General features: G+C 45.2%; 1 protein-coding gene and 1 long non-coding RNA gene across 2 annotated transcripts; one reads left to right on the forward strand and one right to left on the reverse strand.

Moving 5' to 3' along the window:
• Positions 1-1316: 1316 nt before the first annotated feature.
• On the reverse strand, positions 1317-55830 carry GALR3 (galanin receptor 3). The gene is made up of 3 exons (XM_056523989.1): positions 55748-55830; positions 53061-53428; positions 1317-3511 (listed from the first exon to the last, which is right to left on the reverse strand). The coding sequence occupies exons 2-3, from the start codon at positions 53405-53407 to the stop codon at positions 2704-2706; spliced, it is 1155 nt and encodes a 384-aa protein (XP_056379964.1). The 5' UTR covers positions 53408-53428; positions 55748-55830; the 3' UTR covers positions 1317-2703.
• On the forward strand, positions 46049-76441 carry LOC130275710 (uncharacterized). Its single transcript, XR_008844874.1, has 4 exons — positions 46049-46321; positions 58150-58218; positions 68502-68889; positions 75607-76441. It is a non-coding gene; the product is annotated as an uncharacterized LOC130275710 (long non-coding RNA).
• The last annotated feature ends 67738 nt before the right edge of the window (positions 76442-144179 follow it).

The following is a 144179-nucleotide window of genomic DNA, read 5'->3' on the forward strand; positions in this document are numbered from 1 at the left end:
TATTTCATTGAGATAAACACAATCATTTCATTTCAATTTATTCTGCAGTACAACAGCAAGATCTTCTTTGGGCAAGAAGAATAAATTGATAAAAGATTGAGATTGGTCCCATGTAAAGAATATAGGTATTGTAAGGAGATAGAAATAAAAGTATCTGCGTGTAGTGTTATAATGGAAGCTGATGTGGCTGTTTAACTATAGACAAAGTGAAGAAAATATTTATAGGGAGCTCAAACTACATATAGTTCATATGCACCGAGGGATGGAATCATTTCTTAACAAGACCCTCATCTCTTATTTATAGGGCTCTGATGGCATTAGACGATTACTGGAACATCTACATTGCCACTGTACTTTGTTTGAAAAACATTTTTCTATGTTTTATTTGTGTTTAAAAAAGCTGCTGCTAGGTGTCCCCCTACTTGTCCAGAGCAGATTTTTCCCTATCTCTTGCACAGACTTTGGACTCCTGCTGGCCTGGCAGAAGTCCAAAATCAGGAAATGCAGCCTGGAGTGCTGAGGGGGGGGGGGGGGGGGGTGCAGCCTTAGCCAATCATAGCTCATCTCACACTGAACTGCTCTGGACTGTGTGTAGCAGAGTGAGGGGAGGAAGTTCTCCCCTGTATGGCTTCAGATGATGTCACACCTGCTGGGAAACACCCCTTCCCAGTCTGTGAATCTGACTGAGACTGAGCAGAATATACAGGGCAATATCAAGGTAAAAATTAATAAAAATAAAGGAAGGGGGTGGTTAATCATGATGGGGGAAGGGAACAAGATCATGACAGGTACTCTTTAAGAATGACTCGAGGTTTATCTCATAACAAAGGGCAATGTGGGCTATACTTAAAGGAGGGTAGGATTTTTTTTTTCCAATTAAATATGCCCATTGTGCGGGCTTTAAAAAAAATAAAGCTCTACTTACCTCCCATGGTGCCTCGAGTGTCCTGCTCCAGTCCCCTGGTGCAATCAGCTTCCTGAGCTGCATCATGACATTACAGACCTAGGAGAACCCAGACCCATTGTATAATACTGCAGCTCAGCTGGCCGCACCAATGTCCCGCATCTGTCAGCAATTCGCTGAGCGGCAGTATGACACATTGGGCCCAGGTGCTTCCTGGCCCCGACAGTCACGCTGCTGTTTAGAAAGGCAATCGCATCAGGGGACTGGAGCAGGACACGAGAGTCACTGCAGGAGCGCTGGAGGTAAGTAAAGGTTTGTTTTGTTATACCTAACACAATGGGCATAGTTAGGAAACCCTTCCCCCCCCTTCCCACTGAAAAACCCCTTTAAAGGGAGTCTACCACTAGTTTTGCTGAAATTAGACCACTGCTATTACTAAATAGAGGATGTTTTTGTGTAATGAACACTACCTGTAGAATCTTGATGAACTGCGCCATTATATGGAAAAACTTTTTTATATTCAGTATGCACATTAGTTATTTGGTGCAGTAGGGTCATGACTCTCTGCCCGGACCGTTCTAATCTCCCCTTGAAGCCAAGCAGTCAGACTCTGTTGAAAAAACATTAAATAAAGCCATATTCACCTGTTCGATCCCTTGCCACTGCACAGGGGAGGAGGAACACACCGAGTGCACTAAGCTACTTCATTTGCATAAACACAATAAGGGGAACAGAGAAAAGAAGCCATAGATCAGCAAACGGTAAGTACCATTGTCATCCGTGTCGCTGGCACTACAAGCCTATACCAATAGGTAACTGTGAGTGATGCAGATGACAGATTCCATTTAAATAAAAGTAAAATTAAAAAATTATGATAATAATGTAAACACCAGATATCCTCTTCACTTGTAAGTCAACAGTAAATCATCAGTTAATAAGGCAATAGCTACATTTCATTTCAGATCAATAAAAGGGTTACATTTTAATAGAGAAAATACATTTGATTTGCCGTATTTAACACATTTAACATACAGCAAGACTTCAGTGAGTTAAAAATATATCTTATCTACTGTATATGGTTCAGTGTTTGGAAAATTGACTTTTGACCATATGGTCAGAATGTAAATGAGTACGACTAATTGGAGCAGCAGCACTCATGTTATTGATACTGTCAATACTATCGGTGTGATTGGTGGCTACAGTTGTATGGATTGACTGTAGTTATGGACACGTCAGTAATAAATTCCTCTTCCACAGCTTGTTACATGTCATCTTTCAAGACACAATGAAAGGTATTGTGTGCACCATGCGCGAAACACATTTAGCATTTTATTTCTTTCACTTCAGTGGAGCGTTACCACAACTCTTTGTGAACATCATTTACAAAGTTATCTGCTTTTACTTTCAGAAGATATAGTTCTTTTCAGTTCTTGTAAGAATAAAAATTTTTCTTAAAATACTTGGATAAAATTAGCAGCATTTTACAGTGCAGGACCTATAGCAAATGTACCTTCACCCCATGAATAGAAGTCATAGTGAAGGCAGTACAATGTAAAGCTCAAGGTTGTTTCATTCCAATAGAATTTTCCATCTATTACGAGGGTCATTTGTTGTGTAACCAGGCACTGGCAATTATTTCACTCAAATACCATTGTATCTAATCCATGTTGCCTGAGGTACATTATAAAGTTGTAATTTGCCTAACAGCACCTGGAGAACCTAGCGGTGGATAAATGAGATCACCCTCCACCATGCTGATTTTGATGCCACCATTCAGTGCAACTGTTGAGCATTTCTTTTTATGTTGCCTGTGTTGTAAAACCAACAGTCTTGGGCAACCGCGTCCCCCAGGTTCCTTCAACCACCCTGCAGCTGGATGATTCTTCTGGGCTGCCAATCTCAATACCTTCATCTCTTGCTGCTCTTCCACTACGAGCAGTTTCTTCCTGAACTTGCGTAACCTCTGTATTTCCAGCATAAAAGCCAGCTACTGTGTTAGCCGTTTGCACTGCGTGGACTTTGTTGCGTGCCCGCTTCTGAGTGAGCATACATGTGAAAACTTGCTTGAACCTTTTCCGAAAGTGCTTGGAAATAAGAGCATAAACAATAGGATTGAGGCATGAGTTAGCATAGGACATACAATGGGACACAAGGCGGAAGGCATATGTGGCTCGGTTGAAGGGAAAGTGTCCAAACCAGAAGCAAAGGATCACTAAGTGATGAGGCAGCCAGCAGATGCAAAAGAGCACCGCTACTATTATTATCATTTTGGTTACTTTGTGTTTTGCTTTTCGAGATTCAGATACAGTCTTTACGGGATCCACTGAAGTCCACAGAAAACAGATGGTTCTAGCATAGGACAATCCAAGAATAAGTACTGGTAGAAGGTAACCAAAGACAAATGTGGATACATCCATGATCTTCCTCCTACGATCTTCCCAGTTGGGAATACAGATGGGCACTTCATTGTAGAGAATGATGTGATAGTAGCTCAGGTAAGGTCCTGCAAACAGGACAGAAAGAGCCCATATAACTGCAATGGCTGCCAGGGCATTTCTAGCTGTACGGAGGTCTCGTGATTTAAGTGGGTAACGGATGGCCAAGTACCTGCCAAAAATCAGAAAATCATCAATGTTAAGTACATCTCTGCCATGATAAGAACACAACATTGAATATTATATGTCTTCGTTACAAGCTATGTTACTATGTAGTCTTATAACCATAGTTGGTAATAAGCACCACCATTTGTCATAAATTGTGAGAGATTGTTCTACAGGTATGAATAGGGATCTATGGAACACCCAAAACATGTCGATTTTACTTGAATAAAACAAAGATTACATTTTTTTTACAGAGTTAAAGAATATCTTTGTCACTTGTCTAGTGTGTTACTATGTACTGTAATTGTAATACATGCTGTGAGGTTAATATCCTTGATTTATCTAGGTATATAAAAATATGAGATTTATTAGGCTCATAAACAAACCAAGACGCATTAAATGGCTATATAATCTCTGAAGTACAGTATATTTTTCATGATCTTAAAAGCATTCTGATCTAACGGATTATGCTTGAATTCTGGGAATTAGTTTATAAGACAAATACAAATTATATTAAGTAATAACAAATACAGGCTTGCTCCCTTGTGGTGTACAGTGAGACCATGGTGCACAGATCCCATCCAGCTGATGGCATTATTCATCAACAATAAACTGCAATGCGGTAACTCCCTGGGCACGCGCTTGCATGGTTATTAAATCATTTTGGGATGGTGTTTTATACACAATAAAGAGAGTCCCAGGACATGTTATACCACTTTCAGTCCCTTTGATACTGTTCTGGGAACCCTGCTCCTACTTCCTTCCCAGGAGGTCCAACCTGGCCACCCATATGATCACTGCTCTTCTTACTCTAGCTGAGGCATAGGCAACGTTCGGCAATGCAGATGTCTTGGACTACATCTCCCATGATGCTTTTTCAGTATTTTGGCTGTAAGAGCATTATGTGAGATGTAGTCCAAAACATCTGCAGTGTCGAAGGTTGCCTGTGCCAGCTCTAGCTAAATGACGCTCTGTAGAACTTCTTAGGTATGGAGATTGTCTGGCTCGGCTGGACGGTTTATGCTGCATGGTAATGATAGCTAGTTGGGACCCCCCCCCCGATTACATGATGATTTTTGTAAAGTTTGAGCCTCAACTGGAAGGTTTGCTCCTGATCCACCTCCATCTTTCATCCACCCTTTCCTCCCACCCCTCTGCTCTAGTATTAGAGAACATTACACTGCTATTTTTTCAGTGGTAGATGGGATTGGGATTTTAGCTTTAAGATCAATTTCCCCCAATCGCTTTTTGCCATTGTTTGAATCCAGAAGTGTTTTCCTACCTTCATTACTGTTTTCTCTCCTTTTCCTTCTTAAGGTATGTTCACACTATGTAAGTAGCGTGGAATTCTGCATGCTGAATTGCGTGTCTGAATTCCGTGGTGTGAACTCCTAACGGATGCTGTATGAACTCCTTAGTGTGAATGGGTCTTCCATGAGACCCATTCACACTGCTGAGTTTCAGCAGCTGACAATTCCACCTGTGAAATTGATCCGTGCAAAGAAAGAAATTGTCAATGCAGCCCTACCGCCGAAGTATTTCAGCAGCGGCCGCCAGATGAAATCTCCGCTGCAAAATACGTAGTGTTAACATACCCTTATATTTGCCTGGCATGTACATAGTTGGGCTTTGGTCTCATTTTGACAGGATAAAATGTTTTTAATCTGTGCTTATTCATGGAGAAAATGTTATGTTCTATTCTACCAATGTCCACTGTATATTTGTCATCCTCTATGAAGAATGTTGGTATTTCCCTACATATTTATTTGTTAGAATTACACCATGAAATCTTTAACCCCTTAAGGACGCAGCCCATTTGGGCCTTAAGGACGCAGACAATTTAATTTTTACGTTTTCGTTTTTTCCTCCTCGCCTTCAAAAAATCATAACTCTTTTATATTTTCATCCACAGACTAGTATGAGGGCTTGTTTTTTGCACGACCAGTTGTTTGTTGTATTGACATCACTCACTTTACCATTAAATGTATGGCGCAACCAAAAAAATACTATTTGTGTGGTGAAATTAAAAAGAAAACCGCAATTTTGCTAATTTTGGAAGGTTTTGTTTTCACACCGTACATTTTACGGTGAAAATTACATGTGTTCTTTATTCTTTGGGTCAATACGATTAAAATGTTACCCATGATAACATACTTTTCTATTACTGTTGGGCTTAAAAAAAATCGCAAACTTTTTAACCAAATTAGTATGTTTAAAATCCTCCTATTTTGAAGACCTATAACTTTTTCATTTTTCCGTATAAGTGGCGGTATGAGGGCATATTTTTTGCTCCGTGACCTGTACTTTTTATTGATTCCATATTTGCTTCTATTTTGGACTTTTTTTTTTTTACGTTCACGCCGTTCACCGTACGGTATCGATAACATTTTATTTTAATAGTTCAGATATTTACACATGCGGTGATACCAAATATGTATATAAAATATATTTTTAACACTTTTTGGGGGTGAAATAGGGAAAATGGGACGATTTACGTTTTTATTGGGGGAGGGGGTTTTTCACATTTTTTTTTACTTTCTTTTTTTACTTTTATTTTTACACTTTAATAGTCCCCATAGGGGACTATTTATAGCAATCACTTGATTGCTAATCCTGTTCAGTGCTATGTATAGGACACAGCACTGATGAGGGTTATCGGTCATCTTCTGCTCTGGTCTGCGGGAAGGCAGATCAGAGCAGAAGACTCCCGGAAGACAGTGGAGGCAGGTGAGGGGACCTCCGGCTGCCGTGCTGGATGATCGGATCGCTGCGGCAGCGCTGCGGGCGATCCGATCATCCATTTTAGTGACTGCGACGCTGCAGATGCCGTGATCTATATTGATCATAGCATCTGAGGGGTTAATGGCGGACATCCGCGAGATCGCGGGTGTCCACCATTACGGGCGGGTCCCCTGCTGCGATTAGCAGCTGGGATCTGCCGCGCATGATCCGGGCATCGCTCCGATGCTCGTGGTTATGCTTAGGACGTAAATGTACGTCCTGGTGCGTTAAGTACCAACTCACCAGGACTTACATTTATGGCGCTCGTCGTTAAGGGGTTAAGGTGCACTAATCACTTAAAAAAGAAACGACAAATGCAGCTGGCTGAGACAATTTCATAGACTTACATTGTATGTTTGTCTCACTTAACTTGCTCTTCTCCCAGCTAGTTCTAGCTATTGGTCAAAACCAGGGGTCTCAAACTCCCCGCCCGCAAATGAAATTTTGCGGCCCGCACCAGGGATGTGTAATTTGTATTGCCCGACACCCGGGACAGGCAGTTCCGGGCACCGGGCAGGTTACTTCTTCAGGCATTTAGCCCTGCTTCGGGCAAGCAGCACTAAATGCCGGAAGACTTCACCCCGCCCCGTCCAATAGAGCCCATTCCCTTCACTTACTCCGCCTTCCTCCCCCCCATCTCCGGTTGGCCGGCCGGCCCAAGTCTGATGAGGGACGTTGCGCATGTGACGTCCCTCCACAGATCCGCTCATGAGGACGTCAGTGACGTCACTCGTCAGGCTGCCGCCGGAGAGAAGAAGCGCAGCGCAGGAAAGGTAAGTGTGTCTATGTGTGTCTGTGCATGTGTGTGTGTGTCTGTCTGTCTGTGTGTGCCTGTGTGTGTGTGTCTGTCTGTGTGTGTCTGTGTGTGTGTCTGTGTGTCGGGGGGACACAATGCTACCTAATGTGGGGAACATGCTACCTTCCTAATGTGGGGAACATGCTACCTTCCTAATGTGGGGAACATGCTATCTTCCTAATGTGGGGAAACCGCTACCTTCCTAATGTAGGGAACATGCTATCTTCCTAATGTGGAGAACATGCTACCTTCCTAATGTGGGGAAACCACAACCTTCCTAATGTGTGGAAACCGCTACCTTCCTAATGTGGGGAAACCGCTATCTTCCTAATGTGGGGAAACTGCTACCTTCCTAATGTGGGGAAACCACTACCTTCTTAATGTGGGGAACATGCTACCTTACTAATGTGGGGGAACCGTTACCCTCCTAATGTGGGGAAACTACTAACTTCCTAATGTAGGGAAACCGCTACCTTCCTAATGTGGGGAACATGCTACCTTCCTAATGTGGGGAAACCACTACCTTCTTAATGTAAGGAACATGCTACCTTACAAATGTGGGGAAACTGCTACCTTCCTAATGTGGGGAAACTGCTACCTTCCTAATGTGGGGAAACTGCTACCTTCCTAATGTGGGAAAACTGCTACCTTCCTAATGTGGGGAAACTGCTGCCTACCTAATGCTACCCCCTCAGAAGTAGCACCCGCCATCATCCTTCAGCTCATGCTATTACCACAGGGTGTAGGGGGAATGGGGAGGGGGGTTACTGGTGGATGATGGGGGTGCTACCGCTGGTGGGGGGTGTTGCTGGTGGATGATGAGGGGCACATGATGGGGGCATTATATGTGAGGGGTGCATGATGGGGGCATTATATGTGAGGGGTGCATGATGGGGGCATTATATGTTAGGGGTGTATGATGGGGTCATTATATGTGAGGGGCGTATGATGGGGGCATTATATGTTAGGGGCGTATGATGGGGGCATTATATGTTAGGGGCATATGATGGGAGCATTATAAGTTAGGGGCGTATGATGGGGGCATTATATGTGAGGGGCGTCTGATGGGGGCATTATATGTGAGGGGCGTATGATGGGGCATTATATGTGAGGGGCGCATGATGAGGGCATTATATGTGAGGGGCGCATGATGGGGGCATTATATATAAGGGGCGCATGATGGGGGCATTATATGTGAGGGGCACATGCAGCCCAGGCTCACCCAGACGCTACCTCCAGTGGCCCCCAGATAATTTGAGTTTGAGACCAATGGTCTAAACAATCAGTCAAGAGTTGTTTAAAGTCACAGTGGCCATTTAATAAACAATTAATTTGAAAAAAACAAAAAAGTCCCTGAAGTTACAAGCTTGTATTCTTTATTAAGCCCAACATGAAATCTATCTTACAAGAAAGTGGTTACAAAAGATTTGTCATGCTTCTATAACATGTCGGAGATGCTTTTGTAACCACATTTTTGTAATGGAGATAAATTGGGTTAAATTAAGAAATACAAGCTTGGAACTTCAGAGGCTTGACATTGATCTTTATTGTTGATGAGATATAAGAGTAAACTTAGAGTGCACTCACGCAGTGGATGCAAATATATAGAATATAGAAGACTCATATTCAGGGTACATAAGTTGAATGTGGATATATTTATCATAATCCTTTGAATAACTCACCTCCTATGTCATGGGATGTTTTACTCATTTAACACAATACAATGGAGTGTTTTCTAATTATAGTACGCAAGATGCCCTTCATTAAGGATGCTTAGCACATAGCGATCACCCTCCCTCTCACACGTTCACTTTCCTAGAAGGAATGGGCAGGATGTAATTGCCGCAGTCATTAGATAAATTCAGGAGGATTATATATTGCAGGACTTATAAAGTAATTACTGAATGGACCCTAATAGCAGAATTCGGGTCAGAAAGATGGAATTATCTTTTCCACATATAATCCGATTAATAAATGCATCAGATCATTTTAGATGCATTTTAGTATTTCTTTGTCCAAGTGCTTGATCAAAGGAACATACAATCTAATTGGCAAAAGTAAATGTATTTTTAATTTCTCAACTATTACAAAGATCACCCACTATGATCACCCATTAGTAGAATACTGTTTAGCCGCCTTTGCCAGCTGTTTGCAGGTTATTTTAGCATTCTCTTTTGTGTGTATTTTAGTGCAGAGGGTACAGTAATAACCAGGCCCTGGAGATTGGAGCAGGATCAATATGTCCTTATGCCCCATATATAAGAAGACTAGGAACATGCTACCTTCCTAATGTGGGGAACATGCTATCTTCCTAATGTGGGGAAACCGCTACCTTCCTAATGTAGGGAACATGCTATCTTCCTAATGTGGAGAACATGCTACCTTCCTAATGTGGGGAAACCACAACCTTCCTAATGTGTGGAAACCGCTACCTTCCTAATGTGGGGAAACCGCTATCTTCCTAATGTGGGGAAACTGCTACCTTCCTAATGTGGGGAAACCACTACCTTCTTAATGTGGGGAACATGCTACCTTACTAATGTGGGGGAACCGTTACCCTCCTAATGTGGGGAAACTACTAACTTCCTAATGTAGGGAAACCGCTACCTTCCTAATGTGGGGAACATGCTACCTTCCTAATGTGGGGAAACCACTACCTTCTTAATGTAAGGAACATGCTACCTTACAAATGTGGGGAAACCGCTACCTTCCTAATGTGGGGAAACTGCTACCTTCCTAATGTGGGGAAACTGCTACCTTCCTAATGTGGGAAAACTGCTACCTTCCTAATGTGGGGAAACTGCTGCCTACCTAATGCTACCCCCTCAGAAGTAGCACCCGCCATCATCCTTCAGCTCATGCTATTACCACAGGGTGTAGGGGGAATGGGGAGGGGGGTTACTGGTGGATGATGGGGGTGCTACCGCTGGTGGGGGGTGTTGCTGGTGGATGATGAGGGGCACATGATGGGGGCATTATATGTGAGGGGTGCATGATGGGGGCATTATATGTGAGGGGTGCATGATGGGAGCATTATAAGTTAGGGGCGTATGATGGGGGCATAATATGTGAGGGGCGTCTGATGGGGGCATTATATGTGAGGGGCGTCTGATGGGGGCATTATATGTGAGGGGCGTATGATGGGGCATTATATGTGAGGGGCGCATGATGAGGGCATTATATGTGAGGGGCGCATGATGGGGGCATTATATATAAGGGGCGCATGATGGGGGCATTATATGTGAGGGGCACATGCAGCCCAGGCTCACCCAGACGCTACCTCCAGTGGCCCCCAGATAATTTGAGTTTGAGACCAATGGTCTAAACAATCAGTCAAGAGTTGTTTAAAGTCACAGTGGCCATTTAATAAACAATTAATTTGAAAAAAACAAAAAAGTCCCTGAAGTTACAAGCTTGTATTCTTTATTAAGCCCAACATGAAATCTATCTTACAAGAAAGTAGTTACAAAAGATTTGTCATGCTTCTATAACATGTCGGAGATGCTTTTGTAACCACATTTTTGTAATGGAGATAAATTGGGTTAAATTAAGAAATACAAGCTTGGAACTTCAGAGGCTTGACATTGATCTTTATTGTTGATGAGATATAAGAGTAAACTTAGAGTGCACTCACGCAGTGGATGCAAATATATAGAATATAGAAGACTCATATTCAGGGTACATAAGTTGAATGTGGATATATTTATCATAATCCTTTGAATAACTCACCTCCTATGTCATGGGATGTTTTACTCATTTAACACAATACAATGGAGTGTTTTCTAATTATAGTACGCAAGATGCCCTTCATTAAGGATGCTTAGCACATAGCGATCACCCTCCCTCTCACACGTTCACTTTCCTAGAAGGAATGGGCAGGATGTAATTGCCGCAGTCATTAGATAAATTCAGGAGGATTATATATTGCAGGACTTATAAAGTAATTACTGAATGGACCCTAATAGCAGAATTCGGGTCAGAAAGATGGAATTATCTTTTCCACATATAATCCGATTAATAAATGCATCAGATCATTTTAGATGCATTTTAGTATTTCTTTGTCCAAGTGCTTGATCAAAGGAACATACAATCTAATTGGCAAAAGTAAATGTATTTTTAATTTCTCAACTATTACAAAGATCACCCACTATGATCACCCATTAGTAGAATACTGTTTAGCCGCCTTTGCCAGCTGTTTGCAGGTTATTTTAGCATTCACTTTTGTTTGTATTTTAGTGCAGAGGGTACAGTAATAACCAGGCCCTGGAGATTGGAGCAGGATCAATATGTCCTTATGCCCCATATATAAGAAGACTAGAGATGAGCGAACTTTAGAAAAATTCAATTCGGCCAATTCGTAGAATTTTTAGAAAAAATTTGGTTCGATCCGAATTTATTTGTGGTGATTCTATATTAAAAACGGCTATTTCTGGCTTACAGAGAGCCTCAATAGGGGTATAGAACACTTTGCTGTGTTCTAACACGCATATGAGTGTGCTGGGGTAGGGAAATAATACTGTTATTCAGTATGACATGCAAATTACAGGCATCGCTTTTAGAATCACTGACGCAGAGCGACATAATGACAGAGCCTGGAGGTGGCATCAGTGTGAGGAGACCATATAGTGACTGAATGACACAGCGTGGAGTTGGCGGCAGCATGAGGAGACCATATAGTGACTGAATGACACAGCGTGGAGGTGTTGGCAGCATGAAGAGACCATATAGTGGCTGAATGACACAGCGTGGTGGTGTTGGCAGCCTGAGGAGACCATATAGTGGCTGAATGACACAGCATGGATGTGGCTGAGGCATGAGGAGACCATATAGTGGCTGAATGACACAGCGTGGAGGTGTTGGCAGCATGAGGAGACCATATAGTTGCTGAAGGACACAGCTTGGATGTGGTTGAAGCATGAGGAGACCATATAGGGGCTTAATCATACAGCGTGGTGGTGTTGGCAGCATGATGAGATCATATAGTGGCTGAATAACACAGCTTGGATGTGGTTGAAGCATGAGGAGACCATATAGTGGCTGAGTGACACAGCGTGGAGGTGTTGGCAGCATGATGAGAGCATATAGTGGCTAAATAATACAGCTTGGATGTGGCTGAAGCATGAGGAGACCATATAGTGGCTGAATGACACAGCGTGGAGGTGTTGGCAGCATGATGAGAGCATATAGTGGCTAAATAACACAGTTTGGATGTGGCTGAAGCATGAGGAAACCATATAGTGTCTGAATGGCACAGCCTGGAGTTGGCAGAAGCATGAGGAGACCATTGAAATTTATGATTTTTAAATTTAAGATTTTTAAATTGAAATTAAGGGTTTTGAAATTGAACTTTTAACTCCCACATTTTAGTGCCCCGGGCCCCGGCGTGTGGGTACAATGGACCAAATCTAAGAAGGAGTCACTTGTCACATGGCAGCACAATGACAGAGCCTGGAGGTGACATCAGTAGGAGGAGACCATATAGTAGCTGAATGGCACAGCCTGGAGTTGGCTGAAGCATGAGGAGACCATATAGTGTCTGAATGGCACAGCCTGGAGGTGGCTGATGCATGAGGAGACCATATAGTGTCTGAATGGCACAGCCTGGAGTTGTCAGAAGCATGAGGAGACCATTGAAATTGAAGAATTTTTAATAGAAAGATTTTTAAATTGAAATTGAAGGTTTTGAAATTGGACTTTTAACTACCAAGTTTTAGTGTCCCGGGCCCTGGCGTGTAGGTACAAAGGACAAAATCTAACAAGGAGCACAATGACAGAGCCTGGAGGTGGCATCAGTAGGAGGAGACCATATAGTGGCAGAATGGCACAGCCAGAAGTTGGCTGAAGCATGAGAAGAGACCATTTAGTGGCTGAATGAGACAGCCTGGACGTTGCATCAGTATGAGGAGACCATATAGTGGCTGAATGAATGCCTGGAGTTTGTGGCAGCATGGGGAGACCATATAGTGTCTGAATTGCACAGCCTGGAGTTGGTGGCAGATGAGGAGACAATAGGATCTCACAATCTCTAAGAATTAAAGATGAATTATGAAATTTCCATTGAAGATGTATGGTACCTAGTGCTACCATAAACATATGTAGATAATGTCCTAGGCCCAGCAGCATCATTAACCATGTAGTTGCTGAATGACACAGACTGGAGCTGGCTGAAGCATCAGTAAACCATATAGTGGCTGAATGGGACAGCCTGGAGGTGGCAGCAGCAGCATCAGGAGTCCTGAAAGTGACCAGGTGACTGAGTGGTGCGGTGAGTGGCAATACCAGTACCCGGTGACGGAGGTGGTTGAAAAAAGGTCTGATGCGGAGGAATGTTTGTAACTGGGGAGCAACGCCTTAAATCTGTTTGGCACTATCCATATTTGTGAAGTGTTGGTGTGGCACAATGGTCAATCTACTCTCATGCATCAGGCATTGGTGGTTGGAAATCCTGGCTGATCCATGCCTGATTCATCTTCACAAAGGTCAGTCTCTCCACATTTTTTATGGACAGACGAGTTCTCCTTGGGGTGACTATGGCCCCCACCGCACTAAACACCCGCTCTGATGGCACACTACTGGCCGAGCAGGACAGCTTTTCCAGGGCAAACTCTGCTAGTGGCGGCCAAAAATCAAGTTTGGCTGCCCAGAAATCCAGCGGATATTCAAGGTGTGTGGGCATGTCAAGGTATACCACCACCTGCTGGTTCGGGTTCTGCTCCAGGTCTACCTGCTGCTGATGAGTTGCTTCACTATGCAGGTGAAAAAAGCTACTCATCAGCGACTCTCCCCAGCAGCCATGGCAGTGGAAGGTGAGCGCAGGGGGCCCCCCGATTCAGACCTGCGAGAGGATGGACAATGGTGCCGAACTGACTACATAGGATGCCTCTGTAGTAGGTCATTTTGTCCTCCCTCTAAATGGGTGTAAAAAAGGCCCCTATTTTGTGGCAGTAGCGAGGGTCCAATAAGGTGGAGATCCAGAAGTCATCCCGCTGCTGAATGTGACAATTCGGCTGTCACTACACAAGCAGGTGACATCGTGCCATTTGTGCAAATGACTCCCTGCCTCCATCTCCACTGCATACTGCAGTGCAGTGTCTGGGTCCTCTGTCTCGCCTTCCTCATAACCCTCTAGCTCCTCTGGCTGCTCCTGCTCCTCCTCTCCTATCAGATTACTAGAAAAAACGCCCATTTGGCGAAACATAAATTGTGCTTCACTGTGCCTCTCCCCCTCCTCCAGTTCAGCCCCCAGGGCTCATGTGGCTGTGAGATGTAGGCACCACATCCCCATTGCCCTGATCAGCCATCGTTTCCAACACGTGTTGTAAGAAATGAAGCAGTGGAATGATGTCATTCATCCCGTAATCCTGGCGATTTTCTAATAATGTGGCTTCCTCAATGGGCCTGAGCAAATGGCAGGGGTCAAGTATGAGCTGCGACTAGTTCACATTGAAGTTACACAGGGGAGTACTCCTATCTGCTTGGATCATCAAGAAATCGGTGATAGCTTTTCTCTGTTCGTACAGTCAGTTCAACATATGAATGGTGGAATTCCAATGTGTGGCAACGTCACAAATCAGACTATGTTGGTGGAAACCATTCTGATGCTGCAGCTCAGGGAGGGTGTGCTTTGTACGAGTGGCTGAAGTGCATGCAAAGTTTCCTTCCCATTGGTAGGATATCTTGCAAATGGGGGAACACTTCAGGAACTGCTTCACAACCAGATTGAACATGTGTGCCATGCAGGGCGCATGGCTCAGCCTTCCCAGTCGCAGCCCAGACAAGATGTTCTTCCCGTTGTCAGTCACCATGGTTCCCATTTCCATTTTTTGTGGAGTAAGCCATGCTCCGATTTCTTTACGAATGACTTTTAGCAGTTCATCCCGTGTGACTCTTTTCGCCAAAGTAAACCATGTGAAGAACAGCGTGACACCGCCGTGCCCTGCACACATGGTATGCTGAATGGCCAGTGAGACTTGTCTGGGCAGTGGAGGCTGAGGATACAGTGGAGGATGAGGAGGCGGAGTTGCACACTGTCACAGGACCAACGGCCTGAGAGCATGGAGGAGGAAGCGGCGTGACCTGTCCAAGTTAGTGTTGTGGCTGTGCAGGAACCACATTCACCCAGTGAGCCGTAAAGGACATGTATTGTCACTGACCGTAGTTATAGCTCCAGATGCCGGCGCTGCTGTGCACTTTGGTAGACACCTACAGGCTCAAGGACTGGACCACCTTCTCTTCCACAAAATTGTGCAGGGCTGGTACTGCCTTCTTCACAAAGAAATGACGGCTTGGCACTCTCCACCTTGGCATGGCACAAGCCATCAGTTCTCTGAAAGGGGCAGAGTCCACCACTTGAAAAGAGAGGGACTGCAGCACCAGCAACTTAGACAGGAGCACATTCAGCTTCTGCGCTGTTGGATGAGTGGGCGCATACTGTTGTCTCTTGGACATGGCTTTGCCGATGGATTGTTGGCGGAATGGCTGACTAAAAGTAGGACTAGCAGGAGCATCTGGAGAGACAGAAGGAGGGTATGACACACAGCTCCCTTCGGCTGAGGTGGTGGAGCCTTGGCTGGCTGAAAGAGGGAGCGGCTTGCCACAGGGTGATGCACCACTACATTGGAGCCACAGTTCTCCTAAGCCTCTTTATGGTGGCGAAGCATATGTTGACACAGGGCTGTGGTGCCAACATTGGCCATGCTCACCTTCTGCTGACATATCTTGCATGTGGCTATGTGAACCTCCTCCGGATGCTTGATGAAAAACTGCCACACCGCCGAGTAGCTGATTTTCCCCCCAACAGTCCGCACTGCCACTGCTGCCGTCTCCAGGAACCCCTGTTCTACTACCTCCCGGGAAGGTAGGCTGCCACAAAGCAGGTGGTGTCCCCCGGGCCCGTTTGGCTCCAGAATTTCCACTTCTGCCACCATGCTGAATGCCAACCATGCTACCACCTTGCTGGCTCAGCTGCTGCCTCATGGGCAACCTGCAACTCTCTTCTGATGATGATGAAGCCCTTCTGCACCCGGCACCCATTTGCGATCGGCTTCATCATCATCAACAAGTGTCTGCATGTCACTGATGTCCTCCTCAAGTTCCTCAACAGTGTCTGCTTCAGGACCCTGAACCCTGGCAACACCACCTCCCACGTCACTCTCCTCATCACTACTTGCCCGCCTAGCGGAGTAAGCGACGGATGTCTCCCCCACTTCTTGGCTGGGCAGTAGCTGCTGACTGTCCTCTATTATATCGTCCTCAGTGAATAGTGGAGCTGAACCCACTGCATAAGATACTTCTTTAGGAGAGGGAACAGCATAGGACAGAGCCAATGGGAGGAAAGGGACTGCTCCCGGGTCATGCCAACTGAGAGTTGTGTCTGAGGAACCCACCGACTGTTGACTGGGGGTGTCAGATGTCACTTGTGATGAAGTGGATGACCATTTTAACCAATCAACAACAGCAGAGGGGTTGCTGGTCAGGACACGACCGCTAGCTGATAAAGGGAGCTCAGGCCTCTCGCTGCAACTCCTGCTGCCACTCGCCCCTAGTCTACTGCGACCTCTGCCTGAAGGATTTAGGCTTCTGCCACTTCTCTGTGCATGTCGTGGCACTTCTTTGCCTGACATACTTAGTGCTTATAAGAGGGGAGTACAATAGGCTTCACTATGCTTAAGGGTGCGTTCCCACCTGGCGTATACGCAGTTTATTTCATGCTGTGCTAAATTTGTGGCAGCAGCGGGAAATATGCTGCGTATTCCTCGCTCACTATACACACAGGGCTTTCCGGCGGCACCCCTATGTGTGCAGTGAGTTTTGCAGGTGGAGCAGCGCACCACAGTCACACCGGCACACGGCCCCACCTCTAAAACTTACTACACGCATAGAGCTGCCACTGGAAAGCCCTGTGTGTATAGTGAGTGAGGAATACGCAGTGGATTTCCTGCTGCTGCAAATTTTGTGCAGCGTTAAATACAATACGTATACACCAGGTGGGAACGCACCCTTAAACAGTATTTGTCCAAAACAACAGAAGGGGTGCACTTTTGGCTGGCTTTTCACAGTATCTAGGCCCTTGACAGATTAACAGGTACAAAATACAAGGTACATTGTGTGTATTGGAACTAAACCAAAAAAGGGAGGAAAAAAAGCAAATTGGACATAATGTCACACCAAACTCCAAAAATGGGCTGGACAAAATTATTGGCACCCTTAACTTAATATTTCGTTGCACACCCTTTGTAAAAAATAACTGAAATCCATCACTTTCTATAACCATCAATAAGCTTCTTACACTTCTCAGACGGAATGTTGGACCACTCTTCCTTTGCAAACTGCTCCAGGTCTCTCTTATTGGAAGGCGCCTTTTCCCAACAGCAATTTTAAGATCTCTCCACAGGATTTCAATGGGATTTAGATCTGGACTAATTGCTGGCCACTTCAGAACTCTCCAGCGCTTTGTTGCCATCCATTTCTGGGTTCTTTTTTGATGTATGTTTGGGGTCATTGTCCTGCTGGAAGACCCAAGATTTCGGAGGCAAACCCAGCTTTCTGACACTGGGCTGTGCAGTGCGACCCAAAATGCTTTGGTAGTCCTCAGGTTTCATGATGCCTTGTACACATTCAAGGCACCCAGTGCCAGAGGCACCAAAACATCATTGAACCTCCACCATATTTCACTTGTAAGTACTGTGTTCTTTTCTTTGTAGGCCTCATTCCATTTTCGGTAAACAGTAGAATGGTGTGCTTTACCAAAAAGCTCTATCTTGGTGTCATCTGTCCACAAGACATTTTCCCAGAAGGATTTGGCTTACTCAAGTTCATTTTGGCAAAATGTAGTTTTGCTTTTTTATGTCTCTGTGTCAGGAGTGGGGTCCTCCTGGTTCTCTCATTTCATTTAAATGTCAACGGATTGTTTTACGCTGACACTGATGAATATCTTGAATATGTTTGAAACTTGTTTGTGGCTGCCCCTCCACCATCCGGACTATCCTGCGTTGATACCTTTCATCAATTTTTCTCTTCCGTCCACACCCAGGGAGATTAACTACAGTGCCATTTGTTGCAAACTTCTTGATAATGTTGCGCACTGTGGACAAAGGCAAATCTAGATCTCTGGAGATGGACTTGTAACCTTGAGATTGTTGATATTTTCCCCCAATTTTGGTTCTCAAGTCCTCATACAATTCTCTTCTCCTCTTTCTTATGTCCTTGCTTAGTGTGGCACACACAGACACACAATGGAAAGACTTTTTATCTGCTTTCAGGTGTGATTTTTATATTGCCCACACCTGTTACTTGCCGCAGGTGAGTTTAAATGAGCATCACATGCTTGAAACAATCTTATTTTTCCACAATTTTGAAAGGGTGCCAATAATTTTGTCCAGACCATTTTTGGAGTTTGGTGTGACATTATGCCCAATTTGCTTTTCTTCCTCCCTTTTATGGTTTAGTTCCAATACACACAAAGGTAATAAACATGTGTACAGCAAAACATGTGTTACTGCAATCCTTTTCTGTGAGAAATACTTAATTTTCTTGAAAAATGTCATGGGTGCCAACATTTACGGCCATGACTGTAGATGTACGTATGTGGTATGCACTTATGAGGGCAGAAAAATGCGCTACAGTATGCCTAAAAACACGAGCCGATGATTACTTTTGTCTGTCTTTTCACAGTATGTAGGCCCTTGACAGATAAAGAGGTACAAAATAGTACACTACCTACTTAGATGTACAAATGTGGTATGCACTTTTGAGGGAAGAAAAATTTGCTACAGTACCCTTAAAAAAACTTATTTTTGTAAAACCCCAGCAGTACACAACAGTGCTGCAGCCAAAAAAAGCTGTGTACTAAACACAAAATTGCACTCTAATGATTTTTTGAGGAACAAAGACACTGAATTGCACTGAAAAATTATTCCTGCCTCCTCTGCTAAGGTTTATGAAGTTGATGCAGCTAGTTGAAATGTATGAGGCAACACACAGCTATCTGCCCCTCTCTGTAATACAATGCTGAAGAAAGTGACTGGGAGGTTATTGCCTGCAGCTGCAGTAAAAATCATTTTCAGTGAAAAGAAAAATACTCTCTGTCCACGAGAACGCTGATGTGACTAGGAGGATGTTAAACGCTGCTGGAATGCGCTTTTCTTTGCTGTGCCACACACACACACACAGGCTCTGCGTCCTATGATCCTTCTGCAGTGTATTGTAATGAAGTGAGGAGCCGGGATTATGGCTGCCAATTACGGTATATAGGGCTGTGACATCACAGGGGTGACTGGCTGCTGATAGGCTGCGCCCTGCATGTGCTTCAAGGTCATCCCGACTACTTCCCTTCCCACCTTGCCTTCCCTCCTTCCCAGCGTTCCTTGCCCCATGTACTGATATGTGGATCCGCCATTTTAGATGCCCTGGAGTACATGGAGTTTAATGAAGCGATTCGCGCAATAGAACATTTCCTGAAATTCGTAACAAACTCAGGTTCGTCAGATTCAATTTGCTCATCTCTAAAGAAGAACATTACAATAAAAGAAAAGTCATAGTTGCAGGCTCTATACAAACTGGGGCACAGGATTTCTATATGTGTTTACTATAGTCTATTGTACCATTATGCATTAGAATATAGGTGACCACATACATTAATTATAAGGGTAAGGGTTTTACATAGTTTAACTAAACACAGTGTCATCCAAACAAGTGTTCATCCAGCTCTAGAGGAGGTCTGCACCACCAATGTATACAGATTCCGTGTCCCAGAATTCGGACACACATACAGAAACAAGAAAAGGATGAATACAGGTGGTGCAACCAAGTTTTACTTCAATGTTTTTAAATGGACATATTGCATTGTAGTCTGTACAAACCGACATATTTCCGGTGCCTAAGCACCCTTCATCATGGTTTAGCAAAAGTAGGATACATCTGAAGTTAAATACTTACAGTTTGTCCAATCATGTACATCACTTATCATATACTTAACCCTTTCTCCTTGTATGGTAGTATCTACCTTTAGACAGAGATTAAAATACAAATTGCCACTACCATTATGAAGAAAATACATATCACATATACATTGCTCAATTAATTTATATGTAGACTATTTTTTGTTACTATATGTAAAGAGCTCTTCATATTATTTTTTTTATTTCATAATCAAGAAATGGGATGACATCAGTACTAAAAAAAAATGTAAGGGAAAAATGTATAAAAAATTTGAAGTCGAAAAAATTCACGTTTTTAATGTATTCAGTTTGGATTTATAGTATTTAAGTTAGCATCCAATAGCTTCTCATTCTCATACTGTATAAATTCAGGTAGAATTTCAACATCCCTCCTTCAATGAGTGGGAATGCTTAGCACCTATGGATACACCCCCACATTGAAATTCTATAGTAGTAATTTATGTTATAGAATGTACATCTAACCAAAGAAAATCTGTAGGGAGTACATGCCGCAAGTTTAAAGGGGTACTCTGCCGTAAAACATCTTATCCCCCATCCAAAGGATAGGCAATAAGATGTCTGATCACGGGGGTCCCGCCACTGGGGACCCACAGAGGACACTGATCCCTCCCTTTTAGATGAAAGATATAATTGCGCAAGCACACTATGCAAATTTCATTATGTATTTTCGCATGGACAAAAAAAGAGAACAACTCTTTTTTTGTCCATGCGAAAATACGAATTTCGCAAATATAGGATGAATATTCGTCCTTATATTCACGAAATATTGCGAATTCGAATATGGCCTATGCTGCTTATGACATAATGTCTGCATATAAGTTAATTGTGCAACGTACATGTGTATTTTCTTGGCAATTGTAGTGGTATATTTATAATTTAATCTCTGTCTAAAGGTGAATATTCCCATGCAAGAGAAGAGGGTTAAATATATGACACATGATGTACATGATTGAACTACCCATGAGAGTATTTAACTTCTGATGTTTCTTTCTTTTTTTTTAAACTATGATTACGGGGCTTGACTGAAGGGACTTTAGATTGTGTTCCTGTTCCCTGACTACCCGAACCCATACCCATAAATGACACTTGACACATGCCTGGAGGAAATTCGGCCCCAATGCCCGTTTATTTAATAAACTATATTATATATTTAATATTTAAACAATATTCCCAATATTAACAGTATACCTAATTTGAAGGATCCCTGGAGGGCAACTAAAAACCCCTATGCAACTCACACCACATTTCACCACCACATGCACTACCAAACTCATTACTCATGGCCGCAATCACCTCACCCACAGGCACCCACATGACATAGTGCATATACCCAATTACTCCTGGGGCCCCGAACCACCACCAGGAGGCCCATTCCAACTGCAAATAACCAAAATTATCCTGAATTACCACCTCCAAGGATCCTTTCCCTGCCATAGATAAAAGTGTGTGAAACCTGACCCACTTTCATCCCGCCAAACCTGAAGAGCCATCTCTATCCCCTCCTGCAAGGCCAAGGCCCACAAATCAATGCCCACTGCATTCAAGTGAATACCATGCCTCCTCAGAAACTCTTCAGGCTTCCCTCTAACTGACTATGCCTCACCACTATACCCTCATTGTGCTGCACAAAACGGCCCACCTCCTTGTTAGCCTTGATTCTAGCCTTATTCAATTTCGCCACCGACCTAGCATTCTGCCAAACTGGCCGCGCCGCCATATCTAACCAGACAAAAACTATCCCTGGGGAAGTAGCCTGCAAGCGCAATAAATCTAGCTTGATGTCACGAATCAACTCACGTGAAGGGCGCCACCCCAAATCGTTACCCCCCAGGTAAACCACCAGCACATCCGAAGGACGATTTAAGAAAGCGTGCCAGTGAACCTCCGGCAACAAACGGCTCCAAAACATGCCCCTGATAAATATCCAACAGAGCACAGCTACCGGCTTGAAAACCCCAACTGCCTGCCATCCCTTCGCACGTCAGCCTGGATGGCACACTACTTCCCGTAGGAGTGTTCCACGATCCACACCAATCCCAGGCCATGACCTGAAAGACAAGAGTATACAAAATAACAAAAAACTATGTCCAAAACTACACCAACTCCCCACTGCAAAACGCCATCCCCACGCCTCACAACAAATGGGGACAAACATACAGACGATAGCGACTAGGCTACCAGCGACCAATCCTCATAATGCGCTCCTCCCCCATGCCCCAGCGAGCCACCTCCGTAGCGGCGCCAATGCGGAACAAGTGCGAACTATAGTCCCCAGGGACCAGTCCCCTCGCCACCAAACATCTACAAAACACAGATGCCTGATGAAGCGCAGTTGCGCGAAACGCGTTGCATGTTGGGAATAAACTGATTGTTCTACATATCGCCTGGTCCCTCAGCGCCTTATTGTCCATTGGTTTGGAGGTCGTTGGTTTCATTGCATTTATTGTGGAGTAACAGCAGAGGGATCCACATATACGCCTTTCTCCAAGTTGTGCTAGCCTTTACACAACTCATATTGGTAAGCACAACCTTTACCATCTGTGCTTCCATTATCATCGTTTATCTGCACCATGGAGCCCTTCTTTTTGTTGTTTTTGTAGTTCAGATGAAACAACAGGACTTCATAAGGATCAAAACAGTGCACCACTACCTGTGCAGCCAAAAACCTCAACAACTCAAAAGACACAGGGCGCTGCCGATTATTCACTGACGCTCCAGCCGGATGCGATAAGTGATGGATCAGCCGGAACTTCCCCGGCTCCTTCTTAGGGACCAAGCCAGACGGCGACACAACTAACCCTTCCAATGGAGATTCAGCAAAGGGGTCCGCCATTGTTCCCAACGCCACCTCAGCTGCACACTAAGCCGACACCACCTCCGGAGCCACGTATGCTGACACCAGATTATGCCCCCCTGCTACCAGAAGCCACCGCCAAACTAGGGTTCCCAAAACCAAAAGTAAAACCCTCCAACATCAACGCTGCCTCTGCCCTATTTGGGTACCGGCTTAAAAACAGCTGCATCTCTGCTACCCTCCCTGGAGTCACTCCAGGACTGTGAAGCGTCCGCAACCTTTCCTCTTCCTGTGCCCCACCGCATCCGGAACACTCGTGTTTAAATCGACAGTCAGATGAGAACCTGCAGGACCCCTCGTTGAACTGCTAACAGCAACCTTACCGTGCTCCAGCCGACTGCCCAGCTGCTGAAGAACCACCGGCTGCCCCCTGAAAGGGCTGAGTCCTACCCCTCGGAGCCACCATAAGGCGCATCCATAAACCAATGTTCTTGTGGTCCCACCTCAAGGATGGACGCACCGCCTTCCTTTGACGAAACTGTTCGTCATACCTCAACCAAGCAATCCTCCCTTACGTCTGATAGGCCTCCCCGATAACGTCCAAATAGCAAAACAAAGCAGAACAATTAACTGGAGACTTTCCCCCTATCACACTAAGAATTGTAAACGCCTGGAGCCAATTAGCAAAAGTGCGCAGAATCAAGCCATACTGACGCTTTTCCACCTCCTCCTTTTTACTCTCCTCCGCTTCTTGCGGTCCAGGTTGAATTTCTCCAGAGGAAGTAATGAAAAGATTTCGACGGCCCTTCAAATGCGCCCGAGCGGCCCTTCAAAACAAACATACACCTCCCCTTTCGCCGCATCAGCCAAGTGCACCTTGTCACCCCCACATCCTTGGGCGCCACAGCCGTAGCATCCTTAACCGCAGCAACACCTGCAGTTGCAGAAACTGCAGCAGGGACCATCCCACCGCCAACCCCCACACTACACACTAACACTGAGGCCGACTCCCCAGCTGTCCCAACCCCGTGACCTGCTGCCCCCCACACAGGAAATGGAGAAGTTACGGCACCCCCATCCCCTGCATGCTGCAACAAAACCCCCAGGAACTGAGACAGCAAATCACGCACAGAGACATACCCCCCCTCAACCCCCACATCCAAACATAGAGCACTCACCAGGCTGAACCGAGACCGCTGTCCCAGCAGCCGCCAAGCTCACAGTTCCTCCTCGTAGTCGCAGCAGAAGGACCAGACAGAACCCGCTTCACACCACCACCAGACACTGAAAGATGTTCAGCTGCCATCACGCTGCAGAGGAAGACTGCCGTCCTCTAGGTCAGAAGAAACGACTTGGATGCCCGGCCGCCATGATGTCTTCTGTCTCCAGAAAGCCGATGCTGCTGCTCCATCTGACCTCCCGAAGCCCGGGCGGGTGAGACAGCCACACCTATCCTGCTGCTGCAACGTGGGGGAGGAGGAATGGAGCTGGGCTGCCGGGACCGCGGGGAAATGTCCAGACTCAGGAGGATGGGATCGTCGGGTCCCATGCCACCCCATCCCGCAGAAGAGGGAGCACCCACCTGTCCGTCCGCAGAACCGCCGCCCAGCACAGACCGGACCTGCTCCCGGAACCAGTCACTACCACGGCGTTCAGCTGCCTACCGAAGCTGCCCGACCAAGGCCTCCAAATTCATGAGGGAAGGAGAGACCAATGTCCGGCCAACTTTCCAGGTAAGATCTTCCCGCCACAGTGAAAACTCCTCCCCCTCCCTGCTCTCAAATAACCTCCTAACTCCGCCCCTTGAACTATTGACCTTTTACCATTACCTCCAGCCCCGTCTCACCACTGCTCTCTTAAAGCGACAGACCCCTTAACCCCTTAAGGACTGAGCGATTTCACGTTTATGCATTTTTCCTCCTTGCCTTTAAAAAATCATAACCCTTTCAATTTTACACCTAAAAATCTGTATTATGGCTTATTTTTTGCGCCACCAATTCTACTTTACAGTGACATTAGTCATTTTACCGAAAAAACCACGGAAAAATGGAAAAAAAATTCATTGTGCAACAAACTTGAAGAAAAAATGCAATTTTGGGGGCTTCCGTTTCTATGCAGTACATTTTTCGATAAAAGTGACACCTTATCGTTATTCTGTAGGTCCATACAGTTAAAATGATACCCTACTTGTATAGGTTTGATTGTGCATTACTTCAGAAAAAATTCATAAATACATGCAGGAAAATGTATGCGTTTAAAATAGTCATTTTCTGAGCCCTATAACTTTTTTATTTTTCTGCGTTCAGGGGGCTATGAGGGCTCATTTTTGCGCCGTGATCTGAAGTTTTTAGCGATACCATTTTTGTTCTGATCAGACTTTTTGATCACTTTTTATTCACTTTTTTGTGGTATAAAAGTGATCAAAAATGCGCTATTTTGGACTTTGGAATTTTGTTGCGTGTACGCCATTGAATGTGCGGTTTAAAAAGCAGTATATTTTTATAATTCTGACATTTCCGCACGCGGTGATACCACGTATTTGTATTTTTATTTACACTGTTTAATTTTGTTACTAGGAAATGCCTGGTGATTTAAACTGTTAATTCAGAAGAGAATACCTGAAAGGGTTAACTTTTTTTTTTACACTTTTTTTTTTGCAAGCTGATAGGTGCTATAGAGACCTATCAGCTTGCAATGGCTGATTTCATTCACAGACTGCTGCCTTGCCGTTGCATGGCAACAATCAGTGAAATCGGTGATTGATTGCTCCAGCCTGTAACTCAGGCTGGGAGTAATCAATCGGAGCCCGGACACCGCCAGAGAAGGTAAGAGACCTTCTTCACTCCGGGTAGCTGATCGGGGCCTCGCAATTTTATCGCGATGACCCCCGATCAGCCCAACTGAGCAGCCGGGAAGCATTTAGTTTCACTTTCGATGCGGCGCTCAGCTTTGAGCGCCGCATCGGAAGGGTTAATAGCGCGTGGCCGAACGATCGAGGCGCCGGAACCATCCCATGACGTTATAGACAGGGGCCGCACTTAGGACGTTTATAAACGGGAAGGGGTTAAACATACCTGCTTCCCACCGGAACCACTAAACCCCTTGTCAAGGCGCTATTCCGCTAAGGGCTCCCCACTGCTACATCTACTTACATAGGGGCTGTAAACATGTGTTTGCACTGGCTGCTATGCTATTTGTCAATTTTAAAGGCTTGAATAAGAACTTGAAGTTTTTATGACCGCATCACCTGGATTCTTCATTTTTCTTGTTTTTGTAACTAATTACAATGCCAGGTAAGATCCGTTATGAAATTCTGTTATAAAGTCTTTCATAACGGATCCTTAAACTTCCGTTAATAAATCCCATTAAAGTCTATGGGATTTTTTAATCTTCCGTTTATACCTTTTTTAGTTATAACGGAAAAATAGAACGGACATACAGTTTTTTTTCCTGTTTATAATTAACGGATCATTGAACGTCCGTTAATTATTAACATTGAAGCGGACGTTACAAAATACACCCGTTTTTGTCCGTTAATTTAATGTCCGTTAGTGCTACTGAGCATGCTCAGTAGAGACTTCACACTCCTGAAGTCACATGGGAAAGTTGAGTAGTGCTCACACCCCCTGTCACACCCCCTCTACTTCCTGGTCAGACAGCAGGAGGCAGCAGTAGGAGTCTGTTCTGGGTATCCGTATTCATCCGCTGCCATCCGCCTGATAGCACCACTAATAGCACTTCAACAGCACTCTATTAACAGCCCAAGAACCAGAGCAGTGCACCCTCCTGCACCCCCCCCTCCAGGAGTCGGAGTAGTGCACCCTCCTGCACCCCCCCTCCAGGAGGCAGAGTAGTGCACCCTCCTGCACCCCCCCCCCCTCCAGGAGGCAGAGTAGTGCACCCTCCTGCACCCCCCCCTTCCAGGAGGCAGAGTAGTGCACCCTCCTGCACCCCCCCCCCCCCCCCCCGCAAATAGTCTGATGGCAAGCAAAGCAACCGATAGTACTCTCCATCTCAATGCTGAAATGCAGACTGCGGCAGGATCATTGTGGCATCCTTTTATACCCTCCCCTTCAGGTAAGAGGAGGAGCTTCAGCTGTTGCAATGTGTGCAGGTAGGGAGAGGTCAAACAAAGGTGAATGTAACGGACGTTAATAATAAGGTATTAACGGATAATAACGGATAAACATTTTTCCGTTTAACGGACGTTAGAAATCTATTCATCCGTTATAATCATTTTATTCATCCATTATATAACGTCCGTTAAATCAGTATAGAATTGAATATAACGGATGTTTTATAACGGATTTATGAACCATAGTGTGAAAGTAGCCCATGGATTATATCCCCTTTACAGGAATAGCTTTAGATTTGAGAACTTCTGGTTATGAGCATTTGCATTTTTTTCTGTATGCAAATGAGCATCAAGAGCCCACAGGTCATGGCCGATTGTCTCTAGTGCCCGGTATTTCCATCCCCTGGGAACTTCTGGGAACCTCGGGCCCCATCCCTGTGGGCACTTGAGGTGATTGGATCCAATCTGTGGGGACTTGCTACTTATTTGCATATGCAACACAAATGCAAATTGCTCAGCTCAAAAGCAGATGATTTCAACACTAAAACTATGTCTGTAAAGCAGCTTTTTACCCATATCTGGTTCTGTGACGACTTACGCTATGTGAAACCATAGCAGGTTCTTGCTTGTCAAGTAGATTACTATGGGATCAACCCAGTAAATGATGTTGCACCCTTGACTAACTAGTAGCAGATATCAGAGGAAAGAAGGTATCAATATGCCCAATTCTTTTTGAGTATATTTATATGGCTACATGCCTGTTGTTACAGATGGTGAAATAAGATTTTTGGCCAACATGAAGTAGCTAGCTATAGCTATAAAATGGAAACTTCACCATATTTCTAAAGTAAAGACTTTGCCTCCACTATCCATCATTTAATAGACATTCCAAACATTTGTACATTATCATTTCAAACTGTTTATTTACATAATAGTATTGCCAAAATATTATACATTCATTTTGTGCAGCCTGTAGATAGTGCCAAGAGTTTATTCTCAACTTGTCTACTCTCTCTGTAATGAACATGGGGCCCCCTACGCCAGTACCACTGTTGCCTACATTAGTGTACCAGAATGTTACATACCACTGAATATGTCATGATATATAACATGTAAAAAATTATAAGCATCATCATGGCAGGAATAGAAGACACTGAAAATGTATTAATTTGCATAGGTGACCTATGCAAAGGAGGCATCACATTCACTACTGACGAGTCACTGGCCCTGGGCACCCATAGCTTACATCCTGAATCCCGCACTTGGTTCCTATATATATGAAAAGGCACATTCCCAAATGCATTAATTGGTAATGTAATTTTAGTACCTTACAGCAATGTTACTTCCCTACTGTGCATTGTTGCATTATTTGAGCAGTAAAGTACTGAAGTTGCATCATACGTGGTGGACAAAAATGTGTCACAAAAATTACCATTGAAACCACAAGCCACAGACTGTAGTTAGGCGATTATTAACTAATCCTAGCGTCATTGAGTTTTCCTTTATTTGCATAACCTTACAGCTTGTCGTTCTTGGTGTTTCAGTTCAATTAAATGAGGAGGAGTGTTTGTGGTGGACACATACTGTATATACTTCTAAGAAAAAAAACATGAAGCTGAAAGGGGTACTCCACCCCTAGACATCTTATCCCCTATCCAAAGGATAGGGGATAAGATGTCTGATCGCCAGGGTTTCCCTGCTGCAACCAGCATTCGTTTAGAGCATCGAGTGCAGCGCCAGAGGCTCGTGACGTCACAGTCACGCCCCACTCATGACATCACAGCCACGCCCCTTCAATGCAAGTCTATGGGAGGGAGCATGATGGCCATCACGCCCCCTCCCATAGACTTGCATTGAGGGGGCGTGGCCCTGATGTCACGAGCCTCCGCCCCGCATCGGATGTCTGGGGTGCCACCGCCGAGATCGCAGGGATCCCCAGTGGTGGGACCCTCCGTGATCAGGCATCTTATCCCCTATGCTTTGGATAGGGGATAAGATGTCTAGGGAGTGGAGTACCCCTCTAAAAAAAATACATAATAACACATCCATCTTTGTAAAACTCAATTTGTGTATGTTCCAACTTTACTTTTAAACAGCTGGAGATATTTCCATGAAACTTGGTACATGTTACTTATCTGTTAACTAAAAATACAGGACAGTTAAACTAACCTAACCCACCCCCATTTGTGAGGGTTTGGGTTTTTTGTCTAAAGTACCATGCAAGTCTATGGGACTTCCGGTACCTTACTCCATAAGCTCCGCATCTCCTGGTGAGTGTGTCGGTTCAGCTTTAAAGCCACGTTCTTCCTGCAAAACACACCCCTTCTACATTGGCCCTTTTTTTTGTTTCGGCTCAAGGCTGAAATCCCCATTTTCACCCGTTACAACCACATTACAGGTCTTTCAACCACAATCTTTTCATCATAGCTCAGCCCAACCTTACTTCACTAGCTCCACATCTCTGGGTGAGTGTTTTCGTCTGGCTTTCAAGCCACATATTACATGCCCCGCCAATTCCTGCAAGCCATGCCTCCTTCTATTGTCAGCCTACAATCTCTTCATCACAGCTCAGCCTTACCTGAGGATATGAGGACAGGATATGACTATGAGGACGTAATATAAGGGACAGGATACAAGGTCAGGGTATGAGGATGGGATATTAGATCAGGATATGAGGACAGATATGAGGTTGGGATATGAGGACTGGATGGGAGCTTATGATGGGAGGTTGGGATGTGAAGTTGGGATGTGATGTCATGATTTGAGGTCTGGATATAAAGACAGGATACAAGGTTGTGATATGAGGTTGGGATATGAAGATGGGATGTGAGGACAAGAGCATCATTGTTGCTTTTCCTCTCTTGCAAGGTTTAGGCATGAAGACTGGGCAACATTGGGTACTCTGCTAGTAATAATCTATAGACCATGTAACACAATAGTAAATACAACATTTGTAATGTTTGATGACTCAAAATTCGCTAAAGACAAACATCATTTAAAATGACTAAATATGTGCCAATGTTTTGTTTAAAGCGTACCTGTCAGATCCCCCCCCCCAAAAAAAAAGAAAAAAAACTGTTAAATGTTACTCAGTACCTCATCCTGATCATGTACATACATATTTATGTCTAAAACCTATATTTCTCTAAGAATTACCTTTATTTACTTGTCATCATTGCTCAGTGAGGTTTCTGTCCATGCAGTGGCATGGGGCGTGTCCCTCGCTTCTCCTCACTGTGATGACTCCTCCCCCTCCCTCACTCTGCTCTGACTCACAGAGGGCCCTGGACCTGCCTGCAGCCCCGTCAATCAATAATGGTCTCCATGACATGTCAATGACCACTGGACACTGCAGGGCTGGTATGTGTCCCAGGAAGCAGGGGGACCCCTAGTGGCCTGTTTTTTGACTGGCTTTTTCAGTATGAAATACTGAAAAATTTCTTATGAAAGCAATTGAAGAACATTTTGTTTTTGCATGCTTTATAACATATCAAAAGTTATTGTATCTGACAGTGCCCATTTAATGATCTTTAGCTCATTTTAAACCAACCATGTACTGTGTATTTGTTTGCACACCTGTTATGAATAGTCGCATATGCTATTTAATACAGAGATATCCTGGTACAAAAAAAAAAAAGAATACGGAGCTTAGAGGAACAAATGGAACTGTACTGTTCATCAGAGGTATACATAATGAGATTTTGTGAACTTATGCATCTGGCACACACTACAAGCACAGTGTGAATAGAGGCTTATGTGGTGTCCCGGTAACGTATTGTATACTGTACCTTGTGTGGTGGTCTCCAAAGTCAGAGTTACTTCGTTCCAGTAGCATCATCCTGGTGGGATAGCCCCTAGTCGCCTCTTTCTTATGCAATTCTGCGATATTTGCATGTATAAATAATTGTATATTTAATTAGTTATATAGTGTCGCAGGATCTTAGGTCACATGACTCATGTTAATTCTAATAAGGTGTGTTGAAGGACCTTTGGAGGTCTCATGTGTGGTCACATGGTTGGACCATAATTCCTTGTAAAGTGAATGACAGATGGTATGGACCAGTGAGCTTAAGGCCAGCCCCTACCCATATAAGGGAGCTGCCAGCCAATCCTCGCTCTCTTGTTTACGGATTACCACACTGAGCAGACCTGTTACATCCTTCAAGACAAGCTTAGGCCTGAAGCCTGCCAGCCTCAGCCTGAATCTAATCGTGAGTTACGATATCAATCCCCGCTAAAGCTAGTGTGACTGCTGGACCTAAACTCAATCCCCTAAATCCACTGGAACAGCACTTATTCCTTTTCTAAGCTCTAGAAACTCTCGAGGTCCCAACCAACTGTCAAACTCCAAATAGACTTTGTTACATGGACTGTTTCCTGTTTAATGTTGCACAAAAGCTGCAGTAAAAGTTCCGACAGTTTTCTGAAAATCTCCGGTTGTGGACAATCATTTATAATACCTCCCTATCGTTATTGGGACGGGTGGCAATAGGACAAGCATATACAGAGGAGCCCTCACCCTGGCGTCATGAGTGATAAGGGTTAAACAAGCACCCTTTAGTTACCCCACAGCTACACCCCATATACCCTACATCCCCAGGCTACCTCACTTACAACTACAAAGATGTTTTAAGCCACTTCTTTATTCTCTGAAAACATTTCAGCATTACATGCTGACAGACAAGGTAGTTGTTAGAAAGTGTAGGCTGCAGGCAGCATTATTTTCTAGTGAAAAAAGTTTGGGGTTATATATAAAAAATGTCATGAGAGAATGTTCTAAACACCATCTACATAAACTAAATGCCAACAATCAGTTTAAGAGGAGTTCTGAAAGGAGTGACATTTTCTTAATGTTTGTTGTATATATTGCAGCACATTTACAAAGCATTTCTGACATGTTAACATGAAATGTCCTGCAGTAAATCCCTATTATGAATGGCCTGATGTGAGACCTACACTCTTAGTAAGACATTTTCGTTCATAGATCACACAACTGACACAAATCTGTTACAGAATTTAAAGGGACACTATGGTTTATATCACATTTGATTTATTTATGTATTTATTTTGAATAGGATCAGTTAACTGCTCTATTGTCTGATCTATATCCATATTTTTATCTTGTCAAAAAACACGATCCTAACAGATCAATTTTTTGTACAATGCAAGTCTATGGCAACAGGATGGGTTCCTTTGCCTTTTTGAACCTTTCTGTTTGGCATCTGTTTTAACTTAAAGGGGTACTCCGCTTCCCCAGTGTTTGGAAAACGGCCACACTCCCTCGTGAAGTCACGCCACGCCCCCTCAATGCAAGTCTATGGGAGCCGCCACACCCCCTACCATAGATTTGCATTGATTGGGCGTGGCATGATATCACGAAGTCATGTGGCCATGACGTCACGCCCCCCACTGCCAGCACCCAGCATTTCGTGCTGGCAGTGGGGGTCGTGACGTCATGGCCACATGTCTTCGTGCTGCCCAGCTGCGGGACCAGTGTGATCAGACATCGTATCCACTATCCTTTGAATAGGGGATAAGATGTCTAGGGTGGAGTATCCCTTTAATTAAACTTTAATGTCCATGAACCAACCACAAGTGAGGAATCAGGAAAATAAAATATATCGTCCAGTTTTACAAAGTGTAAACATAGTCTAAAAGACACAAAAGTGCACAGATCAGAACTTTTTTTTAAGATTGTGTCACAGATTTGTTGCGCATTTCTCTTTCTGCATTGCAAAAGGTGAATCTGTGATAGAAGGCCATAGAAAGAATTAACATGCTACGGCTGTCTAATCCACATACAGTAAATGTATAGAAGTGATTTAGTCCTCCTGTGTAAACAGGGGATGTGCAGCTATCAGCAGCCAGGGACCCGCCGGTAATGGTGGACATCAGCGATCACACTAATGTCCGTCATTAACTGCTCAGATGCCACGGTCAATATTGATCACCGCATCTGGGGCTATGTGGCAGTTCTGGTGGCTGATCTGATCATGGCACGACCGCAGGGATCAGGTCAGCTAAGATGGCAGCCAGAGGTTTCCTTACCTTGTCTGCTGTCGAGGAAAAGTTGCCCAGTTGCCTATAGCAACCAATCAGCTCGCTTCTTTCATTTATAACAAGGCCTCAGCAAAATTAAAGAAGCACAGAAGGGACTTATACCACCTGGCCTCCTCTATTGCCGGACTTCTCCCCCTTCACAATCATCTGCACACATGGAGGGGAACAGTAGCTGGTCACCCCACACCATAAGGAGCCAACACCATCAGCAACTGACAGCGGGAGCGCACATTACTTTGCCGCCATCACAGCCCTGCAGCCCAGTGTGAGGGACCCTGACTGCACAGCAGGCAGCCTGTATTTATCTGCTCACGCTGCTCACCCGCTCACTGTCTCCTTTATCAGCCCTTGGAGACCATATATATATATATATATATATATATATATATATATATGGAGTAAGAAAGAAAGGAATAGCACTACTTGCGGTTACTATAGAGCTGATAGGGTTAAACTTCAAACTGAACAGCTCACACGGAGGCAGGTCTGTAAAGGCCATCAGCTATGGTGGTGCTGGGAAGATCCGAACATAGGAAAAATCAATGTGCATAGAAGATAGATTCAAAGATGAAATATCCGCACTCACCATTAGGTTAGCGACAGCCAGCTCCTAGGAATCAATGATGGTTAGACCAACGGAACGGGGACCATGCTGTAACGGGCGCTCAGGTGTGAGGCGATAACCGGTTATTTCACGCTATGTGCGCTTCATCCGGCCTCAGATGCCGGACGAAGCGCACATAGCGCGAAATAACCGGTTATCGCCTCACACCTTAGCGCCCATAACGGCATGGTCCCCGTTCCGTTGGTCTAACCATCATTGATTCCTAGGAGCTGGCTGTCGCTAACCTAATGGTGAGTGCGGATATTTAAACTTTGAATCTATCTTCTATGCACATATATATATATATATATATATATATATATATATATATATGTATAGACCATTTCCTTACAAAAGGGACACCACACCAGGGCACTTCAGGTGCCGCCTTGCCCTCCACACCTGCACCGGCTCAGACACTTCAGCCTGCACCTCAGAAGCTGCAGGCAGCCATAAAAATACAGGGAAGCGAGATACTCTTGTGACGTCCCAGTAAAGGACATGGTCCTGCACTACACTTAGGCCCTGTCAGGTTGAGTCCCTCAGTGACCTGGGGCTCTCATGCAGTGTCTCCCCTGCTGTTACTATAATGTCATTTATTGTCATAGAATTGTAGTCAGTGTATTAATGTATAGTTAGTATAAAGGACCTTTGAGATGTTACATGTTATGTTTATGTTATCACATGTTACCCAGAGGGCACCAGCTTAACACATGACCCGCAGCTTGACCAATGGGCTTTGGCTCAGCCCCCCTCTTTATAAGGGGGCGGCCATTACAATTCTCACACTTATGCTCCCTGCTGAGGAACAGTCAAGACCAGATGTCTCAGTGCTAGTGTCCAGTACCTGGAAGGCCTCAAATCTACAGTCATTCCAGTAAGTCAAGTCTATATCTGCTGTCACTACTACCTATAGTCAAGTCCAGCCTAAAGTCCAGATTCTAAAGTCTATTTCAAGTCTAATTTGTCCCAGCAAGCTGCAAGGTCCTTCTGTGTTCCTGGCCACCTCACTGGGATTCTGGCCTAGCTGTGAAGATAATAACACCTATCTGATCTCAGTAAAGCCTCCGTTAAACCATAACCTGGTTGTGTACTCTCATTTCACTGCCTAAATATTGGAATGGCAGATAGGGGATAAGATGTCTAGGGGTGGAGAACCCCTTTAAGTCCCGATAAATCAACATCGCATTGACAGGGAGATTCTCCTTAAAGGTATAGTAGAGCCCATTAGACATATATATATATATATATATATATATATATATATATATATAAATATATATCAGGTTATAGCTCTGTTCACTGGGAGATAGAATGGTTCCAAAATACTTGTTATCGGCCCAATGTATTTTGCATTCAAAAGCTTAAAACTTTCCAGACATGGAATTGGTGCAACCTACCTATTTTCAAAATGATGTGTCATTTTTGTGAAAGCTTTTAGTGTCTAAACCATGGAATTTAAAAAAACAAAAACAAAATTGCACACAGTAGATTTTTGATCTTGTAGAAGACAGTTTTTGTTTTCACTTTCCAAACAGAGGATGAGTGAATTTATCTAAAATGCCTCTTGCAACCATTGTGGTTACTCTCCGTAAAAATATCCATGTTTTTCTTTAGCTCCAAACGCGATGGCGCGAGTGTCAGGCCCGCTCATTGTACTGGGTGGCGACATGAACTTGGTAGTGGACCCACTTGTTGACAGGAGGAGCTCCACTACACCGCCAGTGGTCATCTGTCAGAGTCACAAAGTTCTCCCCCTTTTCTGTCTCAGACTGGTTTGCAGGACGCATGGTGTCATCTTCCCCCCGAAGGTCGTGAGTACACACATTTTTCACACACACATGGTTCATGGTCTCGTATTGACTATTTCCTGGTCAGCTCTTTGTTGTGTACTCGTTTGATTGAGGTGGAAGTCCAGGACATGGTCATTTCAGATCATTCCCCAGTTGTCTTAGAGCTCCTACCATCGTGCCCCAGAGGTTCTGACTATTTTTAGAGATTTCCGTCTTACTTGACTAAGGACGTATTTTTTAGACCTTCTGCTGGGTTGATAGTTGGACTTCAAGACTGACAATGCAGAACTTGTAGATAACCCCCCTCTTTACTGGGAAATGGCAAAAACAGTGCTTAGAGGTAAGATCATGGAGGGAGATTTATCAAAACTTGTCCAGAGGAAAAGTTGCCCAGTTGCCCATAGCAACCAATCAGCTGGCTGCTTTCATTTGTAACATGGCCTATGCAAAATGAAAAAAGCGATCTGATTGGTTGCTATTGGCAACTGGGCAACTTTCCTATGGACATGTTTTGATAAATCCCCCCCATGGTGTATAGAAGTTCCCTTAAACGAAAAACTCAGGAGGGGCACGCCGCGTCTAGTGCGGCTCTCTCAGAGGCCTATTCCCGCTTTATTGACTCCCCCACCCAGGCCCATAAACTCAAATGGCAGGAAGCGAGGGCGTCCTATGAGTTTTGGCTAGATATAGGTCTCACTCTAAGGCAGATTTGTTCAAACACAGTAATAAGGCTGGTTGTCTTTTGGCTAGACTGGCTAGGAACATTTGCCCCGGTGCATGTATTAGCATTGTGGGACTCCCAGGGGCAAGTCAGAATTGATCCTCCCTCGGTCAATGCTGTATTTCGCTCTTACTACATAGAACTGTATTCCAAGTCCCATACTCCCTCAACAGCAGGGGCAAAGTTTCTGGATAACCTCTTTCTTTCATCTCTTATGGAAGAGCAATGCCAGGAGTTAAATGCAGCAGTGAGGGAGGGAGGGGGAGGTGGGATCAGCAATTAAATTCCTTGCAAATGGCAAAGCGCTGGGGCCTGATGGCTTCCTGGGTGAGTTCTATAAACCTCTAGTTGACAAGGTTTCTTCCACCTTAACCGCCTACTTTAATGACATCCTCCAGACGGGTCAGCTGTCCTCTCTGGCTAAATTGGCATACATCAAAGTTATCCCCAAACCAGGTAAAGATCCTGGCTCCTACAGACCTATCTCGCTGATCAACCAGGATGTGAAACTACTGTCCAAAATCCTGGCTGACAGGTTGGCCAAGTTTTTGCCCTCACTTTTTCTGGAGCACCAGGTGGGCTTTGTTAAAACACGCTTGGCGGCTACCAACATCCATAAGGTTCTGGCGGCCATGGATAGTGTCCGGTGCCAGTCTCAGCTGACGTTCCACCCTGCCTTACTCACGCTTGATGCCGAAAAGGCATTTCATAATGATCGGTGGGACTGGCTGAGACTGGTGCTGAACAAATTTCAGAGTCACAGGTTGTTTTAGCTCTTTCATCTCAGGTCTCTATGATGGTCTTACAGCTAGAGTTTACACTCCGGGCATCCTGTCCCCTCCCCTCACTTTGTTGTAAGGCACACGCCAAGGTTGCCCCTCGTCGCCATTGCTATTTGACCCGGCGATTGAACAGTTGGCGCGCTGCTTGGGTTCGCAGGAACTTAAATTGTCCATGTTTGCGGTTGACATCCTTCTTTATGTTAGTGACCCGAGTACTGATGTCCCTCAACTCTTCGAGTTTTTCTCCTCAGTGGGGCAATTCACGGGATATCGGATTAATGCCTCGAAAAGCATATTACTGCCCTTTGGCTCAGCTCCACCTCATTGGATAGCGGATGCTTTAACTTACCTGGGTATTCATATTGGCCGTATGCCTGACATGTTTTACTCACTCAATTATGCCCCCCTCTTCTGCCGTATAGTTGCGGAATTGAAGAGATGGGAGAACCTGCCACTCTCCTTCCTGGGCCGCTGCGTGATAGACTGGATCCATGGGTCCAACTATTTTTATAATATACGGATTGAAAGGGCACTGGCTGCGCCATGGTCTCTTCCAGCACTGCTACACACGTCCTTTGCTAAGTTGCCGCATGACGTGAAGGGGTCGGTTTTACTTAGGGACACAATTATATCTTGGAAGGAGGTACAGAAGGCTTTTGGCCTTCCCTTCCTTCTTTCAAAATGCATGCCTCTTCGGGATCCCATAGATTTCCCTCAGGGGTGCCCCTCCCCTGGCTGTGCCTCTGGGAAGCCTCATTTTACACTGACTGACAGCCAGCTAGTCACACAGTCCCGGCTACACCTACCTCTGAGCCCGATGGCCGCTGCCACTTTAAAAGGGCCCTGGCCTTGAGCTGTGTAAGGGGCCTCTGAAATTTCTGATAGCACCCCTGGGGTTCTGTCAATGTCCTGTAGCTTTCTCCGCCAGGATATGAACTTCCACCGTGCAGGCAATCCTTGCAGAATGACCGGGTAAAGTCGATTTGATCTGGGCCTTCCCTTAGAGCACAGAACACGCCTTACTCCTTTACCACACTGATGCTCAGGAACTACTGGGGCAACTCCTTTCCCCACTACACTACATGGACTAGAATTTAGGGATTCCCACTGGAAGGCAAGGGTCACATGGAGGTACACTTCTCCTCTACATAAAGGCATAATAACCCATAAATAACATACATAAGAATAACAATAAAATAATTATAATAATATATTAATTCTTGGCAAAGTGCTGAAACATAGCTAATATAGCAATAAGTCCCTCAATGGGCCCAGCAACTGTGCTGCAGGTCTGCCTGAAGCAGTCCGAAGCCAAAGGACAGCCTTTGGTGCTGGGAAACCACAGATTTCTACAGCGGGATATCTGCCACTATGAGCAAACTCATAGAGCTACCCGGGAACTCGGTCTGCAGTCCCTCGGTCTGCAGTCAGTGTTGGATGTGAATATCGCAAATTCGTGAATATTGCGGATATATTCGCTATATATTTGAAATTACGAATATTCACTTTTTTCCGCATATTCGCATATGTGAATATTCGCATATTCCTTCTTTTCACTTTTGGGCCAATTAGAATGATGCAAATACACTTGTCAGAGGTTATCAACAGCATCCATAGCAACCAATAGTAAAGTTGCCCACCCCCTCACTGTTTTCTTCCTCGAATACGCAAATATGCGAATATTCACATATGCGAATATAACGAAATTTGCGAATATGGGATGAATATTCGTTTATATATTCACCAAATTTCGCGAATTCGAATATGGTCAATGCCGCTCATTACTACTCTGTGCCTTCTAGCTGCGCATCCGCAGCATCAAATAAGCTGCCGATGCGCAACGTGTGCCCCTGCCCTTACTGAAAAATTAAAAGATGCAACGGAAAAAAAAATGATTATAGGACATCTGCCTTAACCCCTTAAGGACCGGGGGTTTTTCCGTTTTTGCATTTTCATTTTTTGCTCCTTGCCTTTAAAAAATCATAACTCTTTCAATTTTGCACCTAAAAATCCATATTATGGCTTATTCTTTGCCCCACTAATTGTACTTTGTAATGATATCAGTCATTGTGCCCAAAAATCTACGGTGAAACGGAAAAAAAAATCATTGTGAGACAAAATTTAAAAAAAAACGCAGTTTTGTAACTTTTGGGGGCTTCCGTTTCTACGTAGTACATTTTTCGGTAAAAATGACACCTGATATGTATTCTGTAGGTCCATACAGTTAAAATGATACCCTACTTATATAGGTTTGATTTTGTCGTACTTCTGGAAAAAAATCATAACTTCATGCAGGAAAATTAATATGTTTAAAATTGTCATTTCTGACCTCTATAACTTTTTAATTTTTCTGTGTATGGGGCGGTATGAGAGCTAATTTTTTGTGCCGCGATCTGAAGTTTTTAACGGTACCATTTTTGCATTGATAGGACTTATTGATCTAAAAAGTTACCAAAAATGCACTATTTTGGACTTTGGAATTTTTTTGCGCACACGCCATTGACCGTGCGGTTTAATTAATTATATATTTTTTATAATTCGGACATTTCCACACGCGGCGATACCATATATGTTTATTTTTATTTTTATTTACACTGTGTTTTTTTTATGGGAAAAGGGGGGTGATTCAAACTTTTAATAGGGAAGGGGTTAAATGATATTTATTCAATTTTTTTTTCACTTTTTTTTTGCAGTGTTATAGCTCCCATAGGGACCTATAACACTGCACACACTGATCTTTATCATTGATCACTGGTTTCTCATAAGAAACCAGTGATCGATGATTCTGCCGCTTGACTGCTTATGCCTGGATCTCAGGCACTGAGCAGTCATTCGGCGATCGGACAGCGAGGAGGCAGGTAGCCCTCCCGCTGTCCTGTAAGCTGTTCGGGATGCCGCGATTTTGCTGCGGCTATCCCGAACAGCCCACTGAGCTAACCGGCATGCTTTCAGTTTCACTTTAGATGCATCTAAAGGGTTAATAGCGCGCGGCACAGCAATCAATGCCGCGCGCTATTAGCCACGGGTCCCGGCGCCGTGGCCCCGCGTTATAGATCGGGAGTGGACACATGACGTTCCAGTACGTCATGTGTCCTTATGGGGTTAAAAGTAGATATCTGTTTCCATACTTATAATTTTCGGAAAGAACCACCAAATAGGATGTAGAGTCCCCATTTCCTGACCACCTGGAAAATGTGGAGGAGAGCTAGTCAGATATGTTTTGCCTATCTAGGTGTATGTTTCCCATCTTGCACTAACATTGTTTATTATAAAAACATGTTTCAATATTCGTCCTTCTTCAATGCCAGTTCTGCTTTGTCTTTTGTGGGGGTAGGGGGGGGATGCTGCTGCAGCAGACACCTATCCCCATTGCTCTATTTAGGACAGTGCTTTCCAAACCGTGTGTTTCCAGCTGTTGCAAAACTACAACTCCCAGCAAACGGCTGTCCGGGCATGCTGGGAGTTGAAGTTTTGCAATAGTTGGAGGCACCCTAGTTGGTAAAAACAAGCTTCTTAGGTAGCTTCTTAGGTAGCTTCTTTTGAGAATTTGCAACTCCATTACAGAAAATACCGTCTCATCTCTATCCTTTGTTTGTCTTGTGTAATTGGAGGTTATTGTTGAGCCACATTTATAATTAATATTTGTTCTACTCTGTACTTGTCCACATTGTATTGGGAGCCAGTACACACAGAGCAAAATCTGTAATTCTATGTTATATTCTAATATGCCTCATGAGGAATATAATATCAGAACCATGACTTCTAAGCACAAAGCAGCTGCCCGCAGTCTCCGACAATCCCTTAAACTATTCATTGTTAGCACTTCTGTGTCCCCAATCCCAGCCGTCAGAGGGATCTGGATGTACTGAACTTCCAATCTCCTGAGGCATCCAGTCCTAGTGGTTCTAATCCATTCTGTAAAACTACAAAATATGCCTAACCCCCCCCCCCCCCCCTTAAGGAGCATTTGTAGACATGCCAAATTTCAGGGCTTAGCTATGTTTCTGCCTCATGACCACCAATGGCAGAGGAGGTTCGTCTATGAAGTCTTAGAGGGGCCATGCTGATAATCACTTGCTGCATTCCAGCAGAGGGAATATGGGGTTACAAAACTGTCAATAGAATAATTGTTTTTTTTGCTATGTTAAATAAGAATATTCACCACTTGGTAATTTAAATGTACTAAAAACATGTTTACAAGCTGTCATGAAAGTAATGACTCATTTATAACAATGACGCAAATGTAGAATCGATCAGACCGGAAAACTTTTCCATTATACGTGTCACATAGAGGGACATTTATCAATGTTTGCTTATGTATTCTTTTTTTTTAGTAATTTTTTCCTTACTTTTTTTTTGCTTATGTGCGACTTATTTATCAACTGGTTTCAGCCTATTGATAATTTTCTTTCACGTAAGCAATTTTTCCTTTTTTACTTTGGTAGTAGCTTTTTCTGCTCCATGTTTGAGCTGGAGTAAATTTAGTCAATTTTTAACCCTGTTGGGACTTTTTTTTGCGCAGTTGCGACTGTCGCAGTTAATAAATACCTGACTACCCGTAGTCCATTTTAAAATAATTACTACGTAGTTAATTTTTGGAAAACCTGCTTTTCTCACTTTCCAGTCAAAATGTTGCACGAAAAATCGCGCAGTCGCAGTTGCGACAATTATAGTAAAGAAAACCTGACTAAACCCGTTGATAAATGTCCATAATAGTGCGTGGCTAAGTTACTAAACCTGACAGCTGTTCTAGGGAAAACAGGTTTTTTTTATTTTGGATTTTTATATGCAAGAAAATAATTCTATGACTGTACAAATCGCTAGTCAGAGCACACATAGAATGCTTTGTACAGTACTGGTCCCTCAGCAGAATTATGGGAATGGAGGGAAGGAGCATGGGCAGCACTGACAGAGGCCTACTCAGCTTCAGGTAGTGCAGTGATGTCCTGGGCCAGATGGGGAAGAAAATAAAGAGAGTGACTGATTATTCAGTAAGGGTGTCCCGCTAATGTTTTTTTTTTGCAATTTTCTGTTCTCGCCTCTCGTTCACAGGAGGTTTTTAAACTGATAGTGGATCCTGCATGTCACCCAGTAAGACGCCATATGCCCAGCAGAGGGCAGTGGATTAAGCATGTTAGGGTCCCATCCCTAACGGCTACCTCCGCGTTGTGGATGGGGGACACATTTTGATCAAAAAATGCACTAAGAGCCTCCATTTTTTGACCATGAGTGCTGCTGCAACCTTCTTTTATATATATATATCCAAAATAAAGAAACTCCAGCAGCACACCGTTGTAGTGAAAAACAAATGTGAAGTTTATTCACCCAAAGTCTTGCGACGTTTCGGCCGTCCAATTACAGCCTTTCTCAAAAGCCTTGAGAAAGGCTGTAATTGGACGGCCGAAACATCGCAAGACTTTGGGTGAATAAACTTCACATTTGTTTTTCACTACAACGGTGTGCTGCTGGAGTTTCTTTATTTTGGATATCTACTTTAAGTCTCCGGACCAGAGCCTATACCAGCTGGCACCCAGCACCTGAGCAACTTTTAGTTGTGCTGCTTCTCCCACATCATCAGTATATATATATATATATATATATATATATATATATATATATGGTGTAATATGTCTATTTTACTTTTACCCAGGATCACAGTTAAAGGGGGTTATACATAGTTTTTTTTTAACTCACATGCTATACTTACTTTCCCCTAAACTTAAAAAGAATAACAAGAGGCCACTCACCGCATCTTGTGTTTCAGAGAATTTATTTTCTTAGTGCGCAGAGACGCAAGCAGGTCAGGACATAACGTTGTGGATGGCACTGCAGTTCGGCGTTATGTTGTGTCCTGCTGGCATCTCTAAACACTAAGAGAATAAGTTCTCTGAAGCACAAGACATGGTGAGTGGCCTCTCGTAATTCTTTTCTAGTTTATTGGACTTACCTGTTAGTTTCAAGAGATTGGGCACCTCTGCAAGCTTCCTTTTTATCCTGCTTATATAGTACATGGCCATTGCGGTTATTGTTAGTAGCTGGGACATCAGCATAAATTGCGCCGACTTCTGTTTCTATACAGCTGTACTTACTTTCCTAGTTTTTCGCAGGATAATCTCTTTTATATAAATGTAATCCTGCTTGAAGGGGTTAAACGTTTTTTTTTTTACATACACTGATTGGGATTTCTGTGGCCCACTGAATTAAATTAATTGAGGATCATCTATACAGACTATGTACTTGTTCTATTCATGGTAAAAGTAGTTCTCATTTCTTATAGATGACATGAATGAGGTGTAAATACATACGAAATATACAGTAGTGTCAAGTGACTGATGTTTTCTTCTTCTGGACATTTGGGCCCATTACTGTATTAGAGCCTGGGGCTGCTAGGATATCTTCTGGTATCTGCTCTGATCAATAAACCCTCTCTTCTATTTTGTTATTGTCGTGTCCCGGTACAGAACATGGTTCTGTACAGTCGTAGAGTCCCTCAAGTCTACAGGGCTCTCCTGCAGGATCCCCCTAGGTCATTGTTATGATTTGTACATTAATTCTGTATGTTTATTATCGGTATTGTACAGTGAATATAAACTATGTATAAAGGTTATTAGGATGTTTAAACTGTACAGGACCTTCCTAAGGTCATGTGATATGGTCATGTGATATGTCACATCACCTGATACCCAGAGTTCCCAGAGTACCCAGAGTTCCAGAGGCACAGGTAACCACAGGCAACCAGCTACCAATGGGCTTTAGTCCAGCCCCTGATATATAAAGGGCTGTAGTCTCCACACTAGGTCTCTTCTCTTCTTTCTTGATTCCTGGACAGTAAAGCACGAGTCCTTACAAGTTTAGTCCAGCTAGGCCAAAGCCTACAAGTCTGCCGCCACATCTAATCTATAAGTCTCATCTATGTCTACGTCTCTACTGTCTAAGTCTAAGTCTCTACTGTCCCTACCAAAGTAATAACAGTAGCACAGTGGCCTGCATCATCATTATTATCACTACAAGTCCAAGCATCTGTAAGAAATGTTATTCTGCCTTCTTCAGTAAAGTTCCAGTTGCATCAAAACCTGCTTTGGACTCACATTTAATATATGTCGTTTCTGGGTTGGTTGTTGTTGGTACCTACACCAAACAACCACATCCTAGCGTCACAAACACTAGGGGTTTACAACATCTTGCCCCAGGGGTTAATACCATCTGGTCCCCACCACCTACACCGCCACACCCCGTGGTTCTGCCATACACCGTGGGTCACCACATTATCATTTATTAATTAATAATTTCTCTAAATCTTCTCATTCTCCCACTGCAAGAAATGTTGGGGCCTGGAGATTCAGACCAAAAAACGCTTTCATGCCATATATGAATGCCTGCAAGGAGGGTCAGTGAGCTGTGCAAGAACCCCTTAGAACTGACAGGTGCCCTTCTTACAAAAAAGACTTGTGTAATGCCATACTGTGCATTACCTTTCTTAACAATTTGTGCTTTTATGTGCAGAAAACATTGCAGCCAAATATATTTTGGGTGTGGTGTCCCGGTACAGGACCTGGTCCTGTCCCTGTCTGAAGTCCCCTCAGCCAGAGTCCCTTCATTCTCATAGGGCTCTCCTGCAGGTCTTACCCCTGGTCACCTCATATAAATTATGTATATTGTTTAATTTATATAGATAATATAAATGTATAGTAAATATAACTGTATAGGACCTTAGCAGGTCATGTGACTATAATAATGGTTGTACTTTTGTTTAAGGACCTTCCAGGGTCATGTGATGTACCCAGAGTTCACTGGGTTCAGGACTTACAGGTTTACTGACCAATGAGCTTAGTCCAGCCCCCTGCTATATAAAGGGTTGTAGCCACTAAATTTGCTCTCTTAGTTCCTGCTCTTAGTTCCGGACTATCAAGCAAGCACAAATATCTCAGCAGAAATCCCAAGTCATCTAGGCCAAAGCCTAAGAACCTGCAGCCACTAAACCGTGAGTTACCAAGCTCAATCTATCAAATCCTGTGTGACTACTACCAGCTAAAATATTATAATTAGTAGCACAGTGGCCCGCATCAAAGCTCATTGCTTCAAAGTCCCAGCAAAACCTGTGAGGAACCTGCATTCCGGTTGCCTCTTAAAAGACTGTTATGTATAGAGACTGTTGCATAAAATCTTCAAGTAAGATTCTTCAGTTTATTCATAAAGTCTGCTGTGGACATTCCGTTATTTTCCCTGCCATTTCTGGGATGGTTGGTGGTAGGACCATTAACACTAAGGAAACCGCACCCTGGCATCATAACATCTAAGGGTTAATACCACCATACCCTGCACTTACATCACCGCAACACCCCAGACACCACAACTCTTATGGTTCCCCACATGTGCATTGTACTTTTAATTTTATATATATATATATATATATATATATATATATATATATATTTGTGGTCAGTGCAACTATCAGAAAGATCCTTGTACCTAACTACCCCTAATCTACAAAGCAGCTTGGGCTGTGCCATGAGAGGAACCAAGTGTAACAACCGAGCGAGACTTACTTTATGTAAACAACAGATGACTTGAATTGTTCCCTAGCTGCCATAGGGTAAATATGCCTAAAGTGGGAATACCCTGTATAAAGGAAAGTATAAATGAATAAATAATTAAGAAATGGGGGGGGGGGGGTGTTAGGTGGGGCACACCACAATGACATCATCAGTAGGAGAGAAGCCTGAACGCTTAAAGGGGTTTTCAAGGAATAGAAAAACTGAGCTAATTTCTTTCAAAAAAAGCTCCCTGTCTGGTTGGATGTGGTATTATAACTTGGCTCCATTCACGTCAATGGAACTGAGCTGCAGGACCACACCCAACCTGGAGACAGACAGGGAGTGTTTTTTGAAAGAAATTAGGTCTGTTTTTGGATTCCAGGATAACCCCTCCTCTAATACAGGCAAACCTATCATGGTGAGGGCAGCATAAGTGAGTTTCCCTTCCCACAAATACGGGTAACTTTTAGCCTAACACATATATGTGTGTGGTGGCCAGTACAGAAGGTGCCCTTCTGTACCCCTGACAGTCCTATCGGGCAGATTCAGTCAGTGTCCCCTGGCCCTACACTCCTCAGAACTCTCTCCATCATGTCAAGTTATGTATGGGTTAATGCAATGTTGTATAATGTATTAGTATGTGATTGTGCCTTTAAATCTCTGTTACTAAGGACCTTTGTTGTCTAGGGGAGGAATGCAAGGTGAACAGGTGACTTATCTGGCCAATGGGATCTCTAACTTGCTACCAGACCTAGCTAGTAGGAGCTAGCCTAGTTCAGTGGAGTTAAGGAGTTGAAGAGGAGTGAGGTACAGCTTGAGTGAGGAGCTGAGGAGTCTGTGTGATCCAGAAGGAGGTCTAATCAAGCTTGCACGCTTCTACTTAACCTCTGCACCTGTAGTGAAAGTCAAAGCTGCAAGGTAGGACCTAAACCAGTGGGAATTCTAGTCAAGTCCAGTCCAAGCAAAGTCAGTCCAAGTGAAGTCTGTTAATAAGTGTGGCTGCATAAGTCAAGTCAATAGCAATCATAAGTCCCATCAAGCCGATAAGCTTCCTGAAGTTCACTCTGCATCTCCCCAGAACTGAGCTGAGCTGTATAGACTGTAACACCTTGTCTGCCTCAGTAAAGAGCCGTTGTTCAGTAACCTTGCATTCGAGTGATCATTTACCCAGCGCATGGCCCAGGAATCACCGGCTAAACCTTTGGGTGGTGAATTAGGTAAACCACACCCTGGCGTTAGAACACAAAGGGTTTATGCCATCTGCCCTAAGGGTTAATAACATCTGACTTTCCAAAACCCACACCACACGTGTGTGTGTATTTGTTTCATAGATCATCTCCATGTTATCTGCCATTGTGTGACTATGTGTCTTGTTGGTGAGCCCCCATTCTCCCATAAAGTGGGTGGATTTCCCACTAAGGGTGCTTTCACACTACGTTTGTAGTGTACGGTTGCTGGATCCGGTTGGGAGGAGCGAAAACCGTCCGCTCCCGTATCCCAGCCGGATCTGGCCCGAACCTCATTCATTTCAATGAGCTGACCGGAGTCAAACGCTGACTCTGGTTGTCTCATTTTTGCCCCGTATACAGTTTTCTGACTGGACCTAAAACTGTGTTATACCACGGTTCTAGGTCCGGTCAGAAAACCGTATTCGGGGAAAAATGAGACAACTGGAGTCAGCGTTTGACTCCGGTCGGCTCATTGAAATGAATGGGGTTCGGGCCAGATCCAGCTGGGATACGGGAGCGGCCGGTTTTCGCCCCTCCCAACCGGATCCAGCAACCGTACAGTACAATCGTAGTGTGAAAGCACCCCAAGAAGTGTTTTTTGTTCTGCTGGAGTGTGAGCAGTGAGAGAGATGAGAAAGTATTTAGGTAAGCAGTAAAGTGTCCCATGAGCCCTAGGGAAAATACTCCACACAATGACCACAATTACAATCAAGATTCATGACTAATACTGCTATACTGTTCCACTACATAATCCACTATACAAAGATCTATATTCCCTCATACTGTGACCATATAATGGTATTCTAGTGCTCTGAAGACTGTATAGGTGATTACACTGCAGTTACATCCACTGACTCACTGGTGGGGGTCATTCACTTTTCCATTTCTTCTGTATCTGGCCCAGACCGCTATAAAAACTTCATCCAGCCAAGACTTGTCCCTGCAGAACCCAACGGACAAACATTTTAGGCTCCTTTCTCCCTCCAGCACATACCTCACCTCTTTACAAACTCCTTATATGTACTGCCCCACACAGTAATAATGTCAACTTTGTGCCCCCATATAGTAGTTAGGCCCCCTGTGTGTCTCTATTTAATAGCTAGGCCTTCACACTTTCCTATATAGTAGTTAGGTCCCCTTTGCACTCCCCCCCCCCCCCCTGCCCCAGTTAAGCCCCTGAACAGTGTTACTATTAAAGGAGTAGTCCGGTTTAGGAAAATGTATAACCTATACTTTGGATAGGGAATAAGTGTTCGATCGCAGTCAGCTCCAGCACGATCTCCTGCACGGTGCTCGGGACTCTCCTGGTGCATGGAGCGGGGGGTCGGCACACGCCCTCCATGCATTTCTATTGGAGAGCCCAAGTGCTGTAACAATGTATCTCTGGCTCTCCTATAGAGATGCATGGAGGGGGCATGTTGATCACCGTTAGTGCAGTGGTTAACTCAGCTCCGTGCATGAGGATAGCCAGAGCGCCAGGCAGGGGATCGATCAGACACTTATCCCCTATGCTTTGGATGAGGCATTCATTTTTTCCTAAACTGGACTACCTTTATACTCTCCCAGCCCTGCTTCAGGATTATGTTATAGTGTGCTCTTGGTGTTAATACCTAGTACTGACATTGAACCATTGGCTAAAGGGACAGAATAGACACTGTGTACCGCAGGGCCCTCGGCTCATGAGATTGAGAACAAGTACAAAGACTTAACTGCACAGACCTTCATGCTGCCATAGTTAGACCCACAACTGGCATAAGTGCAGGCGTAAGAACCAACAGGCATTGTAAACTTACTGTATGTAAATGTTTCCTGTAACTGCCAAGTTTGATGTGCCTCATCTGAGTAAAGCGGACAGTGTCTGTGATATTACTGCAGTGTAGTAACCATTAAGCCCCTTACATCTTAACCCATAGCCTCTATAGGTCATCATGCCTAAAGAATAGGACTATATGTAGACTTGTCAGAAAGTATTTATTCACATTGAGAACTTCAGAATCCCAGTGGGCAGACTTCTTGAAATAATACTATTCAAATGTAGAGCAAGAACTGTAAAGGGTATTTTACATTCTCTGATGTTCCATTGACAACCGTGTATACAGAACACACATGGCATGTAGATTGTTGTCATAAAACACTATAATCTTGTTAGAAAGCTTTGGGAATTTAACATACTCTGTTCTACCATCTATTATTTTACTATTTACCATATATACTCGAGTATAAGCCGAGTTTTTCAGCACGATTTTTCGTGCTGAAAACGCCCCCCTCGGCTTATACTCAAGTGAACTCTCCGCCTGTCAATCCCTTTCAGTAGTCTTCAACCTGCGGACCTCCAGATGTTGCAAAACTACAACTCCCAGCATGCCCGGACAGACATCGGCTGTCCGGGCATGCTGGGAGATGTAGTTTTGAAACATCTGGAGCTCCACAGGTTGAAGACCACTGCGGCCTTTGTCATCATCCAGACCCCCTTTTAGTATTCTACTCACCTCCCTGCGCATGAACGTCCCTGTGCGTCATCGTCAAGGCAATGTCACTAGTCCGGGGCCGGGCCCGGAGCGGAGAAGAGGGCCTCCCCGTGAAAATGGACAGCCCGGAATGACTAACCCTCCCCACTGTCCCTGCAGCATAGATGGCCCGGACCAGCTCACCCTTCCTTCCCACCGAGGGGAGGTGAGTAGAAAACTAAGGGGGGGGGGGGTTAGTAGTCTTCAACCTGCGGACCTCCAGATGTTTCAAAACTACAACTCCCAGCATGCCCAGACAGAGTTGTAGTTTTGCAACATCTGGAGGTCCGCCGGTTGAAGACCACTGAAGGGATTGACAGGCGGTGATGATGAAGGGGGGTGATGATGACAGGGTGATGATGACAGGGGTGTTAATGACTGGGGTCTGGATGATGACATGGGGGATGATGTATTTCCCACCCTAGGCTTATAGTCGAGTCAATAACTTTTCCTGGGTTTTTGGGGTGAAATTAGGGGCCTCGGCTTATATTCGGGTCGACTTATACTCGAGTATATACAGTACATGGGAATTACATAAATATTAATTTAGTTGCAGTTCAGTAAAGACCATGGCCGTCATTTATCATTGTAGGTGTAAGTGAAGCCTTTTTCTACACCTTTTTTTGTGTGCTGTAATGTGTAGGAGCACCAAATGTATTAAATGGTCACAGAGTATTTAATAAATTTTGTGCAGGTCACATTTTCTGAAATTTCTCTCTTCACATCCACCAAAAAGCTAAGCTAAGTCTGGGCTGGTGTAGTTTTGGAGACTTTTCAGTGGTTTTATGCCTTGTTTGCGCCTTTTCACAAGAAGGCGCAGTTGATAAAGCCCTTCCATATCATGTGTATTGCCAAAATCAGTGGATTACAACTCAAAATCAGCAGAAAGGTGTAAACCAAAAGGCGCAAAAAAAGGTGCAAGTAAACCCTGCTTGAGCTTTTTTTGCACCTTTTTAGACACAAAAAACAGTCTAAAGGCAATGATAAATGTCGGCCCATATATATATATATATATATATATATATATATATATATACGCTAATATTCTACTTGCGCACATGACCACTTCGTCTTCTGTCTATAGCTCTGTCACCTACTTATTAATGATATGTCCCTCATGTCAAATAAAATAGTAACAATCAATATGCATTGTAAAGGAAGAAGCAGCACTCCAGGAAATCCTAAAGAAATGTGTTTCTGTATTCATCCAGTGTTACAGAAATATTTTCTCCTTAATGGTGTCATTTTCGCACCCCAGAAATGGCTTAAAATTGGCTGTGCTGAAATGTTGCTGAAGCACTGGATGAATAAAAAAACAAACAAAGTTCTTTTGGATTTTCTAGAGTGCTACTTCTTTCTTTGGAGTAAATATCCAATGTTGGAAATGTAGGTTCATCATTTAGGTTGCTTTATTTTTTGCAATAAGTTGAAAATACACTCACAGTGGGTGTCTATATTGAAGCTGGTAGGGATCAGTTGGTCACTGAGCGGCCAGGTTCGTAAACCTCCAGTGATCAGCCGAAAGCTCTGATCAGCCATACATTTACATAGAGGCAAAGTAGATAACTGTCCATATAATCCATGGACAGGCCAAGTCTGCCAGTGTGAGAGCCAATGCTTACAGTCGCTTCCTCTTTTGTCTTAAAGAGGGTTCACAACGGAAGGACTCCATGCATGACTAGGGTTGCCACCTGCCCGGTATTTTACTGGCAGTGCCGGTATTTTGACCACCCTGACGATATTGTTATAATATAAATAATGCAATGCAATGGCCGGTATTTATCCAACCAGACTCCAACTCCCGGAATGTTGCACCAAATGCTATACCAGCAGGGCCATTTTTTTCTATATGCGAATGAGGCAGCCGCCTAGAGCGCACTTTCGAGGGGGGCACACTTCCCAGTGTCAGTACAGTTATGTTTCTGTCACTGATCGATTCCCACCGGCCAGTACACTAAGTGAGAACAGCACCTGTGATAACAAGGAGGGACACCAACTCTGCCTCACCCCCCCCCCCCCCCTGCCCCCAGCTCAACCCAGCTTTTATGAAAGGTTGGGTTGAGCTGTCCGAAACGTCGCTTTTGTAATGACACTGTTTATGGAATAAATTTCACGTCTACTACATTGGTGCTGTGGAGAGATCGTCTTTTCCTATTTATCTATCTATCTCATATCTATCTATCTCATATTTATCCATCTATCTATCTCATATCTATCTATCTATCTATCTCATATCTATCTATCTATATATCTATCTCATATCTATCTATCTCATATCTATCTATATATCTATCTCATATCTATCTATCTCATATCTATCTATCTATCTATCTCATATCTATCTATATATCTATCTCATATCTATCTATCTATATATCTATCTCATATATATCTATCTCATATCTATCTATATGTCTATCTATATCATATCTATCTATATATCTATCTCATATCTATCTATCTATATATCTATCTCATATCTATACATCTATCTCATATCTATCTACCTATCTATCTCATATCTATTTATCTATCTATCTATCTATCTCATAACTATCTATCTATCTCATTTCTATCTATCTATCTCATATCATATCTATTTATCCATCTCATATCTATCCATCTATCTATCTATCTATCTAGACAAAAAATAAGTCAGCCAGCACTTTAGTTGATACCAAACTATTATATGGACCTGGCCTACAGGTGCACGCTACTAGGCTAGATATACAGCAACAGAAGAATGCAGCAGCACACTGCCAGCACAAGGATATAGGTGAAACATGAAAATGCAGATAAAACATGAAGAGCTATACAGCTATGGTGTAATAGATGCAAATGTGAAAATATGAAATAGTGAGGCACTTAGCTCGCAAATTTGTCTCCGCCGGCGGTCAAATAGCTTGGACCGTCCCACCGCGATAAGGTAGCCTCCTTGGGCCAGACCCTACACTGTGTATATGCCTCTGTGTGAACCTGATAGAGGTGTTGGCCTTGCACCCCACCCACCTCTATCAGGTGTGTATATAAGGTGTCTTGGATGTTCCAGATCCTGCCATGCTTACTGAACTGTTCACACAGAGGCATATACACAGTGTAGGGTCCGTCCCAAGGAGGCTACCATGCTCAGAAGTAAAAACAGATAAAAAAATGGATTGAAAAAACAGATGCAAACTGATGACATTAAAGGCTCATCCTTTTTCCATAGACTTCAATGTTAAATTTACTGTATCCATTTTCTTCTGTTGTTTGGACGGAATAAAAAATACTGCATGTGCCGTTTTTTCTGCCGTAAAAAAAAAAAAACGAAATGAGTGCAGATGTGTACAAACGGATGTAAACGGATTGTAAAAAAAAATCCCATTGACATGAATAGGATTTTTTAAAACTGTTTTTAATCCATTTACAACCTGCAAGAATGGAACCGAAACGGGGATAAAAAACGGGGACAGACGGCCGTGTGAACGCACCCTTAGAAAATACACTATAGGTGGATTTTGCAATGTTTATAATGGAAAAAAACTAATAGATGTGTCTGTAATTTGTGTGAAGCTGTAGAAGTTTGTGCAGTGTATTGTGATCATTAAGTACCCACATAAGACTATAATAGACCATATTAGAATACCTAGAAGACTGTATTCCAGAGAGACCTTCTATAGAAATTACAAAGGTACTTAAATACTAAACTCCATTATGATAATATATAACTGTGGAAAAGGCAGAGGAGGAGAAACAATTAAAATAAAAAGAGAATAAACACTTGAAGAGCAAACAGAACAGCCAAAGAAAAGAATATAAGAATATGGTGGGGGGGAGGGGGTTGCGGAGAAGGAGAATGAAAGGTGTTGTACACTTTTTAGTCCACAGGGATGTCTTACTTAACAGTTGATGAAAACCCTTTTGACAACCAACTTTTATTACCTGTCAACCGAGACGGCAGCCAATGTGAAACTGCTGGCATACATGGAGAGATAGATGGAGAAGTGAACAGCCTTGCAGAGGAATGCCCCGAATAGCCATCCATCCAAGGTGTAGATAGTTGCTTGAAATGGAACACACAGCAGTATGAAGCATAAGTCGGCCACCCCCAGGTTTAGAATGAAGAGATTTGTGGTGTTGTACTTGGTCTGGCCATTTCTCAGTAGCACAACCAAAACTAAACCATTCCCCACTGTGCCCAGAGCAAATATCAAGGAAAAGACCACGGGTACAATGATGCCCCCTGGGGGCAGTTCTGATGAGTCAGATCCATTCCAAGCCTGAGACATTGCTCCAAATCATTCGCCACCCTACAGGGAACACAGGAAAAAACAAATAAGAGTAGAACTTACATAGTATATGTTAACATAGTATTTATCTATATATCTACAGTCATATCTATCTATCTATCTCATATCTATCTATCATCTATCTATCTCATATCTATCTATCTATCTATCTATCTATCTCATATCTATCTATCTATCATCTATCTCATATCTATCTATCTATCATCTATCTATCTATCATCCATCTATCATCTATCTATCTCATGTCTATCTATCTATCTCATATCTATCTATCTCATATCTATCTATCTATCTATCTATCTATCTATCATCTATTTCATATCTATCTATCATCTATCTATCATCTATCTATCATCTATCTATCTCATGTCTATCTATCTATCTCATATCTATCTATCTCTCTATCTATCTATCTCATATCTATTAATCTATCTATCTCATATCTATCTATCTATCTATCTCATATCTTTCTATCTATCTCATATCTATCTATCTATCTATCTATCTCATATCTACCTATCTCATATCTATCTATCTATCTATCTATCTATCTATCTCATATCTATCTATCTATCTCATATCTATTAATCTATCTATCTATCTATCTATCTATCTCATATCTATCTATCTCATATCTATCTATCTCATATCTATCTATCTCATATCTATCTACAGTATCTATCTGTCTATCTATCTCATATCTATCTATCTATCTATCTATCTCATATCTATCTATCTCATATCTATCTATCTCATGTCTATCTATCTATCTACAGTATCTATCTGTCTATCTATCTATCTATCTATCTATCTATCTATCTATCAATCTATCTCATATCTATCTATCTCATATCTATCTATCTATCTATCTATCTATCTATCTATCTATCTATCTATCTACAGTATCTATCTGTCTGTCTATCTATCTATCTATCTATCTATCTATCTATCTATCTATCTATCCATCTATCTCATATCTATCTATCTCATATCTATCTATCTATCTATCTATCTCATGTCTATCTATCTATCTACAGTATCTATCTGTCTATCTGCCATCCCTCATACAATGGATGCAAATCCATTGCTGTATGCAATGCACTGGAAGGTAAGACTGTAGTTTCACACATACTTTTTCTTATCAGAATGTCATATGCTTTTAAAGATCGAATAAAATGAAACAATATAGTGCAACAAAATAACAAAAAAAATAAAAATAAATAAAAAACAAACAGCAATGGAATGAAAATATGACAGCAAATAATGAATACATTTTATTCTATGTTGTAACTTCTCATTCACTGCAGTAACCTTCTTTATGCAAAAACGTTCCACTCATAACACACAGGGGGGACATTTTACCGTTTCAAGCAATGACCAAGACTCTTTGGGTTTACCAACATTCCTATGTAAGATAACACACGGTGATATCGTCATACAGTAAGTTGCAGCAAATACAAAACTCGGCTTATCTGCACTGCATGTCTACCGTGTAAGTCGAAGGATTACATTTTCTTGCCGAATCTACCTTTCAAAGCTAGCTTCACAGGCAAAAACCAAAAACACATTCATACCTTCAGAAAAATGGTTTAAAATTCTAAAGTACAACGTAACCTGTAATATTACTGAAAGACATTCACGCGTGAATAATGCATCTGCATAGTATAATCTATCACAAAGGGACTCAACATATCACTTAGTAATTGAAACAATCATTTTATACCATATATAAAAAAAAAAAGCAGGTGTTTCCTGAGCAGGGTGCTTTCGGCTCTTGCAACACTACGACTCCCAGCATGCCCGGACAGCCAAAGGCTGTCCGGGCATGCTGGGAGTCGTAGTTTTGCAACAGCCGAAAGCACCCTGCTCGGGAAACACTGCAATAAATCTTATAATATACAGTTTCCCTACTATGCAAAAAAATAAATAAAATAGCCTGTAAAGATTAGTTATAGGGTCACACGTGAACCATCTGGGTTACACTATAGGTATGAATACGCTGGTTTACCTAAGCAGGGAACACGCGACAAATATTTCATGGTATATTGTTCTTATGTCTCATTCTTGTTGGTTGGGTGCTAATGTATGTGTAGATCAATAGAGCCAGGCTCCGTATGTTGCACCGACATGTACCCCTGTATGCCTACTTGGTAATAAGAATTGTGCATAGGCACCTGCAGAGACAACATGCTGTACATGCAAAAAGAGTCGGTGTGGAAGAATTTCTCACTCTGTAGTGGACACAAGGACAAGTGCTATAATGTGCAATTAAAATTGCACTCGTTTATAATGTGCAATAAGAAGATGTTTCCTTCTTACCTTCTGTCTAAGCGGCTGTACTTGTTTCATCTCCCTCTTCTCTATTGAGCTTTCTCTTCTGCTCCCTCCTCCTCTCATTCCATCCCTCCTTCTTTCACAGTCACTTTCCCCCTCTCGTCTATTTCACACAAGCTGTCTCAGCTCATTCAATGTTCGGTGTCACAACTGCATGACTGTACTTTAAGTGCAGTGCAGTGTTACATATATCCAGGAATTGCTGTAAGCTACTTTAGTGCCATCAAGTTTGCATCATGTAAATCTGCTTTTTCTTGGTCTCGATGTAAAAGAGTACCTGTCATGATCTTGTTTAATTTTATAAACCTCCCAGTTCACTGCCCCCATCATGATAAACCACCCCCTGCCTTTATTTTTATTATTTTTTAATTTTCTACCTTGATATTGCTCTGTACTTTCTGCTCAGTCTCAGTCAGACTCACAGACTGGGAAGGGGCGTTACCCAGCAGGGGTGACATCATCTGAAGCCATACAGGGGCGAACTTTTTCCCTCACTCTGCTACACAAGGCTCAGAGAAGTTCAGTGTGTGGTAAAGGGTGTTGGAAGGGCACATCGTATTAACCCTTAGTGTTCGTGACGCCAGGGCATGGTTATCCTCTACACCACCCGAGGTATGGCCACTGGTTCCTGGGCCAGGCAAATAATCACTCCAATGCAAGGTTACGGAACAATGGCACTTTACTAAGGCAGACAGATGTTAAAGTCTTTACAGCTCAGTTCAGGCCCAAGGAGATGCTCAGTGGACTTTAGGAGACTTGTTGGCTCTCTGGGACTTGTAGTGGACTTGGACTCAATAATGCAACCCACGCTGACTTTAGAGACTTGACAGACTTGACTATGCTGACTATACTTCTCCCCTGTATTTGTGCTTACCAGGCTTTGACTTGTAGGGGTTACTGGTAGTGGCTGTGTGGCTGCGTGACTAGGCCTTGGTCTCCCTCAGGAGCCCCAGACAACTCTCAGGTCTTCACTTGACTGCAACTGCACTCAGAACTGAACTCACTAGGCTAGCTCCTCCCAGGTATATAAGGGAGCAATTTGGAGATGTCCCATTGGTCACCAACAAGTCACCTGGTCACCTTGCACCTTCCCTGGTAACAGAGGTCTTAGTAACAATGTTTAAAGGCACATTAACACATAAATGCAATGCATTAACCTATACATAACTGAATGGGTGAATAGAGTTCTCAGGAGTGTGGGGGCCAGGGGACTGGGACTGAGTCCACCTGATAGGACCTACAATGTACGGAAGGGCCACTTCTGTACTGGGCCACCACAAACTCCCCCTCTAGAAGAAAGCCAACCTCAGCATACAGTCCTTAAGTGTGGATGAAGAACAAGGCCACTGGTCCAAGACGAGGATAAACAGTTCCTGGGGTATTTTGTAAATGTCCTTCACAGGGCTGATAACTGGGAAAGAGTTCATGAGGCATTTCATAAATGTCCATACATACTCAGATGCAAAATGGGATATTTGAACCAGAATGTAAACAACAATAGTTTGTTTGTGTAGGGTCATTGCCCTTGTAACTGCTTTAGAATGGATCGGGCTTCCTGAGGCTTTCAACCCTGATGCCTGTGCTAACAGGGCCCATCGGCATGTTTCGCTACTAGTGTTGCTCGCGAATATTCGCAATGCAAATTTTATTCGTGAATATAGCACTATATATTCGCAATTACGAATATTCGGGTTTTTTTCACAGTACACATCACAGTGATCATCCCTCTCTGCTTCCAGCTTGTGTGGTGTAAAGAAGGCTCTAATACTACTGTATGGGACTGGCATACGAATTTTTGCATATGCGAAAATTTGCATATGTAAATTTTCGCATATGCAAACTTTCGCTTATGCTAAGGTTCGCATATGCGAATTTTCGCATATGCGAAAATAAAACGTGAATATTACAAATATGCGAATTTTGCGAATCTATGACGAATATTTGTCCATATATTCGCGAAATATCGCGAATTTGAATATGGCCTATGCCGCTCAACACTATTTGCTACTTCTCCCCGTAACAATAGTTTAGCAGTTATATTGACTTTATATACTTTACAATACATGACGACAGTATATATGCACAATAGCTTTGCCACTTTTTTTTTTTGTACTACTTACGCTCACCAGGTGCTCTCTCTGGCCACAAGAGAACCCTATGAACAGTGGACAGTAAAACAATAAGCATTAGTCAGAGTACAATTTTATGGACTGAGTATATATATATACTGGCTAATAGGCAACAGTCCTTTCTCAATACTGTACATGCCTATTTTCTGTACACAAAATGCAATATATACACATTTGTTAAGATTAGACAATCCTGCTGTAATAGTACGTTTTTGACTATTGACCATTATATATCGGTGTTTTATTCTCTATATCTAGCGGGCAGTTGGCCGTGAGTAGACCGCTGGGACCTGCGCAGCACCACCTCTTGGGGACCAGGATTTGGAGGTAAAACTGAAAGCTCAGCAGGCACTTCTTCCACCGGAACTTGATCTTGCACTTGAACTAGATCCAAAACCGTCTGGATAGAAACTGGTGGTACTTTGGGAGCCGCTGCATAGGCTGGAATTGCAGGTATTACCTCCTGAGCTCTTGAAGCTGGCACATAAACTGGAGCCAATGAAGATAAGCCAGGAGCCAGAGGTTGACAGATGTATGTGGTTTGAGTGGGTGAGAACATAGGAAAATCCATGGAGGGATGTATCCCTTCGCCAGGAACATATTCACCAACTGGTCTGGCACATGGAGGCGGTAGTGGTAGAGCCGCCGGGAGATCTTCCTTTAGACAGATTTTTATACGGTTTCAGAGGACGACTTGTGGCTCATACCCAGACTTCTGGACTTCATAGACATCGGGATCAGGGTAGGGAATAGCCATCACTGTGTAAGGCTCCGTCTCCCAGATGGAATCCAACTTGTCCGTTCTAGGAAATTTTTTAACCAGACTTTGTCGCCCACCTGCAGTGGCTTGGCTGTGGCATGGCAGTTGTAGTCATTCTGTTGCCTTTACAGGGCCTCCCCCTCTTCTTACTGACGATCTCTTTGGCTTCTCGAATCCGCCTTTGGTGATCAGAAACCCACTGGTGCAACGCTTGAGGAGAGTTATTGATTGGGGCTTGTAACCCAAATGTCCGATCCTTAGGCAGTTATCCGTGCTGTCCCATCATCAAATAGAAAGGAGTAAACCCAGTAGAACAATGCACAGTGTTGTTATAGATCTCCACTAACTCAGGTAGTAACCAAGGCCATTCTTCTTGTTGTGACAAGGAGGCTGCTCGCAGCATATGGATGAATACTTGATTGATCCGCTCACAGAGCCCATTCCCTTGAAGGTGATAGGCAGGGGTTCTGAGCTTCTTACAGTCGTGGAACTGACAGAGTTCTTGAAAGAGTTGGGCCTCAGAGGCCGGTCCACGGTCAGTTAAGACAGACTCAGGGGCATCCAAGGGTTTGTACCCACTTAGAGTAGAACATTTTGGCCGGCGTATTGGCTGTGAGATCTTTGACGGGGACAATAATAACCCACTTAGAGAAATGGTCCACCATGGTATAGGTATACCCAGACTGAGTAAGAGACAACTTCACATGATCTAGTGCGACCAGCTGATTGGGTCCACATGGAGTGGAGAGTGCTCTTGCGTCCTTGCACACATTCTTGATGACATTACAGACAGAACAGTCACTCCACATCCCAATTCAGTAGAGCCTTTGCCGGACAGTGACTTCTGTCTTGTGGACCCCAAAGTGTCCCGACTGGTCATGATATGTGTTGAGGACCATCGCTGTGTCTCTTCGGGGAACTAGAATCTGATTAAATCGATCACCAGAGATTGGGTGCAAAGAATTTTGGTACAACAGTCCTTTGTGCACAAACAGTCACTTCATCTGTTGCCACAGACACTTCAGCTTGTAGTCACAATGGGCCCGATGTAGACGGGTTGGTACCTTTTTCACTAGGAGGTAGTCCAACAGATCCCCTATGACTTGACTTTCTTGACTTTTGTCCTGTAGAGTCTTCCAAGTGTACAAGTCTTCTTTAACCTTTTCGGACCTGGGTTCACCGTCCACAAGGGTGGTAACAACATTCTGGTTTACAATCACTCTCTCTTGACCATCTTGGACTTGGGACAGGACAGCTCCTAGGCCTTCAAAACTGGCATCAGTATATAGCCGGAACAGCTGACTGTAATCCCAATACACCAAGATGGGTGGCTGCATCAGCAGACACTTGAGAGCTTGAAACGCTGTCTCTTGCTCTTTAGCGCATTCAATAGGTAGTCTTCCATTGTAGTTCTCCTTTGCCATTCCCCACAGGAGAGCTGTAAGGGGTTCTGCAATTTGGGCAAAGTATGGGATGAAACGGCGGTAGTAGCCGATGAATCCCAGGAAGCTCCTGACATCTTTCACCGTGCGCTGTGTAGGCCAGTTCTTAACAGCATCCCCCTTTTCAGGATTTGGCTGAACTCCCTCTGCGCTGACAACGTGGCCTAGGCAATGGACTTTGGGCTTGAGCAAACCCAATTACAATAGTATAAAGAAATAATATCCACACAAAAAAAGAAAAGAAAAAGTTCTTCTATAATGAACAACTGTATATCCCAACGCGTTTCCCCGTGTATCTTATGATATACAACGGTTCATCAAGGGATGACAACAACAGTATAAAAGTATACCTAAAAAGCACAGAGATATGGAGAAACAATATATATATATATATATATATATATATATATATATATATATATATATATATATATAGACAGTATACGAGTCATGGACAATGGCACAACTTAGTACAAAGAAAAAAAGGAGACAATTCAGACTATACATATTTGTAATACATCAAAGCAAACATGTATACAGTACAAAGCACATAAATGCAGACAAACGATGACAAGGCTTATTTGTGGCTTCATTTGAATATCCTCCGACTGATGCAATGACCTATAGCAATGAGCAGAAACAGGGGAGAAAAAACGCGACATACCACACAAAAACATAGCATTAGCTTTAGCAAACAAATATTCCATTATACATATAATCGCAAACCAAATAAAAAAGCAAGACAAAGAATAATAGGACATACAAAAAAATAGATATTAATATTAGGACAAAAATAAAAAATAAATAATAAAAAATAATAAAGATAAGGACTGTGTTATTAACAGACTAGATGCCAAAGAAAAAAGAGGAGATGCATCAGATCTTTTAGTTACACCAAGTGTGGTCTCCAAAAAAGAAAATATATATACCCATTAACCAAATAAAGGGAAATACAAATATGTGTCATTACCTCTAGGTAGTTAGGCAGCAAGACTAGGGTCACTGATAAAGTAAAGACCCTAATGTAAGGACTCCTCCACAAAAGGAAAGACTTAACAAAAAACCCCACTGAAGATAAGAGAGCAAAAAGGTAATAATGATAAACCATACTATATCTACCATTTATACACTGACCAATTCAATATTATAAGTCAAGCGACTACCTGAAGGGATGACATGATAAAAATAGCTTCTTTGTTACAAATAATTCCGGACCACAATTATCCAACCGTCGGGATCCTATATGACCCTCCAAATTTTTACAGATAAGATATTCTGATAACAATACCCCCTATATAAAAAAGGGTGGATTAATACATGTAATATATGCATATAGTCCAGAGTCACAACCACAACATCCTAGTCCTTACCTAGATGTAAAAGCAGCCTCTATAGTGTCCACATAACCACAGTCTGTCCAAAAGATGTCCAGCCATTATCCATATATAGATACTGTAATAAACAACTACAAAACTAAATAACTAAATCGTAGCACCAAAGTCCATCATACATTATCTAATGCTTACCCCCATATCAAAATGCCATAAGCATGATGCGTCCCTCTGCGGCTGACGATCCACGTCGCAGATGGCTAATCACAGCCCAGCCTCTACCTTATATGCCTCTACACTGACGCGCATATCCAGGACGCCAAGTGCCTCACTTCCGGTAACCGCACATCATGTGATCGCATCTCCAAGGACGCCGCAACCAAGATAGAGCACATGATATATCATGTGACCTGTTGCGTTCGTCACTCCACTACACATCCAAGGTAATTAATAAAAATAGGAGTGGGAGGAGAGTTAGAAAGGAGGCTAGCAAGAGATAATACTGCATAACAGATAGAAGCAGCACAGGAGAACTTAAATAAAGTTCTATATATATGTAGATAGACATAAAGTACCAGATTAAGAAAACACATATAACTTAACCAAAAGACAGATATCCAAAGAATATATATATAAAGTCACAGGCAAAGTGGTAAAGAAAAATATAACCACATAATATACAAACTACAGATTTTATTACAAGTATATAGGGAATAATAAAATATTGAGAACAAATGATACATTCAAACGATGTGTCATTAGGACTACATAAATAGTATAATAACTTTTGAAACCTACTTGCTCAAAAGAGCCAATAAAATTAGGGGCATTTCTCGCAGTTTCATATATCTCTAAGGTCCATTTTATATTATCTCACCAAACCAAGGTGACAACGATCTTATGGGCAATGTCTTTACTAGATGATGTTAATTTTGAAGATACAAAAGGCAAGCAAAAGAGGAGAGGTCCCCACATCAGTCGGGCCCTCCTCTAAGACAAAAATTAAATTCCAAAAAGAGTTGACAAAAAGTGACAATGCTGTAATATACTACAGAAAGCAGCTATGAGTTAAACGTTCATTTAGGCCAAGCGGTGATACTGATCGCATCCTAAAAATCCACTCGGATTCTTTTTGTAGGATGCGTCTGTCCCACTCGCCACCCCTGGGGGATTTCCGAATTACTTCCATAGTACAAAAGGAGATACATTTAGTATCACCACCATGCTTTGCCCACATGTGTAGTGACACCGGCGTGTCTCTTCGATTTTGGATATCACAGATATGTTCCCTAATCCTTTTCTTAAGGGACCTCTTGGTTTTACCTTTCCATCAAACACTGGAACGTAGCAGGAGCAGTGCACAGCCCAAATGACATACTTTTGAAATCAAACAACCCCATGGGTGTCACAGAGGCGGTCTTCTCCCGATCCTTTGAGGCCATGGGTACTTGCCAGTACCCGCTGGTTAGGTCCAGGGTAGAAAAGTATGCAGCAGACCTGAGGGCAGTAAGCGACTCCTCAATTAGTGGCAGAGGATAAGCGTCCTTATGGGTTACATTGTTCACCTTCCTGTGGTCAACACAGAAGCGGATAGTTCCATCTTTCTTTTTTACTAGGACGAGTGGCGCCGGCCAGGGACCCTAAATTTCTTGGGTCACGTCCGCCTCCTTCATGTCGGCCAGCATCTTCTTGACAGTTTGATACATGCCAGGTACGACCGGATGGTGCCTCTCTTTGATAGGTGGGCTGTCGCCTGTGAGGATACGGTGCTGGATCATTGAAGTTTTCCCGAAGTCCGTTTAGTGTTTACTGAAAGCTTCATGATATCTCTTGGCAACATTCACGGTTCCATTGACCTTGTCCTGTGGGGTAGTGGGGTCCCCAACTTGGAGCTGTGCCCACCAGCGTTCTGAGGAATTAGTACTGGGTCCACTGGTGACTTGTGCCGCACGCTGTCGTGCCACCAGACGTTCAGTCACGATGCCTCTCGACTCTGTGAGGTACAACTGGGCCACTGGAGTGTATTTGGATAAGACAGTAGCATAATCAGACAGGTTCACTAACCGTACTGGTACTCTTCCATTTGAGACGGTGACAAGACTTCTCGCAGCTCAGACTAGTGGATGATTTTCTAGCTGCATGGGTTCCAGCAAGGCCTGATAATCCGGATTCTTGATTCCGGGATGTGCTCGGCACCATATGATGGTCTCAGTGTTGGGTTGCAGGGTCACAGATCTGATGTCTTGGACTCATACTCTGAAGATCTCGTCTTGCTTGTTGGCAAACTTCTGTTCTGTTTGTAGGACTTTCAGGTGGTGCAGCACAGCCTGCTGGTCTGAAGGGGGCATATTGGGAAGAGAGGCATACAAGGCATCTAGAATCTCAGTAAAACAATTTCTCATAATGTTCATCCCCAATATGAATTCAGCAGACCCCTTATCTGTCACATTAGTCACAATCACTCCCTGCTCTGTTAGGTCACCCAATTGAATGGTTGGTTCCCAGTTTGGGGACTGGTTGCCCATTACCTGCAACTACTGTGAAATTAACATCATCAAGCTCATACAATAAATTAGCATCCCAATGCTGGTAGAAAACTCGTTTAGATATGGTAGACACTTGTGACCCGGTATCTATTAAGACTTCTAAAGGTACACCTTGTACGACAACAGTTATAAGGGGGCAGGAGGCGACATTAAGTGAGACCTGATTTAGGTTGTTCGGGGGGTTGGATCTGATGGCTGTTTTCCTGAGGGCCGGTCCTCGGCCTCAGGATGAATCCATTTAAATCCCAGCACTGCATTTTCCAATGGCTGGTCTTGTTACAGTAAGTGCAAAAAGGTCTCTGAGTTCCTGAATATCTAGTGGATGGAGGCTTACGGTAACTGGGATTGCAGGGAGCAGGAGCAAGGGCAGGTTTCCTATGTAAGGACAGTTCACGGTCAGGTAGAGCAGACCGGGTGGCAAGCTCCTTAACATTTATCATTTGTTCAATGTCTTGCCTAACACTCTGTAGATCTGAAATTATGGTGACTAGCAGAGTAGGTTGCAGTGGGGTAGAGACAGGGGATGGTAATGGTAAAGGCCTGGCCATCGCCCCTAGGGGTTCCTGAGCAGGTGAAAAGGGAGTACACACATCTTCAAACTCAGTCCTGGACTCAATCACTTGGATATCCAGTCTCTTAAAAGCAGGAAATTACATTTTGGGGTTTTGAACTGCTAACATTCTCAGTTGGGCCTTGTCCCACTTGTTATGAGCCCCATCAATGAATCTGTCCATTAACACTTTTTGCCCTGCTCGGGAGTTATACCATCTAACTTCTGGACTCTAGTGCATTCATTAGGGCTACAGCATACGCTCTCAGGGTCTCCCCTGGCTTTTGTTGCCTTTCATACAGTTGGAGACATACCTCTGATGGAAAATGGGACTCAAATACCTGGTACAGTCCTTCAAAAATCTGCTCCACAGTCGCCTTCTCAGATGCTGGCCAGGTGCGGACTTCCTCTAGTTCCTGGTGTTGTCCCGTTAGCAGTTGCACCTGTTGATTAGGAGGGAAAGAATAAAAGACAAACAAGCTCTGGATCCTCTCTTTGAAATATCTCTGGGTGAAGGGGTCTCCATTGTAGGTAGATAGGACAGGATTCCCATGAATACTGGTGCGGTCGCTGGAACACCAGGGTTGTTGATGCTTGAGAAGACAGGACAGCAGCTGCTGGACCAGGTGACATGCTTGCCACGGGAGATGGAGGGGTGCTGGTGCCCGGTTGATTTATAGTGCTTGGTTCAGAAAACCTGTAGATTTTTGAGTGTGCTGTCGCTTTAAGGAAAATGAGGTGCGTTCCCCTTTACCCCCCTAATGACGCAGGACGTATATTTACGTCCTGCGCCGGCTCCCGCGATATGAAGCGGGATCGCGCCGCGATCCCGCATCATATCGCGTCGGTCCCGGCGCTGATCAACCGCCGGGACCCGCGGCTAATACCACACATCGCCGATCGCAGCGATGTGCAGTATAAACCCTTTAGAAGCGGCGGTCAAAGCCGCTTCTAAAGTGAAAGTGACCCGGCTGCTCAGTCGGGCTGTTCGGGACCACCGCGGTGAAATCGCGGCGTCCCGAACAGCTTACAGGACACCGGGAGGGCCCTTACCTGCCTCCTCGGTGTCCGATCGGCGAATGACTGCTCCGTGCCTGAGATCCAGGCAGGAGCAGTCAAGCGCCGATAACACTGATCACAGGCGTGTTAATACACGCCTGTGATCTGTGTAAAAGATCAGTGTGTGCAGTGTTATAGGTCCCTATGGGACCTATAACACTGCAAAAAAAAAGTAAAAAAAATGTGTTAATAAAGGTCATTTAACCCCTTCCCTAATAAAAGTTTGAATCACCCACCTTTTCCCATAAAAAAAAATAACAGTGTAAAAAAATAAATAAATAAACATATGTGGTATCGCCGCGTGCGTAAATGTCCGAACTATAAAAATATATCATTAATTAAACCGCACGGTCAATGGCGTACACGCAAAAAAATTCCAAAGTCAAAAATTTTTTTTTTGGGTCACTTTTTATACCATTAAAAAATGAATAAAAAGTGACCAAAAAGTCCGATCAAAACAAAAATCATACCGATAAAAACTTCAGATCACGGCGCAAAAAATGAGTCCTCATACCGCCCTGTACGTGGAAAAATAAAAAAAGTTATAGGGGTCAGAAGATGACATTTTTAAACGTATAAATTTTCCCTCATGTAGTTATGATTTTTTCCATAAGTGCGACAAAATCAAACCTATATAAGTAGGGTATCATTTTAACCGTATGGACCCCATAAAAAAGTTATAGGGGTCAGAAGATGACATTTTTAACGTATACATTTTCCTGCATGTTGTTATGATTTTTTCCAGAAGTGTGACAAAATCAAACCTATATAAGTAGGGTATCATTTTAACCGTATGGACCCCATAAAAAAGTTATAGGGGTCAGAAGATGACATTTTTAAACGGATAAATTTTCCTGCATGTAGTTATGATTTTTTCCAGAAGTGCGACAAAATCAAACCTATATAAGTAGGGTAACATTTTAACCGTATGGACCTACAGAATAATGATAAGGTGTAATTTTTACCGAAATATGCACTGCGTAGAAACGGAAGCCAACAAAAGTTACAAAATGGCGTTTTTTCTTCGATTTTGTCGCACAATGATTTTTTTTCCGTTTCGACGTGCATTTTTGGGTAAAATGACTAATGTCACTGCAAAGTAGAATTGGCGACGCAAAAAATAGTCCATAATATGGATTTTTAGGTGGAAAATTGAAAGGGTTATGATTTTTAAAAGGTAAGGAGGAAAAAACGAAAGTGCAAAAACTGAAAATCCCTGAGTCCTTAAGGGGTTAAGAGAGCTGGTAATGTGCTGCAGCGGCTTCGGCCTGGACGATGGGGGTAACAACAACAGACACTTCCCCTCTATTTTGCTGGTACCCGGTAACAAGAGACTTGATAACTGGATTTGCGGACAATCCCGGGATAATAATAGAAGACCTGGGTACCGGAGACTCTGTACTGATGATCGGTAAGGCTTTCAGGAGTTGCGGTGCAGCGCTGACTTTGTATACAACTGCTGGCCATGAACGTAGCAGCCGGAAGCTTCTAAGATGGCTGCGCCCAGGGAACTTCCTGTTTTGGTCCGGTCAGGAAAGTCTTCTTATGGCAGACAATAATCTTTTCGTCACCTGCCCCTCTATTTCACAAGCGCCTCTCAACATAGGAGTTTCACAGACAAAGTCCCGTACAGTTTTGAGCGCAATTTCTGTTGCACGGATGTGCAAATTTTCGGCAATACAAAGTTCAGACTGGGGGGGTATTAACCCTTAGTGTTCGTGACGCCAGAGCATGGTTATCCTGTATAACACCTGAGGTATGGTCACTGGTTCCTGGGCCAGGCGCGGGGCAAATAATCACTCCGATGCAAGGTTATGGAACAAGGGCACTTTACTGAGGCAGACAGATGTTAAAGTCTTTACAACTCAGTTCAGGCCCTCAGTGGACTTTAGAAGACTTGTTGGCTCTCTGGGACTTGTAGTGGACTTGGACTCACTGATGCAACCCACGCTGACTTTAGAGACCTGACAGACTTGACTATGCTGACTATACTTCTCCCCTGTATTTGTGCTTACCAGTATGGGTTACTGGTAGTGACTGCGTGGCTGCGTGACTAGGCCTTGGTCTCCCTCAGGAACAACAGAAAACTCTCAGGTCCTCACTTCACTGCAACTGCACTCAAAACTGAACTTACTAGGCTAGCTCCTCCCAGGTATATAAGGGAGCCATTTGGAGATGTCCCATTGGTCACCAACAAGTCACCTGGTCACCTTGCACCTTCCCTGGTAACAGAGGTCTTAGTAACAATGTTTAAAGGCACATTAACACATAAATGCAATGCATTAACCTATACATAACTGAATGGGTAAATAGAGTTCTGAGGACTGTGGGGACTGGGACTGAGTCCACCTGATAGGACCTACAGGGTACAGAAGGGCCACTTCTGTACTGGGCCACCTTAAGTGTCTGATGATCTATAATTGGCTAAGGCTGCACACACCACCCTCAGCACTCCAGACTGCATTTCCTGATTTTGGACTTCTGTCAGGCCAGCAGGAGTCCAACGTCCATGCAAGAGATAAGGGGAAATGTGTTCTGGACAAGTAGGGAGACACCTAGTGGCAGCTTTTTTAAACAAAAATAAATCATAGAAAACTTCATTTTTTATTAAACAAAGTATATTAGGAGTGCAATAGCAAAAATTTGTTTTAATGAGAGTGTTCATTTAATATCTCATATCTCATCTCCCACGTCTCTTCTTCATCCAAGTATATACCATACACATATTTTTGAACAATATACAGAGGCAGGTAAACAAAATTGCAATGATAGGAACATACCTTATTTTGAAAAAAGGAAAAGAATAGAACCTTGCTGTGTTATCAACTCAGGGGGTCCCTGCCAACATTTAGTGTCTCTGAGATATCTGTTTGCAGCTCGCTTTAGATAAATCTATTTTATCCTTGTTTTTTGGCACAAAAGAATGGACCCCAGAAGAGGAAGCACCAAAGGAAAAGGGGGAATACGCAACAGTGCTCCTTATTGATACCTATTACAGCTAAGTATCTGCGTATACAATTTTTGCTTTTAGTCATTTTGTGGAGCTTGTATGTTACCCTTATTTTTTATGTATTCACCTGCTTAGAAAGCTGTGAGCAATAATTCAAGCGGTAGCGCTAAATTTCAGTATATGTGCAAATTGTCAGACTCTACTGTCAAATGCCTATTGCTAATCAATTGCCACTGTATCATAAAAAGAACATGTAATCCACTAGCTGAAAAATAATGCAAGTTTATTGTGCAGAGTCATAAAGAGACGCTGCCTGCACCGGAAGTCCTGGCTGAAGTGACAGAACATGTTTGCTCTAGTGTAGGTGTCTACTGCTCAGGTTTATATATGTGTTGTATAATTTATTTTACTTTAATATGTATTGTCAAGTGCATTTTTATGCTCATTATGTCCTTAAAGGGGAACTCCAGTGGAAACAAGAGGAAAACACATGTTTTCAAATCAACTGGCTCCAGAAAGTTAAACAGATTTGTAAATTACTTCTATTTAGAAATCTTAACCCTTCCAGTACTTATCAGCTGCTGTGTACTACAGATATACTACAGAGAAATTTGTGAAGTTCTTTCCAGTCTGACCACAGTGCTCACTGCTGACACCTCTGTCCATGTCAGGAACTGTCCAGAGTACAAGCATATCCACATAGCAAACCTATCCTGCTCTGGACAGTATCTGACACGGACAGAGGTGGCAGCAGAGTGCATTGTTGTCAGACACGAAAGAACTTCACAAATTTCTCTGTAGTATATCTATACTATACAGCAGCTGATAAGTATTGGAATTAAGATTTTTAAATAGAAGTAATTTACAAATCTGTTTAACTTTTTGGAGCCAGTTGATTTGAAAACATTTTCTTTCCACTGGAGTGTTCCACCTTTAAGTGTTAACTTGTCTGTGCAGGAGGATGCTTATGGGATCACAAGACTGCTTCAGCCAAACAGGGCTTCTGCCCTGCTCCCCCCAAGTCTGGCTAGATGGAGAAAAACTAGTCATTTGTGAAGAGTTTGGGAAGAAAGAGGAGAGTGAATGGAGGTCACCTTTAGACCTCTGTTCTGGACCTGTACCTCACCACATGAGCGACAACATCCTTTATAGGATCCCGCAACCAAGTTGTCAAGCAAGTTTGTAGTGGGGAGAAGAGCCAGTGAGCCCAAGGACCACATTTGCAAAAGAAGAGGAAATGAGAGAGAAAGCCTTCAGCAACTCTGGTCCAAATCAGTCCACCTTGGCGGTTAGCCCTAATGCAGGATTCCTAAGTGAAGAGCCGAGTCAGTGTTTCTTAGCTCCTTAGTCTTATTCAAGCTACAAAGCCCAGTCTAAAGTATATTTTAACTGAGAAACAAGCTAATAAGCAAAGACTACAAGTCCCATACTGCCAAAAGGAATTTGTGATTCCTAAGCCATCCTTCAGCGAACAGTGCATTCATTATTAAACTGTTCCTGTTTAACCTGCAAGTTCCTGAAAGTAAAGTTGAAGTAGTTTCTGTAACCCTGCATCTGTGGTCTTTATTGCCTCAGCACTTGGCCCAGGAAGCTGCTATCATTGGAGTGTGGAGGTTAACACTACCCTGGCGACTCTAATCCATGCCTGCTATTGCTCTAACATCCTACTATTACATTACACCCCATTAGTCACTTAAAATGCACACATAGTTAAGCAAATCATAGACCCTGTTCACAACATTTGGGTCCCCTAATGGATTCTTTAATGCCTTGCACTATAGACCCATCAGAACAGCTTTTTATCAAGTCAGTTGCTATAAATACCCACAGCCAGCAAATTCTAAATCACCTCTATAAATGCTCAGTTTGGGGTTCTCACCCCCGCATATTCTTTACTGCAGTCAGTAGGACGTGGATGGACAGATGGCAATGGGAAGTGATATGCAAGTAGTTCCTGGTGTGACATTATTACGGAAGAGGTGAGGTAGAACATAATCCCACCAATGCTTATAACTTCTTATTTACTGACAAACATGGCGCTACATAAACTATAAACTTCCCCCTGCACTCCCTGGCACGGAAGCCAAGCTATGAAGCCACAGTCAGCTATGAAGCCATAAAATAAACTTCTCCATTTATTATATGGCTGCAGATGTGACCGAGAGATCTCTCAGGAGGATCAGAAACATTACTGAGAAAAACAGTACAGATACATGACATTTTCCCTAAAAACAGCAAATATCCTCCTTTTCATCTATTTATATGGTACACATCTGATTTTACCAACTTTGCTTTGTGGGAAAACCCCTTAAAGGGGTACTCTGCCCCTAGACATCTTATCCCCTATCCAAAGGATGGGGGATAAGATGCCTGATCGCCACTGGGGACCCCCACTATCTCCCAGCTGCACTCAGCGTTTGTTTAGAGCATTGGATGCAGCTCTGGAGGCTCATGACATCACCGCCACGCCCCCTCCCGGACATCACGCCCCCTCTCATAGACTTGTATTGAGGGGGCGTGGCCATGACATCACGAGCAGGGCATATGGCTAGAAGATAAGATGTCTAGGGGTGGAGTACCCCTTTAAGGGTGCGTTCACGTGTACATTATCCACTGCCGTGGTGCTGTATGGATCTTTAAAGGCAAGGAGGAAAAAACGAAAAATGTGTTTCCAAGGCCTGTTCAGATGTAGAGCGATTATTATAGTAATAAAAATCCTGAACTGTATACAATATGTATAATGAATTTATGTCACATTGTGATAATCTTGAGATTCAAGAGGGAAATGTTTGTGAGGATCTTTTGGCTTCATTATATTACAGGTTGAGCTGACCTCGGTGTACTCTGGAAATCATATCAGATTGTCGCATCAAGTACTGGCTCAGAACTGAGCTTCAAATCAATATTTTGGAAGACGAGAGTAACTTATAGTTTGGAACTCTTTGGAGCGGCACAAATGTTATCTCCAAAGCTGCTCAAGGACCCATAGTCTGCACTACTCAATAATAGGAGAAATTTCACTACAACCCTTTCTCATACAGTTATACAACAATTGAAGCATAACTTTTCGCATATCTATGAGCTATCTTTGCTTATTTGGGGGAAAAAATTCAATTTTTTTGTGTACCAGTTTTCTGATGAAAGCATTGATGCATTTCCCTTTTAGAACCGTATGTACATGATGCCGCTAACTTTGTTAACTGGAATGTGAATGATCAAATTCTTTAGTAATCTATATATATAAAACTCTTAGGGGGAGATTTATCAAATCTGTCTATGTCCCGCATCAATATAGACCAAACTACAGAGGGTTAGGCCGGTCTATTGTGTGCCTAATGTATCGAAAGTCGCACAGCTTTTGATAAATTCTGTGCACAGACTTCAGGATCTATGGTTTAGACTATAATTAAACCTGCTCCAGCATGGTCTGACATTTCAGCGTACTTTCAGCCGATGCAACGTGTCGCTGAAAAGTCGCTTTTGATAAATTCAGCACCAATGCATTTTTCTGTCTAAAATAGACTAGAATGCATCATGTTCTAAAAATCCTCTAAAGCAAAAGTTGCAGAAAAGTCGCACATATTTAGACTGTGGCTTTCTGTGCGACAAATTTGGACAGGAAAAACCAGTGTAAATCCTTTGATAAATCTCCCCCAATGTATGTGTGTATGTATGTGTGTGTGTATGTATGTGTGTATGTTCAAGCATCACGTCCAAACGGCTTAAGATATTAACATGAAACTTGGCACACATGTTACTTATATGTCAACAACAAACATATGATAGGTAATTTAACCCATACCCACCCCCATTTGGCAGGGGTGGGATTTTTGTTTAAAGTCCCATACAAGTCTATGGGAAATATATGTTTCTGCATAACTTCCAAACGGCTGGTGATATTTCGATAATACTTGGTCACATGTTACTTATATGTCCACTTAAAATATAGGATAGTTATTTTTACCCTTAACTACCCCCATTTGTGAGGGTCAGGGTTTTTGTTTAAAGTCCCATGCAAATCAATGGGAAATGTATGTTCCCACATAACTTCCATACGGCTGGAGATATTTCACTACCTGGTACACATATTACAGGTTGGGATAGGAGGTCGAGATAGGAGGTGAGATAGGAAGTCGAGATAGGAGGACGGGATATGAGGACAGGATATGAGGACGGGATATGAGGATGGGATATGAGGATAGGATATGAGGACGAGATAGGAGGTCGGAATAGGAGGTCAAGATAGGAGGTCGAGATATGAGGTTACGATAGAAGGTCGGGATAGGAGGAAAAGATAGGAGGACAGGATAGGAGGTCAGGATAGGAGGTCGGGATAGGAGGTCGATATAGGAGGACGGAATAGGAGGACGGGATAGTAGGATGGGATAGGATGTCGGGACTGGAGGTTGAGATAGGAGGACGGGATAGGAGTTTGGGATAGGAGGTCAGGATAGGAGGTTGAGATAGGTCGAGATCGGAGGACGGGATAGGAGGTCGAGATAGGAGGTCGAGATAGGAGGACGGGATAGGAGTATAGGATAGGAGGTCGAGATAGGAGGTCAGGATAGGAGGACGAGATAGAAGGTAAAAATAGGAAGACAGGATAGGAGGTCCAGATAGGAGGACGGGATAGGAGGACGGGATAGGAGGTGGGGATAGGAGGTTGGGATAGGAGGTCGAGATAGGAGGTCGAGATAGGAGGATGGGATAGGAGGACAGGATAGGAGGTCAAGATAGGAGGACGGGATAGGAGGACAGAATAGGACGGTATAGGAGGTCAAGATAGGAGCATGGGATATGAGAATGGGATAGGAGGACGGGATAGGAGGACAGCATAGGAGGATGGGATAGGAGGTCGGGATAGGAGGTTTGGATAGGAGGATTGGATAGGAGGTCGGGATAGGAGGTCGGGATATGAGGACAGGATATGGGGTTGGGATATGACAACAATATATGAGGACGGGATATGAAGTCAAAAGCTTCCTCCTTTGTTTATTTTCCTCCCCAACAAGGATTAGAAAGGAAAAAACGGCCAATGCCAGGTACTCAGCTAGTTTTCTTTATAAATTTCAAAATCTGTAAAACTCAAGGGTTATGAGCCGAACACAGAAAATAGAACTATAACAATAAACCTTTATTAAGTCAAGTCCTTGAAAACCAGACAATAGACAAACAATGACTAACCGCAGACCTATAACGCTCAAGCAACATAACCTGTATGCAATTCATTATCATGTAACCCAAGGTTATAATTCACTTCCCAGGATCTTTCTCTAAGAGAAGCTTAGCTGTCCCAGCATAGTCATATAAATCAACAATTCTCCCAATCACTCTGACTTAACCAACCATGATTTTTTCTGCAGTCTTAAATGATTGTCAAGGGCCTGCCAATCTGTCATACCTAATAAGAAAACTGGTATAAACCTATGGAATCCATTCCTGCAGAAACAAAGCAAACAAAAAAGTTTAATACAAGATGCACATAACTACATGTATACCTTTCTCTGAAAGCCACGTGAGTGACACTGTACACACTAAAAAAAAAGAATAGAAAAGTTGGATGGGGATCCACTTTTTTTCTAGCTACCTTCCTTACTACTGATCCATGACCACAACCTTATTATCAAACCTGCTGATAAAGGGGGCACGGTTGTGGTCATGGATCGGTCCAAATACATCGCTAAAGCAATGCGTCAGTTATCTGATGCCGATACATATAGGAAGTTGGGGTCAGACCCAAAGTGGGAATATAGTCGTGAAATTGAAAACCTTCTGAAAAATGCACTTGATTCAAATATCATCAACAATCAACTCTTTGATTTTCTTCTTGTGAAGTATCCGGCCACACCGGCCATATATTTCTTGCCAAAAATACACAAATGTATAGAAAATCCACCCGGAAGGCCCATTGTATCCTGGTGTGATTCACTGACAAGCCTTATCTCAATTTTTGTTGATAAAATACTCAGGCCATATGTATATGGAGCCAAATCATATCTGAAAGATACAGGTGACTTCCTGAATAAAATCAAGGATATGGAGGTCCCCGCCAACACAATTCTTGTATCTCTTGACATCACAAGCCTGTGCACCTCCATCCCTCATGATGGAGTTGTACAGGCAATCAGATCATTCATTTCCCCCGACTTTACTACAGAACAGACTGAATTTCTAATACAACTTGTCATGTGGGTATTGACAAAAAATTACTTCATTTTTAATGAGGTGTATTATAATCAAAAGACTGGGACAGCAATGGGAACCAACATGGCGCCCTCGTATGTGAATTTATATGTCGCATACCTGAAAGAATTGTTCATCTATGTATCTCCCCACTTCAGCTTTATGCTGGAGTGGTGGAGATACATTGATGATATTTTCATGATTTGGACTGGAACAACTGACCAATTAACAGATTTCTTTGACATTTAAACTCCATAACTACTAACATACGTTTTACCATTACTTCTTCCAGTGGCATACAATTTCTGGATACTAGGGTATATATCAATGACAATCACTTAGAAACTGATTTATTTACGAAACAAACTGACTGTAATTCCATGCTTCGATTTAATAGTAACCATCCTCGCAGCATGGTTAAAGCCTTACCTGTGAGTCAGATGGTTAGGGCTAAACGTATTATCAGCTCAGACGAGAGAGTATTACCAGATCTAGATAACATGATGGAAAATTTCAAATGCAGAGGTTATCTAAAAAAACTGGTGTCACAAGCAAAGGACAGTGCTTTAGCCCTTGATAGACACACATTGTTACAACCTAAGAGAAAAAGTGGGGATGATTTTCTTGATAAAGGACACAATGAAAAAGACTTAAAATTTACAATTGTTGACCACGTACCACCATTAAGACGTGGTGGCAATTGTATTGCCAAGCTAAAACGAAAAGAGCTATGGTGGATTTACCAACTGGACACATTGAAGCCATGAGGGCTCAACGTGGACTTTAAGATAATGCATGAAATTTGTAAAACTTAGAATTCTGATAAGGCATCACTTATGTGTACGGATTGCTATAAGTAATAAGCTTTTATTAATTTTATATTTTCTTTTATAGAGATGGGTCGGATGATGGAGGATCACTCTGCCTGATTTGATCGCAAGGAATCCATGTGGACCTACTTCCATTCCTAAAGTCTTGTGTTGGACCTAATCTATGGAGCGTTGCACCAGTACAAACAGATGCCATCTGCTATGAAAACCCACTTCTTCAAAAACATGGTGAGCACCGAAGCTATTCCCAGTCCATTGCCTATGGTAACGCCTGGGAGGCCGGTTGGTGGATTCTGGGTGAGCTTTCGGCGACCGCAAGCTTCCCGGACCATTTGTGCAGAAGCCTGGAGAGAAGAATGCCGTGGGGATAAGTATCAAAAGTAAGGGCACTGTTTTCCCATATCCAAGATGGCACTGTGACCCTCTAGGTACGCAGAGCGCATGCGCTGAGGCGAGCATCTCTACTCCACAGCAACGGCCATCACATGACAAGTCACTTGACTTCCAGAGCGATACGTCACTTCCGGTCCGATGGATGGACCCCGGAAGTATCCTAGCGTCCACGCTGACCAGCTTATGGATTCCACAGTGATTTACGGCGAGTGTCCTGCCTCTCCCCGCCCACCTCATCAAAATCTGCACCTGTCATTTTAATATGGTATGCACTAACGATCGGAAAAAATGCCGATGGTCCTACATATGTATTATTCACATGGATGTATGTTGCTATTTATATGCAATTGTTTTATGCACAACTTTTAAAATGTTTATAGTAAATTGCTTAATTGTTTACGAGGTCCTGCGTGACCATAAAAAGTCAGAAGCTGTAACACTGTTTGCTTGATAATGATGGTGTGAGACCATCGAAACGTCGCCTTTTTTTTGCACATTCAAGATGAATAAATAATCCACTTTTTCATCATTTGAGTGCCACTGAATCTTCCTTGGAATAGTTGTGAAGGATCCTGGACCGGGACTCCAGCTAGTGGGCACCTATTCATATTATTAGGAGTGCTGCTTTCTTCTTCGACTTACCTTCCTTACTAGTGGTGAGCAGCATAGGCCATATTCGTATTCGCGATATTTAGCGAATATGTGGACGAATATTCGTCATATATTCGCTAATTTCGCATATTCGTAATTTTCACATTTTTTTTTCGCATATGTGAACATTCGCATAAGTGAAAATTTTTGAACTTTATAGCAAGTATACCAGTGTTACTTGATAGAAGCAGCAGAAGGGAGGGATCAATATTCGCGAATATTCGCATATGCGAATATTCGCCCATGCGAATATTCGCCCGGCTGTCTCACACAGTAGTATTAGAGCCTTCTTTAGACCACACAAGCTGGAAGCAGAGAGGGATGATCACTGTGATGTGTACTGTGAAAAAAAAGCGAATATTCGTAATTTCGAATATATCGTGCTATATTCTTGAATATTCGTGAATTCGCGAATATGCGATATTCACGAATAAAATTTGAATTGCGAATATTCGCGAGCAACAATATTCCTTACCACCCTTATATATACAGCTTTAAAACCCCCACCCCAACCCCATAGCTGGCATATCAAGAAGGCAACCTCACACTACCACCCCCACTATTAACCCATGATTGCACAGGCTTGTCATGAACATTCTCTCTCTAGCCCTTTATCCCTAGCTACAGTATGTGCTCTATGTTTGCCAATCCTTCGCCTACAAAGATCACAAGTTTTTTTCTCCAGACCTCAGCAAGTTGTTACTATTGTCCCAGATGCAGTGGCGGCACTGTCCAGCTATAATGAGTAGGATCTGATTCTGACTTAAGGGTTAATTTTTCAGTGTTTGGCTCAGGCATCATGCGTTGCTGTGACAACGCCCGGCCCAATCAGTAGGCTTGGACACAGAGCAAATTACATCTGGTCTCAGCGTCCACACCATTCTCATCTTCACAAAAATACCCATTCAGTTTGTATCTCAAGCTGCTTGTGTTCAGTTCCTCTGCCTTGTCTCATGTATACTCATTGCTAGTTTAATTCTCTGTATTCTGACCTCGGCTTGTGACATAACTATTCTCTGCTTATTGATTTGGTAACTTTGCTTCTATTTTGGTTTGGACATGGCTTGTTTGACCACTCTCTATCTGATGGTGTTTTTATTATCACCTGTGTTTTCTTTCTTGTTCATTGCCTTTTAATACTTTGTAACCTGACCATCTTCCCTGATATCTGTACTGTGTTGAGGATCTATACTGTCCAGTTGAGGATTTGTCATTTTGGGGGATACTCAAGTAGGCAGGGAAAGTGGCTGTGGGTGAGATCAGGCTGCCCGATGTGACACCAGCAATGGTCACTTATTCTATTAACCTGCTAGCTTATATTATATTACCTTTGCCACTCCTTCCCACTCTGTTCTCACCTCCCATGTTAATACATTCCTACACACGGAGTCAGTGCCCAGGCTGCAGTAATCACAGGAATCAATGAACTAATCACAGACATAAAAGCTCTCTTTTGGGTAAGGTCACACAATACGTACTTTGCTGTGTAATTTGCTGCACATTTTCTGCAGCTAATTTTGCTATCCATTGACTTCAAAGGATAGGAAAATACGCAGCAGACTGTCCTAGTACAGATCATTCTTTTTATCATTCTTTCATTTTCTGTTTATCTTTCATTCTCACAGTAGGAAGAAAGTAAAGGGATGCAGTAATTCAAAAATCTTGTAAATCTTTAATCGCATGCAGAACAGAGCTAACAAACAGCATTCTGTAATTTTTAACATTTCTAAACTTGATGCACACTATGAGGGAACACTACATAATGTTTTTTTTTTTTTTTACTTTAGCTTTTAGCAGGTCATTGCAATTAAAGGAGTAACAATTAAAAGTAACTCACACTGTGTGCTTCTGAACTAGACAACAAGAGGCTGGGTTACCAAACCGGAACAGAAAGACTGAATTACACGTTTATAAATATTCACTTACACTTTCCATTTTGGCTGGAGGTTTGATTTAATTCTGTATGATGAGAATAAGAAAACTCCTGTCAGTTACAAGTCAAATAAAGTATTCAGATTCTCCTTTGATCCATAAATTCTTAAAATAGAAATGTACTACTGTACACCCGCTAGTAGAAAACAAATTGGTGTACATGAAGCTAAGTAGGTTCTTTTCTGCAGCCTCCAGAAATAACACAAAAATATAAAGTTTACTTTAACTAATAGCTGCAGAACAAAATTGATTATACAGTATTGCTTTCCCACAAAACCAGGTCACGTGTTGAGAGTTGCTTCTCTTGTTTGACTTTCCACAATATATACAGAATATTGTTTAGTACAGCCTAAATTTGTCACTTAGCATTATACATATGCTATTGTTTATGCTACGTTTTGGTTGTCATACAGGTCCCCCCCCCCATGTTTACACTTTGTTATGGCGTACTTTGTTGTGTTTGTCTGCTATGCAGTCTACCTTTCATTGAAAGTGTAATATTACTACACTGAGAATGTTGCTGCCGCCTAGTGGCTACCTTGTAAAGTCCAATCTCCTGTTTGGGAGTAGGAGTGGTGAGGATGGTGAGGATTTTTTCTAAAGCCGTTTTCAGACACCACCTAGGGTTGCATAGGACCATGGAACAGTCGAAACCACAGTTTGCCCAGGAGCCCTAGTGCCAGTGACTGAGACAGCCACTTCTGTATATTCCTCCCCAAGAGTCCCGAGAGATTTAGGGTATGTTTTTTGGGGCAAAAGAATCCCGTATATTAGCACAGTTTCCACTATTGACTTTAATGGGAATGTTGGAAAAACAGTACTAAAAAAGTGCAGACATGTCTCTTCTTCTTTCAGCGCTGTTTTTTTAAACAATCTTGTTGAAGTCAGGGGAAGCTGAAAATTGAACTTCTTTGGGAGTTTTTTTTTTGCCTGAGTGAACATCTCCTTACTGCCTATAAAATATGTAGGGGTAAGTTGAGCAAGTGCCTTACTGCATTCTCAGACCTATTGGGATACAGGCCAGATCTAGTCATCCGGGTAACTGAGAGCTACACCAGCATTGGCTACAAGTCTTAGGAAAATGTACCAGAAGCCAACAGGTGTGAACAGACTGCCTTTGGTGAAGTAAGGTAACACAACTATGATCACTTAAACTAGTTAACAAACTAAGCTGTTACGCCGAGCGCTCCGGGTCCCCGTTCCTCCCCGGAGCGCTCGCCTCATCCTCGTTGCTGCAGCGCCCCGGTCAGATCCACTGACCGGATGCGCTGCGGTACCGCCTCCAGCCGGGATGCGATTCGCGATGCGGGTGGCGCCCGCTCGCGATGCGCACCCCGGCTCCCGTACCTGACTCGCTCTCCGTCGGTCCTGTCCCGGCGCGCGCGGCCCCGCTCCCTAGGGCGCGTGCGCGCCGGGTCTCTGCGATTTAAAGGGCCACTGCGCCGCTGATTGGCGCAGTGGTTCTAATTAGTGTGTTCACCTGTGCACTGCATATATATACCTCACTTCCCCTGCACTCCCCCGGCCGGATCTTGTTGCCCTTGTGCCTAGTGAAAGCGTTCCCTTGTTTGTTCCTAGCCCGTGTTCCAGACCTCCTGCCGTTGCCCCTGACTACGATCCTTGCTGCCTGCCCTGACCTTCTGCTACGTCCGACCTTGCTCTTGCCTTATCCCTTGTACCATGCCTATCTCAGCAGTCAGAGAGGTTGAGCCGTTGCCGGTGGATACGACCTGGTTGCTACCGCCGCTGCAAGACCATCCCGCTTTGCGGCGGGCTCTGGTGAAAACCAGTGGCTACTTAGAACCGGTCCACCGACACGGTCCTCGCCAAACCCTCTCTGACACAGAGAATCCACCTCCAGCCTGCCGATCCGTGACAGTAGATCCGGCCATGGATTCCGCTGAGGTGCCGCTGTCAAGTCTTGCCGACATTTCCACGGTGATCGCCCAGCAAGCCCTAAAGATCACCCAACGAAATCACCAGCTGGCATACTTGACCACCGTGACACAGCAACTTCAGTCACAGATACAGCAGCTTCAGTCACAATTTCAGTCACAGCTACAGCTGCAACAACCATCTCCTCCGCCGGCTCCTGCAACTCCTCCGCAGCAACCGGCCGCTCCTAACCTCTGCTTGTCCCTGCCGGATAAATTTGATGGGGACTCTGGACTCTGCCGTGGTCTCCTTTCTGGAAAGGCCTTGTCTTGGGCCACACCGCTCTGGGACCGCAATGATCCTGCCACAGCCACAGTCCAGTCCTTCTTCGCTGAGGTCCGTGGTGTCTTCGAGGAGCCTGCCCGAGCTTCTTCTGCCGAGACTGCCCTGCTGAACCTGGCCCAGGGTGTTTCTTCCGTTGGCGAGTACGCCATTCAGTTCCGTGCTCTTGCTTCCGAGTTGTCCTGGAATAGTGAGGTCCTCTGCGCGACCTTTAAAAAAGGCCTATCCAGCAACATTAAAGATGTTCTGGCCGCACGAGAAACTCCTGCTAACCTACATGAACTCATTCATCTTGCCACTCGCATTGACATGCGTTCTTCCGGATGGCGTCTGGAGCTCCGCCTGGATATGGACCTTGTTCGCACGAGGCGTTTTTTCCCCCCGGCTCCTCTCTCCTCTGGTCCTCTGCAATCCGTTCCTGTGCCTCCCGCCGTGGAGGCTATGCAAGTTGACCGGTCTCGCTTGACACCTCAAGAGAGGACACGACGCCGCATGGAGAATCTTTGCCTGTACTATGCCGGTACCGAACACTTCCTGAAGGATTGTCCTATCCGTCCTCCCCGCCTGGAAAGACGTACGCTGACTCCGCACAAAGGTGACACAGTTCTTGATGTCAACTCTGCTTCTCCACGCCTTACTGTGCCTGTGCGGATATGTGCCTCTACCTTCGCCTTCTCTACTATGGCCTTCTTGGATTCCGGATCTGCAGGAAATTTTTTTTTGGCCTCTCTTATCAACAGGTTCAACGTCCCTGTGACCAGTCTCGCCAGACCCCTCTACATCAATTGTGTTAACAATGAAAGATTGGACTGTGCCGTGCGTTACCGCACGGAACCCCTCCTAATGTGCATCGGACCTCATCACGAAAAAATTGAGTTTTTGGTCCTCAGGTTCTTTGGCCCCAAGAAGAGGGGGAGACCCAAGGGGGGGGGTACTGTTACGCCGAGCGCTCCGGGTCCCCGTTCCTCCCCGGAGCGCTCGCCTCATCCTCGTTGCTGCAGCGCCCCGGTCAGATCCACTGACCGGGTGCGCTGCGGTACCGCCTCCAGCCGGGATGCGATTCGCGATGCGGGTGGCGCCCGCTCGCGATGCGCACCCCGGCTCCCGTACCTGACTCGCTCTCCGTCGGTCCTGTCCCGGCGTGCGCGGCCCCACTCCCTAGGGCGCGCGCGCGCCGGGTCTCTGCGATTTAAAGGGCCACTGCGCCGCTGATTGGCGCAGTGGTTCTAATTAGTGTGTTCACCTGTGCACTGCATATATATACCTCACTTCCCCTGCACTCCCTCGCCGGATCTTGTTGCCCTTGTGCCTAGTGAAAGCGTTCCCTTGTTTGTTCCTAGCCCGTGTTCCAGACCTCCTGCCGTTGCCCCTGACTACGATCCTTGCTGCCTGCCCTGACCTTCTGCTACGTCCGACCTTGCTCTTGCCTTATCCCTTGTACCATGCCTATCTCAGCAGTCAGAGAGGTTGAGCCGTTGCCGGTGGATACGACCTGGTTGCTACCGCCGCTGCAAGACCATCCCGCTTTGCGGCGGGCTCTGGTGAAAACCAGTAGCTACTTAGAACCGGTCCACCGACACGGTCCTCGCCAAACCCTCTCTGACTGAGAGAATCCACCTCCAGCCTGCCGATCCGTGACATAAGCTAGGACAGAAAGTGGCTGTAATGGCCGTTTATCTATATTTTGAATTTTCTGCTTTGGGTCCTGTTCAGACATTGTTTGTGTCTGAACAGTTTCTGTGTTAATTCCTGGGATGGGAAGAGTTAACCTTTCTGACTTCAGCACTGGGAGGATATATAAGGCTTCTGTATCTGTATAAGTTCTGTTCTGGGCTTTAATTACACCTGTTTCTCTGTCCATTGTTGCATTATGTTCACTATGTCTGTCTGAGCACATGTCCCGAGTTTAACCATTGTCATCTGTCCTGTTTGATTTATAGATTTTTAGCCTGCTTTGTTTTAGTACCTTTGTCGGGTGTTAGTATTCTTGTATTGTTTGTTCTGCATATGCTTTGTGTTTCCTGAGTCCTATTCACACTGTGCGTTTGATCTCACTTGTCCCTGCTTCCCCCATTCTTGACAGTGACCCTAGTAGAGTTGCCAACAAGTCACTAATGTCAGGTCTCTAATACCCAGCTAGAGCTAGAATACCCAGCTAGAGTTAGAGCTTTATTTCTTAGGACTACTGTCATATACAAAATACATCTTAAATGGAACATGATAAAATGAAGACCATTGCAAATTTAGCTATTTTTTTCAAAGAAAAAGACAAACAGACAAAAACAGTGAAAAGGTAGCCAGCAGTCAGATGCGTCTTCAGGTTTGTTGGTGAAACAAGTAAAATGTAACATTCTAGTGACCAGCACAGATAAAATCAGATCATAACCAGCAGAGAATCTTGGTGTTTCTCTGTTGGATATGATGTGATTCTATCTGTACACTTGCATGTTACATTTTACTTGTTTCACCAAAGAACCTGAAGACACAATTGACTGCTGGCTACCTTTTCGCTGTTTCTGCCTATGTTTGGAATCTTTGCTATGCAGCAAGATTAAGTGAGCAGACCACTACCAACTTCCTTTAATAAACAAACTTACTTAAAGGATATTTCATTGTGGGCCAAAAATGGATAGAGTGCTGGAGCCAGTAGTAATATTACCACTTACCGTGGGGTGGTCTGGATTCTTGCCTCCATTTCATCTTCTGTATATTTACTAATCATAGCCCCAGTAAGGGGTTTGGATATTTATTTACAATCACAAATGATCCTAATACCCCGATTGTGGGATGTCCATAGATACACCAATCTTGGATCAGAACAATGCATCTTTGATAGCATTGTCCCTACACCAGGTTCATTTGCATATTGACCTCCTCTGTCAATTGCGACAATGACAGTTATACATGAGTGACAGTCAGCTATGCCTCGGTTTCTCGCCATCTATAGTCTGTATCCAGAATAATTGAATTCCTCCATTCCTTACCCGTTCTTCTACTGTTTAATTAATACGCCTACAGACATCGGCATCTGTTACTTGACAATGACAGCGCGGCGTGTCTTTGTTTACATGCGATCGCACGCCCCCTTTTGGCGTCATAGGGGCGGTGCGCGCCGCGCTGCATATAAGCAGAATAGCCGACGGATATGACGTCAGACGCCTTCGCTCCCCACACCAGGAGAGAGCGGCCGGACAACTCCGGCTCCCGCTGATAGCGGGACTGCGCCTGCATACAGTTCACAGTTCGGTTTTTTTTCAGGCTCCTGGGTCACTGTATTTCTTTATACTTTATGCTATGGATGTCATTGCATACTTAATTGACTCCTTTATTTTGCATATATAGAGATGTACCTTTCTCTTAACAGTTGTTGGATATGGATGACTGAATATACATATCATATCCTCTCGGTCATTGATTTATTCTTTTGTCTATACCCCCTGAGGACGCCCGCTATATACAAGCGAGCAGAAACGCGTTGGGATATTTGATTACTATACTCTATAGGTGTGCAACTAAACTGCACCCTCTAGTGAGAGGTGACTCGGGACTGGCTGGGCCCTGCAGAGTCCCGGACACACCTTGTTAATGTCTTTTATTAGACCGAGATAATCATACTTTTGTCATAACACTAGACACTTGTTAATATCTTTAATTTGACATTAAAAGTTAAGTTTTATAGAGCACATCCTGGACACTGGTAGTCCTATATTTCATATTATTTATGCTGGATGGAGCAACTGATACTAGGGCACCGCGTAGATCCCCCTTTAATGTTCTACGTTTATGTATATTTTTCTGAATATTTATAAATGGCAGGTTTTATCAATACCGTTTTGGATACTAATGGCTGGGTAACAGAGGCTAGAGACGTCTTTTCAGAGAACAACTTCACACAACCTAAATATACACCGTCCATACGATCTGCATTCAGAGAGCTCACGAACCTTTATAAACAGCATCTTACCTCTTTCTGGGAGATTCAAGGTTTCGAAAGCTACCTGAAGAATAACATAGTTCCTAGAGGATTGAGGGTACCAATTTTGCCCTCAAGACGTCTTAGAACTCCTGCAGTTTTAAACAAATGGGAGGCAGAGGCGACAGCCTCTTCCCTACGATTTATGACTATTCTCTTGGAAGCAGAGAAACTTAATTTAGAACAACTAACTAACAAACTACAAGAACAAAAAGAAGTCGTGTTGAGATTTAAAACAGACCCTGATTTTGCTAATAAAGAATCACAATTACAGTCCCAAATAGAGAAATATCAATATTTGATTAAACAACGTAAGCACACCCAATTTATCCGAGATCTGGCTGACTTCAAAGAAAATAGGGTATACAGTGTGTTGGAGAAAAATACCCAATCAAGAGACACAGAAACTGACCTTACTTCCTCTGACACAGATCAATCGGAGGGGGGATCACAATCTCGTTAAAAAGGCCCCTATAGAGGTACTGGGAGGAACAAGAGAGGAAGGGGGAGAGGAGAGTCCAGGGGAGCCTATAATAACTATATACCACCAGATCCCAGGGGCTCATACCCTCACCACACCCCACCATGTGGCTCTACTCAACAATTATCCTCTGCACCCTCTCCTTTTTTAGGGAACAATCAGAGAGATCCGTACCAACTTCGCGAACCTCCACCTCGCAGACCTCAATACCGACACTAACTAACTCTGTACAAACCCAAGTCATTAATCTGTCTAGTGTCTCCATCTCTGAATTTCAGACGCAAGTCCTTTTAAAGGGCCTCTCATTTGTTCCCTCAGTCAACCATGACCCTTTTGAATGGACTAAAGATCTACATCTATTTGCCAGAAAATTAAAATGGCACAAGTTCTTTAAAATGAAAGACAAAAGAGCTTGTGTAGATCATGGTTTGACTGAGGATGAACTTGCAGTCGCCAGACAATTAGTTGGACTAATGGATGAGGGCGAGCGAATAGAAGGTGAGGGACCCTTTACGGACCTTAGGCCTAAAAGTAAACTGTTTCCCCCTGTATCCGATACGTCGTGTATAGATGTATTCTTGGAATTAGTTCTGAGGGACCTCAGAACAGTTCCCACGACGAGGGGATACAGGGACAACCTTTCATTCATGGAGAGACGAGCCCTGTCTGAACTCCAGCACAATGATAAACTTATCATAAAAGCGTCTGATAAGGGCGGTAATATCGTCCTTATGGACAAATCCAAATATGTACGGATGGCCAAAAGACTTTTAGATGACAGAGACACCTACGAGATCCTTCCCTCTAATCCGACGTCAGCCTACTGTAGAGAACTTAATGTGATCCTCAAAATAGCCCTTGACAAGCGCCTCATAGACAAAAAAGAATTTGAATATCTATCACCTACCGCTCCCACGATCCCCACGTTTTACGCCCTTCCCAAAATTCACAAAGGCCTGTTACCACTTAAAGGCCGCCCTATAGTGTCAGGCGTGGGAAGTGTTACGCAAAACGTGGGGATCTATATTGACAAGGTTCTTCGGCAATTCGTATTCAGCTTACCCTCACACTTGAGGGATACGATGGATTTGCTGAAACGCATTGAGGGGATCACTGTCAACAATAATACTCTGATGGCTAGTGTAGATGTCGAGGCCTTATACTCGTCCATCCGCCATACAGTGGGCCTACACGCGGTTGAATACTATCTCAGTACACGGGGATCCCAGTTCCAAGAGCATAACCAGTTAATACTTCAGTTGTTACATTTTACTCTTACAAGAAATTACTTTCTGTTTCAAGGTCGCTTCTTCCACCAGCTCAGGGGCACCGCGATGGGGAGCCCCTGTGCCCCCAGCTACGCGAACCTCACCCTGGGCTGGTGGGAGGCGACCACTTTGTTTTGTGATGAGCGGGAACACTTTAGTGACTTAGCCATAATTTGGCTGAGGTATATTGACGACGTGTTTGTTCTGTGGAACGGGACTAGAGATGATTTTTCCCGATTAATACAATCTCTTAATCAAAACAGTCTGGGACTGCTCTTTACTCACGAGATTCAGGATAAAGAATTGGCATTCCTGGACATCAAGATATTCATTGATAGTGACCATACCTTGCAGAGTACAATTTTTCGCAAAAAAACATCTACTAACAGCCTCTTGAGGTGGGAGAGCTGCCACCCGGGCCCCCTTAAAAGGGGGATCCCCAAGGGGCAGTTCTTCCGCCTCAGGAGGAACTGTTCAAGAACCCAGGACTTTCAGGTGGAGGCCCAAGATATGATCACAAGATTCAGAGATAGAGGATATCCACAATACATTATAAAACAGGCATACAGAGAGGCAGCATCCAGACCATGCACGGAACTACTAACTCCTAAAACAAGAGAATCCAATCACTCGCATCAAGCGAGAATAATTGGAACTTTTGATAAAATGGCTGCTCCAATACGGGAGATTATCTCCCGCCATTGGGAAATTCTAAGAATGGACACTGATCTCCTTGACTTGGTAGGCACTAAACCTCAGATAACTTATAGACGAGGTAAAAGCTTGGGAGACCTTTTGGTACATAGTCATCTTTCCACTAATGACACTCAGGCACATACTTGGCTTAATAGTTCTAAACCTCCACAGGGGTGTTTCCAATGCGGACATTGTCGGGCATGCCAATATGTCTTGAAAAGTACCACAGTTCCACAGTCTTCGATCAAAATCAAACAATTTATGAATTGCTCTTCTACAGGTGTCATCTATGTAGTTGTGTGTACCTGCCCGATTCTTTACGTAGGCAAGACCATTCGCCCTTTCAAAAAAAGAATTTTGGAACATGTGGGCGATATACGCAATGCACGAGACACCCCGGTGGCAACACATATTATAGAAGTACACAGAGGAGACCTGAGCCAGATTAAATTTATAGCAATTGAAAAAGTAACTCCCTCTGTACGTGGAGGCAACCTGGACAGGTTGATCCTACAAAAAGAATGTAGGTGGATATGCCACCTAGATTCGTTATCTCCCAGAGGTTTAAATGAGCAGCTCCATTTTGCATGTTTTTTTATAATTTATACTTCTTCCCCACGGGTGTATTCCAGGTAGTTAGGGACGACCGTAGCTGGTCTGACAGGAGTCAACTATCACCCGAACCCTATTATCCATAGGGCCTAACAGTTACAGTCTAGGAGGTTCCTGTGCGGGACCGCCCTTTTTAGGGCGGCCACCCCGCCTAGGTTTAGGGACTGATTACAGGGCTTACTAGGGCGAGTTCAGGATCCCTAGGGCCCCGCTATCCCCACTCCCTCCCTATAGACAGTTAGGATCGGCCCTCCCTCCCCCCCCCCCCCTATTCAACTTACCTTACCCTCACCCCCTTTTTTGAGGGTTATTTTACAACCAGTAGTAGTATTACCACTTACCGTGGGGTGGTCTGGATTCTTGCCTCCATTTCATCTTCTGTATATTTACTAATCATAGCCCCAGTAAGGGGTTTGGATATTTATTTACAATCACAAATGATCCTAATACCCCGATTGTGGGATGTCCATAGATACACCAATCTCGGATCAGAACAATGCATCTTTGATAGCATTGTCCCTACATCAGGTTCATTTGCATATTGACCTCCTCTGTCAATTGCGACAATGACAGTTATACATGAGTGACAGTCAGCTATGCCTCGGTTTCTCGCCATCTATAGTCTGTATCCAGAATAATTGAATTCCTCCATTCCTTACCTGTTCTTCTACTGTTTAATTAATACGCCTACAGACATCGGCATCTGTTACTTGACAATGACAGCGCGGCGTGTCTTTGTTTACATGCGATCGCACGCCCCCTTTTGGCGTCATAGGGGCGGTGCGCGCCGCGCTGCATATAAGCAGAATAGCCGACGGATATGACGTCAGACGCCTTCGCTCCCCACACGAGGAGAGAGCGGCCGGACAACTCCGGCTCCCGCTGATAGCGGGACTGCGCCTGCATACAGTTCACAGTTCGGCTAACCGTGAGTAATTATACACTATCAGTGTATAGTGTGGGGCTTTCTTTTCAGGTCCGTTCCCTCAAAATGGTCTTTTTTTTCTCTTATAGGTGGACCCGGTTTATGCCGACTGCATTATATCTCTGTGTGCATAAGTGACCCTAGGGACAGCTTTCTTCTTCCCCACAGGAATAAACACCTTGCATACATTATATCTTGCAGGTTTTATCAGGGATAGAAAAAAAATTTTTCAGGCTCCTGGGTCACTGTATTTCTTTATACTTTATGCTATGGATGTCATTGCATACTTAATTGACTCCTTTATTTTGCATATATAGAGATGTACCTTTCTCTTAACAATTGTTGGATATGGATGACTGAATATACATATCATATCCTCTCGGTCATTGATTTATTCTTTTGTCTATACCCCCTGAGGACGCCCGCTATATACAAGCGAGCAGAAACGCGTTGGGTTATTTGATTACTATACTCTATAGGTGTGCAACTAAACTGCACCCTCTAGTGAGAGGTGACTCGGGACTGGCTGGGCCCTGCAGAGTCCCGGACACACCTTGTTAATGTCTTTTATTAGACCGAGATAATCATACTTTTGTCATAACACTAGACACTTGTTAATATCTTTAATTTGACATTAAAAGTTAAGTTTTATAGAGCACATCCTGGACACTGGTAGTCCTATATTTCATTCTAGTGGCCAGCACAGATAAAATCAGATCATAACCAGCAGAGAATCTTGGTGTTTCTCTGTTGGATATGATGTGATTCTATCTGTACACTTGCATGTTACATTTTACTTGTTTCACCAAAGAACCTGAAGACACAATTGACTGCTGGCTACCTTTTCGCTGTTTCTGCCTATGTTTGGAATCTTTGCTATGCAGCAAGATTAAGTGAGCAGACCACTACCCTCTTCCTTTAATAAACAAACTTACTTAAAGGATATTTCATTGTGGGCCAAAAATGGATAGCGTGCTGGAGCTGAGGTAAAATGAAAAAAAAAAAAAGAACTATACTTACCTACTCTCAGTCCCCTGCTGCAGTTCCTGCTTGCTTTTGAGATCAAGGCAACTCAGAAAGGACCTGCCAGCTCAGCCAATCACTGGCCAAGATGATACATCACTATGGCCACCAATCAGCTGAGCAAGCAGGGTCTTGCTCCAAGATCCATTGTCTCAGAAGCAGACAGAAGAGAAGAATGGCAGGGGATTGCAAGCAGATTAACTGGAGCTGAAGCAGGGGCAGCAGGGAACCTATAAACCCATTAAAGGGATTGATTTTTTATCTAAAAAAAAATAACACTACTTTTGTCCATATCAAAGGGTAATGCTGTTTTAGAGAAATTAAAACTATTTAATATTTAAAAAGGGATCAAAAGGTGACCCAGGGAATTATAGGCCTGTTAGTTTAACCTCCATTGTATGTAAATTGTTTGAGGGTTTTCTAAGGGATGCAATTCTGGAGTATCTTAATAAAAATAAATGTATGACTCCATATCAGCATGGCTTTATGAGGGATCGGTCCTGTCAAACTAACCTGATCAGCTTTTATGAGGAGGTGAGCTCCAAACTGGACCAGGGGCAATCGCTGGATGTTGTATATCTGGATTTTTCCCAAAGCATTTGATACGGTGCCACATAAAAGGTTGGTGCATAAAATGAGAAGGATGGGGCTGGGGGAGAATGTGTGCAAGTAGGTATGTAACTGGCTCAATGATAGGAAACAGAGGGTGGTTATTAATGGTACTTATTCTGATTGGGTGACTGTTACTAGTGGGGTACCACAGGGGTCCGTCTTGGGTCCTGTTCTATTTAATTTATTTATTAATGACCTTGCAGAGGGGTTGAATAGTAAAGTAGAAATCTTTGCAGATGATACTAAACTCAGTAAAACAGTAAACACTATAGAGGACAGTGCACTGTTACAAATGGATCTGATAGGTTGGAGGCTTGGGCTGGGAAGTGGCAGATGAGGTTCAACACTGATAATTGTAAGGTAATGCACATGGGGAGGAAAAATCCGGGCTGGGGTTATGTATTAAAGGACATCTGCAGCGTGATTAACACATCCCCTATCCACAGGGGGATAAGTGTTTGATTGCTGGAGGTCCGATCGCTGGGACCCCCTGTGATCTCCTGTACCGGGCCGCGGCTGTCCCGTGCAGGGGGTGTGCCGGCCGCAGCATGACGTTGCAGCTGGCACGCCTCCTCCATACATCTCTATGGGAGAGGCGGGGAGGCAGCGCTCATGCCTCCCCGTCTCCCCCATAGAACTGTATGGGGACGGGGAGGAGACGGGGCGTCACCGTCAACCTCTAGGTCGACGCTACATGCTTTAGTGCTCACCATGAGCGCTAAAGGCGGCGCCCCATTAGGGAGATCGTGGGGGGTCCCAGCGCTCAGACCCCCCGCAATTAAACACTTATCCCCTATCCTGTGGATAGGGGATAAGTGTCATACTGCTGGAGTTGTCCTTTGAATGGGAGCACACTTGGGACGACTGACATGGAAAAGGATTTAGGAGTCTTAGTTAATAGTAAATTTAGCTGTAGTGACTAGTGTTGAGCGGCATAGGCCATATTCGAATTCGCGAATATATGGACGAATAATATCCTCATTTTATTTTTCGCATATGCGAAATTAGCATATACAAAAATTAGCATAAGCAAAAATGCGCATGTGCGAAAATTTGCATATGCTCATTTTCGCATATGCGAAAATTCGCACACCAGTCTCACACAGTAGTATTAGAGCCTTCTTTACACCACACAAGCTGGAAGCAGAGAGGGATGATCACTGTGATGTGTACTGTGAAAAAAAAATGAATTTTTACCTCTAGTATGAGGTTTTTTTTTTGCCTTCCTCTGTATTAACTCAGTAGGGACTCATTAGGGATTGTTACGCCTAGCGCTCCGGGTCCCCGCTCCTCCCCGGAGCGCTCACGGCGTCTTTCTCCCTGCAGCTCCCCGGTCAGTCCCGCTGACCGGGAGCGCTGCACTGTCTTGGCCGTCGGGGATGCGATTCGCACAGCGGGACGCGCCCGCTCGCGAATCGCATCCCAGGTCACTTACCCGTCCCGGTCCCCTGCTGTCATGTGCTGGCGCGCGCGGCTCCGCTCTCTAGGGCGCGCGCGCGCCAGCTCTCTGAGACTTAAAGGGCCAGTGCACCAATGATTGGTGCCTGGCCCAATTAGCTTAATTGGCTTCCACCTGCTCCCTGGCTATATCTGATCTCCTCCCATGCACTCCCTTGCCGGATCTTGTTGCCTTGTGCCAGTGAAAGCGTTTAGTGTGTCCAAAGCCTGTGTACCTGAACTTCTGCCATCCATCCTGACTACGAACCTTGCCGCCTGCCCCCGACCTTCTGCTACGTCTGACCTTGCCTCTGCCTAGTCCTTCTGTCCCACGCCTTCTCAGCAGTCAGCGAGGTAGAGCCGTTGCTAGTGGATACGACCTGGTTGCTACTGCCGCAGCAAGACCATCCCGCTTTGCGGCGGGCTCTGGTGAACACCAGTAGCCTCTTAGAACCGGTCCACTAGCACGGTCCACGCCAATCCCTCGCTGACATAGAGGATCCACTACCTGGAAGCCGAATCGTGACAGTAGATCCGGCCATGGATCCCGCTGAGGTGCCGCTGCCAAGTCTCGCTGACCTTACCACGGTGGTCGCTCAGCAATCGCAGCAAATTGCCCAACAAGGACAGCAGCTGTTGCAGTTGACCGCCACGTTACAGCAACTTCTGCCTCTGCTACAGCAGCAACCATCTCCTCCGCCAGCTCCTGCACCTCCTCCGCAGCGAGTGGCCGCTCCTAGCCTCCGCTTGTCCCTGCCGGACAAATTTGATGGGGACTCTAAACTCTGCCGTGGATTTTTGTCTCAGTGTTCCCTATATATGGAGATGTTGTCGGACTTGTTTCCTTCAGAACGGTCTAAGGTGGCGTTCGTAGTAAGCCTTCTTTCAGGAAAGGCCTTGTCTTGGGCCACACCGCTCTGGGACCGCAATGATCCTGCCACAGCCACAGTCCAGGCCTTCTTCGCTGAACTCCGGAGTGTCTTCGAGGAGCCAGCCCGAGCTTCTTCTGCCGAGACTGCCCTGTTGAACCTGGTCCAGGGTAATTCTTCAGTGGGCGAGTACGCCATCCAATTTCGTACTCTTGCTTCCGAGTTATCATGGAATAACGAGGCTCTCTGCGCGACCTTTAAAAAAGGCCTATCCAGTCGCATCAAGGATGTGCTGGCCGCACGAGAGATTCCTGCCAATCTGCAAGAACTCATCCATTTAGCTACCCGCATTGACATGCGTTTTTCTGAGCGACACCAAGAGCTCCGCCAGGAAAAAGACTTAGATCTCTGGGCACCTCTCCCACAGTATCCGTTGCAATCTACGCCTGGGCCTCCCGCCGAGGAGGCCATGCAAGTGGATAGGTCTCGCCTGACCCAGGAAGAGAGGAATCGCCGTAGGGAAGAAAATCTCTGTCTTTACTGTGCCAGTACCGAGCATTTCTTGGTGGATTGCCCTATCCGTCCTCCACGCACGCACCCAGCTCACGTCGGTGTGGCGTCTCTTGGTTCCAAGTCTGCTCCTCCACGTCTCACGGTACCCGTGCGGATTTCTTCTTCAGCCAACTCCTCCCTCTCAGCCGTGGCCTGCTTGGACTCCGGTGCCTCTGGAAATTTTATTTTGGAGTCGTTTGTTAATAAATTCAGCATCCCGGTGACCCGTCTCGTCAAGCCGCTCTACATTTCCGCGGTCAACGGAGCCAGATTGGACTGCACCGTGCGTTACCGCACAGAACCCCTCCTCATGTCTATTGGACCCCACCTCGAGAGGATTGAGCTCTTCGTTCTCCCCGGCTGTACCTCTGAGGTCCTCCTCGGTCTGCCATGGCTCCGGCTTCATTCGCCCACCCTTGATTGGACCACCGGGGAGATCAAGTACTGGGACTCTGCCTGCCACAGGAAGTGCCTCTCCCCCCCTCCCAGTCCCGTCAGGCAAGCCTCTGTGCCTCCTCATGGCTCCCGTCCTTGTGTCTCCCTGCCCCGTGCCAAGCTTCACCCTCTGCCCTCCCTCCCCATTCCTACTCCTGCTGTACTGCCTGCCATTGAGGAAACCATCCATTCTTTCCCGGTGTCCTCATCCCAGGGGAGGCAGTCACCGGACAAAAAAAAGGGGAGACCTAAGGGGGGGGGGGTACTGTTACGCCTAGCGCTCCGGGTCCCCGCTCCTCCCCGGAGCGCTCACGGCGTCTTTCTCCCTGCAGCTCCCCGGTCAGTCCCGCTGACCGGGAGCGCTGCACTGTCTTGGCCGTCGGGGATGCGATTCGCACAGCGGGACGCGCCCGCTCGCGAATCGCATCCCAGGTCGCTTACCCGTCCCGGTCCCCTGCTGTCATGTGCTGGCGCGCGCGGCTCCGCTCTCTAGGGCGCGCGCGCGCCAGCTCTCTGAGACTTAAAGGGCCAGTGCACCAATGATTGGTGCCTGGCCCAATTAGCTTAATTGGCTTCCACCTGCTCCCTGGCTATATCTGATCTCCTCCCATGCACTCCCTTGCCGGATCTTGTTGCCTTGTGCCAGTGAAAGCGTTTAGTGTGTCCAAAGCCTGTGTACCTGAACTTCTGCCATCCATCCTGACTACGAACCTTGCCGCCTGCCCCCGACCTTCTGCTACGTCTGACCTTGCCTCTGCCTAGTCCTTCTGTCCCACGCCTTCTCAGCAGTCAGCGAGGTAGAGCCGTTGCTAGTGGATACGACCTGGTTGCTACTGCCGCAGCAAGACCATCCCGCTTTGCGGCGGGCTCTGGTGAACACCAGTAGCCTCTTAGAACCGGTCCACTAGCACGGTCCACGCCAATCCCTCGCTGACATAGAGGATCCACTACCTGGAAGCCGAATCGTGACAGGGATGTAGGTTGAACTTGATGGACTCTGGTCTTTTTTCAATCTTATGAACTATATTACTATATATTTATTTCGATTTTATACAACCCTTTTAAATTAAGCAAAATGACAGGTATGACACCCAGTAAAGCCAGCAAAGTGTATCATGTATTACATACTTATTCACTATCCTGCTTTATTTACTGTTCATACCTCCGTATGCATTGTGTTTTTCTTGGTTTAGCTTTTCTTCATCTACCTCTTTTCAGTGCCTTTATGCAAACTTGATAAGTGATTTACTCAGCTCTGTCCAAAACATGGTTTAGTAGAATACTTTGTTGATGTAGCACACTACAGGGCAGTGAATCATCTTGCAAAAGATGATTCATTGAAAATTATTTGACAAATTTAACCAAAAAAAAGGGCAATTTTGAGAAATGTAAGCTCTTACCTGCATCCAATGATTCTACCCACCTCGGAGAGAAAGACATTACTGGTAATCTCTAGGGATGAGCGAATCGAATCTGAAGAATCCAAATTCGTTACGAATTTCAGGAAAAATTCAATTCGTAAGGAATTCAAATATCGCCGCCATGCGATCGCGCAAATCGCTTCATTAAACTCCATTTAGTGCAGTCCAGGCTCCAGGGGCCGAACATCTAAAATGGCGGATCTACATGTGAGGAGGACATGGGGCAAGGAATCCTGTGAAGGCGGGAACAAGGGTCGGCGGGATGACCCTGAATCACATGCAGCATGCAGCCTATCAGCAGCCAGCCACCCCTGTGATGTCACAGCCCTATATAATCGGCAGCCATCTTGCGGCCAGTCACATCAGCATTCTATTACAGAGAGAGAGGGACAGACAGCAGTGTGTGTTGCACAGAAAAGCATTTTTACAGCAGCGATTCTCCTCCCAGTCACGTCGGCGTTCTATTGCAGAAAGGGACAGAGAGCAGTGTGTTGCACAGAAAAGCTTTTTTACAGCAGCGTTTCACCTCAAGCCCAAATCCAGCCTAGAAGCACTGATAGGGAAGGGAATGAGATTGAGAGAGAAAGTGCAATTTTGGGTGTAGTACACAGCGACTGTGTGCTGCAGCACTGGTGTGTACAACAACTGAAAAGCTAATAGTAGCCAGCCAGTTAGGGTGAGCAGAGCACTAAAAGCATATTGTCCTCTATTAAGTGTAACCTGTGCGTAGATCTAAGTGGTGTACCAATTTGTTCCTGTTAAAGTCTTAAGGGCCCAAATACTGTGAAAGGCCAGCTAAAAGTACACACCTGCTGGTGTTGTAGACAAATACTGTTTTAAGCGTACTGGAGCGCATTGTCCGCCCCTCATAAGTGCATACCTAATACGTACATCTGTGGTGAACCATTTTGTTCCTGTTAAAGTCTTAATGGCCTAGATACTGTGAAAGGCTAGCCAAAAGTACACACCTGCTGGTGTTTTAGAAAAATACTGTTTTAAGTGTACTGGAGCGCATTGTCCTCCCCTCATAAGTGCATACCACATATGTACATCTAAGTGGTGTACCATTTTGTTCCTGTTAAAGTCTTGAGGGCACAGATACTGTGAAAGGCCAGGCAAAAGCACACACCTGCTGGTGTTGTAGACAAATACTGTTTTAAGCGTACTGGAGCGCATTGTCCTCTCCTCATAAGTGCATACCACATACGTACATCTATGTGGTGTACCATTTTGTTCCTGTTAAAAACTTGAGGGCTCAGATACTGTGAAAGGCCAGGCAAAAGTACACACCTGCTGGTGTTGTAGATAGATACTGTTTTAAGCATACTGGAGCGCATTGTCCTCCCCTCATAAGTGCATACCACATATGTACATCTAAGTGGTGTACCATTTTGTTCCTGTTAAAGTCTTAAGGGCCTAGATACTGTGAAAGGCCAGCCAAAAGTACACACCTGCTGGTGTTGTAGACAAACATTGTTTTAAGTGTAGTGGAGTGCATTGTACTCCCCTCATATACGCACTAAGTATGTCAGGCAGAAAAGTGCCAGGATGTGCACAGTGGAGTGGCAGAGGCCAAAATTCATCAGGCAGAGGTCGCAGCAGACTAGGGGCTAGTGGCAGCATGAGTCGCAGTGAGAGGCCTGAGCTCCCGGTATCAGCTAGTGGTCATGTCTCGACCAGCAACCCATCTGCCGTCATCAATTGCTTAACGGGGTCCTCCAAGTGACATCTGACACCCCCAGTCAACAGTTGGTGGGTTCCTCAGACTCAACCCACAGTTGGCATGGCCCTGGAGCAGTCTTTGTCCCATTGCCTCTGTCCTATGCTGTTCCTTCCCCCACAGAAGTATTTTATGCTGTGGGTTCAGCTCCACTATTTAGTGAGGACGATCTAGAGGACAGTCAGCAGCTACTGCCCAGCCAAGAAGTGGAGGGGACATCCACCGCTTCCTCCGCTAGGCAGGCAAGTAGTGATGAGGAGAGTGGCGTGGGAGGTGGTGTTGCGAGCATTTAGGCTCCTGAAGCAGACACTGTTGAGGAACCTGAGGAGGACATCAGTGACGTGTAGACACAACTCGATGATGATGAAACCGATCGCACTTAGGAGCCGGGTGCAGAAGGGGCTTCTTCATCATCAGGAGAAGAGGGTTGCAGGTTGCCCTGAAGCAGCATCACTCAGTGGCACGCCGCTCCGTTTCAGCCAGACAAGGCTCGACCACCTCAGCCGAAGGGAGTTGTGTGTCATACCCATCTTCTGTCACTCCAGATGCTTCTGCTCCTCCTACTTTGAGTCAGTCATGCCGCCAGCAATTCATTGGCGAAGCCATGTCCAAGAGACAACCGTATGCGCCCACTCATCAAATGGCGCAGAAGCTGAATGTGCTTCTGTCCAAGTTGCTGGCGCTCCAGTCCCTCCCTTTTCAAGTGGTGAACTCTGCACCTTTCAGAGAACTGATGGCTTATGCTGAGCCGAGGTGGAGAGTCCCAAGCCATCATTTCTTTTCGAAAAAGGCAGTATCAGCCCTGCACATATATGTAGAACAGAAGGAGGGCCAGTCCTTGAGACTGTCGATGTGTACCAAAGTGCATGGCAGTGCCGACGTGTGGAGCTGTAACTACGGTCAGGGACATTACATGTCCTTTACGGCCCACTGGGTAAATGTGGTTCCTGCACAGCCATAACAGCAACTTGGACAGGTCACGTCGCTTCCGCTACCACGCTTTTAGGCCATTGGTCCTGTGACAGTGTGTGACTCAGCCTCCTCATCCTCCACCGTGTCCTCAGCCTCCACTGCACGTACAAGCCTCAGTGCCCCTCCAGCATACCATGTTTGTAGGGCACGTCGGTGTCATGCTGTTCTTCACATGGTTTGCCTTGGCAGACGGAGTCACACAGGGGAGGAACTGCAAAAAGTCATTAATCAAGAAATCGAATTATGGCTTTCTCCACAAAAACTGGAAATGGGAACCATGGTGAATGACAATGGGAAGAACATCTTGTCTTCACTGCAACAAGGAAGCCTGAGACATGCACCCTGCATGGCACATGTGTTCAATCTTGTTGTCAAGCAATTCCTGAAGTGTTCCCCCGATCTGCAAGACATTCTAACAATGGGAAGAAAACTTTGCATCCACTTCAGCCACTTGTACACCACAAAGCACACCCTCTTTGAGCTGCAGCGTCAGAACGGTATTCCCCAACATAGTCTGATTTACGAGGTTTCCACACATTGGAATTCCACCCTCCATATGTTGGACCGACTATACAGAGAAAAGCCATCACAGATTTCTTGATGATCCAAGCGGATAGAGGGACTCCCCTGTGTAACTTCAATGTGAACCAGTGGCAGCTCATACATGACACCTGCCGTTTGCTTAGGCCCTTTGAGGAAGCCAAATTATTAGTCAGTCACCAGGATTACGGGATGAAGACATAATTTTACTGCTTCATTTACTACAACACGTGTTAGAAATTATGGCTGGTCACGGCACTGGAGACGTGGCGCCTACATCTCACGGCCACATGAGCCCTGTGGGAACTGAACTGGAGGAGGAGGAGAAGGGGGAGGGACACAGTGGATCACAGATTAGGTTTCACGAGATGGGCGGTTTTTCTAGTCATCTGACAGGTGAGGAGGAGCAGCAGCAGCTAAAGGAGCTAGAGGGTTATGAGGAAGGCGAGACAGAGGACCCGGACACAGCGTGGCAGTATGCAGTGGAGATGGAGGCAGGAAGTCACTAGCACAAATGGCACGATGCATGCTCACTTGCTTGCGTAGTGTTTGCCGAATTGTCACCTGCAGCGGGAGGAATTCTGGCTCTCCACCTTATTGGAAACTCGCTACAGGCACAAAATGGGGGCCTTTTTTACACTCACTGAGAGGGAGGACAAACTGACCTACTACAGAGGCATCCTATGTAGTCAGTTAGCTGATGCCTATCTGCGCCATCGTCCATCCTCTCGCAGGTCTGACTCGGGGGGCCCTCTGTGCTCACCTTCCACTGCCATGGCTGCTGGGGAGGGGTGGGGTGGCAGGAGCAGTACCAGCTCCATCAGCAGCAGCCTTAGTCTACAGTCGCTAATGAATAGTTTTCTTCACCTGCATAGTAAAGCAACTCATCAGCAGGTAGACCTGGAGCAGGACCTGAACCAGCAGGTGGTAGCATAGCTTTACGTGACCATGCCAACACACCTTGAAGATCTACTGGACTTCTGGGCAGCCAAACTTGATTTGTGGCCACAACTACCAGAATGCCCTGGAAAAGCTGTCCTGCCCGGCCAGTAGTGTGCCATCAGAGTGGGTGTTTAGTGCAGCGGGGCCATAGTAATCCCAAGGAGAATTCGTCTGTCCATGAAAAATATGGAGATACTGACCTTTGTGAAGATGAATCAGGCATGGATCAGCCAGGATTTCCAACCACCAATGCCAGATGCAACAAAGTAGATTAACCATGGTGCCACACCAACACTTCACAAATATGTGTAGTGCAAAATACATTTCAGGTGCTGCTCCTCAGTTAAAGAAATTTCTCGCCATCCGACCACAAGTAAGTATTGAGGATATGCATTAGCTAAAACTTAACTTTTCTTAGGATAAAATACATGTACACAAATTTTTTTATAAATCAAACAAAAGGAAAGGTGTGCAAAAAATACCATGTGCCACCTACACCACCAAGTATTGATGCGAAGCAAAGAACTCTAAAAGGTGGAAGGGAACAACATATGGTCCATTGTAACAAGTGGGGGGTAAAGACTTCCCCTGAAAGGCCCTACTCTCGCATTATTAATTCCCTTCTTGGCAAGTGTTACTCACCCTAAAAAGGGCGGCCCCACACAGGAACCTCTCCCTATTTCCACCTACAAACACTGCCATTTTCCAGGGTTTTTAGGTGGAAATAGGGAGAGTTTCCTGTGTGGGGCCGCCCTTTTAAGGGCGAGTAACACTTGCCAAGAAGGGAATTAATAGGGCAAAAGTAGGGCCTTACAGGGGAATTTTTTAACCCCACCTGCTACAATGGACAATAGCCCTCATTTACTATTGCAAACCCGACATGTTTTGTCGGGTTGTGCGCCAGATTCTGTCGCATTGCGCCAGAATTTGCGCCAGAATTGAAAAAACCCAGACTCACTCTCCATTTTGCTAAGAAAACCTGAAAAAGGGGCATGGCCACCGGGAAAGGGGGCATGGTCTCTGAAAAGGGGCGTTTTCCCGACATTTTCACAAAAACCCAACATATTTACTAAGGTTTCCACATAAAATGTGGTGGATTTGAGCTGAGGAAAACCCTACAGATCAGAGCATGTGTAAAAAAAAAAGCAAAGTGTAGGGAAAGTGGAAACTGTAGGGAAACCTTAGTAAATACCGTGGAAAATAAATTGTAGAGAATTAAAACCCACAAAGAAACCTACACAACCCTCTTAGTAAATAAGGGCCAATATGTTGTTCCCTTCCACCTTTTTGAGGAAAGTGTTACTCATCTTAAAAAGGGCAGCCCCACACAGGAACCGATCCCTATTTCCACCTAAAAACCCTGGGAAATGGCAGTGTTTGCAGGTGGAAATAGGGAGAGGTTCCTGTGTGGGGTCGCCCTTTTTAGGGCGAGTAATACTTGCCAAGAAGGGAATTAATAATGCAAGAGTAGGGCCTTACAGGGGAAGTTTTTACCACCACCGGTTACAATGGACCATACGTTGTTCTCTTCCACCTTTAAGAGGTCTTTGCATCACATCAATACTTGGTGGTGTAGGTGGCACATGGTGTTTTTTGCACACCTTTCCTACATATATTTTATCCTAAGAATATTATTAAATGTTCAGTTTTAAGCATATCCCCAATACTTACTTGTGCACACTAAAACTTTTACAAAAGAGACGGTTTTCTTCTGCCTACCTACCTGATCTACTATTCTGATCTGATGTCAAGTTCTCCTTTTTTCACCCACCTTCATCAACGGGTACTAGTATTGCCACCCACCGCCCCACTATGTCACCGTGTCACTTTCAGGACTCCTGATGCTGCTGATGCCACCTCCAGGCTGTCTCATACTGCCACCATATGTTCTCCTCATGCTGATGCCAGCTCCAGGCTGTCTCATTCTGCCACCATATGTTCTCCTCATGCTGATGCCACCTCCAGGCTGTCTCATTCTGCAACTATATGGTCTCCTCATGCTTCCGCCACCTCTAGGCTGTGTCATTAAGCCACTATATGGTCTCCTCATGCTACCGCCAACTCCAGCCTGTGTCATTCAGCCACTATATGGTCTGCTCTTGCTGCCGCCAACTCCAGGCTGTGTCATTCAGCCACTATATGGTCTCCTCATGCTGCCGCCAACTACAGGCTATGTCATTCAGCCACTATATGGTCTCATCATGCTTCTGCTACCTCCAGGCTATGTCACTGTACCGCCATGTGGTCTCCTCATGCTGTTGGCACATTAAATAATTTTTTTTTAGGTTTATCTATTTGAAATCTTCAATTTAAATTTTAAAAAATATCTTTAATCTTTTCAATTGTGAGGCCCTATGGTCTCGCCAGGCTGTTGCCACCTGGGTCATCAAGCCACTATATGGTCTCCTCATGCTGCCGCCACCTCCACGCTGTGTCATTCAGAAATTATATGGTTTCCTCATACTGATGCCACCTCCAGGCTCTGTCATTGTGCTGCTCTGTAATTGTTCTGTGATTCTAATAGCGACACCTCTAATCTGCATATCATACTGAATAACAGTATTATTACACTAACCTAGCACACACCCTATGCATGTTACAGCAAGGCAAAGTGTCAGAAATAGCCGTTATTAATATAGATTCGCCGCAAATAAATTCGGACCAAACCAAATTTTGGGGGAAAATTCTGCGAATCGGCTGAATCGAATTTTTCATCTCTAGTAATCTCATTTTGCTCTGTCAATGCAATGTTAGCTCAGTTACTATAATTTTCCCCAGATACAGTTGAAGTAATGTAGTTCTTCTTAAATTGGAAAAAGGCTGGAATAATATAGGAAAACATTTGTCAGCAAAGTAAAAGAAACATTCACTTGGACAGAGTAAATTGCAGAGCTGCTCCCAACTGTGCAGAAATACCTTCAATATATATAATAAAAACATGTGAGAAATTACACATTATACATTTGTTGTGTGGACTATATAGAATTAAACCACAACCAAAAGTTTTAGCTGGGCTTTATTCCTCTCTCAGTCCTTGGCCTTAGGCTATGTTTACTTTGCGTAAGAAACACAAGCAGTATTTTTAAGCAAAAACGTTTGTTTATTTTTTATTATGTAATTAAAAAATCAACAGTTGTTTTGTTACACAAAACATGTGAACGTAGCCCTATCTTGTTTCTAAAGTACCCAGAAAAGGCAGAAAAGCATGTTAAAACCCACTCTCTGGCACCCAGCACCCAAGGCACATGCCTAGCTAGCCCTGTCCTTAGCTCTTGCACCACACAACCACACACAACTACTTTTTACACCCCTAGAAACCAGCCTATTTTGGACCCTATAGAGGTACTCTATAGAGGTGGAAAAAAAAGATTTCAAATCAACTGGGGCCAATAAGTTAAACAGATTTGTAAATTAATAAGTTAGATGAAGAAGAAAGAAGTCGCACTCACCACTGGAAGCAGTATAAAAAGTCTTATCCTTTATTCACACCGGCAGAGTGGAAAGGTAAAATGCGGTCACACATGCGGGGAGTGAGAGCAGCCGCTCTCAAGATGCGGGGGCACACCACCAACGGCAACTAGTTTCGCGTCACAGACTTGACGCTTCTTCCGGCCAACAAGGAGTACGCCTACCTGTACAGGTGGGTGAATATTTAAGCAGCTTACAATGGGGGGGAGGGGCGTGGTGACCGTAGCACATAACAAAAAAGTGAAACAGAAAAAACCACAAACCATTATTAAAATATGTCACAACATAAATAATGCTTAAAAACAACTCCACCTAACAAAGGTAGTTGATTCACAAAAAAGCTGACAGATCTTGCTTGTCATTCATCCCCGTGGGTCCCATGGCTTTCAACCTGATAATCCAAAACGCCTCCCGACATAGAAGGAAGGAGTGTTTATCAATACCAACGGGGACGACTTCTATTCTTTCGATTCCGGCAAAATGGAGTCCCTCGCTTGCACCGCCATGACACTCATTCATATGAGCGATGAAGCAAGGAGACCCCTTGCCCGATCGCAGAGAATAGAGGTGATCTCTCACCCGTGCATTCAATTTGCGCTTGGTTTTGCCCACATAATATCTTTTACATGGACAGATAAGGCAATACACGATGTGAGTTGATTGACATGTGATCAACTGGTTTACAAATATATTGACCCCTCCAACAGAAAAATTTCTTTTAGACAGATTAAACTTGCAAAACTTGCAGTTCCTGCACGGAAAATTTCCCTTGGGTGTCATTTTATTTAACCAGTGGCCACTTCCAGCCTGAGACTTGTTTTTAGATTTTTTAATTAAATCTCCAATGGTGGTAGATTTCCTAAAGGTTACAATGGGTCGGTGTGAATAAAGGACAAGACTTTTTATACTGCTTCCAGTGGTGAGTGCGACTTCTTTCTTCTTCGTCTAACTTATTGATCTGAATTACCTGCCTGTTTGGTCTGCACCTCCACGTAGCTAGGAAGATCTGCCTTTAAGGTCACAGCAGCGCCTTTCACCCCATGCATTGAGGCTGATATATTGGATTAGCAGTGCCTGGTGCCATATCTGTTCTTCCAAACTTCACAGATTTGTAAATTACTTCTATTTAAAAATCTTAATCTTTCCAGTATTTATGAGCTGCTGTATGCTCCAGAGAAAGTTGTGTAGTTATTTTCTGCCTGACCACAGTGCTCTCTGCTGACACCTCTGTCCGTGTCAGGAACTGTCCAGAGCAGGAGAAAATCCCCATAGCAAATCTCTCCTGCTCTGGACAGTTCCTGACACAGACAGAGGCGTCAGGAGAGAGCACTGTGGTCAGGCAGAAATTAACGGCACAACTTCCTCTGTAGCATACAGCAGCTGATAAATACTGGAAATATTAAGATTTTTAAATATAAGTAATTTACAAATCTGTTTAACTTTTTGGCACCAGTTGATTTGAAAAAATATATATATAATAATGTTTTCCAACAGAGTACCCCTTTAAAGCCATTTCTAATTCTTTATTTTCAAAACTTTTGCAAATAAATACAAAACAGCCCCTACACGGAGGGGAAACAAACTATGAGATAAACTAATATTATTCATAATGAATAATGTTCGCCGATCGCCGATCGGTGGTGTCCTGGCCATTGATGGCCACAGGGACCGCCGCGATATGACAGGATTTTAATGTGTATTTGCCCTATAAGACGCACCAAGTCCCCCCCCCCCCCCCCAGTTTTGTGGAAGAAAAAGTGCGTCTTATACAGCGAAAAATACGGTATATATCGTGTTTTATTGTTTTATACGGTATATATCGTGTTTTATATGTACAAGCCTTGATAAAGACATCAGCGAAACACGTTGGTTTTAATCATTGTGTGTTTAGGCCACCTGACATTTTAAGATTTTGAAATAAACTGGATATGTTTTATCCATCCCTGAGTGCTGGACTCTCCCCGGACAAGGAGTTTTTCTTTCCCATTGATGACTACATTAGAGCGTCTGTGTGCTACACGTCCCGTGCACCTCAGACAGGATATCTCCGTAACCGGCATCATGGAGTGGTGAGCTGTAAAGAACTTTTGTTTTCTATATACCCCTGATATCAGCAGCGTTCATGTGGCAGTACAGTTGTAATAGAGCCTCTCTGGCTTTGTGTCTAAACAGCCCTCAGACATAACAGGGCCAAGGTATAAAGGGGGAACCACCCTGCAAAACTTCCCCTAGAGCAAAATGAGGACAGGCCCAGACCCAGGTACCTTGCAGATAAACTAGGCACACAATTTGGCGGCACAGACACCTCCAGTTGTCATATGCCGCTAAAGTTTTGGAGTCACAAAGGGCTATTTCTCTATCGGCTCCATTGGGGGACACAGACCGTGGGTGTATGCTGCTGTCTCTAGGAGGTGTGACACTATGGTAATAAAAAAAAGTCAGCTCCTCCCAGCAGCATATACCCGCCTTCAGGCTCTGAGCTAGTCAGTTTAAGCTTAGTGTCTGAAGGAGGTGGACATGGTCTGGATTTTCCAGACCAGGTCTTCTGATTTTTTATTTTCCTAGTATAGGAACGTGTTAGTTTTTTATTCCTTTTCTTTTCTGTTTTCAGGTGGGGGCTCAGGTACTCCGGTTCCCTGTTCCCCCATTGTGAGTAAGGGGGCACAGACATCAGCGTCTGGGTGGTACCTCATGGGTCCGGGTCCCCCTTTTTCTCTGCTCGTCTCGCTCGCGCATAGCAGCCAGGCGTGGTGCAGGGACAAAAGCTGACTGAAGACTTCACTGAAGACTGAGGTAAGTACTTCCCCCCTTTTTTTTCTCCATAGGTATGGACTCGCAACCTCTGGTGATCCCCTGTTTTGGCCCACCTTCAGTTATGGGGTTTGATTATACAGGGGCTGCACGTTATGCTGGGGGAGCAGTGGCACCTGAGGGGGAATATCTTATAAGGCACCTTACTTTATGGGGAATATAGTATGGGGCACTTTATCATGTGGTGTGTGTGTGTTGGTGCAACTACTACAGCGCCTTATATGCGGCTGTCAGCCGCGACGCTGCTACGAGCCGGGCGCTTCAGCGCCGGCTTACTTTCACTTTCGCCGGCAACCTCTGCCGGCGTTTTGGCTGCCCGCTCTATTCCCCCGAGTGCATATACGGCTAGGCACGTGCGCTCGGGACAAGCAGCGGGCGCCATGACAGTTCTTCTTTGGCCGTCTATAGGTCCGCCCACTGGCGAAGCAGCGTCCAATCAGCACCGTGGGCGCAATTTTCTATGTGAAGGGGTCAGTTACTGTGTGCCTTGCTTCAGGCAGGCCCCTCCCTCCCTATTGGCTGGCCTGTTCAGTCTCTCTGGCTGCAGGGAGCAAGTTCTCCTTACTGCAGCTGACAGGGGACACAGACTAGGGTGAGAAAGTTCCTGTCTTCTTTTTTCTCACATTATGTCCATACCCAGGGCTGCTCCTCCCTCCAAACAGAAACCTGGGAATTCAGTGACTTATTATATCTGTAAGTACTGTAATACCAAGATGTCTGGCTCTGCTGAGCCCTCTTGCCCTGCCTGCTCCACTGCTCCCCCAGACCCCCCAGGTTCTCTGAGTCGCCGCTCTGCTACGCCAGAGCCGCGTACCCGGTCTGGGTCACCCCCCTCCAGGACTGCCTCTACTCATTCACATTCCCCTGGTGAACTGGTGGACGAGGCTTTCGAGCCGGCATCTGACTCAGAGGACTGCTCAGACTCAATGGCAACGGTGAACTTATTGGTGACAGCCATAAGAGACACCTTTCACTTGGAGGACCCAGGATCTTCGGATGTCAATCCAGGAGTATCCTTTCATCGTGCTAAGCCAGCACCTCAGCTCTCACGCTGACTTTGACGACATTCTGGAATCCGCATGGAAACATCCAGAGAAGAGGTTCCCGGGAATCAAGTCAATTCAAGAACGTTATCCATTTGACAAGGACTTTGTCGCTAAGGTGATTTCCCCTCCCTCATTGGATCCACCAATCTCCTGGATCTCCCGGATCTCTAAGGCGACTACACTGCCGCTGCCTTCAAGGATCCTGCGGACAAGAAGGTAGAATCTTTAGCGAAGTTCGCTTCTGAAGCAGCTGGCTCTTCTCTTCTTCCCATCTTCGCCTCGACATGGGTGTCCAAGGCCCTGTCGGAGTGGTGCCAAAAGCTCCATCAGGATATCTCAGCGGGATCCCCCCCAGAGGATCTATCTGCTCTGGATCTCCAATGCGCTAAAGCTGGGGACTTTCTGTGCACAGCTTCCATGCAGTCAGCCCGTTGTTCTGCCTTTGCTGTGGGTCACCTAGCGGCTCTCCGCCGCTCTATGTGGCTTAAAGCTTGGAATGCGGATGCCGCTTCCAAAAGGTCTCTCACTGAGCTTCCCTTTACGGGTGGCGTTTTGGTAAACGCCTTGATGAGATTATCTCTGAGGCAACGGGAGGTAAGAGTTCCTTGTTACCTCAAAATCAGGCTCGCCCTACTTCCCAGAGGAAGTCCTTTTCCTTTCAGTCCTTTCGGACCTCTGGCCCCAGTAAAGGGTCCAGGCAGGCACCCTCGTGGGACAAGAAGGCTCCCTCATTCAAGGCACGCCCGTTTTAGAAGTTGGACTCCAACCGGTCCGGCCACTTTGCCCCCAAATCGGGCAACCACAAACCCACTTCTACATGAAGTGAGGCCCCCACCTGCGGTTTCTTTTCGGGTGGGAGGTCGTCTCTTGTTTTTCCGAGACATCTGGACTTCGCACATTCAGGACTCTTGGGTCAGGGATGTGGTGTCCAACGGTTACCGGATCAAATTCGCCTCCCTTCCGAGGGGTGGCTTTTTTTCGATCCCGGGCCCCCCAGTCTCCTCCTCTGGCGAAGCTATTTAGAGCGGCTCTCCAGTCTCTGCTTCTCCAGGGGGTTATCATCCCCGTTCCTCCAGGGGAACGTTTTCGGGGTTTCTATTCAAATCTTTTTGTGGTCCCCAAAAAGGACGGTTCTGTGCGACCAATCCTAGACCTCAAGCGTCTCAACCGTCACCTTCTCATCCGCCACTTCAGAATGGCATCCCTCCGTTCGGTGGTGGCGTCCATGGAACAAGGGGAGTTTCTTTCATCGGTGGACATCAAGGATGCCTACCTCCATGTGCCAATATTTCCGGGCCATCATCGGTACCTCCACTTTGCGGTTCCGGAGGGGCACTTTCTATTTGTGGCCCTCCCCTTTGGTCTAGCCACGGCTCCTCGGGTCTTTACAAAGATCCTTGCACCAGTGATGGGCCTGTTACGGTTGAGGGGGATCTCGGTGATACCCTATCTGGACGATCTTCTCATCAAGGCTCCAACCAGAGCCCAGACTCTGGAGAATCTGGACGTCACTCTCCACACTCTGACTCGCTTCGGGTGGATGGTCAACCGGGACAAGTCAGTCCTCTGTTTTACCCAGTCTCTAACCTTCCTGGGACTTCGATTCGACACGGCCTCTGCCCGAATTTGCCTTCCGCCGGACAAACGTCTGGCGCTCTGGTCGGGGGTCCGCTCCCTTCGGACCCAGGTATCAATCTCCATCCGCACTTGTATGGAAGTCCTGGGTCGGATGATGGCAACTATGGAGGCCGTACCCTTTGCCCAGTTTTATTACCGCCCCCTTCAACTGTCGATTCTCTCTCGATGGAACAGGTCTCCCCTGTCCCTCGATCATCAGATTGTTCTCCCTCGCAGGGTCCGTCAGTCTCTGCTCTGGTGGCTCTGCTCCCCCCTTCTTCTCCAAGGGTGGTCCTTTCTTTCCCTTCACTTGCAGGTTGTTACAATGGATGCCAGCCTGTTGGGCTGGGGCGGTGTGTTCAGGGATTGGACGGTTCAGGAACTCTGGTCTCCCCCGGAGACTCTTCTCCCGATAAACATATTGGAATTACGGGCAATTCTTCTTTGTCTTCTTCATTGGGAGTCCCGTCTTCAGTCCCGTCCTGTCCGCGCTCAGTCGGACAACGCCACGGCCGTGGCGTACATAAATCGTCAGGGCGGCATTCGCAGCTCGGCAGCCATGGCCAAGGTGACCAAGATTCTCACCTGGGCGGAGAACAAAGTTCCGGCCATTTCGGCGATTCACATTCCAGGAGTGCTCAACTGGGAAGCGGACTTCCTCAGTCGGTCCTCTCCCGACCCCGGCGAGTGGTCTCTTCATCTGGAGGTCTTCGTGCAGCTCTGCGACCTCTGGGGCATTCCAGACGTGGACCTCTTCGCGTCCCGGCACAATCGGAAGATTCTTCCGTTTGTGTCCAAGTCCCGGGACCCTCAGGCTCTGGCAGTGGACGCCCTAGTGGTTCCTTGGGCGGGGTTCGCCCTACCTTATCTGTTCCCTCCTCTTCCGCTCCTTCCCAGGGTGCTGAGGAAGCTCAAGGCAGAGGACGTCCCCGCCATTCTGGTAGCTCCAGATTGGCCCCGAAGGTCGTGGTACGCCAACGTTGTCAGGCTCCTAGACGACGCTCCTCTGCGCCTTCCACTCCGCCCGGACCTACTCTCTCAGGGTCCTCTTTGCCACCCCAATTTACAGTCGCTGCATTTGACGGCGTGGCGGTTGAGACCGCGGTTTTGAGGGCCCGCGGGTTCTCTTCCCAAGTCATTCACACCATGCTCAAGGCTCGTAAGCCCTCCTCCTCAAGAACTTACCACCGTACTTGGCGGTCTTATTTTCGTTGGTGTGAAGCTCAGGACTTCTCCCCGGTGACCTTCTCGATTCCCCGTTTTCTCTCTTTTTTGCAGTCGGGGCTGGATCTGGGGTTGTCTCTCAGTTCCCTTAAAGGTCAGGTTTCGGCACTAACTGTTCTTTTCCAGCGACCCCTGGCTTCTAATTCTCATGTCCGGACTTCATGCAAGGTGTGGCGCACGCTGTTCCTCCTTATCGGTCACCTTCTCCCCCTTGTAACTTGAATTTGGTTCTGAGTGCCCTCCAGGGTGCACCCTTTGAGTCCCTTAGAGAGGTGTCTCTCTCTGCCTCCTTTCTTGGAAAGTGGCGTTTCTTGTGGCTATCACCTCCATCCGGAGGGTGTCTGAACTGGCAGCTCTTTCCTGTCGTTCTCCGTTTCTGGTGATCCACCAGGACAAGGTCGTTTTCCGGCCAGATCCTTCCTTTTTACCTAAGGTGGTCTCGGCCTTTCATCTCAATGAGGACATTGTCCTCTCGTCCTTTTGTCTGGCTCCTTCTCATCCTAGGGAGCGCTACACAAGCTGGATGTAGTTCGGGCTGTTCTGTCTTATCTCTCCATCACTTCTTCGTTTCGTCAGTGTGATTCCTTTTTCGTCCTTACGGAAGGTCGTCACAACCTGCTTCCAAGGCCACCATTTCTCGGTGGATTCGGTCTGCCATTTCGGAAGCCTATCGCTGCAAGGGGAAGATTCCTCCTTTGGGGGTTGTGGCTCATTCCACTCGTTCTGTTGGGGCATCCTGGGCTCTCCAGAATAGAGCCTCGGCCTCGCAGATTTGCAAGGCGGCTACCTGGTTGTCTTTGCACGCCTTTCTCGAGGTTTTACCGAGTTCCTACTTTCGCATCGGCTGATGCTAGTCTGGGTCGTAAAGTGTTGCAGGCGGCAGTGGATCGGCCGTCTGCATGATTATTTATCTGCCCACTCAAGGGACGGCTTTGGTACGTCCCACGGTCTGTGTCCCCCAATGGAGCCGATAGAGAAAAGGAGATTTTTTAACACTTACCATAAAATCTCTTTCTCGAAGGATCCATTGGGGGACACAGCTCCCGACCTTTTTGGGTTTTTTCCTTTGGTTCTCTGTCCGAGGATGTGTTCAGTTATGGTTTTTTTTTCTGGTCCTCGGACAGTTTGGGGTTTTTCTTTGATCTATTGATCTCTTCCTATTGCTCTGGAACTTAAACTGACTAGCTCCGAGCCTGAAGGTGGGTATATCCTGCTGGGAGGAGCTGACTTTTTTTATTACCATAGTGTCACACCTCCTAGAGACAGCAGCATAGACCCACGGTATGTGTCCCCCAATGGATCCTTCGGGAAAGAGATTTTACAATAAGTGTTAAAAAAATTTCCTTTTTATATTCCTTCATACTAAACATAAACATGACTCTGTGCTAAACAACAAAGCACAGTCATTGGTTCCGTGCCCTGCCACTTACCCACAGGCTGCTTTAGGTCTGTAGCATACAAGGGGTCAGGATTTGCTGTTTATTTTTATTTTTTCTTAATTGCGACTTTTCAACCCTTTTTTTGATAACAATATTTACTAGTCCCACAAGGGGACTTCAACAATACACTGCAATACTTATGTACTCCGGTATACTCACAAGCAGCCTATTAGACTATTAACCCCTTAAGGACACAGCCAATTTTTACCTTAAGGACGCAGGCATTTTTTGCAAATCTGACCTCTGTCACTCTAAGCATTAATAACTCTGGGATGCTTTAACTTATTAATTTTTCATTTTCATAAGGGGTAAAAGGAGGAAAAGCCCCACAAAATTTGTAACAACAAGTGTTAAACTTGCCTCAGCCGCCACAAATACCCTACGCCAGTGTTTCCCAAACAAGGTGCCTCCAGCTGTTGCAAAACTCCCAGCATGCCTGGATTGACAATGGCTGTCTGGCAATGGCGGGAGTTGTTATTTTGTAACAGCTGGTGGCTCTGTTTTGGAAATGCATTTTTTTTTGGGGGGGGGGGGGGGGTTGTAATTGTGTAGGGGTGTATATGTAGTGTTTTACTTCTTATTTTGCCGTTTGCAGCCGGGCATGCTGGGAGCTATAGCTTTGCAACATCTGGAGGACTACAGTTTGGAGATCACTGTGTAGTGGTTTCTAAAGTGTGGTCCTCCAGATGATGCAAAACTACAACTCCCAGCATGCCCAGACTGTCTGGACATACTGGGAGTTGTAGTTTTGCAACTTGCAAGGGGGAGGGGACTTAACCCTGGCATCGTGGATGCCACCGCCGGACCTCCAGACACCCGCCGCTCCCGTCTATTCTGCCGCGCACTGGCCAAACCCGCTGATTTCTGCACACCCAATCACTGTTTGGGTTAATCAAATGGGATCCCGGGGTGTCGGGCGGGAAGGACTTTAGCTAATTAACCCAATCAGCACCGCAGTGCGCATTTAATGAAAGCCATATATACGGCGGATTGCGCAAAGGTATCGCGTCATCTGCCGTATATATACCACGTTCTGCGTGAACAGGTTAAAGGGGTACTCCGGTGAAAAACTATTTTTTTTAAATCAACTGCTGCCAGGAAGTTAAACAGATTTGTAAATTACTTCTATTTAAAAATCTTAATCCTTCCAGTACTTATCAGCTGTTGTATGCTCCAGAGGAAGTTCTTTTCTTTTTGAATTTCTTTTCTGTTTGACCACAGAGCTCTCTGCTGACACCTCTGTCTGTTTCATGCAGAATGTGCATGGACTTCTGCAAACCCCTTTCAGATGCATGTCAGCTGCAAGATTTTTAGCAACAATCCTGCTATCAGTGAACATTTAGGTCTGATCCTAAGGCGATCTGGTTTGTAGCTGCAGTACAGTTTTGTTGAGTTTGGATGATCAAGCATTTTGTAGTGTCAAAGCTTTTGATAGAGTAACTTTTTCTGACTGGTATTATTTGTGGATTCTCTATATTCTAGTCTGCACTAAACTTTGAATCTGTTCTTTTGCTATTTTGCTTTATTGAGGATCTAAAAGTTCCAACTTTTCCAAAGACAGGTTTTGTACAACTCTGGGTATTTATAAATTCTGTAGACATTCCTGAAGTCTTTTGCTTCCAGACGTTCACATCTGTTCCATTCGCCTTCATAATTCATGGAGCACAAGCCAAGTATCTGAACACTTCAAAGAGAAGCTCTCCGGGACTCTGCTTCCTTCCCTATCGGGTGTTAGCACCACTTCACATTTGCAGTCTTCTTTGTTGTGTATAGCTTTTAGGGCAGGGTGAGGAATATGAAAAACCATCCTTCTCTATAACTCTTCTCATTCTCTTCTCTTCTAACAAAGATCTGTAAATTTCACATACCGTATTTTTCGCCGTATAAGACGCACTTTTTTTCCCCAAAACTGGGGGGAAAAACTTGGTGCATCTTATACGGCGAATACACCCCTATCGCAGCGGTCCCTGCGGCCATCAACGGCCGGGACCCGCGGCTAATACAGGACATCACCGATCGCGGTGATGCCCTGTATTAACCCTTCAGACGCGGCGATCAAAGCTGACCGCCGCGTCTGAAGGGAAAGGAACACTAACCCGGCTGTTCAGTCGGGCTGTTCGGGACCGCCGCGATTTCACCGCGGCGGTCCCGAACAGCCCGACTGAATAGCCGAGTTAGTGCTTACAGGACACCGGGAGGGACCCTACCTGCCTCCTCGGTGTCTTCTCCGTTCAGGGATCCTCTTTATGGCCGGCGCTCTCCTTCCTCGTCATCACGTCGTCGCGTACGTGCGTCGGCGTGCGTAACGACGTGATGACGGCGACGGAAAGCGAGGATACCCGGCCGGCAGCAGAGACGTTCCAGAGCGATGGGGACACGGCGACAGTGATGGAGCGACATCCAGGGCAGCAGTGACAGGTCCGGAGCGGTGGGGACACGTGAGTATTACCTCCTATGCAGTGCTCTTCAATCTGCGGACCTCCAGATGTTGCAAAACTACAACTCCCAGCATGCCCGGACAACCGTTGGCTGTCCGGGCATGATGGGAGTTGTAGTTTTGCAACATCTGGAGGTCGTAGGTTGAAGACCACTGTCTGCCTTTACCTTGGCCTGTTTGACTACATCTTCTGTGTGATCCTACGGTAACACTCTTGTATATGCCAGTGATTGCTAATGGAGATTACTTTAAGGGTAGCAGCCTGTGGGTTCCCTGCAGCGTAGGCCATATCCCTGTACAAAGAGTAATGAGGTACTCCACTGGCCAGCGTGAAACTAAATGTTCCAAACACTGTTTTCGCGCTGAGGGGGGTCGGTCATGCCCCCTTGTGATGTCATGGCAATGCCCCCTCAATGCAAGTCTATGGGAGGGGTCAGGGCAGGCCTTAGGTGTTCAGGCGCCCTGTGCGAGCTAACCTTGTGCCCCCCCCTATTACCCTATAAACATACACAAAGAGGAAAAAAATATTTGTAACAAATATTTTTTTTTAATATTTAATCATTCCCCTGCCCCCTTATTCAGTCCCATGTCCCCCTTAATCAGATGCAGTATAGTTCCCCCACATTAGGTGCAGTATAGCTCCCCACAGTAGGTGCAGTATAGTTCCCCACATTAGGTGCAGTATAGTTTCCCACATTAGGTGCAGTATGGTTCTCCACATTAGGTGCAGTATAGTTCCCCACATTAGATGAAGTATAGTTCCCCACATTAGGTGCAGTATAGTTCTCCACATTAGGTGCAGTATAGTCCTCCACATTAGGTGCAGTATAGTTCCTCCACATTAGGTGCAGTACAGTTCCCCCACAATAGGTGCAGTACAGTTCCCCCACATTAGGTGCAGTATGTTCCCCCACATTAGGTGCAGTATAGTTCTCCACATTATGTGCAGTATAGTTCCCCACATTAGGTGCAGTATAGTTCCCCACATTAGGTGCAGTATAGTTGTCTCACATTAGGGGCAGTATAGTTCCCCCACATTAGGTGCAGTATAGCTCCCCACATTAGGTGCAGTATAGTTCCCCACATTAGGTGCAGCATAGCTCCCCACATTAGGTGCAGTATAGTCCCCCACATTAGGTGCAGTATAGCTCCCCCACATTAGGTGCAGTATAATGTTCCCCACATCAGGTGCAGTATAGTTCCCCACCTTACGTGCAGTATAGTTCCCCACATTAGGTGCAGTGTAGCTCCCCACATTAGGTGCAGTATAGCTCCCCCACATTAGGTTGGCAGTATAGTTCCCTAAATCAGGTGCAGTACAGCACTCCACATTAGGTGCAGTATAGTTCCCCCACATTAGGTGCAGTATAGCTCCCCCACATTAGGTGCAGTATAATGTTCCCCCACATTAGGTGCAGTATAGTTCCCCACATTAGGTGCAGTATAGTTTCCAACATTAGGTGCAGTATAGCTCCCCCACATTAGGTGCAGTATAGCTCCCCCACATTAGGTTGGCAGTATAGTTCCCCACATTAGGTGCAGTATAGCTCCCCACATTAGGGGAGGTCGGGGTAAGTGAAGCCTTCCGGTGTAATGAAAGAAAACTGTGCCCTGAAGCAGAATGTGACCCTCTGCATAGGGACACAGTTGAGGGAGTGTAGTGGGAATGGAATGAGAAGGAGCGGCCTGCAAAGCAGAAAACTGTGTCCCTGTGCGGAGGGTCACATTCCGCTACAGGGCACAGTTTTCTTCATTACACCGGCATTTAGCGCTGCTTGCCCGAAGCAGGGCTAAATCCTGGGCGTCGGGCAATACAAATTATGTATACTTGGTCCGAGCTGTGTCGGCCGCCCGGCGCCCCTGTTGCTATGGTGCCCTGTGCGGCTGCACAGCTCGCACACCCTTAAGGCCGGCCCTGGGAGGGGTCCCTTAGACTCTGCTGTTCCGTTCATCTCTACATCATATCAGAAGCAATGCAGCGGATTCAACACACCTGCCTCATGTAATGCCCTCCAAGCACTAAGGCTGGAACACCACTGAGTTTTTTTTTGGCAAAAACGCCATAAAAAATGCCAATTTTCCCGCCCGGTGTTTTTTTTTGTGAAAAAATGCTGTGTCCAGATGTTAGCTGCAAGTCAATAGAAAACTGCAAAATGCCAGATTCACTTGGCGTTTTTCAGTTTCGCGTTTTTTTAATCCTTTTGGCGTTTTTCAGCATTTTCGGGCTCAGAGGCTGGATTTTCGAAATGCCCGACAAAACCTAGTTTGGCGTTTTTTGCCCAACTATAGAAGTCTAAGGGAGAGCAAAAATGCCGAAAAAAACGCCATGTCAGTTTGGCATTGGCGTTTTTCTCTGCGTTTTTTGAGGTGTTTTTTCAGAATGAAAAAAAAGAGGCATGTCCCAGGAAGAGGAAGAGCAGTCATTTAAAATTTTCAGTGCCTAAAAGTTTTTTATTCATGCTGCATGGTGTGATTGAGCTTGCTGAGCACTATGTCCCCAGGCATATGTTTTATGTTTTGATGTGTCCAAGATCATTCAGTTTGTAAGTACACATATTACATTTAGTTTGTGAGAAGAAAACTAAAGTATATATAGATATATATATATATATATATATATATATATATATATTTTTTTTTTTTTTTTAATTAGGCAGATTTTTACTTTTCTGCCTTTAATTGACTCACAAAGTCCATATAAAGGAGCATACCTATATCAGCAGCAGTGATAGCAGTTGCACCATGGCCCTGGTGCCTTAGGGGGCCCCAAAGCACATGTGGCCCCAAACAGACCAGTATTCTATTATTAACATGTGGCCCTGTTGCAGATTTCGGCTGGGCTCCCAGAATTTTTAACGTGTGCCTCTATTTGCTGTTGTGCAGTTATGTTCGCTTCTATAATGTCTAATATTTTATGCCCCACATAGGGTACTGTAGTGTTATTTTTCTTGGATGTTTCATTGCTCCGCATAGGCGCAGCACACATAATTCACCTAATTAATATGTTCCTCTTGTCTGCTATAACACAAACATGAGCAGCAGATTGCTATATCCCCTGGTGGGCATGTGAGTGTACCACCAGTGGATATTTTAATTGATCCAAGGCCTGCAATGTTTATGCATGAGTTCACATGAGTCACACACAGCACCGCTAAGGACACATATGGTATCATTTATATTGATTTTCAATTTTTAATTCCCCCACCATGTGTGTTGCACAGATAATTAATCATCAAAATATGTACACTTATGGGGGTTAGAAATGTGACTATGTTTTACTTTTTTTAGTTTTCTTTGTCTGGTTTGTGTACATAATAGTTGAGCTTTTTAACCCCTTAACGACGCAGGACGTATATTTACGTCCTGCGCCGGCTCCCGCGATATGAAGCGGGATTGCGCCGCGATCCCGCATCATATCGCGTCGGTCCCGGCGCTAATCAACGGCCGGGACCCGCGGCTAATACCACACATCGCCGATCGCGGCGATGTGCGGTATTAACCCTTTAGAAGCGGCGGTCAAAGCTGACCGCCGCTTCTAAAGTGAAACTGAAAGTGACCCGGCTGCTCAGTCGGGCTGATCGGGACCGCTGCGGTGAAATTGCGGCGTCCTGAACAGCTGACCGGACACCGGGAGGGCCCTTACCTGCCTCCTTGGTGTCCGATTGACGAATTACTGCTCCGTGCCTGAGATCCAGCCAGGGGCAGTCAAGCGCCGATAACACTGATCACAGGCGTGTTAATACACGCCTGTGATCAGGATGAGAGATCAGTGTGTGCAGTGTTAGGCTGGGTTCACACTACGTTTTCTCCCATACGGGAGCGCATACGGCAGGGGGGAGCTAAAACCTCGCGCTCCCGTATGCCTTTGTATGCGCTCCCGTATGTCATTCATTTCAATGAGCCGGCCGGAGTGAAACGTTCGGTCCGGTCGGCTCATTTTTGCGCCATATGCGCTTTTACAACCGGACCTCAAACCGTGGTTGACCACAGTTTTAGGTCCGGTTGTAAAAGCGCATACGGCGCAAAAATGAGCCGACCGGACTGAACGTTTCACTCCGGCCGGCTCATTGAAATGGGACCTATAACACTGCAAAAAAAAGTAAAAAAAAAGTGTTAATAAAGGTCATTTAACCCCTTACCTAATAAAAGTTTGAATCAACCCCCTTTTCCCATAAAAAAATAAAAATAAATAAACATATGTGGTATCACCGCGTGCGTAAATGTCCGAACTATAAAAATATATAATTAATTAAGCTGTACGGTCAATGGCGTACACGCAAAAAAATTCAAAAGTCCGAAAAAGCGTGTTTTGGTCACTTTTTATAACATTAAAAAATGAATAAAAAATGATCAAAAAGTCCGATCAAAAACTTCAGATCACGGCGCAAAAAATTAGTCCTCATACCGCCCCGTACGTGGAAAAATAAAAAGTTATCAGAAGATGACATTTTTAAACGTATAAATTTTCCTGCATGTAGTTATGATTTTTTCCAGAAGTGCAACAAAATCAAACCTATATAAGTAGGGTATCATTTTAACAATATGGACCTACAGAATAATAATAAGGTGTAATTTTTACCGAAATATGCACTGCGTAGAAACGGAAGCCCCAAAAAGTTACTAAATGGCGTTTTTTTTCGATTTTGTCGCACAATGATTTTTTTTTCCGTTTCGCCGTGCATTTTTGGGTAAAATGACTAATGTCACTGCAAAGTAGAATTGGCGACGCAAAAAATAAGCCATAACATGGATTTTTAGGTCAAAAATTGAAAGGGTTATGATTTTTAAAAGGTAAGGAGGAAAAAACGAAAGTGCAAAAACGGAAAAACCCTGAGTCCTTAAGGGGTTAAAAACCTGTCCTGATGAAAATTTGTCCAGTTGCCCATAGCAACCAATCCTTTTTTTTCTTATTTTGTTTTAACAAGCCCTCTGCAAAAAGAATTAAGTTGATTTGTTGCTATGATAATGTTTATTATTTTTCATTTGGATCGGTTTTGATAAATGTCCCAAAATTTGTAGCTAAAATAGTGTAACAAAGTATCCGTTTTTTGGAAAGTGAAAAATAATGTGAAATTACTTAGAAATTTTTTTTTAGGTCGAAGCCCGTCCGGTCATCTGGGATACATCCCTGGAAGTTAATAAAGATCGCGTTGCAAAGTAGGAAGCTTGGACAGAAATATGAGTAGACTCCAAATTGGAATTTTGAGTGGACGTATAGGTTGAGGTAACCAACCCCCCACCGCACTGTGCACCGCGGGTGTGGGTTGGTTACCTCAACCTTGAACAGTGATTGATGTTCCCAACCACCACAGGCATCAATGGTGGGCTGGCCACCAAATTAAATTTACCCTGGTCTGGCCTGCAAGCTATTACCACTATACGTCCACTCAAAATTCCAATTTGGAGTCTACTGCAGTGATGTTCTTATAGTGGACTGATACAGTGGCACATATACCCCTAATTGGGATCAACAGTGGCGCTTAGACTGACTAGTGTATAGTAGGGACCAATAGCCAAATAGTGACACTATATGAGGTGTGGTTTTAAATGTTTGTTCTCACATTTTATTCATATACATTAAAAGCTAAGTATTATTTATCAACACATATCCAAGAGGATTTTTTAACCCCTATGGGTTAATTTGTTGTTAGGTGTCGATACCCCTTAATGTGTTGTTTGGCCACAAAATAGTAGTGAGAAATCCCATTTACACACAGAATCCCGGGTTGTTAGTGTACCTTATGAATGATCATAAAGTGAAAGCCCTCTAGCCACGTCACGGCCACCTGGATGTAGCGGGTCCCTAACCAAAAATGATGCTGTGATGGGCACTTTTTCATACAGAAGGTAAGAATGTAAAAGAAAAAAAAAATACACATTAAGTCGAACTCCCAGAAATACATGCCATTTGCCAGGGCACCGAACCTTCAGGAGACATAAAATAATTTGCAAATTTATCTCGCACACGTAGTCCACTTAAATAGGGCCTAGATGTATTCCAGCTGATGGAAGTAGGAAAGGATGGAAGATGTTCCTCAAAATCAACGTCTAAGCCATCACGATCTCAGACATAATTATGAAGAACACAGCATGCTTTCACAACTTGATCAACGGTCTCCACTTTTAACTGGATTACAGTGTGAAGAACTCTCCACTTGTTTGCCAATATGCCAAAGGCACATTCTACAACCTTTCGGGCTCGACTCAGACGGTAATTAAATATCCTCTTCCTGGAATCTAAGCCTTTGGAAATGGTCTCAAGAGGTTAGTGGAGAGTGGAAAAGCCTCATCTGACACCATTACAAAAGGAGCTGGATCTGAGGTTCCAGGAAGAGGTCTGGGAGGGGGCAAAAGAAATCTGGGTCAGGAGAAGTTGACGTCCAATCTTTAAGGCCTGCAGCACTCAGGAGTCTGATGAACTCCCATATCCACCTACATCCGCCGCCACAAATTTATAATCAGTGTCGGCAACAGCCATAAGAAGAATTGAAAAATATCTTTTATAATTAAAGGGTACCTCTCATAAAAAAAACTTTTGATATATTATAGATTAATGTATGCAAAATAACTTTACAATTGCATGTTATTAAAAAAATATGCTTCTTTCTATTTAATTTTCCACTTTGAAGAAATTACCACTAGGGGTCTCCCTTCCAGTCCTGGCAGCAAGCATTTCAGACTCATGCTGGAGTCCTAAACACTACGAGCTGCCAGTCTGCTTTGTTCACAAAGGAGAACACTCAGAGCTGCCAGCCTGCTTTGTTCACAGCCTGTTTGGCTGTGAACAAAGCAGGCTGGCAGCTCTAAGTGTTTAGGACTCCAGCATGAGTCTGAAATGCTTGTTGACAGGACTGATCGTGAAAAATACAATAGAAAGAAGCATATTTTCATTAACATGCTATTGGAAAGTTATTCAACATTCATTAATCTAAAATATATCAAAACTTTATTTGATGAGAGGTACCCTTTAAAATATAAAGAACCAGAAGGTGGTGGCTTCTGTACGTGGATATGTTTACCATCAACTGCACCTAGACAGTTGGGGAAATTCGCTACCTGTTCAAAACCAGCAGCTACTTGGAGCCATGTATCAACAGTAGGTGCAGGCATCACAGATGGGCCCAACTCCTCCCAAATCAGAGTACATGTCTCCTTCACTATATTGTACTTTTGCCCACAAAAAACTGGAAATGCAGAGAAGTAAACGATTCTCCAGTAGCCGGGAATCTGAAAGAGAAAAAACAAAAATTACTATCACATCACAATACAAAAACAAAACAAAAATAAATAAATATATATAAATACCTTAATATGATTAAAAGATGAACCACAGGTGAAATAGGCTTCCGCATGGGGGTCTCCTGAAGAGTCAAGAAGGGCCTCAACATGTTCAGCAAATTATCAAAGGAAGCTATGGACATACGTGTGAAGCGAAAAAATTGCTCAGGGTACCTAAAAAAAAAAAAAAAAAAGCATCACATCAATAATAAGAACAGAAACAAGAGAAAAAAAATATTCACACATAATACACAACAGGGGGACAAAAAAAAGGGGGAGAATATGTAAATTATATATACTATATGTATATATATATATATATATATATATATATATATATATATATACCTTTGCAAAGTCTGATATGACCTTGAAAAAGTGCCCTGCTGATTCATGCGCCAATGCAGAGGATGGACCCAGTATCTGTGCCTCCTATGAGAAATAGGCTGTAAACAAAGATTAGGTTATCAGACAATTTGCTAACATTATAATAATAATAAAAAATAAAAAAAATACATACCCGATGCATCACCTGGGTCCTGCGTGCCCAAAGCAACAACAGACAAGTTTCAAAATCATTTGGGGATAATCTTCCAAGTGGAGCAGACATTCTGAATAAAGGATGTGTCACAAACCACAAAAAAGAGAAAAATGCGTCCGCATGATCTGGTTTAAGTAGAATTCTACTGAGGAAATGACATCAGGAGGGGGTAGATACTTATCATTAATCCTAATCCATTTTAGCTGGTTGGAAAATCAGACTTGGAAAGGAAAGAAAACATGCCAAAAGGGAAAAAAAAAGCCAAATTCCACATGAAGGCAAAAACACCAGAAAAAACTCCAAAACACCGGGAAAAACTGTGGCAGTGGTTCTGGCGTTTTTTTTTCTGGCGTTTTTATGCCACAAAAATCACAGTGCAAAAATCTCAGTGGAGTCCTAGCCTAATAGATAATGTCTAACACCATTCCCATGTTGTTATTAGTCAATACAGATCACTACATACCGTATTTTTCGCCCTATAGGACGCACCAGCATACAACCAGCATACAGCATACATTAAAGGTCCAAAATCTAGAAAAAAAAGATTCTGAACCCAACAGTGATCTTCAACCTGCGGACCTCCAGATGTTGCAAAACTACAACTCCCAGCATGCCCGGACAGCCAATGGCTGTCCGGGCACGCTGAGAGTTGTAGTTTTGCAACAGCTGGAGGTCCGCAGGTTAAAGACCACTGGTATAGGAGATAATACTCACGTGTCCCCGCCGCTCCGGACCCGTCACCGCTGCCCTGGATGTCGCTCCACCGCTGTCACCGCGTCCCCGTGGTGTCCCCGACGCTCCGGACATCTTCTTCCCCGGGATCCACGCTCTCCGTCACCGTCATCACGTCGCTAGGCACGCTGCTCCTATTGGATGACGGGACGGCGTGCGCAACGACGTGATGACGTGGAAGGAGAACGCCGGTCATGCAGGGGATCCCGGCACGGAGCAGACACTGTGGAGGCAGGTAAGGTCCCTCCCGGTGTCCTGTAAGCTGTTCGGGATGCCGCGGCGGTCCCGAACAGCCCGACTGAGCCGGGTTAGTGTTATATTCGCTTGAGACGCGGCGGTCAGCGTCTGAAGGGTTAATACAGGGCATCACCGCGATCGGTGATGTTCTGTATTAGCCGCAGGTCCCTGCCGTTGATGGCCGCAGGTATTCGCTGTATAAGACGCACCAAATCCCCCCCCCCCCCCCCCCCCCAGTTTTGGGCAAGAAAAAGTGTGTCTTATACGGCGAAAAATACGGTATACCATTTTTTTTCTCATACAGAACAAGGTATCTTATTTGACTCCATTTGGCTCCTCTGCTTTAGGTCCACCTCTTTGTACATGCTCCTCTATAGACAATATTTACAGCTATTTGCAACTATATTATAGCAGACTTGGGAATGATTATTTTTCGTGAATTTGAAGAAATGCAAAAAAGGATTATTCTAAATGGGTTTCCATGTCAACAATTTGTTACAGAGTTAAAACCAAAGACCAAAATCCTAAGCCAGAGAGGAGAGCTTTTCCAAAAATGAAATAAGGTGATATATTCAGAATAATAACTAAAGTGCATGTGGGCGAACACAACTTTATGGATAAACTGAAATCCTATTAAAAATAAGTGAATGAGAGGCTAAAGGTAATATGAGACCTGCACAGAAAAGAAGAATGTATTAAATAACCATTCAAGCAGATATTCCATATGGGAATATCAGTGATAAAGGAAATCCATACATTTCTCTGAAGACTATCAATGCAGCCATACTAGAGTAATAGCCTATTTGTACAGATACATTGGTATGAAAATATTAACTATCTCCAAATGGTTTTTTACTTTATACTTTATTATGATGTGTAGTCAGAAAAGCTTGAATTGGAGAGTTATGGACCATAACTGAGTACTTTTCCCACACATGCATCTGTTTAACATCTTTTGTACCTTCATTGGCAGTTCAAGTGGTAGTCCTAACATGAGTTTAAGGTAGTCTAACAAAACACTGCCAATGACCAGGCTTCAATATAATTCCCCCCACTATGTACAAATATAGCACGGGACCCTATGATTATTACTGTCTGAATCCGACCTGTGTTTCCTCTAGTTTTTACAGTTTTATAACCATGGACACAAATCCCCTATCCACTTAATGGAGAATAAGTGATTGCGGGCAGTGTGGGGGGGGGGGGGGGGTTCTGTGCTTTAAGAATCGGACTCCTGAATGGGACTCTAAATGGAGTAACAATGTCTATGCAATGCTCCGTTTAGAGTCCTGTTCCGGAATCCCATTCTAAAGGGGCCCCACAAAATTAGGTCCTATCCCCACGGTGTCTTTGATGGTAAAGCCCCTTTAACTGGTTTGACACGTTTGATAAAGGTCTAACCACCTACCAATGACAAGAGGAAATTAAACACTGCAGAATGGGCCCTTTGTTCATGTGATCAGTGTGGCCATTGGATTCCCTTCCTTTTAGTATTACAGCTCAGTAGTACTACATTACCAGACAGTGAACATACAATGGTGGCGCTGAGCCTGGTCAAAATTAAACAAGCTGCAGTGCCCCTTTGTTCTTGTAATTCTTGGGGGACCCAGCAGTCAGACCCAGAAAATTATCTGGTGTTATTCACTTTTAATAGGAGCTTGTCCCTTCACTAGCTTCCTCAGATGAGTTTATTACCAAAAATATGATGCTGAATGCATAATTTTACATCAGTTGAAATATTTTACCATTACCTTCTGAAGTAGTTAAATTTGTACTGTAACTTGGATATTATTTAAACGCTGCTTTGAATTTCTTTTTCTCATCAGTGGTAAGTGCACTTTTTGCAATTTTACAATTTTTGACATTTTCTGACATCAGTGTCACATCGGACAGGGAACAGCCCTCTACTAAGACACACCCCAACCATGGTGCCGGTCCCTACGCTGAATAAGGTGCAGGGCATCAAGGTCAAAACAATAAAACAAAACAGAGCAGAAGTCAGCAAGTAAGAACACAATGGGTTAAACAGACACAGACCAAGGAGTAATAACAAAACACAGAGAACAAAACTAGGAAGTCAGACAGAACACAAACAAATACTCAGACACAGACCACAAACAGAGAAGCGTGGTCAGACAAGCTGAGGTCAAAACTAGAAGATTTACAAGGTACAGATTGGCAGGTAATAAGTAGTTAAGAACTTGTAGACATCAGAAAGCAAACTGGCATTAATAAACACTGGTGACACAGGTATGATTTGTGATCACGAGTGGGCTTTAAATATTCCGTCCGGCGATGCTGATTGAACGGGCATCTGTAACTTCCAGAGCGCAGCTTTTGAAGCCTGGCCAGGTACAATCGTTACAATTAGTGGTGGACTGGTGTGAGTAGTAGTAGCCAATATACAGCAGGCAGTTGTGGACTGGTGGGAGTTGATAAATGTTATATTTTAATAGTTGGGAAATTTACGCACGCAGCGACACCACATATGTTTACATTTATTTTTGTTTACATTATTTTATTTGATAAATAGGAAAAGTTGGTTAGTTTAACTGTTACGCCGAGCGCTCCGGGTTCCCGCTCCTCCCCGGAGCGCTCGCTTCACCTCCTCCGCTGCAGCGCCCCGGTCACGTCCTCTGACCCGGGGCGCTGTGATCCTGCTGCTAGCCGGGATGCGATTCGCGATGCGGGTGGCGCCCGCTCGCGATGCGCACCCCGGCTCTCCTACCTGACTCGCTCCCCGTCTGTTCTGTCCCGGCGCGCGCGGCCCCGCTCCCTAGGGCGCGCGCGCGCCGGGTCTCTGCGATTTAAAGGGCCACTGCGCCGCTGATTGGCGCAGTGGTTCCAATTAGAGTTATCACCTGTGCACTCCCTATATTACCTCACTTCCTTTGCACTCCCTTGCCGGATCTTGTTGCCTTAGTGCCAGTGAAAGCGTTCCTTGTGTGTCCCTTGCCAGTGTTTCCAGACCTTCTGCCGTTGCCCCTGACTACGATCCTTGCTGCCTGCCCCGACCTTCTGCTACGTCCGACCTTGCTTCTGCCTACTCCCTTGTACCGCGCCTATCTTCAGCAGCCAGAGAGGTGAGCCGTTGCTAGTGGATACGACCTGGTCACTACCGCCGCAGCAAGACCATCCCGCTTTGCGGCGGGCTCTGGTGAAAACCAGTAGTGGCTTAGAACCGGTCCACTAGCACGGTCCACGCCAATCCCTCTCTGGCACAGAGGGTCCACTACCTGCCAGCCGGCATCGTGACAGTAGATCCGGCCATGGATCCCGCTGAAGTTCCTCTGCCAGTTGTCGCTGACCTCACCACGGTGGTCGCCCAGCAGTCACAACAGATTGCGCAACAAGGCCAACAGCTGTCTCAACTGACCGTTATGCTACAACAGTTGCTACCACAGCTTCAGCAGTCATCTCCTCCGCCAGCTCCTGCACCTCCTCCGCAGCGAGTGGCCGCTCCTGGGATACGCTTATCCTTGCCGGATAAGTTTGATGGGGACTCTAAGTTTTGCCGTGGCTTCCTTTCCCAATGTTCCCTGCATCTGGAGATGATGTCGGACCTGTTTCCCACTGAAAGGTCTAAGGTGGCGTTCGTAGTCAGTCTTCTGTCCGGAAAAGCCCTGTCATGGGCCACACCGCTCTGGGACCGCAATGACCCCGTCACTGCCTCAGTACACTCCTTCTTCTCGGAAATCCGAAGTGTCTTTGAGGAACCTGCCCGAGCCTCTTCTGCTGAGACTGCCCTGTTGAACCTGGTCCAGGGTAATTCTTCCGTTGGCGAGTATGCCGTACAATTCCGTACACTTGCTTCAGAATTGTCCTGGAATAATGAGGCCCTCTGCGCGACCTTCAAAAAAGGCCTATCCAGCAACATTAAAGATGTTCTGGCCGCACGAGAAATTCCTGCTAATCTACATGAACTTATTCACCTAGCCACTCGCATTGACATGCGTTTTTCTGAAAGGCGTCAGGAACTCCGCCAAGATATGGACTCTGTTCGCACGAGGCGTTTCGTCTCCTCGGCTCCTCTCTCCTCTGGTCCCCTGCAATCTGTTCCTGTGCCTCCCGCCGTGGAGGCTATGCAGGTCGACCGGTCTCGCCTGACACCTCAAGAGAGGACACGACGCCGTATGGAGAACCTCTGCCTGTACTGTGCTAGTACCGAACACTTCCTGAGGGATTGTCCTATCCGTCCTCCCCGCCTGGAAAGACGTACGCTGACTCCGCACAAAGGCGAGACAGTCCTTGATGTCTACTCTGCTTCTCCACGTCTTACTGTGCCTGTGCGGATGTCTGCTTCTGCCTTCTCCTTCTCTACAGTGGCCTTCTTGGACTCTGGTTCTGCAGGAAATTTTATTTTGGCCTCTCTCGTCAACAGGTTCAACATCCCAGTGACCAGTCTCGCCAGACCCCTCTACATCAATTGTGTAAATAATGAAAGATTGGACTGTACCATACGTTTCCGCACGGAGCCCCTTCTTATGAGCATCGGATCTCATCATGAGAGGATTGAACTTTTGGTCCTCCCCAATTGCACCTCGGAGATTCTCCTTGGACTTCCCTGGCTTCAACTTCATTCCCCAACCCTGGATTGGTCCACTGGGGAGATCAAGAGTTGGGGGTCCTCTTGTTCCAAGAACTGTCTAAAATCGGTTCCCAGTAACCCTTGCCGTAACTCTGTGGTTCCTCCAGTAACCGGTCTCCCCAAGGCCTATATGGACTTCGCGGATGTTTTCTGCAAAAAACAAGCTGAGACTCTACCTCCTCACAGGCCTTATGATTGCCCTATCGACCTCCTCCCGGGTACTACTCCACCCCGGGGCAGAATTTATCCTCTCTCTGCCCCAGAGACTCTTGCCATGTCCGAATACGTCCAGGAGAATCTAAAAAGGGGCTTTATCCGTAAATCCTCCTCTCCTGCCGGAGCCGGATTTTTCTTTGTCTCCAAAAAAGATGGCTCCCTACGTCCTTGCATTGACTACCGCGGTCTTAATAAAATCACGGTTAAGAACCGCTACCCCTTACCCCTCATCTCTGAACTCTTTGATCGCCTCCAAGGTGCCCACATCTTCACTAAATTGGACTTAAGAGGCGCCTATAACCTCATCCGCATCAGAGAGGGGGACGAGTGGAAAACGGCATTTAACACCAGAGATGGACACTTTGAGTATCTGGTCATGCCCTTTGGACTGTGCAATGCCCCTGCCGTCTTCCAAGACTTTGTCAATGAAATTTTTCGTGATCTATTATACTCCTGTGTTGTGGTATATCTGGACGATATCCTAATTTTTTCTGCCAATCTAGAGGAACACCGCCGGCATGTCCGTATGGTTCTTCAGAGACTTCGTGACAACCAACTCTATGCCAAAATTGAGAAATGTCTGTTTGAATGCCAATCTCTTCCTTTTCTAGGATATTTGGTCTCTGGCCAGGGACTACAGATGGATCCAGACAAACTCTCTGCCGTCTTAAATTGGCCACGCCCCTCCGGACTCCGTGCTATCCAACGCTTTTTGGGGTTCGCCAATTATTACAGGCAATTTATTCCACATTTTTCTACCATTGTGGCTCCTATCGTGGCTTTAACCAAGAAAAATGCTGATCCCAAGTCCTGGCCTCCTCAAGCAGAAGACTCCTTTAAACAACTCAAGTCTGCCTTTTCTTCGGCTCCCGTGCTCTCCAGACCTGACCCTTCCAAACCCTTCCTATTGGAGGTTGATGCCTCCTCAGTAGGAGCTGGAGCTGTTCTTCTACAAAAAAATCCTTCCGGGCATGCTGTCACTTGTGGTTTTTTCTCTAGGACCTTCTCTCCAGCGGAGAGGAACTACTCCATCGGGGATCGAGAACTTCTAGCCATTAAATTAGCACTTGAGGAATGGAGGCATCTGCTGGAGGGATCAAGATTTCCTGTTATTATCTACACCGACCACAAGAACCTCTCCTACCTCCAGTCGGCCCAACGGCTGAATCCTCGCCAGGCCCGGTGGTCTCTGTTCTTTGCCCGATTTAATTTTGAGATCCACTTTCGTCCTGCCGATAAGAACATTAGAGCCGATGCTCTCTCTCGTTCCTCGGATGCCTCAGAAGTTGATCTCCCTCCGCAACACATCATTCCACCTGACTGCCTGATCTCCACTTCTCCTGCCTCCATCAGACAGACTCCTCCAGGAAAGACCTTTGTTTCTCCACGCCAACGCCTCGGAATCCTCAAATGGGGTCACTCCTCCCATCTCGCAGGTCATGCGGGCATCAAGAAATCTGTGCAACTCATCTCCCGCTTCTATTGGTGGCCAACTCTGGAGACGGATGTTGGGGACTTTGTGCGAGCCTGCACTATCTGTGCCCGGGATAAGACTCCTCGCCAGAAGCCCGCTGGTTTTCTTCATCCTCTGCCTGTCCCCGAACAGCCTTGGTCTCTGATTGGTATGGATTTTATTACTGATTTACCCCCTTCCCGTGGCAACACCGTTATTTGGGTGGTCGTTGATCGATTCTCCAAAATGGCACATTTCATTCCTCTTCCTGGTCTTCCTTCTGCGCCTCAGTTGGCTAAACAATTTTTTGTACACATTTTTCGTCTTCACGGGTTGCCTACGCAGATTGTCTCGGATAGAGGGGTCCAATTCGTGTCTAAATTCTGGAGAGCTCTCTGTAAACAACTCAAGATTAAATTAAATTTTTCCTCTGCATATCATCCCCAGTCCAATGGACAAGTAGAAAGAATTAACCAGATCCTGGGTGATTATTTGCGACATTTTGTTTCCTCCCGCCAGGATGACTGGGCAGATCTCCTTCCATGGGCCGAATTCTCGTATAACTTCAGGGTCTCTGAATCTTCCTCCAAATCCCCATTTTTCGTGGTGTACGGCCGTCACCCTCTTCCCCCCCTCCCTACCCCCTTGCCCTCTGGTCTGCCCGCTGTGGATGAAATTTCTCGTGACCTTTCCATTATATGGAGAGAGACCCAAAATTCTCTCTTACAGGCTTCTTCACGCATGAAGAGGTTCGCGGATAAGAAAAGAAGAGCTCCCCCCGTTTTTTCCCCTGGAGACAAGGTATGGCTCTCCGCTAAATATGTCCGCTTCCGTGTCCCTAGCTACAAGTTGGGACCACGCTATCTTGGTCCTTTCAAAATTCTGTGTCAAATTAATCCTGTCTCTTATAAACTTCTTCTTCCTCCTTCTCTTCGTATCCCTAATGCCTTTCACGTCTCTCTTCTCAAACCACTCATCCTCAACCGTTTTTCTCCCAAATCTGTTCCTCCCACTCCTGTTTCCGGCTCCTCGGACGTCTTCTCGGTCAAGGAGATTTTGGCTGCCAAAAAGGTCAGAGGAAAAAATTTTTTTTTAGTAGACTGGGAGGGTTGTGGTCCTGAAGAGAGATCCTGGGAACCTGAGGACAACATCCTTGACAAAAGTCTGCTCCTCAGGTTCTCAGGCTCCAAGAAGAGGGGGAGACCCAAGGGGGGGGGTACTGTTACGCCGAGCGCTCCGGGTTCCCGCTCCTCCCCGGAGCGCTCGCTTCACCTCCTCCGCTGCAGCGCCCCGGTCACGTCCTCTGACCCGGGGCGCTGTGATCCTGCTGCTAGCCGGGATGCGATTCGCGATGCGGGTGGCGCCCGCTCGCGATGCGCACCCCGGCTCTCCTACCTGACTCGCTCCCCGTCTGTTCTGTCCCGGCGCGCGCGGCCCCGCTCCCTAGGGCGCGCGCGCGCCGGGTCTCTGCGATTTAAAGGGCCACTGCGCCGCTGATTGGCGCAGTGGTTCCAATTAGAGTTATCACCTGTGCACTCCCTATATTACCTCACTTCCTTTGCACTCCCTTGCCGGATCTTGTTGCCTTAGTGCCAGTGAAAGCGTTCCTTGTGTGTCCCTTGCCAGTGTTTCCAGACCTTCTGCCGTTGCCCCTGACTACGATCCTTGCTGCCTGCCCCGACCTTCTGCTACGTCCGACCTTGCTTCTGCCTACTCCCTTGTACCGCGCCTATCTTCAGCAGCCAGAGAGGTGAGCCGTTGCTAGTGGATACGACCTGGTCACTACCGCCGCAGCAAGACCATCCCGCTTTGCGGCGGGCTCTGGTGAAAACCAGTAGTGGCTTAGAACCGGTCCACTAGCACGGTCCACGCCAATCCCTCTCTGGCACAGAGGGTCCACTACCTGCCAGCCGGCATCGTGACATTAACTTTGAATAGGAAAGGAGCTTATTCAAAAATTTACTATTTTTTAATTTTACTATTTTTTACATAGTTTTTTTTTTTTTTTAATATTAATTAGTTCCCATAGGGGACTATTTCATGTGATCTTGCTACTGCATACACTGAACGATGCTGTCATTTTAACTGTAACATGCACTGTGTAGAAACGGAAGCCACCAAAATTTGTAAAATTACAGTTTTTAAATATTTTTTATTTTACCTCACATTTAATTAGTTTTTTTGCTTTTAGGATAAAATGAGTGACCTGCCGCGCATGATGTAAATGTATGTCCTGCTGCGATAAGTACCAGGGCACCAGGACGTACATTTATATCCTATGTCGTAAGTGAAACCAGCTCCCAGGGCTCAGAGCTGGTCTCAACTACCCCTGGCATAGGTGTCTCTGGGTGCTGTACCAGCTGCAGTATTCCCAGCACAATGACAGCAGCACACTGACTGCACATGCTTCCTTACCTCCCGCATATGAGTGGCTCAAGCCCATGCTGCCCGGTACATGAGAGGCACACTGTCAGCCTGCTGTCAGGACGGAGCTGGGCACCAGGGAGCAGGGCTGGCGGCTTTTACTAGCGGGGCGGGGATTGCCTAAACACCCAGTGGATGGGTAGTGAGAAGCAATTGGAGGGACAGGGATCGGGACTTGGCTGCTGCCCACTAAACTGGCCGTGGCCCTGCCTGTAGAGGGAATCTCGGGTCGTGGCCACTTAGCCTGCACTGCGCTGCAGGGGAAAATGTGATTATTGATGGCCGGAGCGGCGCGGAGCTCGCTTTAATGTAAAATACCACTGCATGGCCAGTATTTTTTATATGAAATTACAGCAGCAGGGTAGAAATACCGTCCGGTTGACAACCCTAGTTATGCTCCACCAAACCCCTCAGGATCCCTAAATGCCCCCACCTCGACTCCTCTGTCCCCCTCCAGACCCCTCTGTCATTATCCTGCACCTTCAGACCCCTCAGGATCCATATTCTCCTTCCCCCCAGCCCCTCTGTCATCCTCCTTCAAACTCCTCAGGATTGCTAGCCTTTCCCAGACCACTATGCCCCCTATAGATTACATTCCCTAAAATTACCAGCGGCTTCTGCTCAGCTCCTCTATAGACTGCGCTTATGTCCGCCATTAACCCCTCAGATGCTGTGATCAATACAGATCACGGCATCTGTGGCAATGCGGGCGTTAAAATGGATGATCGAATCACCCGCGGTGCTGGCGTGGGGATCCAATTATCCATAATGGCGGATGAAGGTCCCCTCACCTGCCTCCGTCCATCTCCGGGGGTCTTCTGCTCTGTTCTGAGATGGAGCAGACCAGAGCAGATCGCCGATACAGCGGGGATCAAAAGTTTGGGCACCCCAGGTAAAAATTTGTATAAATGTGCATAAAGAAGCCAAGGAAAGATGGAAAAATCTCCAAAATACATCAAATTACAGATTAGACATTCTTATAATATGTCAATAAAAGTTAGATTTTATTTCCATCGTTTACACTTTCAAAACAACAGAAAACAAAAAAATGGCATCTGCTAAAGTTTGGGCACCCTTCAGAATTTATAGCATGCACTGCCCCCTTTGCAAAGCTGAGACCTGACAGTGTCATGGATTGTTCTCAATCATCATCTGGGAAGACCAAGTGATGTCAATCTCAAAGGTTTTAAATGCCCAGATTTATCTGACCTTGCCCCAACAATCAGCACCATGGGTTCTTCTACGCAGTTGTCTAGAAATCTGAAACTGAAAATAGTTGACGCTCACAAAGCTGGAGAAGGCTATAAGAAGATAATAAAACATTTTCAGATGTCAATATCCTCTGTTTGGAATGTAATTAAGCAATGGCAGTCATCAGGAACAGTGGAAGTTAAAGCAAGATCTGGAAGACCAAGAAAATATCAGACAGAACAGCTCGCAGGATTGTGAGAAAAACAATTCAAAACCCACATTTGACTGCACAATTCCTCCAGAAAGATCTGGCAGACACTGGAGTTGTGGTACACTATTCCACTATAAAGAGATACTTATACAAATATGGTCTTCATGGAAGAGTCATCAGAAGAAAACCTCTTCTACATCCTCACCACAAAAATCAGCGTTTGAACTTTGCAAATGAACCAATAGACAAGCCTGATGCATTTTGGAAACAAGTTCTGTGGACCAATGAGGTTAAAATTTAACTTTTTGGCCGAAATGAGCAAAGGTACCTTTGGAGAAGAAGGGGAACAGAAATTAATGAAAAGAACCTCTGTCCAACTGTTAAGCATGGGGGTGGATCAATCATGCTTTGGGGTTGTATTGCAGCCAGTGGCACAGGGAACATCTCACGAGTAGAAGGAAAAATGGATTCAATAAAATGTCAGCAAATTTTTGATGCTAACTTGATGCCATCTGTGAAAAAGCTGAAGTTAAAGAGAGGATGGCTTCTACAAATTGTTACGCCGAGCGCTCCGGGTCCCCGCTCCTCCCCGGAGCGCTCGCAGCGTCCTCTCATTCGCAGTGATCCGGTCAGACCTGCTGACCGGTTGCGCTGCGATATTACTCCCAGCCGGGATGCGATTCGCGATGCGGGACGCGCCCGCTCGCGATGCGCATCCCGGCTCCCGTACCTGACCCGTTCCCCGTCTGTGTTGTCCCGGCGCGCGCGGCCCTGCTCCTTAGGGCGCGCGCGCGCCGGGTCTCTGCGATTTAAAGGGCCACTGCGCCACTGATTGGTGCAGCAGGCCTAATCAGTATCATCACCTGTGCACTCCCTACTTATACCTCACTTCCCCTGCACTCCCTCGCCGGATCTTGTTGCCATTGTGCCAGTGAAAGCGTTTCCTTGTGTGTTCCTAGCCTGTGTTCCAGACCTCCTGCCGTTGCCCCTGACTACGATCCTTGCTGCCTGCCCTGACCTTCTGCTACGTCCGACCTTGCTCCCTTGTACCGCGCTTATCTCAGCAGTCAGAGAGGTTGAGCCGTTGCCGGTGGATACGACCTGGTTGAAACCGCCGCTGCAAGACCATCCCGCTTTGCGGCGGGCTCTGGTGAATACCAGTAGCAACTTAGAACCGGTTCCACGCCAATCCCTCTCTGGCACAGAGGATCCACCTTCAGCCAGCCGAATCGTGACAGTAGATCCGGCCATGGATCCTCACCACGGTGGTCGCCCAGCAGTCGCAACAAGGCCACCAGCTGTCTCAACTGACCGTGATGCTACAGCAGCTACTACCACAGCTTCAGCAATCATCTCCTCCACCAGCTCCTGCACCTCCTCCGCAGCGAGTGGCCGCTTCCAGCCTCCGATTATCCTTGCCGGATAAATTTGATGGGGACTCTAAGTTTTGCCGTGGTTTTCTTTCGCAATGTTCCCTGCATTTGGAGATGATGTCGGACCAGTTTCCAACTGAAAGGTCTAAGGTGGCTTTCGTAGTCAGCCTTCTGTCTGGGAAAGCCCTGTCATGGGCCACACCGCTCTGGGACCGCAATGATCCTGTCACTGCCTCTGTACACTCCTTCTTCACGGAAATTCGAAGTGTCTTTGAGGAACCTGCCCGAGCCTCTTCTGCCGAGACTGCCCTGCTGAACCTGGTCCAGGGTAATTCTTCTGTTGGCGAGTACGCCATCCAATTCCGTACTCTTGCCTCCGAATTATCCTGGAATAACGAGGCCCTCTGCGCGACCTTTAAAAAAGGCCTATCCAGTAACATTAAAGATGTGCTGGCCACACGAGAAATTCCTGCTAACCTGCATGAACTTATTCATCTTGCCACCCGCATTGACATGCGTTTTTCTGAAAGCTTCGCCAGGATATGGACTTTGTTCGCACGAGGCGGTTTCTCTCCCCGGCTCCTCTCTCCTCTGGTCCTCTGCAATCCGTTCCTGTGCCTCCCGCCGTGGAGGCTATGCAAGCTGACCGGTCTCGCTTGACACCTCAAGAGAGGACACGACGCAGCATGGAGAACCTTTGCCTGTACTGTGCCGGTACCGAACATTTCTTGAAGGATTGTCCTATCCGTCCTCCTCGCCAGGGAAGACGCACGCTGACTCCGCACAAAGGTGAGACAGCTCTTGATGTGAACTCTGCTTCTCCACGTCTTACTGTGCCTGTGCGGATGTCTTCTTCTACCTTCTCCTTCTCTGCTATGGCCTTCTTGGACTCCGGATCTGCAGGAAATTTTATTTTGGCCTCTCTCATCAACAGGTTCAACATCCCGGTGACCAGTCTCGCCAGACCCCTCTACATCAACTCTGTTAACAATGAAAGATTGGACTGTACCGTGCGTTACCGCACAGAACCTCTCTTAATGTGCATCGGACCCCATCACGAAAAAATTGAATTTTTGGTCCTCTCTAACTGCACTTCAGAAATTCTTCTTGGATTACCGTGGCTTCAACGCCATTCCCCAACCCTTGATTGGACCACAAGGGAAATCAAGAACTGTGGTACTTCTTGCCACAAGGACTGTCTTAAACCGGCTCCCAGTATTCACAGTCGAGACCCTGTTGTTCCCCCGGTATCTGGTCTTCCTAAGGCCTATCTGGACTATGCTGATGTTTTTTGAAAAAAACAATCAGAGACTTTGCCTCCTCACAGGCCTTATGACTGTCCTATTGACCTCCTCCCGGGTACTACTCCACCCCGGGGCAGAATCTATCCTCTGTCTGCTCCGGAAACCCAAGCCATGTCGGAATACATCCAGGAGAACTTAAAAAAGGGGTTTATCCGCAAGTCCTCCTCTCCTGCCGGAGCTGGATTTTTTTTTGTCTCCAAAAAAGATGGCTCCCTACGCCCTTGCATTGATTACCGCGGATTTAATAAAATCACGGTAAAAAACCGCTACCCCCTACCTCTTATCTCGGAACTCTTTGACCGCCTACGAGGCGCCCACATCTTTACCAAGCTGGACTTAAGAGGTGCTTATAATCTCATCCGCATCAGGGAGGGGGATGAATGGAAGACTGCATTTAACACCAGAGATGGACACTTTGAGTATCTGGTCATGCCCTTTGGCCTTTGCAACGCCCCTGCCGTCTTCCAAGACTTTGTTAATGAAATTTTTCGTGATCTTCTATATACCTGTGTTGTGGTTTACCTGGACGATATTCTGATTTTTTCTGCCAACTTAGAAGAACACCGCCAGCATGTCCGCATGGTTCTTCAGAGACTTCGGGACAATCAACTTTATGCCAAAATGGAAAAATGTCTCTTTGAATGTCAGTCTCTTCCTTTCCTAGGATACTTAGTCTCTGGCCAGGGACTACAAATGGACCCAGATAAACTATCTGCCGTATTAGATTGGCCACGCCCCTCCGGACTCCGTGCTATCCAACGTTTTTTGGGGTTCGCCAATTATTACAGACAATTTATTCCACACTTTTCCACTTTTGTGGCTCCTATCGTGGCTCTAACCAAGAAAAAGGCCAATCCTAAGTCCTGGTCTCCTCAAGCGGAAGACGCATTTAAACATCTCAAGTCTGCCTTTTCTTCTGCTCCCGTACTCTCCAGACCTTACCCATCTAAACCCTTATTATTGGAGGTAGACGCCTCCTCAGTGGGAGCTGGAGCAGTTCTTCTACAAAAAAATTCTTCCGGGCATGCTGTTACTTGTGGGTTTTATTCTAGGACCTTCTCTCCGGCGGAGAAAAACTACTCCATTGGTGATCGAGAATTACTGGCCATAAAATTGGCGCTTGAGGAATGGAGGCACCTGCTGGAGGGATCCAAATATCCAGTTATTATATACACTGATCACAAGAATCTCTCTTATCTCCAGTCTGCCCAACGACTGAACCCTCGCCAGGCTAGGTGGTCGTTGTTCTTTGCCCGTTTTAACTTTGAAAACCATTTTCGCCCTGCTCTCTCGTTCTTCAGATGCCTCTGAAGTGGAAGCCTCTCCGCAACACATCATTCCTCCGGACAGTCTGATCTCCACTTATCCAGCTTCCATCAGACAAACTCCTCCAGGGAAGACCTTCATTTCTCCACGCCAGCGCCTCGGGATTCTTCAGTGGGGACACTCCTCCCACCTCGCAGGCCAAGCGGGCATCAAAAAATCTTTTCAACTCATCTCTCGATTTTATTGGTGGCCTACTCTGGAGACTGATGTTGTTGATTTCGTGCGGGCTTGTACTGTCTGTGCCCGGGATAAGACTCCTCGCCAGAAGCCTGCTGGTCTCCTTCATCCTCTGCCTGTTCCTGAACAACCTTGGTCACAGATTGGTATGGACTTTATTACTGACTTGCCCTTATCCCGTGGCAACACAGTTGTTTGGGTGGTCGTTGATCGATTTTCCAAGATGGCACATTTTATCCCTCTTCCAGGCCTTCCTTCAGCGCCTCAGTTGGCAAAGCAATTTTTTATACACATTTTTCGCCTTCACGGGTTGCCCACGCATATCGTCTCGGATAGAGGCGTCCAATTTGTGTCTAAATTCCGGAGGGCCCTCTGTAAGCAGCTCAAGATCAAATTAAACTTCTCTTCTTCTTATCATCCCCAATCCAATGGGCAAGTAGAAAGAATTAATCAGGTCCTGGGTGACTATTTACGACATTTTGTTTCCTCCCGCCAGGATGACTCCATGGGCCGAATTCTCATACAACTTCAGAGTCTCCGAATCTTCTGCTAAATCCCCATTTTTCGTGGTGTACGGCCGTCACCCTCTTCCTCCCCTCCCCACTCCCATGCCCTCTGGTTTGCCCGCTGTTGATGAAGTGACTCGAGATCTTTCCACCATATGGAAAGAAACCCAAAATTCTCTTTTACAGGCTTCATCCCGGATGAAAAAATTTGCTGATAAAAAAAGAAGAACTCCCCCCATTTTTGCTCCCGGAGACAAGGTATGGCTCTCCGCTAAGTATGTCCGCTTTCGTGTCCCCAGTTATAAACTGGGACCACGCTATCTTGGTCCTTTCAAAATCTTGTGCCAGATCAACCCTGTCTCTTACAAACTCCTTCTTCCTCCTTCTCTCCGTATTCCCAATGCCTTCCATGTTTCTCTCCTTAAACCACTCATCCTTAACCGCGTCTCTCCCAAAGTTGTTTCTCCCACTCCTGTTTCCGGTTCGTCTGACGTCTTCTCGGTGAAGGAGATTCTAGCATCCAAGACAGTCAGAGGTAAAAGATTCTTCTTGGTTGACTGGGAGAATTGTGGCCCAGAGGAGAGATCTTGGGAACCTGAGGACAACATCCTAGACAAAAGTCTTATCCTCAGGTTCTCAGGCTCCAAGAAGAGGGGGAGACCCAAGGGGGAGGGTACTGTTATGCCGAGCGCTCCGGGTCCCCGCTCCTCCCCAGAGCGCTCGCAGCGTCCTCTCATTCGCAGCGATCCGGTCAGACCTGCTGACCGGGTGCGCTGCGATATTACTCCCAGCCAGGATGCGATTCGCGATGCGGGACGCGCCCGCTCGCGATGCGCATCCCGGCTCCCGTACCTGACCCGTTCCCCGTCTGTGTTGTCCCGGCGCGTGCGGCCCTGCTCCTTAGGGCGCGCGCGCACCGGGTCTCTGCGATTTAAAGGGCCACTGCGCCACTGTCATCACCTGTGTCATCACTCCCTACTTATACCTCACTTCCCCTGCACTCCCTCGCCGGATCTTGTTGCCATTGTGCCAGTGAAAGCGTTTCCTTGTGTGTTCTTAGCCTGTGTTCCAGACCTCCTGCCTTTTCCCCTGACTACGATCCTTGCTGCCTGCCCTGACCTTCTGCTACGTCCGACCTTGCTCTTGTCTACTCTCTTGTACCGCGCTTATCTCAGCAGTCAGAGAGGTTGAGCCGTTGCCGGTGGATACGACCTGGTTGCTACCGCCGCTGCAAGACCATCCCGCTTTGCGGCGGGCTCTGGTGAATACCAGTAGCAACTTAGAACCGGTCCACCGACACGGTCCATGCCAATCTCTCTCTGGCACAGAGGATCTACCTCCAGCCAGCCGAATAGGGACACAAATGGATAATGATCCAAAACACACCTCGAAATCCTCGGGTAATTACATCAAGAGGCGTAAACTGAAGGTTTTACCATGGCCTTCACAATCTCCTGACCTCAACATAATAGAAAATCTATGGATAGACCTTAAAAGAGCAGTGCATGACAGACAGCCCAGAAATCTCAAAGAACTGGAAGACTTTTGTAAGGAAGAATGGGCAAAGATACCTCAAACAAGAATTGAAAGAATCTTGGCTGGCTACAAAAAGTGTTTACAAGCTGTGATACTTGCCAAAGGGGGCAGTACAAGTTATTAACTCTGCAGGGTGCCCAAAATTTTGCAGACGCCATTTTTTTGTTTTCTGTTATTTTGAAAGTGAAAATGATGGAAATACAATCTAACTTTTGTTGAAATATTATAAGAATGTCTAATCTGTAATTTGATGCCTTTTGGAGATTTTTCCATCTTTCCTTGGCTTCTTTATGCACATTAATACACATTTTTACCTGGGGTGCCCAAAACTTTTGATCACAGCTATGCCCTATGTGCATAGCACTGAACAGTATTAGCAAGTATTAGCAATCTGTTAATTGCTATAAATAGTCCCCTATGGGGACATAAAAAGTAAAAAAAAAAAGTAAAAATTAAATTTTAAAATCCTCTCCCTTAATAAAAATGTAAATAGTCCCTTTCTCCCATTTTACCCCCAAAAAGCATTAAAAATTTGTGTAAATGTCCGAACTATCAAAATATAATGATAATGATTTCATACCATGATGGTCGTAAATGTAAAAAAAAAAAAGAAAAGGCCAAAATTGATGCTTTTTTGTCACATTTTATTTCCAAGAAAAAATGAATAAAAAGTTAATATTATATCACTTATATGCAAACATGGTACCGATAAAAACTACAGTTCATGGTGCAAAAAATGAGCCCTCATACATCCCCATATACAAAAGAATGAGAACATTATAGGTGGTCAGAATAGGGCAATTTTAAACATACTTTTTTAAACACAGTACAGTAATAGAAAAGTAGGTAATCATGGGTATAATTTTAATCATATTGACCCACAGAATAAATAAAACATGTCAATTTTACCGTAAAGTGTACAGCACAAAAGCGAAACCCTCTAAAATGTGCAAAAATGCAGTTTTCATTTCAATTTCCCCACACAAATAAGATTTTATTTAGTTTGCCATACAAGGTGTGATTACAAGTACAATTGGTCACGCAACAATTTCCCGTCGCTGGGCTGGTATGTGACGGGACATGGGCGGAGCTTCCTGCTATGTAGGTCAAACTTGTTTGTCTTGTAAAATCTTTGGGCGAGTTGACATATACACAAAGCAAAGAGCCCTATAGTTGTGCAAAGAAAGTCATAGAACAATTACATAAAGATGCACTACTGACATTACCTCTTTCACATCCACAAATATTGCCATACTCAGCTTAGAGGCAAAAGCAATGTTATTAAAGAGAAAAGTTAGAATTAGACGCATCAATCTTCAGAGTGCAATAACTGTAATAGTGTGCAATAACTGTATTCTCCAGGTGGATCACAGCAAACTGAATGAATAGTGTTTTCGGTCTTTCTGATCACGGCCTGGAAAATATTCGGATGGGTAAGAGGAAGCTCAAGATAATTCAACACAATAAAAGTATTCTTAGCTAGAAGGCAATGTTGTCATTTATCAAGTAATAGAATAGTCTTCTCCTGAAGAATGATAGATTGATTTTACAACCAGCAAATTAGTTAAGCTGTCCATAGTCCTGAAGATTTACAGCTGATCGATTTATCCATAATTCTTCATTATTGGAACATTTGTCTCAGTTCAATAGACATTTACACATGTTTTAGTTGTAGCCAGAAGTTATAGCTGCAAGCTATAAGAATTATTAGTGCATCATTGGCTTAAAGAGTACCTGTCACCAAACTAAACTTTTAATATATTGTATAAAAATATACGTAATTATAAGACAATTTGCTATTTACTTGCAAATTGTCTTAACCTTTTTATGTATTTAATGTGATTGAAAAAATGGCATTTAGGTGGCTCTGTTCTGTTCCCTGCGCAAGTCAGTTAGGTTTCCTCCCGGCCTGGCAGGAGACCAAATTCAGGAAGTGTGTGCGGGGCTTGACGAGGAATGCCCACTTTCTCCTGCCAGGAGCTCACAGAATGTGAGCAAGGGGAAAGGTATGATACACAGCTTTTAAAGTTTGGAATTTTTTTTTTTTTTAAGGCTGGAGGGGTGTTAGGAGTAGTTAGGTAATATAATAAGAGTTCGTATAGAAAATATGTTCTCTAACATTTCAGCATCTATGTCCACCTGGAATACACAACATATTTCTAAAAGTGGTTGTCTAATGATACAAATATTAAAAAAATGTGTATGACTGGCTTAAAAAAAAAAAAAAAAGGGGGGTTTTCACCTCAAGGATTGACTACAGCTGCTGTTTCAATGCTTACCGGGTCAGCACTAATCTCCACTTCCTGGTCTCCTTGTCAATATACAGGAAATGCCCACTTAGCCAGTCACCGGGCTAAGAGTTGTCCCACCCCAACCAGTGACTGTCAGAGCAAGCGTTCACTGTATATGGCAGTGATTCCCAAGCGTGGTCCCGCCCCGGCCTGCGAGCTTATGACTGGCGGTGCAGGGGGGAAGGAAACACAGCGTCCCCCTCCCCACTGCGTCCCCCTCCCCCCTGCATCCCACTGCGTCCCCCTCCCCCTTCTACCTTGCGGCGCAGTGAGCCGAAAATGGTGCCTTGGGGCAGAACGATCTTCACTTGCGCCCCACTCCCGTGCCTGCCGTGGTCCTGCAAGCTGCGTGGACCGGCTTGCTTAAGATATCGTACCCTTTCCACCCCTCTGTAACCCCTTCTCAACCCTGTCCAACCCTCCCACCATCACCCGGGTACACCCTCTACCCCCCCCATCACCCCTGTCCACCCCCCCTGTCACCCCTGTCCACCCCCCCTGTCACCCATGTCCACCCCCCCCGTTACCCCTGTCCACCCCCCCTGTCACCCATGTCCACCCCCTGTCACCCATGTCCACCCCCGCTGTCACCCATGTCCACCTCCCCCTGTCACCCCTGTCCACTCCCCTTGTCACCCATGTCCACCCCCCCGTCACCCATGTCCACCCCCCATCACCCATGTCCACCCCCCTGTCACCCATGTCCACCCCCCTGTAACCCATGTCCACCCCCCCTGTCACCCATGTCCACCCCCCCTGTCACCCATGTCCACCCCCCTGTCACCCATGTCCACCCCCCCTGTCACCCATGTCCAAACCCCTGTCACCCATGTCCACCCCCCTTGTCACCCATGTCCACCCCCCCGTCACCCATGTTCACCCCCCCTGTCATCCCTGTCCACCATACTGTCATCCCTTTCACTCCTGTCCACCCTCCTGTCACCCATGTTCATCCTCCTGTCACCCTCCTGTCATCCATGTACACTCCTCTACACCCCTCTGTCACCCATGTTCACTCATCTACATCCCTGTGTCACCCATGTACACCCCTCTGTCACCCATGTAAAAAAAAAAAAAAAAGTGCCGAGCCTAATAGGTTTGTATTGCAGGTTTAACGGTGAAGAATTGTGTGTGGAAGAAATCGTGACGATGGCCCGAACCAGATGGAGAAGAGAAGGGAACGATGCAAATTAGAGAAGACGTCATTGGTGAGTTGCTGTACAAAGCAGCACTTTAAACTACATACCCACTGATAAATAGATATAGTGCAGTGTGTTTTTTTCCCTTCTTTTTTTTTTTTTGCTCGTCAACCTCGGTAGCGGTACCCCGCGGAAATTTTTTTTCCCGAGGTGTGCCCCGACCCGAAAAAGGTTGGGGAACACTGGTATATGGAGACAGGGACCAGGAAGTGGAGATCAGCGCACATCCGCTGAGCATTGGAATAGCAGCAGCTATGGATTGGAGAGTTGTGTAACCCTTCTTTTAATTGATTTTTTTTTAAGACAGTCTGACCCACGATATTACAAATATCGCCAGAGAACCTCTTTAAATTATACTGTTTTATTATTGACTTCAATTTAATGTATGGTTGTCCAGTCATTTAAAATTGATGGAGTATCCTCAAAATAGGCCATTAGTATTAGCTCAGTAGGATCAAACTACCAGCACTTTCACTGGTCAGCTGTTCTAATAGGTTGCAGTGCTCATGTGAATTAACGGTACTGCAATACCTTGCACTGTACTACAAAAAGGAAAGGGTTTACAGGCACAAACTAGCTTGTGTTACGCCGAGCGCTCCGGGTCCCTGTTCCTCCCCGGAGCGCTCGCGGCATTCTCATGCATGCAGCGCCCCGGTCAGACCCGGGAGCGCTGCTCTAGTATCACCGACGGGGATGCGATCCGTGTGGCGGGACGCGCCCGCCCGTGGGTCGCATCCCAATCTCCTCACCTGCCCCGTCCTCCTACTGTTCCGTCCTGGTGCGCGCGGCCCCGCTCTCTAGGGCGCGCGCGCGCCGGCTCTCTCAAATTTAAAGGGCCAGTGCACCATTAATTGGTGCCTGGCCCAATTAAGTGTAATCCCTCCCGACCCATAAAAACCCACTCCCCCTTCCTGTCCTTGCCGGATCTTGTTGCCCTAGTGCCCTGATAAAGTGTTTTGTGTGTATCCCTAGCCTGTGTATCCAGACCCTTGCCGTTGCCCCTGACTACGAACCTTTGCCGCCTGCCTTGACCTCTTGCTACGTCCGACCTTGCCTTCGCCTTGTCCTTGTGTACCACGCCTATCTCAGCTGTCAGTGAGGTTGAGTCGCTATCAGGGGATACGACCTGGGAGTTACCGCCGCAGCAAGTCCATCCAGCTTTGCGGCGGGCTCTGATGAAAACCAGTAACTTCTTAGAACCGGTCCCCTGGTACGGCCCACGCCATCGCCTCACTGACACGGAGGATCCACTACCCGTATCCTACCCGCATACCAGTCCGGTTCCTGACAGCTTGAATCAGATGTAAGCACTGACTGCACAAATGCTGTAGTCCCTTTAAACAGATGATTGCCAAAGTTGCAATGACTTTAGCCTATCCTAATTTTAGGCCATTAGTTTTAACCTCTTAAATAAATGCACCTATACTGAGTAGGATCTGGCCCTGACTTAAGGGAATACTCTGTTGGAAAACAACTTATCCTTTATCCAAAGGATAGAGGATAATTCTGATCGCAAGGAGACCCCTGCGATTTCCCACACAGCACCCAGGTCTCTGCATAAATGGAGCTATGTTGACCCCCACAGGAAGGGGAGGCCGACGTACCCCTCCATGAATCTCTATCGGAGAGCTGAAGATGTGTGTTGACCACCACTTTGTGGAGAACGCTCCATGCAGGAGGAGAGCAGGGCGCTAGGCAGGAGATCAAAGCTGGTCCCAGAGGATGGACCCCCTGCAAACAATCACTTATCCCCTATCTTTTGGATAGGGGATAAATTGTTTTCTACCACAGTACTCCTTTAAGGGTTAAATGGCTTAAGCATCAAGGGTTGCTGTAATGATCCCTGGGCTTAGACATAGAGCCAATTACATCTGGTCTCAGCATGCACACCCTTCTCAGCTGTACATAAATACCCAGTCAGTTTGTATCTCAAGTTGCTTGTGTTCAGTTCTTCTGCACTTCTCTTGTATACTCCTTGCTTTTTAATCCTGTGTATTTTGACCTCAGCTTTTGACATTACTATTCTCTGCTTACTGATTTCGTACCTCAGCTGCTATCTCGGTTAGGACCTGGCTTTTTTTGACCACTCTCTATCTTTTGGTGTGTTTATTCCCTGTGTGTTTTGTTTCGTGTACTTTGCCTGTTAACCCTTTGCATTCCGACCTGCTTCCCTGACATCTGTACTGTGTTGTTTCTTGTTTTTTACTAAGAACAGGGACCACCATCCAGTGGTAGAGAAATTGGCTGTGGGTGAGCTCAGGGTTGCACTTATCTCTCCCCTATGTCACAGCACTAAGTTCATAAGCTCCCACCTAATGGCATTGAGTCCGCTTCCAGTTTA

This window comes from Hyla sarda, chromosome 6, assembly GCF_029499605.1.
Source record: "Hyla sarda isolate aHylSar1 chromosome 6, aHylSar1.hap1, whole genome shotgun sequence".
NCBI lineage: Eukaryota > Metazoa > Chordata > Amphibia > Anura > Hylidae > Hyla > Hyla sarda.

Coding starts and splice junctions, on each gene's coding strand:
- GALR3 (XM_056523989.1), bottom strand. CDS start 53,407: ATGTCTCAGGCTTGGAATGGATCTGACTCATCAGAACTGCCCCCAGGG. Junction 3,512..53,060: donor GCTGCCGTCTCGGTTGACAG/GTAATAAAAGTT, acceptor GATTTTTGGCAG/GTACTTGGCCATCCGTTACC.